At 55.7% G+C, this 121,896-nt stretch overlaps 5 protein-coding genes across 12 annotated transcripts; 4 read left to right on the top strand and 1 right to left on the bottom strand.

Moving 5' to 3' along the window:
- Positions 1 to 565: 565 nt before the first annotated feature.
- Positions 566 to 3,711, bottom strand: FAM43A (family with sequence similarity 43 member A). Its single transcript, XM_039341529.1, has one exon. The coding sequence runs from the start codon at positions 2,422 to 2,424 to the stop codon at positions 1,033 to 1,035; it is 1,392 nt and encodes a 463-aa protein (XP_039197463.1). The 5' UTR covers positions 2,425 to 3,711; the 3' UTR covers positions 566 to 1,032.
- A 1,690-nt stretch (positions 3,712 to 5,401) lies between these two features.
- LSG1 (large 60S subunit nuclear export GTPase 1) lies at positions 5,402 to 22,131 on the top strand. Of its 2 annotated transcripts, XM_039341527.1 has the most exons (14): positions 5,402 to 5,521; positions 5,639 to 5,759; positions 5,850 to 5,946; positions 7,486 to 7,572; positions 8,430 to 8,516; positions 8,920 to 8,980; positions 16,654 to 16,830; positions 17,214 to 17,585; positions 18,158 to 18,259; positions 18,618 to 18,761; positions 19,127 to 19,250; positions 19,814 to 19,893; positions 20,687 to 20,872; positions 21,627 to 22,131. In XM_039341527.1, the coding sequence occupies exons 1-14, from the start codon at positions 5,453 to 5,455 to the stop codon at positions 21,804 to 21,806; spliced, it is 1,887 nt and encodes a 628-aa protein (XP_039197461.1). In that variant the 5' UTR covers positions 5,402 to 5,452; the 3' UTR covers positions 21,807 to 22,131. The 2 variants fall into 2 exon arrangements, with proteins under 2 accessions (XP_039197461.1, XP_039197462.1); XM_039341528.1 differs by lacking the exon at positions 5,850 to 5,946.
- A 7,579-nt stretch (positions 22,132 to 29,710) lies between these two features.
- ATP13A3 (ATPase 13A3) lies at positions 29,711 to 75,060 on the top strand. Of its 6 annotated transcripts, none has more exons than XM_039341522.1 (34): positions 29,716 to 29,780; positions 39,333 to 39,403; positions 43,557 to 43,636; positions 44,737 to 44,910; positions 45,773 to 45,970; positions 46,277 to 46,347; positions 46,433 to 46,513; positions 46,819 to 46,888; positions 52,034 to 52,168; positions 53,900 to 53,972; positions 54,296 to 54,427; positions 54,519 to 54,698; positions 56,671 to 56,828; positions 57,113 to 57,301; positions 58,953 to 59,014; positions 59,407 to 59,557; positions 59,702 to 59,818; positions 60,112 to 60,129; positions 60,230 to 60,383; positions 60,498 to 60,618; positions 61,387 to 61,511; positions 62,119 to 62,297; positions 63,251 to 63,373; positions 63,887 to 63,966; positions 64,764 to 64,806; positions 64,891 to 65,000; positions 65,528 to 65,624; positions 67,091 to 67,163; positions 67,550 to 67,727; positions 70,129 to 70,310; positions 70,608 to 70,696; positions 70,975 to 71,055; positions 71,482 to 71,607; positions 72,102 to 75,060. In XM_039341522.1, exons 3-34 carry the CDS (start codon positions 43,589 to 43,591, stop codon positions 72,297 to 72,299), a joined length of 3,816 nt encoding a protein of 1,271 aa, XP_039197456.1. In that variant the 5' UTR covers positions 29,716 to 29,780; positions 39,333 to 39,403; positions 43,557 to 43,588; the 3' UTR covers positions 72,300 to 75,060. The 6 variants fall into 6 exon arrangements, with proteins under 6 accessions (XP_039197455.1, XP_039197460.1, XP_039197456.1 ...); XM_039341523.1 differs by lacking the exon at positions 39,333 to 39,403 and adding an exon at positions 30,980 to 31,072 and having other exon boundaries at positions 29,761 to 29,780; XM_039341521.1 differs by lacking the exon at positions 39,333 to 39,403 and having other exon boundaries at positions 29,711 to 29,780.
- Positions 75,061 to 83,177: 8,117 nt separating this feature from the next.
- Positions 83,178 to 97,064, top strand: LRRC15 (leucine rich repeat containing 15). Its single transcript, XM_039341418.1, has 5 exons — positions 83,178 to 83,616; positions 87,379 to 89,114; positions 89,987 to 90,142; positions 91,984 to 92,166; positions 95,357 to 97,064. The coding sequence occupies exons 2-5, from the start codon at positions 87,384 to 87,386 to the stop codon at positions 96,923 to 96,925; spliced, it is 3,639 nt and encodes a 1,212-aa protein (XP_039197352.1). The 5' UTR covers positions 83,178 to 83,616; positions 87,379 to 87,383; the 3' UTR covers positions 96,926 to 97,064.
- Positions 97,065 to 98,206: 1,142 nt separating this feature from the next.
- LOC120307159 (mucin-5AC-like) lies at positions 98,207 to 102,486 on the top strand. Of its 2 annotated transcripts, XM_039341520.1 has the most exons (3): positions 98,207 to 98,419; positions 98,784 to 100,803; positions 100,942 to 102,486. In XM_039341520.1, the coding sequence occupies exons 2-3, from the start codon at positions 98,785 to 98,787 to the stop codon at positions 101,737 to 101,739; spliced, it is 2,817 nt and encodes a 938-aa protein (XP_039197454.1). In that variant the 5' UTR covers positions 98,207 to 98,419; position 98,784; the 3' UTR covers positions 101,740 to 102,486. The 2 variants fall into 2 exon arrangements, with proteins under 2 accessions (XP_039197454.1, XP_039197453.1); XM_039341519.1 differs by having other exon boundaries at positions 98,220 to 98,419; positions 98,784 to 102,486.
- Positions 102,487 to 121,896: the final 19,410 nt, after the last annotated feature.

Below are 121,896 nucleotides of genomic sequence, written 5' to 3'. Positions count from 1 at the left end.
AAGGCCCCTTCGGCCCCCTGGGAAAGGCTCCTTCTGGACAGGGGCCCCCAGTGATTTGGGGCCTGGGTCAGAGTAGCCAACGTCACCCACATCAGGTCTTGGAATGAAACTGGCCCAAAAGCAATACAGGTGGGGCTCCCTGGCCCTGCAGGTGAGATGGAGCAGCCCAGGAACACGAGGGGGACCAAGGGGGAGCCTCCAGCAAGCCCACCTATGGCAAGGAGGGCTGAGGAACAAACTTTTCCCCCTCTCCCCCCCAGCAGGGAGATGCCAGGGCTGGGTGCAGACTGCCCCATCCAATGAAGGCACGGAGGGGGAGGGGGTAATGTGACCAGCTGGCTCTTTGCCTAGAAAAAGTTGCAGGATCCAGTCCTGCTATCCTCTTATTCTTTGACTCAAAAAACAAAACAAAACAAAAAAGCTGCAGGAATCAGGCTGGACTCCAACAGGCAGCCTCAGCCCCTTCCCAATCCAAGGCCCCACCAGAACCACCCGAAACCCAGCTGGAGTGTGGGAAGGGCGCAAGAGCAGGACTCTCCCTGCCCGGGAAGCACAGCAGCACTGCTTCTCTGTTGCCTTCTTTTATTGTGTGCAAGACAAACCAAGACAGCCAAAATCCAGGGAGCCCCTCCCAAAGGGAGCAGCGACTCCTCGGGTTCCAGTGAAGATCCACGTGGTCCAGTTTCTTTTTGCACAGCAAAAGATCCGGAGAGGGGAGGGGGGAGGCGGGGAAGATGGGCTCCCGGGGAAGGGCCTCCTTTCCTCAGCTTTCCGGGAGAAGCTTCCGGAGAGCGGGAGCCACGAGGGAGCCCCGACCTTTCAGACGCCAAATTCCACGGCTGTAAACAAATGTGCCCCTCCCCCACCCCGAGGACCGACAGACATTTGGCCGCAGCTCGGGTGGGGGGAGGGGCGGCAGGCAGATCGACCTCCGGCGCACGTCCCGGGCCGGTCTCCGCCGGGCCGCCGGGCCGCCCTCTTCCCTGGCACCGTCTGGGGGCCCCGCAGAGCTGCGGGAGGAAGCGAGGCTGGTCAGCCGCAGTCGGGCTCCGGGCTGTGGCAGCATCGCAAGGGCGGCGGGGGTGAGGAGCTCCCGGCGCCGCCGGCGGCCTCGTGTCCGTTGCTCTCGATGGAGGACTCGCTGCCGGTGCTCTCCCCGGAGAGCAGGCGGGTGACGCGCAGGTCGGCGCGGAGAAGCGTTACGTCGTTGCCGATAGCCAGCTCGCCCAGTCCGCAGATGAGCTGCCCCAGGCTGGACGCCGCCGCGGGCGCCGCCTCCTCCCCGTCCCCGTCCCCGTCCTCCTCCAGCGGGACCAGCAGCTCCTCGTCGTCGCCGCCGTCGCAGTCCTCGTCCCGGCCGCCGTTGGCGCAGCCCGGCCCCGCGGCGCGCTCTTCCAGTTCCTCGCCCAGCGAGTCCTCGGTGATGGAGCCCAGTTTGGGCGCGCTGCGGCTTCGCTCGACGGGCGGCTTGTAGCAGCCGCCCGGCCCGTGCAGGAGCAGCTTGCGGAGCGGCACCAGCGGGATGGCTCCGTCGGCCCCGGGGCCCACCTGCTGCAGCTGCTGGTGCCGCGCGTCGGCGCGCTTCTTGAGGCGGCGGAACTCGACCAGCGCCGCCGCCGACGTCTGGTACAGCAGCAGCGCCATGGCGCGGGCCTTCTCCGCCTTGGAGACCAGCACGGCGTGGCAGCGGAGCAGCACCGCCTTGTGCTTCACCTCGTGGCGGTAGATCCAGGCGAAGAGGCGCGGGAGGCGCGGGTCCGCCACGCAGTAGGTGACGCGGTGCAGCAGGTAGAGGTGGCCCGGGCGGGAGGCGGCCTCGGCCGGCACGGCGGGCGCCAGGCGGATGCCCTGCGGCCCGATGGTCAGTTTCATCTTGGTGCCGTGGCGGCCGGCCTCGCTCTTGGCCCAGATCTTCGCCACCGCCGCGTCGGTGCAGCCCTCGCCCTTGGCCTGCAGCGTGGTGGCGTTGCCCAGGTAGAGCGCCGTGTAGGTGGGCGCCTCGCTGCTCACGCGGAACTTCTTGCGCTTGGAGCGGAACAGGTTGCCCACTCTGGAGAGGGCGCTCTCGGCCGGGCAGGCGCGGGACAGCGAGCCCAGGGCGGCGGAGCAGGGCAGGCTCCCGGCGCCCGCCTGGCAGTAGTCCTTGGCCTTCCCCGACGGCGGAGGGGAGGCGCCGCGCGGGCCCGCGGGCTGCTGCTGCTGCTGTTGCTGCTGCTGCGGCCGCTCTCGCCGCCGGCCCGGTTGCGCCGCCCGCTGCGGCTGCGGCTGGCGCCCCTCGTCCGCGGCCAGCAGCTCGAATTTGTGCCTCTTCCAGGGCAGCATCGCGGCGCCCCCGCCCGCCGGCGCAGGCAGTCCGGGGCGCTGCGGCTGCTGCTCCCGGTCCTCAGCTGGAGGCGCCCGTCGTCGCCCCGGCCGCCCGCGCATCCCGAGGGACCGCCGGCCTGGGCCCCGCCGCCTGCCGCCGCCGCGCGCGCGCCCGGCGCCACTCCGTCGCCATCGCCGCCACCGCGCGCGCGTTACATGCCGGCCTAGGATCGCGCCGCCGCCGCCGCCGCCGCCGCTCCTCTGCTGGCGCTGGCTGGCCGCGCCGCTACATATAGGCCAGGCGAGGGAGGCCGCTGCGCCGGGAGGCGGCGCCCGCGATGCCGGCAGCGAGCCGAAAGGGAGGGCCAAAGCAGCCGGCGAGGGAGGGGCCGAAGCTGTGGCCGTTGGGTCGGGGGGCTCATCCGCGGCCCTCCGTCCTGCCTGCTCCCGCCGCCCCCGGGGCCGGTCGGAAGTCCCCGCGCCACCGGCCCGGGAATGGGAGCCGGAGGGAGCCTGGCCTCGCCCCCCCTTGGGACGAAGCGGAGCGCCTTCTCGCCTTGGGAGAGCCTCCGGAGGGGCTGCGAGCGAGCGCCCAGCCGCCCTCTCTCCGCCCCTCCGCGTCTGCTGGCTCTGGGTGCCAGCCCCCCCCCCCCCAAGACGTTCTCTGGCAAGCCTCGCCCGCTCAGGCCGTTTCCAGCCCGGCTCGGCCTGACAGGCCGGGTGTACCAGCAGGAGGGCGAGCCAGGACAGGCGGCTTCTGATGCTTTCGGGGTTTGGGGTGATCCAAGATTAAGCTGTTTCCGAAAAAGCCTTTTTGGTCCCTCCTTTTGAGAATGTTTTGCTTCTCTGGCTGGAGTTGAGGAGGATCTTACACTTCAGGTTTAAAGGGATGAGATTTTCAGAGGTGAACTGACTTTCCATCTCAAAAAGCCTATGACTGCACATTTAATGTGGTACCTGAATTAACTGATATATTGATTGGCTAATGGACAAAGCTGGATTTGCTACAGCACCAAACCAAATAAATGGAAGAACTGGCAAACCAGTTTTAATGTGAGCCTGTGACTTCCTCAGGTGCACCTGCTCACTCAGCTTTGGGGTCACAGTGAAGTGACAGACAGGCTGACCAATTTCATCCTAAAGTTGTGTGAACCTGTTCCAGCTGGCTCTTCTGAGCAGGAAGTGCTGTGGCATTTGGGGCTTTTCCCAAAGGTGCCTGCTAGCCACGGGCAATCCCACGGACCGTAGGTCAGGTGTTGCACTGGCCCTGGGCAGACCCAAGTTTCCCATAGCTGTGGAAGTCAAAATAACAGAGCTGGAAGGGACTTTGGTCATCTAGTCCAACCCCCTGCTCAAGCAGGAGACCCTGGCCTAGAGCATTTCAGACAGGTGGCTGTCCAGTCTCTTCTTGGAGCACCCACAATTTCTGAAGGCAACTTCCGTCAGGAAATTTCTCCTTAATTCTAGGTTGCTTCTCTCTTTAATGATCTTTTCTCCATTGCTTCTTGTCCTTTGCTTTGGAAAATAGGTTGATCCCCTCTTCTTTGTGGCAGCCCCTCAAATATTGGAACCCTGTTATCCTGTCCCCCCCCCATCTTTCTTTTCACTAGACTAGGCATACCCAATTTCATGCAACTGTCCTATGTTTTAGCCTCCAACCCTCTGCCATCCGTCTGGTAAACTCATTTTTCTTGCCATGCACATATATACATAACCCGAATTAGACTGTGTTGTTTCTCTGCATCATATAATATATGTGGGTATATCCATAATTCTGTATTTATTTTTGTCATGTTTATGTAATGTATATCGGAGGTGGTGACCCTTTGAGAGCTTTGTATGCAACGAAATTTAATTTTAATGTATGCCAATTAGTGTACATTCAAACTGACAATAAAGTTATTATTCTATTCTATTGTCTAATCAGCCCCTTAAGCAAGATTTGCTGTCTGCCCTATCTCACAGGGCTGTTGTGGGGAAAAGCAGGAAGAGGAAGCGCGAGCTGCCAAACAGAAGGTAGGAATCAAATCTAAGAAATAAACCAATAGAATAGATTATTTCTCCATTTCTGCTGGGTGGAGTCTGCTATTGGGGGAGGCTTGCTGATCTAGATAGGGGGCAAGGAGAAGAAGCAGTGCCACACAAACACACCTCTGCTACGGTCAGTGAAAGATTCTTCAGCTGGGAGGATCTGAGTGTTGGGGGGCAGGTCCCAGTAAGCAGAAAGAGGGTGCTGGCGCTCTTTCCTCAGCTGCTGTTGATGCTGCCCCAACCCAGCCCTAGCAACGGAGGAGGCCAAAACGTGCTGCTTGGGCAGCTCAGCTCAGAGGCTTTGCCCTGAGCCCAGAAGTACCTTAAGGTTACTTAAGGTAGGCTAAAGCTGCTTTCCACCGAAGTTGTCATTCGCAGCTTAAAAGCCTCTCCTCCCCCCAGAAACTGGCCTGGGACCGGCCCACAACCCTCCTCCCCTCTGCCGGACCCTCGTCCCCTCGCGCTCCCTGGCCTCATCCCCACGGCGGGGGCTCAGTCGGGCTGCGGGCCTTTCGGCGCTCACGCGGAGTGTGTTGGGAGCCCTGCCCGCGCGAGCGCTTATGCCGGCAACAACCCCCCTGCCCCCCCCCCAGTGGTGCACGGCCGGACGGAGCTGCGGGCCGACTCGGCGGCGCATCCCCTCCTCGCCGCTGCCTGAGCTGGGAAGGGGATTTCGCCCCCCTGCAGAGAGAAGCCCGGGTGCTGGAATAACAGAGTTGGAAGGGAAGGTCATCTAGTCCAACCCTCCCCCCCCCGGGTCGGCCCGCGGGGCGTTTTCGGCAAAGGGGCCAGAGTGGGGCCAACGTGGCCCTTGGCCGCTGCAAACGCCCTGAGGGATCGCGCGTGTCTCGTGGAAAGAGTTGGACTCCGTGGGTTCTCCGCTCCTGTCAGGGCTGAAGGACCGCTCCCCCGCGGCTTCAGGTTTCTAGTCCCCCTTGTCCTCCTCCGAAGCAGAGGGGCAGGAGCAGCGGCCCTCCAGCGCCCCCGTGAGGCCGCGGCCGCCGGAACTGCAGATTCGCGGAGCCCAGTTTCCGCCCGGAGCCTTCGCGGCGGTGCTCCCGGCCGCGCCGGCTCATTGGCTGCGTCTCGTCACGTGCCCGGAAGCCGCGGGCGAGCGATGGGCAAGAAGGCTGGGGCGCTTGGGCGCTCGCTCCGCCGCGGGGTCCGCGCGGGAGGGGCAGGATGGGTGAGCCTCCCCTTCCCTCACTCCCCCTCCTTCCCTCCCCTCCGTCCCTCCCCGGGCGGGACGGGGGGGGCGCTCCGGGGACCCCGGTTAACGGCGGGTCTCCCCTCCCCCACGCAGCGCCACACGAGCGAGCTGGGCGAGCAGGGCCGGGCCCCCCCGCCGCAGTCGGTGACGGAGCAGAGCCCGCTGGAGGCCTTCCTGGCGGCGGCGGAGCTGGCGGGCGCCGCCTTCGCGGCAGGTGAGGGCCGGGGAGGGGGCGAGGGGAGGGGTCGGCCGGCGGGGGGGGCGCCTCTGCCCGCCTGACGCCGCAGCCGCTTTCCGCCCGCAGAGAAGCTGGACGTGCGCCTGGTCTCCGGCGGGGCTGCGGAGGAAGCCGCCCGCCCGCGGGAGGAACAGGAGCGGCAGGTGCTGCGCGTCCCCCGAAGGTGCGTCTGGCCAGGGAAGGCCGGGGGGGGGGCTGAAGTTCCTGCCGGATCCTGGCCTCGGGCCCGGCTCCTTCCTCCGGTCCAGATGCGGGAGTCCCCGCTCCTCTCCTCCAGGCCTCGTCCTGCTCGCTTCAACCCCCCCTTCTTTCCTTCATCCTTCCCCCCTTCGCTCCCCCCTGAAGCCTCCGTCCCTCTTTCCAGCGTTGTGATTGTTTGCAAATTGGATCCAACTCCCTGCGGTGATGATAACATCATTATTGCTCAGCTCAATGTGAGCTGGCTAAAATTATAGGCGACTCTGTCAAAAAGTGCCTCATTTTGTTTGTTTTATCCTTATCAAGGTCTTTGTGAGCTTTGCTCCATCCTGAAGAATATTTTGAGTGTAGACCTAGATATTATATTTCTACTACAACAGTTGTGGGAATGAGGGCCTGTGAACCGTTCGTGTGGCGTCTCTGCCAGCCTTGAAATCTTGCCTGCCTGTGCAGTGTTTCCTCCTCTGGTTACAAATAATGACAGGCGAGACAGCTTTTTCCTGCCTCTTCTGAGTTTTTGAAAAATAATTTTCTCTGGAGAAATATTTTTAAGAACTAGGCAGTTTGCGATATTTTGTGTTCTTGAGGTGATCTAGGTAACGTGTGTTAATATGGATTGTTGCTTTGGTGAAAACTTATTAGCTGTAGCATTAGTGATAGGAAGGGAATACTTTCGGTGAGATCTTTGCCCTTGGACATGTTCTTATACTGGCCCTGCCTTTTTTCTAGGCCACCAAGGAAGGACTTTATGCAGGACAAGAGGTTGGGCTAGAAGACCTCCAGGGTCCCTTGTATGATTCTGCATCTCCTGTAGACAGGTCACAGCTAGCTTTCGTCAAGCTTAATTTCCATCACTTGTTTTGTTTTTCAGCTCTTTCACATCTTCCATGAAATCTATCCTCCTGTGAATTTTGGATAGATACAAAATGTTTTGAGTTTCTCTTTCCCTCCGTGTTCCTTTTAGCTATTCATTCTCAGGCATAGGAGCTGCCTGCGAAAAGTTAGTCCCCATCTTCCCTGAGGGGCAGCAAGGACTGCCTGAAAGGCTCACCAACCAGAAAGTCACTTCCCAGCCTTTCCAGCTCTCTTCTTTTCTGGTTGGGGCCGACTTCAGCCTTCCTCTAGCACAGGGGTCCCCACACAACCAGCGGGCTGTGGCCTACTCTCAACTGGGCTGCATGAGCAGCGGTCAGTGTGCACGTGCATGTGTGTGCACAGCTCAACAACTCACGTAAGCGGCTCACAGAAATGAAGCTGTGTACATGCGCACGCCTGCCCCTTGCACAAAACCGTCCCCTCTTCCCCTGCTTCCCCCCCCCCAGCACCAGGCTGCCAACCCGAAAAGGTTGGGGAACACTGCTCTACCAAGTACCTTTTGGTTTCCGTTACCAAAACAGTCTCTCTCCCAGGTTCATTTTGTGCACTGAAGCAAGCGTTTCTTTGTGGTGCGTTCAGCAGGCTAACAACCCTCTTTTTTCTTTCATTTTGTGTTTGGTTCTTCCAGGCCGCTATGGGACGAACAAACAAGCCCTGCGGCATTGGAGCAGGCTGAAAGAGACAGCTTCCTGAGGTGGAGGAGGCAGCTTGCGTGGTGAGTCTTCTCCCCTGGAGTCAGCAAAGAGCCTCTGACCAGCCTAAGTGGGGATGCTCTGTGTGCCCAGGAGAGAGAGAGAGGGAGAGGGTGTGGAGCTCAAGAGACTCATCTTGCACTTGGGGCTGTTCTCGCATCAACCTCTGCAGCCTGGATTGGCCCTCCGTGGCGATTCTCCCTCAAAGATGACGCAGTCCTGAAGGGTGGAGGGATGCCCAGCACACTCCTGGATCCCAGTCTCTCAATCTCTTGAAACTGTGGGAATAGTTTGAGTTTGGTGATGGAAATGTGAAAGAAGAACCCCACCCTTTATTGAAATTCTCCTGGGAAGTGGTCTGTTTAATGGAGGATAGATGAAATTTTCTGTTCGTTTATTTTGGTTGGGAAGGTTCTCTTATATCTGTTGGAGAGACAGAAATGGCGACAGTTGAAGTTCTTCATTTTCCAGTCCTTTGGGAAGGGACTGTCTTAAAATCAAGGCTGCCTTCTACCTGGGCAGAAGGGCCACGGCTCTTCAGCCCCCAAGAAGAATGTAACCAGCACCAGAAATGACACTCGGATAATGTTCTCAGTGGGCAAATGGCTTTGTTTAAACAAGTCTCCTCATGACTGCTGTAGGAGTCATAAAGGCTGAGCTCATCCTTAATCTCTAGCCAGGTTTAATGTGAGGTCAGAAAAAGTCTCAAAACCCTGTCCCGTCAATTTTTAAATATGTATTTGGCCACCCAAGGCAGTTAATGCTTCCTCCTCCTCCTGTTTTCCCCACCATAGCAACAACTCTATGAGGGGGGTTGAGTTGAGAGAAAGATTGCTTCCTTAGAATCCCCAGGACTCTTTCTTCCCCTGCATTCTTACAGGATGGAGGAAGAGGAGAACCTCCTGCTGACCCCATTTGAGCGAAATTTGGACTTCTGGCGTCAGCTCTGGAGGGTCCTTGAGAGAAGGTAACTCTGCTCTTTGATTGTGCTGGTCCAGTGAGCTCCCAGGGCCAGGCTGGCGCTCTCTGCTGGGTGGCTCAGGCGGCCTGTCGGAGCAGGTGGGATGGTGACCACTCTGAAAAGGGGCCTCCTTGTGGACAGGATGCCCTTGGCAGAGCCTGAGCACAGTGGCCCCGGCAAGGAGCCCCTGCCGTGAAGAAGCAGCCTTGGGAACGAGCGGGGGGGGGACGGCTTATCTGCCTGCAGGCTTTGTGTGTATGTGTGTGTGTGTGTGTGTGGCGGCCGGGTCCTGCCTGGGGCTCCACTGCTGGGATCCCATAGGCCAGGGCTGCCCTGGACCTCCGTCCTCGGCGAGAGTGAGATGTGCTTTCAGCCAGGGGAATAGCGTCCCTTGCCTTCTCTTTTGCAGCGATGTTGTGGTTCAGATTGTGGATGCCAGGAACCCCCTCCTGTTCAGATGCCGAGACCTGGTAGGTAAAACCAACTGAGGCAGCAGCCCCACTTTCTGCACTAGAAGCCACTAAAAGTTCCCCGTGTTCCAGGCCAAAATTAGGGTGGGAATAGAAAAGAAAGCAAGGGTGTGTACTGCATCCAACATACACAACAGGTCAGAATGATGATGATGGTGGTGGTGGTGGTGGTGGTGGTGGAAGGGACCTTGGAGGTCTTCTAGTCCAACCCTCTGCTCAGGCAGGAAACCCTATACCATTTCAGACAAATGGCTGTCCAGTCTCTTCTTAAAAACTTCCAGTGTTGGAGCATTCACCGCTTCTGGAGGCAGGCTGTTCCACTGGTTGATTGTCCTTACTGTTAGGAAGTGTCTCCTTAGTTCCAGGTTGCTTCTCTCCTTGATGAGTTTCCCTCCGTTGCTTCTTGTCCTGCCTTCAGGCGCTTTGGAGAATAGCTTGACTGCCTCTTCTTTGGGGCAGCTCCTGAGATACTGGAATACTGCTATCCTGTCCTCCCTCGTCCTTCTCTTCATTAAACTAGACAGACCCAATTCCTGCAACCGTTCCTTATATGTTTTAGCCTCCAGTCCCCCGATCATCTTTGTTGCTCTTCTCTGCACTCTTTCCAGAGTCTCAGCATCTTTTTTACTTCAGGGAACTTCAGCACTTTAGGGAATTGCTGGCTCTTTTGAGACAGGCAGGATATTGTAAAAGTCCACCAGGGAGTTTTACAGTGAGGGCAGTGTGGTTTTCCGGCAGGCCCATTGAATTTGGAACCTGCCATGGGACTTCAGACCAGCGTTTCTGAGACAGTTTGAAAGGCTTGGTGTGGGGGGGGAGAACCTGGGCAGGTGTGGCTATTTTAACAGAAGCAGGAAGCTTCCTTTGACCTCTGCCAGAGCACTTGTCACTCTGAAGGTGGGTCCTTCTGTTCGGGAAGGGCTGGGTCAGGCCTGTCGGAGTCCCTGTATCCCTGGGCCTGAAGAAGGCAGGAAGGCTGCCTCCCACGCGCTCCGGGCAGAGCACAACGTGGCCATTCAGGGTCACAAGCTGGCTGTGTTCCCGTGGCAACCTTTCTGAGTCAGCCGAGGGCCTCACGGAGACATTTAGGCCTGGCTTAATTTTTTCCCAGCTTTGTGCCTGGCTCAGCTGAGCTCATCCCGCTAGCTTGTGGCTCAGTGAATTCAGCAGATCCAGAAAAGGGATGAGTTCAGAAGCAGCCTAGGGGCCGCAGTCTGAGAGGGCTGAAGTGACTCCAGATGGACCGGGATGGGCGGGGGGGGGGGGGTTGGAGGTGATCGAGCGATGGATCTCCTTTACTGGCGGTCTTCAGATGGTCTGATGGATCCTGCGCTGACCACAGGGGGCGGGCAAAATGACCTCTTGGGATTCCCGATCCCTTCCAGCTCTTTCGTGGAGCCCTCGGAGACACTGAGCTCTCTCCGGGAGGGACAGGACGAGCCGTCCTTCAGCTGAGCAGGCAGGGCCGAGCTCCCCTTCTCTTCTCCCCAGAGCGTGCAGGGCTCCCTTTGTGGGGCTGGGCCTCCTGAAGGAGTCCCTGGCTGCAGTCGGTGCCCCACGCAGGGGAGAAAGGTGAGCAAAGGAAGGGGAGATGGCGGAGTTTGGAGAAGAACTTCGGATGGAGGCTGAGAGTCTGAGGGTTGCAGAGCTGCTTTGCTAGGTGGTCTTTTCTCCCCAAGGGGCTGGCTGGGACTAAGCGCTTCTTTGTTAGCTGCGCATCAGAGGTTTTTCACCTGCAGCAGCCTCTTTTTTCCCTTTAGCAGCCATTAGGCAAGCTCACTCCAGTTTTCGCCAAGGCAAGGGGCATCTGTGTAGTAGGCAGCACACCACAGAGCCTGGGTGCACGTTGAACCCAAGGTCCCCCCCCCCAGTTATTTCTTCTGGGTTTGACAGAGAAACGAAAAAATATTTTGTCACCAGAACAAGCGGACAAGATACGCAGGGAGCAAGAAATTCTGCCTTCCTGACAGGCCACGTCCATAAAACTGGCAGCCGTCCCAGAGGCTGCCTCTGTTCATGCCCTCCCTGGTGCTCCCATCTAGGAAAGTGTCCCTCTGACTGAAAATTGTGGGGTGTGACCCACTGCTCCCCTGGGGACTGGAACCAGGGACAGGTGAAGCTGGTCAGCCTTGCAGGGACGGAATGTTCCAGGCATCCAAGAACATCCTGTTTCCACTGCTGGGTCGTATCCAGACCGTGACAAATCCCTTCCTGATCCCAAAGGTCTAGTTTTGGAAAATCGCAAGCGAGCCCTGCAGATTGGCACGCTCGGGGAGGAAAACTGAACATTGTGGGGTGTTGCACACAACTATCTGAAAGCCACCAGCCTGGCAGCAGGATGGCCACGCCACTGCTCAGATACGCGTAGATGCCAGCCTCTGTTTTTGGGGACCGGCGGGAGGGATTGGTTCATGGTTCACCGTAAACAGGTGGCATTTAACAAGAGCCCAGATAAACCACCAAGGGGCTTTAAGGAGGGGTCTGACTCCTGAAATGGTCAGGAAAGTATTTCTTATCTGTCACAACGGAGCACGTGAATTGGTAGATGTGAAAACAGCATGGCTGAACCAGCAGCATCCGGTGCAAGAAGAGTAGGTACTACAGCCTCTTCTAGTCCAACCCCTCCCCCCCCCCGCTCAGGCAGGAAGCCCTGCGTCACTTGAGGTTTAGGGTTTCCTCTTGCAGTGGAAACGGTCATCTCTGGCATCTCCATAGCTCTCGTGCCTCCCGGGCACCTTCCTCTGATCTCTTGAGTTGCCCGCAGGATACAGCAGCCGAGAGAGCCCCAGGGGTGGACATTCACCGTGGGCTGCAGCTGCCAAAAAGACCAACACAGTGCTGGGCTGCATTAACAGAGGGAGAGAATCAAAATCACATGAAGTATCAATACCACTTTACAATGCCTTGGTAAGGCCACACTTGGAATCCTGCATCCAGTTTTGGTCCCCACAATGTAAAAAAGATGTTGAGACTCTAGAAAGAGTACAGAGAAGAGCAACAAAGATGATTAGGGACTGGAGGCTAAAACATATGAGGAACGGCTGCTGGAATTGGGTGTGTCTAATTTAATGAGGAGAAGGACGAGGGGGGACAGGATAGCAGCCTTCCAGTATCTCAGGGGCTGCCATAAAGAATAGGGAATCAAGCCATTTTCCAAAGCACCTGAAGGCAGGACAAGAAGCAATGGATGGAAACTAATCAAGGAGAGAAGCAACCTGGAACTAAGGAGGAAATTCCTGACAGCTAGAACAATTAACCAGTGGAACAACCTGCCTCCAGAAGTGGTGAATGCTCCAACACTGGAAGTTTTTGAGAAGAGACTGGACAGCCATTTGTCTAAAATGATATAGGGCTTCCTGCCTGAGCAGGGGGTTGGACTAGATGACCTCCAAGGTCCCTTCCAACTTTATTATTATTATCATTATCGTTATTAGCACCAGGCTGGCTCTGGATGGCGATGGATCTGGGAGCGGTGAGGAAGGAAGGCCGGTGGTGCTTCCTGGTGCACATGAGTATATCGTCATGGGATCCAGTGTTGACTTCTGCTTCTTCCAGTTCCAGCTCTGCACACCAAAATTTGCTGTGACTTGCAGTTCCTCAGTAATGCTAGATTTCTTAATCGACCCTGCGTGCAATGACGGGTAGTCCCAGTTTGGACCTGATGATGTACTGTTTAGTAATGGACCTGCTAGTAGCTAGTGAAGAGTATGAATCAGGGCCTTACGGAGCTTGGAGGGGCCGTTTAGAGCATTGGGTCAAAGTCCTGGCTTCCTGCAGAAATAAAAGCCTGTTTAGTCTTTGCCTTAAGAGGTCCGCTGAAAGAAAATCTAGCCTCATGATGGGTTATGTGGTCCCATTATCCAACTCCTCTTATTTTTAGCATTACTGTCCTAACGATGGTGTATTAAGTCATAGCCTTCTTAACCGTCTATTATGTACATTAGCAAACCAAAAAATGAAAGAGAATTAGTCCAGCAAAAAGAAAAAATCCTTGAGGACCCAGGCTGATCCCTGGCCATTACATTGTTTCAAAGTGCTTTCAGATCCTTCCCTGTGATGCTGCGCAGGAAGGGCCTGGAGTGAGGGGAGGAGGGCCCACAGCTCAGGTGACCCTCTGACAGGAAGCCACCTGGTCTGCAGGGGGGCCAAAAAAGCGTTTTGCAAGGGACCTCCCGAGTTTTCTAGGGACTGAAGAGAGAGGAGGGTCCCTGGGGGAAAGGCTTCCTGGGTGGAGCAGCCCCTCTTCCAACTGCAGGCCTTCCCCCCCCCCGCCCCCATTTGTCTCCCAAGGCCACTTCCACAGACACCCAGTTCCGTTGGTCGTCTGCTCTGTCGGGGACATCCGTGTCAGGCCGGCCAGTCTTTCCCTTCCTTGCAGCTTTGCTTTTCTCCAGTTCTTCCCCCCCCCCCCTTCCGTTCCTCAGGCCCCTGGAGGTTGGGGGGGACCCCGCTTCTCTCGGCTTCAGCCTTCGATCCAGCTCCCCGTGGCTGCTGCTGCTTTTTTTTTTTTTTTTTAGTGAAGGCTGAATCAAAATAGGCCTTGAACAGGTCTGCCTTTTCTTTGTTACCTGTTGGCATTTGGACTTCCCCATGGAGCAGGGTTGGTGTGCAGATCCTTTTCTCTTGGGCAGCTCTACGGAAACCCTTTTGTACCCTTAGAGTCAGCCCCGCCCAGACAGGTGGCGCACAGATTTGATAAGTAAATAAATCCTCCGCCATCCTCATTCTGGGCTTCGCTTTCCTCCCTTGGGTTTTGTAGCTCCGGCACCTGTTGTCTTTGTGGCCAGACTGGGCTTGTCTTCCTCTTGGGCTTCTTGCTTTCCTCTCTTGCCAAGAGAGACTAATAGTCACGGCTAGCACCGTGACGGGTGAGGGGGACCGCGCTCATCTCCAACTTCATTTCCATTTATTCCTTAAAGGGGAACTGTGCTTAAGTGGACGTAACCCCCCAAAAATGGACAAAATTTTTTGGGCTGCCCAGGGAACATAGGTCAGTGCTTTGAAAAGTGCCCAGAAGCAAAGGGTCCAACGTGGACTCCGTAAGAGGATGGACGAGGGTTAGGAGGGCCTTGAAAGCTACAGTCGTGAGCAGCAGGGGGGTCAGTTGGACTATCTAGCACTGGAATTAAGCCCAAGATACACGTTCGGCTGCATGCAGATTTGGTTTCCTTCAAGAAATTCAGTGCTAGAGAGTCCCATTCCTCTAATCTTTCCACTATTCCAGTTCTTTCACTAAATTTTTCCTGTTGGTTATTATGGGATAGCTGGCCTCCGCCTGTCACTTGAAGGAGAAAATTCTCAGCAAGAGGATCAGGAATTCCCCTCGGAGGACCGTGCTTGGTGGCATTCATCATGCATCTGATGTCACAGGGTGACAAGAGTTTATAAATATAAGCTGGCATCACTTTGTGTGACTGAACAGAGGCGCTCCTCCCTCGGAAACAGGAAGGATGTTTTTGTGGCTGTGACTTCCCCCCTGACGGCCACTCATCCTTTCATGACCTGACCGTGGCTGCAGAACCATCTGATTCTGGAGATAGGCTGGGCATCGTCTCCAATCTTGGCAGTTTTACAACTTGTGGTCTTCAACTCCCAGAATTCCTCAGCCAGCATTCTGGGAGTTGAGGTCTACAAGTCGTGAAGTTGCCAAGGTTGGAGAGCCCTGAATTCTGGCCCAACCCTGTGCCCAGTGCAGGACTCCCCCCCCTTTCCTCCCCCCCCCAGCATCCCCCACAGACGGCCTTTCAAAGCTCCTGAAGTTTCTCTTCCGTTGCTGAACAGCTGTTACTATTAGAAAACATTTCCTGAGCTCCAGCCAAAATCAACTTCCTTGTGGGTGAAACCCTCTGACGCTTGTTCTGTCTTCTGGAATACCTCTGAGCAGTTCTGCCCCGTCTTCCCCATAATGGCCCTTCCAATATTTAAGGGCAGCTTTCTCGTCTCTGCAGCCTTCTCTTCTCCAGACCAAACAAGCCCCCCCTACCTCTCCTATTGCCCCTCATAAATCTTCCCTTCAGCCAGTTTTGGCTGCTCTCCTTGGGACCTGCCCCAGATGGATAGCATAGAAACCCAGAAAAGTGACCGGCAGAAGAGATAGTAGGCCATTGAGTCTGCCTTTCTAAGTTTTGTTGTTGCTGTTATTTATTTATCATTTTTAAATTATTTTTATTTTTTTGTTGGATGATGGACGTGTGTTTCTCCCCGGCATGTTTAAACTCAGGTTTCTGGCGATCGACCCACTTCCTCCGCTGGAATTTGGTTCCCAGCTTCCACGGCTCTTTCTGTGAAGTCATCCTTTCTAACGTGACTTTTGAACTTTCCTCCTGTCAGTTTGGCCCCCTTGATTTTGTCCTTGATTTTTGATGTCTTTCCTAGCAGGTGCTCAGGACTGGCTTCTGGGTGCAATCCGAGCAATGCAGGTTTAGAGAGGAACACTAACTTGGCCACATTCCCTTGTGGCTGTGGCTGCATCACACTCTTGGTTCACAGTAGGGTGGTGACCCACCCCCAAAGCACCGAGATCCTTTCCACGGATCATCTGTAACCCAGAATGTTCCCATCCGGGGGATTCCCCCCCCCCCGATGATGCAGCACTCGGCGTTTGTCCCCGTTGAGGCTCAGCTTGTGGGTCTCTGCTTGTGAGTGTGGCTTGTGAGACCCTCCCAAGCCTCAGGAGTGTCCCGATGGCGTCTTTCCATGTTTGATCATCTTCCATCCTTTCAACGGAGTCCAGGTGGAGCCTCGTGCTCTGCTCTGGGCACTTCTTTTCAGCTGGACCCTAATCACTGACTTGTGTTCCCTGGGCAGCCACGTTGGGTTGCCATTCCTCTCTCTTGTCCTTTTTTTTTCTTTTCTTCTTGTTATGTCCACTTAAACACAGTTCCCCTTTAAGGAATAAATGGAAACGAAGCTGGAGACGAGTGCCGTCGCCCTCATCTGTTACCCTCCTAGCCACGGGTCCATCCCATCCTTTCCCTCCACGGATAGAGCAGGAGGGCCTCAGTGGGGCTCTTAGTTGCCCTTCCAAGCCCGTGTCCTTTTTGTGTGGTATTTGCCCTTGCACAGCCGTGTTCCTGAACGGCTCCCGGCTCTCCTGGGCTTCCTTTGACTTGGTGGTGTCTGGCCACGAGAACTCGGCCTTGATTCCCTGAGCCTCTGGTTTTGATGGTCTCTCCGAAACTCTGGACGTTTCTGAGGAGGTTTTGGGACGTTGCTGTCCTGGCCGGGTGGGGCTTTTACTTTGCCTCTCCTCCCTGAAGAATAAAGCAGGGCCAGGAGAGGATCCTCCAGATCCAAAGTATTTGCTTTGTTTTGTTTCCTGTCTCGGCCGGATTCCCACGTTCACGTTCTGGGTCCTCCATGCCCCGGGCACTTGCTCCTCCTCCAGAGGGGTTCTTCCTATTAAGTGCAACTCCAGTGAAGGAGAGTATTCGTTGCTCAGGGTTGAAATGAGGGGTCCTGGGCGCCCCTTGGGCTTGCTTGTTTTCTCGCAAACGTTTCATGTCCCTAACCAGGTAACCTCTAGCACTCATGATGTCACCTAGTCAGGGTCATGAAACGTTTGCAAGAAAATGAGCCCAGAGGCACCAAGGACCCCCCCTCCCGTGAAGGGCAACTGCCAGTTCTCTTCCCCAGCCCCTCCCTTCATTCTCCTGCCGCTTGGGATCTTGCAGGAATGCTACGCTAAAGAAATCAGCCTGGAGAAGGAGAACCTCATCCTGCTCAACAAAGCCGACCTGCTGGGGGAGGAGCAGCGCTCGGCCTGGGCCCGCTTCTTTGAGAAGGAAGGGGTCCGCGTGGTCTTCTGGTCGGCCTTGGCAGAGGGGAGCCGGCTGGGGGCCAACCCTGAGGTAAGGGGGGGGGCCTGGGAGGAGGCCGGGCGAAGAAGCCCCGCTCAGCTTCCCAAAGATCAGAGGGTTACGTGGTGCCCAAAGTTTCAGCTGCCCTGCGAGCCCCTTGCGTGACCCGAGTGGACCGGTGTGGTCCCCCTGCCCCTCCCCCAGGCTTCTCTTGGGTTCCTTGCTTGCTGGGGAAAGCAGCCTGTGTTGCAGCCCTGTCATTTGGCAGCTGTGCCACCTCGGGCGATTAAGCTCTTTCAAGCAACCCCCCCCCCTTGCAAGGGAATGTATTGAGTGGGAACAGCCTGTTTTTTTGGGGGGAAGCTGGGCCTAGGAGGGCCTCTGGCAACCTTCTGCAGCTTTTGATCCCAGGGCTCCTCTTTCCTTCTGCTCAGGAGCTGGAAACCAGGGCAGACCCGGCTAGCCAGGGTGCCGGCCCCAGGGAGCAGCGGACCACCAACGGAAGAGCAGAAAGCCCCCCCGGCACCCAGCGGGAGAGCGACAGGGAGGAAGACGGTGACGTGTACGAGGACTGCGAGGAGGAGGAGGAGGAAGCCTGGCTGACTTGCTCTGAAGATGGGGAGCAAGAGACCCCCATTGTGCCCTTGGGGAGAAGCAGGGCTGAGCTCTCACCACCAGCACCCCCCCAGGCCTCCCCCATCAGAAACAGCAGCTGCCTGGTACAAAGAGAGGAGCTCCTGGAGATATTTGCAACTGTTCACGCTGGGAGGAAGAAGGTCAGAGAGGGGCAGCTCACCGTTGGCTTGGTGAGTGGATGGTTGCGCTGGGGACAGGCTGCGGGGTGCCTGTCCGAGCCTGCCTCCCTCCCTCCCTCCCTCTGGGCAGGCTGGGGGGTGAGGTGGGCAAGGCCTCCAAGGGAGCCCCCCCCCCGTGCTGCTGCCAGGAGAGACCAGGAGGGGCCCCTTCCTGTGCATCCCCCCCACCCCATTGAAAGGGACCCTTGGCCCCTCTGGGTCACCGAGGGCTTCTGAGGCGCCGCCTCTTCTTAGGGAGGTTTTCCTTCGTGGGGGGCTGCTTTCCTAGAGCTTCCCTCCCCCACTCGGCACCCTCGCTCTGGAACCGGAGGAAGCCCACCTGGCCCTTTCTGATACCCTCAGCCTTTCCCAAGAATGGCCCTGATCGAGCTGGAATCAAAGCAGGCAGCCATCTGCTTTGTCACAGCTCACACAAAGACGACCCGGCTGAGCTCGTTGGAGTGACCAGTGTCTGCTCCACCCCCTCCCTCCCTCCCTCCCTCCCTCCCTCCCTCCCTCCCTCCCTCCCTCCCTCCCTTCCTTCCTTCCTTCCTTCCTTCCTTCCTTCCTTCCTTCCTTCCAAGGTGGGCTACCCCAATGTAGGGAAGAGCTCGACCATCAACACCATCCTCGGGAAGAAGAAGGTGTCTGTCTCTGCCACGCCAGGACGCACAAAGCACTTCCAGGTACTGCGAGGAGCTCTCTGGGCTGATGGCCGGAGACCCCTTCCTGCCTCCTCCTGCTTGGTCACCCCATGGCAGTGAGCCCCCCCTTCCCCCCATCTCCATCCGGCGTCTGCCCTGGTCCCTTTTTTCCCTTTTTGCTCCCCGTTGGCTGCCTCGTTCTCCTCTTTGGCGAGGCCAGGAGGTGGCCAGGGGGCCCTTGCCGGTTCCCCGGGGAGCGGGGGGGGGTCAGGAGCTTTGGGATGGGAAGGCCTGTGGAGCCCTCCTGGCTCTGCTGTGGGGGAAGCCCCTGCCCTGGGGTGGCCTCCCCCCCCCCGCAGGAGGGAGAGGCTTGCTCTAAGCTGGGGAGGGGCCTTGGCAGACGCTGTTTGTGGAGCCCTCCCTTTGCCTCTGCGACTGCCCTGGGCTGGTGATGCCCTCCTTCGTCTCCACCAAAGCCGAAATGGTTTGCAGCGGCATCTTGCCCATCGATCAGCTGCGGGACCACGTCCCCCCCGTCACCCTCATATCCTTTCTCGGGGAGCACCATGGCAGGGGAGGTGTGCTGGGGGGGGGGCAGGCAAGGGAGAAGCCTGTTGGGTGGGGAAGGGAGGAAAGAACTTGTGAATGGCGCTGCCAGTATTCTTCCTAGCCTTCATGTGGGGGGGGGCTGGTCCTGAATAAGGGAGGCAGAGGGCTCTGGACTGGTCTCTGGACCTCTGGCCGGAGGGTCCCCCATGTCTGGAAACAGCTGGGAGGCAGAGGGGAAGGTGCTGGCCTCATCCGGATGGAGCTCAGCTGTCCTAGCGTGAGGAGGGGAGGGGACTGGGGGGGGGTCTCTCAAGAGGGGAAGAGGCCCTTATCCCAAAGGTGGTTCCTTCACTCCCCCACGTCTGCCAACGGATCCCTCGGCCAGTCTTGGAGGCCACCTATGGGATCAGCATCCTCCGGCCACGCGAGGATGAGGACCCTGACCGGCCGCCAACCTCAGAGGAGCTCCTGTCGGCCCTGGGCTGTGAGTAAACACCCCGTTGGGTGGGCCTGAGAGCGTGCGGGTGGGTGGGCGGGTGGGCGAGGCGATCTGAATGTGTTGAGTCCACAAACTCCAGGGAGACCAGGCCAGGGGCTGCAGCTTAGACCGCTGGTCTGGAGGGTGACCTCGGGGGCTGGGGGGGCGGTGAAGTGGAACCTCATATCAGAGAAAACAGTGGAAACCCCCCCCCCCAACAGCTTTCTGGCTGAAGACACAGACAGGGGAGGGATTGTCACTCCCCAAGGGCAGATTCTGGGAAGCTCTTAACGGGAAATGATGCAGCCTCTTCCTCCTCCTCCTCCTCCTCCTCAGCAGTAAATCTGATCCTCCACCCAAGGTCTCCTTGGAAGGGGGAGTGGGGAGTGTCTAATTGCCATGCCAATACAAAGCCTCGATAGAGCCCAGATCCTGGGATAGACTGTGCTGTCCCCCCCCCCGTCTCCCCAGCAAAGGCTCTGGGGCCTGGGCTTCCCCCCTCCCCAAGATGCTTGTCCTGCAGGTATGGTGACCCCCGGCCTCTCGCTTTCTCCCTCCGCTCCACACAGGCATGAGGGGCTTCATGACGGATCACGGGCAGCCAGACCAGCCGCGCTCAGCCCGTCTCGTACTGAAGGACTACGTCACGGTGCGTTTTGGGGTGCCTGGGCCCCGATGCTGGCCTTGGAGCAGAGCCGGCCCCTAACTTTTCAAAAGTGCCGGGTGCCTCCTTTAGACACGGGGGCTGGCAGTTCTGCTTGAGTGGGAGGTCTCTGCACCACCTCTGTGGCCTGGCAGGAGGCAAAGCTAGCCCCCCCCCATTCAGTAAGGAATACTTGTAAGGAAGGAGAAGCCTCTTTTACGGTACTCCAGGATAAGAGCCGCGATCGCACAGTGGTTAGAATGCAGTATTGCAGGCCGATTCTGCTGACTGCCGACTGCCGGCATTTGGGCAGTTCGATCCTGACCGGCTCAAGGTTGACTCAGCCTTCCATCCTTCCGAGGTCGGTAAAATGAGGGCCCAAGTTGTTGGGGGCAAGAGGCTGACTCCGTAATCCACTTAGACTGAGACGGCTGTTCAGCACTATGAAGCGGTATACGTCTGCTATGGCTGGTGCTATTTCTGATCCAGATTGGAAGATATTTCCGAGAACAGACAAAGAAGCTGGATGTGTGCAGCAACTGCCCAGAAAACCTGTTGATGAAGCCCACAGGTCGGGCACAGGCGTTACCCTCGGCTCTGGCTTGGCTGCTTTTACTCAGGGCTGTTACGGAAACCACACTCCTGGGTTCCCACGTTACCCCAAGCCCAAGCCGAACTGCACTGGTCTAACCCAATGTGTGAACCCCAGCAGAAAGCAAGGAATACCTGGGAATGGGGAACCCGAGGACACGGCCTTGCTCCCCCTTGTGAACGCTTCTCCTCCTGGCCTTCCATGCAGGGCAAGCTGCTCTACTGCCACCCGCCTCCGGGCGTGGATGCCAAGCTCTTCCAGTTGGGGCTCGAGAGGCTTCGGCCCAGCAAAGGGGCAGCAGCAGCCGCGCAGCGCAATGGGCAGCAGCCGTCCGGCAGGGTCCCCAGGATGAAGCAGACAGAGAACCCAGTGGACTTGGCCTTCTTCCACCAGGTGAGGCAGGGGGAGGTGCTGGTCTTGCCACTCCATGCTGTGGGGGGTGGGGGTGCGTCCCCGAACAGAGCAGCTTTCAGTGAGCCCTGGATGCTGCTGCAAATGGCCGGGGCTGATGTGCCCGGTGTCCCCTCGTCTTCCTGCCCTTACGGGGTTCAGACAGAACCTGCTGCCCTGGCATTTGCCTTTCCTGCCTGCCTCCGTCCCCCATCCCCCAGTCCCACCTCTCCTTCCTCACTCTCAGGAGCCCCCCCACACAGCCTTGCCTGGCTTCCCCAAGACATTGACCCAGAAGCTCACTTCAGAGGAGCTAACTTTGCAGTTTGAAGGAAGCCTAAATTAAGCAAGATTAACGCTAACCAAGTTAACGTGTGCAAACACAACCTGGCTCTGACAGACTTAAGCATTTAAAATAAACCCAGCCACGGCAACACAATAAAATTCACAAGGTCTCCACACCAACAGGAGCACACAGACTAGTTCTAAAGGGGTTGTGTGTTTTTATTGGGGCTGAGCAGAGGCTGGGGGGGGGGCGAAGGTTGGTTGCCCAGAGGGCTTTTCCCTGGAGCTGCCCTTACAAGCCTCGCCTGGGGTCCCCTCCTGCCCTGCTGAAGCTGCTTCTCGCACAGCTGCTTCTTGGGAAGGGGAGGGTTGGCCCTCCGGTATCCACCGGCCAGCAGCCCATTCTGGTGCGGCACTGGGCTGGCCTTTGCCTGTCCCTGCACGGGGCCTCAAGGCTTCGCCTGCCTTCCAGGAGAATGTCCGGGCCTTGACCAGAGGCACCCGGGCCAGAGTGGGCTGCCCAGCAGAGACGGCTGCCCACCTCCCTTCCGGACCTGGCTCGGCCGATGGAGCTGGGAAGCCGTGGAAGAGACACGGGAACCGGAACAAGAAGGAGAAGCTGCGCCGCCTCAACAGGCACCTGGAGGCCTGATGGCTGGAAGGCCGGGAGGGAGGCAGAGGCCCCCGAGGGGAGGGGCTGCCCCAGCGCCCTCCGAAATAAAAGACCTTTCTTGATGGTGTCTCCTGGTCACCTGGGCTTCATCCTCTCCTGAATCATCACGAAGCCGATCAGTCTCCTGACGGGATGGGATGGCTCTGCCAGGGTGGGGTGGGAGTGGATTTTTTATAGGTTTTTTTTTATTATTATGCACTGGATCTATAAATGTTGTAAGCTGCCAGGAGTCACCTCTGAAATATAATATAAATTTGTTAAATAAATAAATAAAGAGTTGAGAAGTTCCTGCCAGCAGAAACTACCCCCCAAGTGGTGTCTTTTCCTTCCTCAGTCCTGGAGCTGCTGGTCTCCACGAGGCCTTTTTCAAGCCCTGACTCAGTTTCACTTCCCACTCTGGCCTGGTGAGGCTGTCCTGGTAACCGAGTTGGTAGGGGAAGCCATGATGACCTTGGCGGCACGTTAAGCCTGTCATTGCTTCGCCTGCTGCAGGGGTCTTGCTCTCAGCGCAAGGCCGAAGGCTCCACGTTCCCTCCAGATCCACTTGCAGGGCGGGGGGGAGGGGGGTCTCCATTTCCTGCTGGAGAGCACCCCAAAGGCAGCTGGTTGGTCTCGATAGAAGACAAAATGCTGGACTCCGTCTGATGGGCCTGGGCCTCATCCAACAAGGCTGCTTTTAGGTTCCCCAAGGGGGCCTGGCTCTCTGGGCACGACGGCTGCCCCTCTCCCCTGCTTTGGGGGAGGGGCGAGGACCGCCTGGTCCTTGCAGGGATTCTCAGCAGGTGGAAGGCTCTCCTGGGGCTTTCCCTCTCTCTCCACACGGGGGTGCTCTTCCCCCGGTTTAGCAGCAGCGAATTCCAGCCAGAAGCCAGCCTGTTCCCCCTTATGGGGATGGGGGAGGACAGCAGCCCATGCGGAACAGCCTGGGAAAGCCATTAAAAAAAAATCCCCATGTAACGTTTTATTTTCTTTTACATGCGTGGATATATTAATATTTTATCTTTATTCTAGCAATATATAGTATAAGGGTGATGCAATTGAACAAAAAAAAATCTAAAAAATGGTCTGCAATTGACATTTTTTTGTATTTAACAAGAAATTAACAGATGGGTGTTCCCTTCTGTGGAAACACACACACACACACACACACACACACACACACACACACACACACACACGTGTGTTTCCCCTTTGGGCAGAAGCAACCTCAGAGGGGCGTTTCTTGTAACTGCCTCCCAGTCTCTGACATCCAAGGGGGGGGGATTTTCCCCCTCGCCTCCCACGCAGTGTGTTTTTTGGCTGAGCAGCGCTTGAGGTGTTGCGCCCGTGGCCCAACTCAGCCCGCAGCACCTTGATGGGATTTAGAGGGGGCCTTGACTTGGCCGTCCCCAAGAGCGGGTCTCCTGCTGCCTTCAAGGATCCCCTGGCGCCAGGAAGGCTTCGTGCTGCCTTCTGGGATGGTGAGCTGCCCAGGACCCAATGCCTGGAAGAATTTCCAGACCGTAACTTTTAACTCTCGCTGTGCTTTAGAATTGGTGTCCGGTTCTTCAGGCGAAAGGGTGACTTTGGTTTGGGCCCAAGCTGCCCTCTCGACCTGTGGCCAGATAACATCGTCTCGTCTGCCAGGGCAGGGAGCCTTGAGTCTCGGTGCCCAGGTGTCTGTGAGCAAATGTTAAGTCTTGCCCTGATGTCTCCTGGCGCGCGCGCACACACACACACACCCTTGCAGTTCTATGCAGCTTCTTTCTAACGGTAGAGTGAAGTAGTGGTGAGAAGCACTCACGGGCCTCATGATGAAATTTTGGACTTTCGTTATCCCGTCTTCTGCTCTTGGGCTAAATTGGCTGGGATGGTCTGGGCAAAGATGCAGTGGCTTGACATCTCCACTTGTCAATTTCTTCTGGACAGGGGACAGATGTCCAGTTGCTTGGCCCTCTTTTAAAATCCCTTCCCAGTCTCATAGGCGTCTGTAATCTTCTTTCTGGAGGCCTCAGAGGGCTCTTTTGAAGAGCCTCTTGCTGGCTGTGATGGGCACAGCCGCTCTGCTGATGGTGCAAAAACATCTGCTCACCCTGCCAGCTGCCAATGGACCTGAGCAGGCGAGTTGCCCAGCCACATGTGAAGACCACGAGAAGCCAAGAGCTCCAGGAGAGGACCAACTCCCACTCACCTCTGAATCTGCTTCTCTGGTGAAGCTTTCCAGGGACTGCCTACACGCCCAGTGATGCCCTCTGGGTTTATTGGGCTGTGGTGGCAGCTCAGCACAGCTGGAAGTTATGGATGAGCCTCGCTCCTCTAGCAACCTAGAACTAAGGAGAAACTTCCTGACAGTTAGAACAATTAACCAATGGAACAACCTGCCTTCAGAAGCGGTGAATGCTCCAACACTGGAAGTTTTAAAGAAGAGATTGGACAGCCATTTGTCCGAAACGGTATAGGGTTACCTGTCTGAGCAGGGGGTTGGACTCGATGACTTCCAAGGTCCCTTCCAACTCTATTATTATTATTATGATGATGATGATGATGATGATGATGGATCATCGCACAGTCAGCCAGATTCAGTTCAGACTGGATTTGGCATTTTGTCTACCTATCGAGTCTTTACCCAGGACCTGGGACAGGCAGATGTGGATGTTTGATGGTATTACAGATATCGTCACAGGATGGAAGTAGTTCCTAGTAAGGCCGCCTTTTGCAATTAATAGCGAATTTGTCAATGCCAATGGTGTTCAAGTGGTGCTCCAGTTGTTTTGGGATTGCACCCAAGGAGCCTATAACTATTGGTACTACCCTTGCTTGCTTTTGCCACAGTCTTTCTATTTCTATTTGTAGGTCTTTGTATTTTGTTATCTTCTCCAGTTCTTTCTCGTCTATTCTGCTGTCTCCAGGCACTGCCACGTCCACTATCCAGACTTTTTTGTCTTTCTTATCGACAATTGTTAAGTCTGGGGTGTTATGTTGCAGGTGCTTGTCTGTTTGAATTCTGAAGTCCCAGAGCAGTTTAATTTTATCATTTTCTATGACTTTCTCTATTTTATGATCCCACCAGTTTTTGCTTACAGGCAAATGATATTTTTTGCAGATCTTCCAATGCACCATTGTTGCTACTTTGTCATGCCGCTGCTTGTAGTCAGTCTGTGCAATCTTCTTGCAACAGCTTACCAAGTGGTCCACTATTTCTTCAGCTTCTTTGCATAGGCGGCACTTACTGTCTGTTGCTGTCTTCTCAATTTTGACTTTATATGCATTTATCCTTAAGGCTTGGTCTTGTGCAGCCAGAATTAGTCCCTCGGTCTCTTTCTTCAATTTTCCTGCTCTTAGCCATTGCCAGGTCTTGTTATTATCTGCTTTCCCAGCTATTTTTTTTTAATGTATTGGCCATGTAGTGCTTTGTCTTCCCATGCCTCTATTCTGTTCTTCATTTGGTCTTTCTTGTAGGCCAGTTTGGTCTCTCCAGTAGTCAGTAAGCCTTCCTGATATACTAATTTCAGTGCATCTTCATCATTGTTCTTCAGATATTCTTCCAAAGCCATTTTTTCTTCTTCAACCATCTGATGTACTTGTAGCATTCCACGCCCACCTATTTGCCTTGGTAGATAAAGTCTATCAATGTCACTGCGTGGATGAAGGGCATGATTCATTGTCATTATTTTTCTGGTCTGCCTATCCATTGCTTTTAGTTCTGCTTGAGTCCAGTCCACTATTCCAGCTGTGTACCTAATGACTGGGATTGCCCAGGTGTTGATTGCCTTTATGGTATTTCCTCCATTGAGTTTGGACTTTAAGATCTTCTTCACTCTCTTGATGTATTCACCTCTAATCTTTTTCTTGACTTCAGTGTGCTTGATGTTGTCAGCTTGAAGGATACCCAAGTATAAAATAATAATAGTAGTAGTAAAGTTGGAAGGGACCTTGGAGGTCATCTAGTCCAACCCCCTGCTCGGGCAGGAAACCTTACACCATTTCGGACAAATGGCTGTCCAGTCTCTTCTTAAAAACTTCCAGTAGTAATCTTCCTCATCCAGACTCTTAATGTTATTTTCGTGGGGCATCTTGATTCCTTCAGTTTTCACTACTTTTCCTTGTTTGATAGTAAGTGTGGCACATTTGTCCAAGCCAAACTCCATAACAATATCTTGGCTATATATACGGACAGTGTTGAGCAGCGATTCTATTTCAGATGATGTTTTTCCATACAGCTTCAGATCATCCATGTAAAGGAGGTGGGATAGTCTGGTAGATGTTTTTGATGTTTGATAGCCATGTCCTGAGTTATTCAGTATTGTTGACAGAGGAAACAGTGCAATAACAAATAGTAATGGTGATAATGAATCTCCTTGAAATATTCCTCTCTTGATATTAACCTCTCCCAGTCTCTCACCATTGATCTGCAACTGTGTCTTCCATTGTGCCATCGATCTTTGCACAAATTTTCTGATGTTTCTACTGACTCATGTTATTTCTAGGCACTTGATTATCCAGTCATGTGGCAGAGAGTCAAATGCCTTTTTGTAGTCAATTCATGCCACGTTCAGGTTGGTCTTCCTTTTCTTGCAGTTTTCCAAGATCATTTTGTCTATTAGGAGTTGTGCTCGCTTCGGCAGCACATATACTAAAATTGGAACGATACAGGAGTTGATCTTTTGTTCCTCTGCTATTGGGGCGGTTTCCTTTCTGCTCAGGTGGAAAGAGATTGTTTTCAACTAGATGCTGTTGTACTGCATCAGCTACCACACCAGTTAGTATTTTGAAAGTTGTTGGTAAGCAGGTAATTGGCCTGTAGTTGCCTGGTGTTGCCCCTTTTGCTGGATTTTTCATTATTAGGTAGGTTTTCCCAGTTGTTAGCCACTTTTCAATTTCTCCTCCTTGTAGTATATTGTTGAACTGCTTGGCAATGAGTGGGTGTATAACAGTTAGATGTTTCAACCAAAACCCATGCAGTTCATCTTCACCTGGTGCTGACCAATTTTTGATTTTCTTTGCTCTTTTTTCTACCATTTTTGTTGTTATTACTAGTTCTTTCATTTCAACTTCTGTTTTATTTGCATCCACCTCTTTTAACCAAGCCGCATCCTTGTTGTATTTCTTTGGGTTATCCCATATCTGCTTCCAGAACTGCACTGTTTCTTCCTTGTCAGGTACTGACTGATTCCTTGCAGTTTCTCCATTGATGGATTGGTAGAAACGTTTCTGATTGGATTGAAATTGGAGGTTCTGCCTATAGTTTGCAATTCGAGCTTCATATCTACTGATTTTCCTGGCTATAGCTGTTATTTGTTGCTTTATTATTTCCAGTGCTTCCTTGATCTTCCTTGTTTCTAAGTGGTATTTCTTGATTTCTTTGGTCTTCTTGTTCTTCAGCTTCTTTTCTTTCATCTGTTCTAGCTTGCTTGCATGTGATCTTAACTTGCTGATCTTATTTTCTAGTCTAATCTTCTATTTTTGTGGTGCGCTGTTTGTTTGTATTATTATTACTACTACTACTACTACTTCTACTACTACTATTACTACGCTGGGCTTGAGCTAGCCCACTCAGGGCCAGGGCTGCTCCCACCCCAGGGGGCTGCGTGTGCTCCTGCCCATCCTGGGTGGCCCTGGGGCTCACTCGAAACTGGCAGCAATTTGTCAATTTGATTGCTGTTGATTTCAGCCCAGGAGAAACCGAAGTGACTAACGGCAAAATTAAACCTGGAGTCGAAGCTGCTTCCTAAGGTTTGGGCGGTTCCCCTGCGTGTCACTGAACCGAGACATCCACCATCTGCAGATGGCCTTGCCTGCCCGACTGGCAGCTTTCTCCCTTTGCTGCTTAAAACAGTTCCCACTTAGCCGTCTTGCCAAGCCTCACTTTCCCTCTTCTTATCTTTAATTTGCCAAACTCATTAAGCTAGTTAATTGGAATTTATTAAAGGGCTGGATAATTGATTGAATAATGATGGATTGGTATTCTAAGACTCTTTCTGTTTTGTGCCCTACAGTTTTTTTTTTTATTATGGACCTTAACTTACCCCACCTCGTCCCACCCAACATTTTAACCAGTTTCACAAAACATACTTAATTGGGTTAAAATCTAGGGGCTTGTTGGCCTTCCAAGATAAGCCAGACAGGAAACATAACTAGATGAATCAATTCTACTTCATTGTAAGCTGACTCCATAGAATCTTGCAAGTCTGAAAGTACAATTCCCCCCCCCCCTCCTTTAGAGCCTGGTAATGTAGGGAGGGTCCTTCCTAAGTTTCTTCCTCTGGCTTTAAGACAACTGGGGGCTCCTGTCCTCCTTCCCTTTCCTGACAGCATCTCTTCCCCCTCTTTCCCCAGGGCACCCACACATTCCATTCCAGTGCTGCAACCAGAAACGATAAACTTGGTTAGGTAAGCTTTGGTTCCATTCCTGGGTGGCTTAGCAGGTGCTGCAGTTCCAAAATCGACCCCATTGCACAAATCCAGCTTTGAAGTTGCTAGAAAACCGATGCAGACACTTAGCTGCATCCACAACCGATATATATAACTTGACTCTTGAACTGACCACCTTCTGGGTTCACAGCAATTCCCGAAGCAGCAAAACGACCCAGGATGGCAGAAGGACGAAACCACAAAGGCTTGAACGAACCAACTTAGCTGCCCTGCTCTCTTTCTAACCTGGGGAAGCTGCAGCCTCTGAGCCGGCTGCCCCAACGTGGAACCGTTGGCCCCAAAAGGCTGCCTGCCCTGCTCTGTTCACTACAGCTGAGGAGGGGGCTAAAGCAGACTTCTGCACTGGGGCCTTTGGATGTTTTTTTCCTTAGTTTTTAAAAATGCACCCTTCTTGCTTATGTTTTTCTGTGAGCTGCTCTGAGCCCGACGGCAGATCAGCAAGAGCTTTTTAATATTATTTTGAAAGCAGCAGACTGAGTGGAAGGAATGTACCAGTGACATCACCGGCTTTTGTGGGGTGGGGGATTGGAGGGCCCCCTGCTGTGCTCTCTGGCTTCGTTGCCCTTCACTGTTGGTGTAATTCAGACAGTTTTGTGTAAATGCTCTTGACTCTCTTCCAGTAAAAGATGGGTGTTTTCTGGCAGTTCCTCCGGATTCCTTTTGCAGCCACACATTCCGCATATTTCCTCCCAGCCCCCAGAACCTCTCGCAAGGGGGGCCCAGAGGGCTCAGCCGAAACCGCCGCCTTGCTGGGCCTGCTCCATTCCTGCCCTTGTGTCTTGTGTCACAACTTTTGCCTCGTCCAAGACAACAGGGGGGGGGGGAAGAGCCGGCCCTTCCCTCTACCCACTGCACCCTCAGAGCTGGTGGCCCAGCACCATGGGTCTCTGCCTTGGCTGCGCTTCCCTCCTGATAAGCGCCCCCCAGACAATACCCCTCCAGCTCTCTGCCCTCTGGGGCGGGAGGGGGGCTGCTCCAGGGCCCGGGCCACGTCCAGGAGGAAAGCCGGCGGCGGGGGGGGGGCGAGACTGCACCCCATCCTCCGCTTTCCCTGCAGTTTCAGACACCGCAGGTGGGCGGGGAGCGTCCTCGGCCCGTTCGACCGCTGGCCCGGTCCATCACAGGGCTGCCCTGACCGGCCCCCACGAGCTCTGCCGGCCGAGGGGCTGAAGGGGCCCCGAAGGGCTGGCCGGAGGGCAAATTCCCCCCCCCCACACGGGGGTGGTGCGTGTCTTGCATTGGGGCTGCGGGGGGGTCCCTTGGACTGGGCCTGGGGGAGTTCGGCAGGTCGGGGGCGGCGGGAGTGGGGGGGCAGAACCTCCCGTCGGGCGCTGCACCGGCTGCAACGGGCACGGGGGCCCCGCCCTTCGGGGGTCTCGCCCGGGGGCGGGGCCGGCGGCCGAGCGCCCCTCCCGCAGAGGCACGTGGGGCCGTCGGGTGGCCCGGCCGGCGCGGGGCATGACGTCACTTCCCGTCGCCGGCGCGGAGGGGGCCGCGGAGCCGGTTGGAGGCGCGTGCAGCCTGGCCGGGCCGCCTCGGCAGGTGAGTCGGGGACGCCCCTCCCCCCGGGAGAGCCGCGTGGCCGAGGCGAGGGGGGGGCTCGCGGGAGGGATCTCGGCGCCCGCTTCGGCCGGCCTCGCTCGGGACCCTCCGCGGGGCCTCCGTGCCCGGCCCTCCGAGGCGCCGCTCCGGGGGACGAGGCCGGGGCGGGCGGGGGCGGCGGCGGGTCTCCGGGGTCCCTTCCGGGGGGAGAGGGTCCCTCGGGCGCCTCTGCCCGGCTGGGCCTGTCGCCCCTCCAGGCAGGGGAGAGCCGGAGGGGGGAGGGGGCGTGGGGGGCGCCGTCCCTTTCACCCACTTGGTGGAAATCTCCCTCTTTATGCGCTGCTCCCCCCGGTCTCCCTCCTCCGCCTCCGTGGGGGGCTGGGGGGGCTGGCCCGTGTCTCTGGGGAGCCCCTCCGGTGGGGACGGGAGAGGGGAGCGGAGGCTCCTTTCCCTGAGGGCGCTCTGCCCGCTCCCCGCCTCCGCCCCCCCCCCGGGGCCAGGCCGAGCCTCGGGGCCGGGCGTGGGTGCTGCCCTCCCGGCGAGGCGAGGCGTGGCGAAGCAGGGCTGGCCCTTCCGAGCCGGAGGACAGGCGTCGGGACTTCCGAGACTTCGGGTGGAAGCAGCGGCCCTCCGCTCCCCTCGGAGGAGGAAAGCCCCCCCCCCCCGTCTTAGAGCCAGGCGAGGCTCCGGGCTTCTCTCCCCTGGGCTCTTCCCGGCCGGGACTTCGAGGTCAGATCACCCGTCCAGTTTATGAACCGGCGGTCACCTAAACTGTAACGTACCAGGTGTGATTTTCTGGAGTAAACCGACGTGTGTGCTTTTATCTTCATAAAACAAGAGCTTTGGGATTTGTCAAGTCGGGATTAAGCAAACTTTTCAAAGTTTCCCTCCCCAGGCGAGAGAGATGTGGGCACAGTGCAGTAATTAATGCCTGCCTGCCTGAGAAAATATTGCTGGAAGACACTCTAGGAAGTGTTGTTGGCTGGGCATTTTGGCAGATTGGGAGCCCCGGGGAAGGGAGCCCCAGGCCCTGCTGGGTCGTCCTTTCCAAGAGGTTCCCCCCCCAAGGCTCCCCAGAGTGTCTGTCGGCGCTTCTCTGCCTTTGCTGGGAAAGATGGGATGCCTCTCGTGTTGAACTGTACAGCATAATCAAGCATCAGCACAGGAAATGTTTAGTGACATTTTGTATTATGTCGTAGGTCACTTTATGATGAATATCTTGCCAAATCTCAGTTCCATGGGAATCCTGCATCCTGGCTTTTGGATGCATTCTATAAGTTAGCCCATTTGAGGTAATGCGGTTCAGAACGTTTTGTCCTACATGTACCATTTTGCGAGGTTACGGGAATCCAGTTTTTATCAGCCTATAGATTAAAAGCATCTTAACTCCAGGCACTGCATCTGGTGTTGTAGTTTGATGGATTCCCTATCAAGAGAAACCTTTTCCATGTCCTTGTTCACCCAAGGAGAATTGACGCATCTTTTTACATTACTCTCAATTTCTTTGCACAAAAAAATTGCCTGTGGTTATATCCTTCCAAAAATCCTTGTTTTAGATATTTTACTTGTTTTTAATACTTTATGTTTCCATTTAGGAGAGTCTCAGTAAAAAAAAAAAAGCAGAAAATAATAAAGATTTTTTTCCCCTACCTTTAAAAAAAAAAAAAAGAATTATCCAGCACCCAGTGGAAGCTACTTGTCCTTGTGACATAAGGCAGCATTTTCTTAGAAAGCCCAGGCTGCCCCTGCTGAGTTCAGTCCATTCAGAAAATAAAACTTCAGCTATTTTTTTGAGGGGGGGGGCATCTCTGAAAGGGCAATGGCACTTCTTGTTTTAATCAATTTGTATTCCTTCTTTGTTTAATGTGGCACTAAAAAAGTCAGAGCTTTTTAAAATAAAAAATAAAGAATTAAAATACAGCCAAAAAGGAACAGAAAGGTGTGTATGTGTGCTACCATACTTACATTACCTAGGCAGTCTTAAGGAGAGAGGCCCATAGTTGAAGTTACATATTCAATATTCATAGAATTTTGTTCAACCCAAATTTTGTTCAACCCAAACACCCCTGCCCTTTAATAGCAGGGTTCATTAAAGTTGTAATGTAATAGTAATAGTAGTAAAGTTGGAAGGGACCTTGGAGGTAATCTAGTCCAACCCCCTGCTCAGGCAGGAAACCCTACACCAGGGGTAGGCAACCCAAACACTCAAAGAGCCACTTGGACCCGTTTCCCACCAAAAACAAAACACCGGGAGCCGCAAAACCCTTCTGATATCTAAAATGAAGATAACACTGCATATATCCTTTTTTTACCTTTATTATAGGTGTGTGTGTGTGTGTGTGTGTGTTTGTGTGTATGTATGTGTGTGTGTGTTTGTGTGTATGTATGTGTGTGTGTATGTATGTATGTATATGTATATATACACACACACACACACATTAAAAATAAAAGTAAAAATATGACTCTTGGGAATATCCATACTATTAAAACAATGATCACCGAGAGAATGCTTTAATAGAATAAAATTACATACACACACAGGTAAAAAAAGGATATATGCAGTGTTATCTTCATTTTAGATGTCAAAAGGGTCTCTCTCTCTGTCTCTCTCCCTCCCTCCCTCTCTATCTGCCCTTGATCTACCACTCCTCTTCCCCCACTCTCTCTCTCTCTCTCCTACCCTCCCTCCCTCCCTCCCTCCCTCTCTCTTTCTCCCCGCTCTCCTATCTGCTGCTCACCTGGCAAGCTTCAAGCTGTTGTCCAACAAGCTCAGGGGTAGAAAACCTCGACTCTTTTATGACTCATGGACTTCAACTCCCAGAATTCCTGAGTCAGCCTCGCTGGGCTAGCTAGCTCTCTCCTGCCCTTCCTGCTTCCTGCAGAGACGCAGCAAAGGGAGGAGCTCCGCCCAGTAAGATTTTCAGCTCCTCGGAGAATACTGTGAGTGCACTCTCTTTTACACACACACACACACACAGAGAGAGAGAGAGAGAGAGAGAGAGAGAGAAGCAGAGAAGCGCAATTGCCTCTCTCTGTCTCTGTCTCTCTCTGCAAAGGCAGAGGAGGCTGGGAGCCACAGGGGAAGGCTCAAAGAGCCGCATGCGGTTCCGGAGCCGCAGGTTGCCGACCTGTGCCCTACACCATTTTGGACAAATGGCTGTCCAGTCTCTTAAAAACTTCCAGTGTTGAGCATTTACTGCTTCTGGAGGCAGGCTGTTCCACTGATTAATTGTTCTCACTGTCAGGAAGTTTCTCCTTAGTTCTAGGTTGCTTCTCTCCTTGATTAGTTTCCACCCGTTGCTTCTTGTCCTGCCTTCAGGTGCTTTGGAAAATAGCTTGATTCCCTCTTTTTATGGCAGCCCCTGAGATATTGGAATACTGCTATCATGTCCCCCCTTGTCCTTCTCTTTGTTAAACTAGACATACCCAATTCTAGCAACCGTTCCTTATATGTTTTAGCCTCCAGTCCCCTAATCATCTTTGTTGCTCTTCTCTGTACTCTTTCTAGAGTCTCAACATCTTTTTTACATCGTGGTGACCAAAACTGGATGCAGTATTCCAAGTGTGGCCTTACCAAGGCATTGTAGAGTGGTATTAATACTTCACGTGATCTTGATTCTATCCCTCTGTTAATGCAGCCTAGCACTGTGTTGGCCTTTTTGGCAGCTGCAGCACACTGCTGGCTCATATTTAGGTGATTGTCTACTAGGACTCCGAGGTCCCTCTCACAGTTACTACTATTGAGCATGGTGCCACCTATGCTGTACTTGTGCATTTGGTTTTTCTTGCCTAAATGTAGAACCTTGCTTTTTTCACCATTGAATTTCATTTTGTTAGTTAGTGCCCAGTGTTCAAGTCTGTCCAGATCCTTCTGTATCTTAAGCCTGTCTTCTGGAGTGTTGGCTATTCCTGCCAGCTTGGTGTCGTCTGCAAATTTGATGAGTTCCCCATCTATCCCTTCATCCAAATCGTTGATGAAGATGTTGAACAGTTCTTTGACTGTTGCTTTAGTCAGCACTCTGATAAGTGGGGATTTCATTTCTGACTCAGGCCTAGAGTTTAGTCTGGCAGCCAGTTAAAATTGAACCTCCAGGTTGGACCTGAATCATACCTTGTGCTGGTGATGCAAATCCCTATCTTAATTGGGATGCAGGTCAAAATGTCCTGACACAGCAGATTGGCTTGCCACACCTGCCCTGTTGCGAAAGAACGCAGCACTCCATCGGGGCATAGCTAGAGGGAGCGCAACAGCTTTCCTCTCAGCCGTACATTGTACCATAGCTGTGACGTAAGGCTTTGTTATCGTAAGATACCTTTGGCCTTAAGTCTCACTGTCCAAATGAAATGCATTTTTTTTACAAGCAGCAAAACCCATAATTCTGTAAAGAATGCGCTTTTTAGCAATGTAAATATTGTTTTAGTTCGATGGGTGCCAGATACAATGGTCTTCTTTAGGCCTAAACTCTGAAACAAAGGCTTACATTATGCTACAGATCCCAAGATGGGAAACGATAAAAAGCCACATTGAGAAGAGAGCTTTGTTAAAAAGCTGCTGGCATATTTGTAAAATTTCCAGGTATTCATCCAGCGATGATGTCATGCAGATTTCCAAGCGGCATCCAGGGGGCAGCTCGAGTTGCCGTCCAGCAGCGGTGGAGTCTTTCTGGTCACACAGAAGCTCCTCGGAGGCTCCTGCAAGGGCTGCCCAGGAGTGGGTGCAAAGAGGCAGGAGGAAAATCGGGGGGCAGAGACCCTTTTCATAAGAAAAAAAAGGGAGGGAAAGGCCATTGAGCAGCCTCTGCCTGAGGAGAACACCTCGGGAATGGCAGTTGTGAGGGAACCACTGTCCATTTTGTAGCAGGACAGACGGCCTTATAGTTATGTGCCCTCTCACACCAACCAAGGGTGTCTTGCCTGCCAGATGCTGTGGCTGCAGCCACACTCGTCTGGCGCTTGCCAAGACCGGTGTCCTGGTCCCTTAGGGCCGTAGTGGGGTGCGCTCTCTTGACTCGGAGGTTTCCGGCACGTTCTTACTGGGCGTGGAAACGGAAGCATCGCCGTCCTTCTTGTCTCCCATCGAAGGCTCTCCTTTCTCCCTGAACCGAGGGCAGAGTGGGGAGTGGGGGTCGTGGAGGAGCCTCTTGCGCAACCGAGTGGTGGTGGGGATCTCGCTGGGCGGGGGCGGCAGGGCCGGGCGGTTGGTTCTCCTTAGGACAGGGATGGCTTCATCCCAGCAGGGATGGCGGGGGCTTCTCCCCTCCCCGTGCAGCCTCCAGTAACGCGTCCCCTTGGAAATGTTATCGCTCAGAAGATAGGAACAAGGGCAGACAGGGCGGCTGCTGCTGCATGACATAGTTCAGGTATTGTTTAAGCAAAATATACCCTATTTTTAGGTGCCTCTAAGTAGCTTTTGCCAACTTCCTCTGTGATTTCATCTGACCCCCCCCCCCCTCTGGTGAGCTGCGGGTCATATGGGCCGCTCTGGGAGGCGCCTTTCTCGGAAGGCGCTCGGAGGCTCCGGAGCTGATGTTCTGAGGGCTGAAGGCGTGGAACAAAGCCCACGGCGGTGCCCTTCCTGAGCCCTTTGCTGTGGGGCGGGGGGGGGGGAGAGAATCCAGGGGAGCTGCTTCCCTGGCCCAGCTTCACTCGCTGTTCAGAAGACCGGGAGCTCGAAAGAAAATGTGCCGTGAATGGACCCTTCTCTGCTTCAGAAACAAGTTGAACCAGCATCAAGTCGTTCTGACATCCAGAGAGATCATCACTTCTCCTTGAGGGTTGGTGTGATGCCCAGTGAGGATCCCACAACATCTTGTGTGCAAATGTTATTGTCTCACTTTCACAGCTCTGCCTCTTCTAAAGAGGCCCATGTACAAAGTGACAGGCTTCCTTCAGAATTCCTTAGTGAGGGCTGCTGCTGTTCCTGCCTGGTGGATTCCTCCCCCCCCACAACTCCCCCCCCCCGTCAGAGATCTGGAGTGCCCTGAAGTCTTGGCTCTGCCCTCGGCCACTGAGCAGCCTGTTGGAGGAGCTGCCAGGATAGGCATGTGGTGAATTCTGATCCCGAAACTGTAGGTGCTTGTTTGCAGTTTTTGTCTCTTGTTTTGGTTGACAACGGTGATTGAATTGTTGCTTTTCGTGTTGTCAGTGGCCCAGAACTGCTTCCTCGGCAAGCAACCGTGCAAATAGAATGAATGAGTAAATAGGTAATTGCATCATAAGGGACGCAAGGCGGATGAATTCTGTGCACGCTTTCTGCGCTGGCAGCATTTCTGGATTTGGGCGCTTGTTACGGCTCTTCTCACAAGAAGCCGTGAAATGGAAGTTGGGGGCCGGACCTGATGCCTCTGAGGCCGGTTGCCCTCTTTGAGCTGCACTTCTGTTCCTTCCGGGTAGGGAGTTGTTCCCTGAACCAGGAAATATCTTCTTGGGGAAGCCTTTCTGGGCAGGGGCGTCTTCTATGCCAGCGTTTCTCAACCTTGGCAACTCTTAAGTCATGTGGACTTCAGTTCCCAGAATTCCCCAGCCAGGTTGAGAAACACACAGCCTGCTAAAAGAGCAGAGGAGAGACAACGCTTTGCATTAATGGCGAGAGGCCGGGCCCAAGCTGCATGCAGGCTTCTCTGCTGATGGGGAGCAGACAGATCCCTCGCGTCCAGCTAAAGCCCAGTTTCCCCCAAATTCTCTCTCTGGGCTACAGAAGCCAAAGGTGAACTTGCTAGCCACCCTAGCAACTCCCTGAGATGCATCTGCCTATTTTATTATGTGGAAATAAGAGTTGGGTAAACAAAAGCGAGTTCAAAGCATGCAGGTGGAGGTCTTAATACAGATGTTATTTTTACTAGTAACAAATACAGAAAGAAGAAGAGATTGACCCATTTCTGTGACTGCCCACTCACCATGTGATTCATTTTGGCTAACAAAAACAGGGGAAAAAAATCCACCAAAAATACACAATGTGCTGTGCCAAGGACAGTTCATGCACACCGGCAATTGAAGCTGCTCGCCCACCAGCTCTGAGCCGGGGCTTGAGGAAGGCCAGGTCTTCAGGGCCCTTTCAAAGGCAGCCAACCAGATCGGCGAAGAAGCTGGAGGGAGGTGGAGACAGGGTCCCACTGGCTTTTCTGAGACCCTCCCTAGAGTGAGAAGATTAAAGAAGAGGTATGGAAGTGCAGGAGGTTGGATAAAGGTATGGAGAGTTAATGCTCAGGCAGGAAGTCCTATCCCGTTCCAGAGAAAGGGTTGTCCAGTGCTCCAACATTGGAAGTTTTTAAGAAGAGATTGACAACTATGGTCTAGGCTAGGGTTTCCTGGCTGAGCAGGGGGTTGGACTAGAAGACCTCCAAGGTCTTTCCAACTCTGTTATTCTGTAATGCTGTTAATGAATGGTGCTGGCGTTGAGCCCCCCCTTCCTTATTCTCCCCTTTCTTACTCATCTGCTGTTTCCTCCGAAAGGGAAGAGTGGGGTGGAGGGATGGGTATGGGCAGGTATGTGTCCTCTTTCTTGGATGGGCCCGTCATGCGGGCAGTTTGTGAGCCTGGGCCCAACCTGCCTCCCTCCCGGGCAGCCCCCACGTCTTGTGAGTGCCGGGTGCCTCTTTGTGGGCTGGGGGGTCTTTGGGCGGCCGTCCCTGCTGGGTCCCCCTGCAAGGCTTATCCCCCAGGGCTAGCGGTAACCGCCGTACTTCCAGTGCCAGAGCGTCGGCGCCTGTTCCCCCGTTTTGGGGTCTTGTGCTCTCCCCAGCTCTGGAGCACAAAGCCGCCCATTGTGGAAGCAAGGAAGGGTTTGGTCATCATATCCTCCGTGCTTCAGCCCTGCAGATAACATCAGGATTCCTGCCCGCCCGGGAGGGCCCTCGGCCCCAAGCAGGCCGTTTGTGTGCTTTGAATAGAGTGCGCTGCACCCACCGTCTGGGGGCTGCCGGCACATCCTCCGGCCCGGCCCCCCCATTCAAGTGAGCCATTGTTGGGCTTTTCTGGTGGTTGGGCTCCGAGGCAAGCTGTGCCAAGAGCTTTCTTGATAAAAGAGTTTAAGCACTTTGGAGACTTTGTTTTTTAAAGGTTTTGACAAAACAGTTCATTGGCAGGACTTCCTCTGAGATAGCAAGATGGCCATTAAGAACCGGCCGCAGCGATAAAAGCCGGCCAGGCAGCGGAGAGGATGGAGGGGAGCTGCTGGCGCTGAGGGAGCTGGGCCCTCCATCCAGAGTCTCCCTTCTGACGCTCGCCTCGCCTCGCCAGCCGGTGCCTTTTCAGGCGTTCATCCCTGGGGGTGAGCGAGAGGCCTTGGGGGCCAGGAGACGATGGGCAGGGAAGCAGGAGCAGAAGAGAGCGGGACAGGAGGGGACCAGCAAACGGGGGCAGGGGGGGGCTGCTTTCTGCTGGAGTTGACGCTCTCCAGCTTTCTGAGGTTGACCCGGCTGCTTTTCTCCCGTCGGCTTCCAAACATGCCCGGCAGTGAAGCTGCATTGCTTGCAAGGGCAAAATAATTTTGAGAACCAAGCACAGCATTATTGTTTATAAAATAAGTCCAGTGCCCAGTTATCATTTCTTACGACTTCCGATTTGGCAAAGCGGTTGGTACCACTTGCCCTTTCTGAGGGGCAAGGCCGGCCCTTCCGTGGAACAACACATCGAGAGCCACAACATTATTATTGATTATGGTTGATCAGCCAGATGTTTAGAGAGAATTTGGCATTTTTATCCACTTAGAGGAACCTGGGCTAGGCAGGTGTTGTTGTTTGGTGGTATTAAAGGTATTGTCTCAAAATGTCAGCCCTTCCGAGACAAGCTGTTCTTCCGCAGTTGACTGATGGCGATTGTGTCAATGCTGCTGGTGTTCAAGGGCTGCTTCAGAGGTTTTTCGGTGGCACCAAAGCGTCTATTACTGTTGGTGTGAGCCTTGCTTTCTTTTGCCAGTCATTCAGCTTCTATTTGCAGCTATTTGTATGTTGGATTTTCTCTAGTTTTTCTGTTCTGTGTCTCCAGGTATTGCAACATCCATTATTCAGATTTTTTTTGCCTGTCTTATCAAAAATTGTAAAGTCTGGAATGTTACATGGCTGGTATCTGTTGGTTTGCATTTTAAAGTCCCAGAGCTCTTTAGAGCGTCTTCGTTTTCTGTGACTGTCTCTGTTTTGTGATGTCTGCAAGCAAATGGCGTTCCTTGCAGCTATTCCAAGGCACCGTGGTTGCTACCTTGTCACGCTGTGGCAAGATCGCCTAGCGATCTTCTTGGGGCAGCGAATAAAGCGGCCCGCTCTTTCTTCAGCTGCTGTTTGTTGTGGTCTTCTCAGTGCATTTGTCCTCAAGTCTGGGTCTTGTGTGGCCAGTATTAGCCTCTTGGTCTCTCTCTTCAACTTTCCTGCTCTTAGCCATTGCCAGGTCTTGTTGTCACCTGCTTTGCCTGCTGTTTTTTTTTAATGTGGTGGCCGTGTGCTACTTTTTTCTGTTCTTCATTTGGCCTTTCTTGTAGGCCAGTCTGGCCTCTCCAGTACTCCATAAGCCTTCCTGGCATACTAGCTTCAGTGTGTCTTCTTCTTCTCTGTCCTTCAGATATTCTTCCAGTGCCCCTTCTGCAAGTTTCTGATGTGCTTGCAACATCCCCCACCCGTTTGTTTTCCTTGGTAAGTAGAGCCTGTCAGCATGGCTGTGTGGATTCATTGTCGTCTCGTTTTGCTAGTCTTCCTGTCTGGGGCTTTTAGTTCTGCTTGAGTCCAGCTGACTCTTCCCTCTGCGTATGTAGTGACTGGAATTGCCCAGGTGTTGATTGCCTTGGCGGTATTTTCTCCTCTGAGTTTGGACCTTAAGATCTTTTTTCACTCTCCTGATACCTTCTTTTCTACCTTCTCCTTGACTTCAGTGTGCTTGAGGTTGTCAGTCTGAAGGATGCCCAGGTGCTTGTGGTGATCGTCTTCATCCAGACTCTTGGTGTTATTTCAAGAGGGCATCTGGATTCCTTCAGATTCCTTCAACTGGATCAAGGCGCCACTCTTAGCATCAACAGGGGAAAATAATAATTTCCCCCTGCTGATGCTAAGAGTGGTACCTTGATCCAGTCCACTGCAGAATCTCCATCTCTCTCTATATATCTATATCTATCTACCTACCTACCTACCTACCTACCTACCTACCTACCTACCTACCTACCTACCTATCTATCTATCTATCTATCTATCTATCTATCCTCTTCCTCCTCCTCCTTTCCACCCAGAACAGGTGATCACAGAGTGGAGCTTTTTTTGTTTTTACTTTTCCCAAGGAAACATTCTGAGATCTGCTCAGATAGTGGCATAGTTTCCCTCACCCAGTGAGGACGTCACAGGGCTGGAGCTGCGCTTGTGGGGAAAGAGCAGTTGCCCCATAGCCTCCTTGGGGACAGAGGCTGGCCTCTCTCTTCCAGGGGTCTCCCGTGGGTTTATTCAGTCTTAAATTCTTTCGGGGAGCATCCATTCCACCTTTACTGTGGAGCTGCCATAGGCCCCTAATTCTCTACTGGCTCTGGAAGAAATGGGGAGGCCGAGGCTTGCTTCTCAGAGGCGGCCTCCAAAATCAGCCTAGACCCAGGAGCAGAGGGAGGGTGGGAGCCCTCCGGCCCCTTTGGAGGTTGTGCTGAGCTCTGAGCAAGGGTCCTGATCGCTGTGTAGAGACGGTTGGCGAAATGGGTGTCCTCACAAGGACAGTGGTGCAGTTAGACCAGACCAGGATGGGAAAGCCCACTGGGGGTGAAATCACATTTAGGAGCCCCCCCGTTCGTTTCCTGCGCTGCCTCCCGTTTGTTTTGGACTGCAAAACATCTGTGGGTAGTGCGCGGTAGTTCTTTGCCTTCATCCCTGTTCACTGCAATTGGAGTGAAGTCCACACCTTCGGGACTCCACCAGCAACCCACCCCTTAACCTAGATGGATTTAGGTTTGTTAGAAGGTTTTAAACTAAAACTGGAGGGGAAACGAAGCCAGGTTGTAGGACCTGACCCCAAGCATGAACCTCAAGGCCAGAGGTCCCCAACCCTTTGGGTACCAATTCCACGGAGAGAGGTTTTTCTGTGGACCGGAGGGGGTGTGGTTTTGTGTGCTTCCTGCATCCCACAGATGGGGCTGTGCTTGTGTGTGTGGACCAGTTGCTGGCCTGCTGCGGCCCAGTACTGGTCCATGGACCGGGTTGGGGACCCCTGCTCAAGGCAGTCGCCTGAACATTAAGAAAGAAGGGGAACTCAGAAGCCAAGGCAGGGTCAGTCAAAAAAGGCTCAGATGTCTGCACAGGAACCCTCAAAGTATGAGGAACAGCGGGAGGGGGGGGAATTTGAAGTCCTGGCACAGGAGGGTGGGGCATTGTTGCCATTAGTGAAACTTGGTGGGATGAAGCGCGTGACTGGAATGTACAGCTAGAAGTATTTAAATTGTTCAAAAAAACCACACCTAACAAAAAAGGCAGTAGAGTTGCACTATATGTAAGAAATAACTACACCTCTACAGAAATGCAAAAAAAATATTGAAGGATGAAACCTTCTTGAATACTTTTGGATTAACATCGAAAGGGGGGGGGGAAATGGCACAGTCATAGGTGTATACTAGAGGCCGCCCAACCGGAAGACATAGAGGAACTTTTTACTAACCAATTAGCTAAAGTGTGCAGGAAACACACTACAATAATAATGTTTAACTACTATCAACTGGGAGACAAACTTTACACTAGTGGGAGATCAAACAGATTCCTGAGCAAACTTAGCTGACAGCTTTTGTCTCCCAAAGGTCAGTTATACTGGACTTAATTCTTATTAACAGAAATGAAATGATAGATGGGGTTGAAGTTGTGAGAACTTTGGGGCTGAGCGACCATATTGGAATTCAGTATAACGTAGACACAAGCAATATAACAAAATTAAAGCCTTAGACTTTAAGAGGGCTGATTCCAACAAACATAGAGCTTGGGAAATATTTCATGGATGAAAAAGGGAAAACAACTCAAGAAGTTTGGGAAACTCTGAAAAATGAGATTATAGAAGTCCAATCCAATCCAATACCACTGAAAAAGTAAAATAAGAGATCGTAGAAGAAATTAGCATGGTTGCTTAAGAACTCTCAGATAAACTGAAAGACAAAAAAGACAAGTACAAAAAATGAAAAGAAGGACACGTAAGTAAAACAAAATAGCCTGAATCTGCAAAGACAAAGTCAGGAAAGCTAAGGCTCAGAATGAACTAAGACATGCAACAAATGTCAAAAATAATAACTAAAAAAATTTCACCATATTAAAAAAAAACAGGAAAAAAAGTCAAGGAAATGATTGACCCACTAATGGGAGAAGATGGCAAGGAAGTGACAGTTTTCAGGGAGAAAGCAGAACTGCTTAATTCATTCTTTGCATTTGTCTTTAGTAGAGAGAAAAAAGGGGGGGAGGCCAATCTATCAAAAGCAGTACTGTAAAAGACAGACTAGGAATGTAGGCCAAAATAGCTAAAGAAAACCAAAGGCACGGGTGTAGAACAGGCTCAGCAGCAGTACCGATAAATGTGAGAGGGATTATGGAGTCCCCAGCCTGTGGGCCACAGCCCACTACTGGGCCGTGGCCTACTGGTCAGTGGGCCACGGAACAGGCTGGCCAGTGTGCGCATGAGTGTGCGTGCGCTCACCCCCACTTGTGCTAACAAATGTGGCGCTGCATGGTGAAAACGGGGCATTGCGCAGTGAGAACGGGCACCACGTGGGAAAAACGGGGCGATGCTAGCGAGTGTCACGTGGGTGGAGCACCGCCCCGTTTGCATTGCGTGAGTCCTCAGTCCCAAGGGACAATCGCTTCAGTGTGAGCCAGCAGTGTGCAGGGGCAGCCAAAAAGGCCAACACAGTTCTAGAGAAATCCTACCAAGATGAGGGAAAGGGCTAGGTGATCAGGGGAAGGGCGAACCTGGAATGCTGCATCCACTGCCGGTCAGCATAACACACAGAAAGGATGCTGAGGCTCCAGAAAGAGTGCAGAGAAGAACAGCAAAGGGGGCTGGCCATGCTTTGCCTGTTGAAGAGAAGGGTCAGGGGTAGCAGAGAAAATGCCAAGGAGGCCGGGTGGGACTCTTCAGGCTGAGCTGCCTCCCGTGGCTGAGTGGTTTGGTTTCTGTTGACTTCAAGAGGCCTTTGTTTGTTGGCCAGGATTTATGGGCAGCTCATCCTGGAGTGAACCTGAACTTCCCTTGCTAAGCAGGACAGCTGCTAAGCGATCTTTTTTGGGCCGTGGTTCAAGTGAATTGCTGCTGTTGTTAAGTGGAACATACGGTCGTTAAGTGAATCTGGCTCCCCCGTTGACTGCAAAAAAGTGACACCTTCCCCCCTTTTTTCGTTGCAGTTATAACTTTGGACAGTCACTAAACGAAGGGTTTACCACCTTTTGTAGCAGAAGGGTGATGAGGAGCAAAACGTTTGCGTGCTTTTAAGAGCTCCGTAGTTGAGTTTACATCAGGAATTTCTTCCAGGCTGTTGCCACAAGCTATTGCCCCCCCAATGGGTGACGCTGGGGGGAGGGGCAATGAGAGGGGGAGGGAGTTGGGGCGGTGTTTCCCCCGTACTCCCCACCCGGAGCCTGTTTGGGGTGCTACGCTTGAGGGAAGCCAAGGCAGGGCCGCTCTTTGTAAATGTGCTTCAAGAACAGCATTTCCCAACCTTGGCCCTTTAAGAGGTCTGGGCTGCAGCTGGCTGGGGAATTCTGGGAGCTGAAGTCCACAAGCCTCAGAGCGGCCAAGGATGAGAAAGGCTGTTTTCAAGGCTTCTTTCCTGCTCTCTCCCCATTCTAGGTTCCCTGGGACTGAGCTGAGAATCCGGCATCATGGAGAATGAAGAAAGCCTGCTCCAGGAAGGCGAAGAGGAGGAGCTGGTAGTTCCTTAATCCTCATCTCTTTCCCTCGCCTCCTCTCCCCCCCCCACTGCATGGCATGGACACCACACACACAAACAACACACACAACACAACACACACACACACACACACACAGTGCAGGAAATCGTTGAGCAGAGATTAAAGGTTTGCTGCAGCCATTCTGATCCTACCCCAGAAGAGCAAAGTCTTACCCGGATTCAACAGACCCTCCTCAGCCCTGGAAATTTCCTGGGCAACTTGGAACTCTCTCTCTCTTAGCCCAGTCTACCTCACAGGGCTGTTTGGGGGAGATAAATACCCATAGAGACTACCTAGACCTGGAAAATCATGAGACAGGATCTAATACCCTCAAGCAGTCCCTCCCTTTCACTTCCTTCCCCCTTCCTTCCCCCTTCCTTCCTTCCTTCCTTCCTTCCTTCCTTCCTTCCTTCCTTCCTTCCTTCCTTCCTTCCTTCCTTCCTTCCTTCCTTCCTTCCTTCCTCTTTCCTGGGGAGGTGTGGAGGGCCTGGTTCCCACAGGTGACTTTATTCCCTCCAGCAAGCTGTGAGGCAAATTGCCCCTCAGGCAAGCTCCAGAAGGGCTTCTCCCCCCCCCAGCTCTCCCCCCCCCCCCCCGATAAAGGCAGTGTCTGCTTGCAGGCTTCAAGGGCAGCTCTCAAAGGGCAGCCTGGGAGGCCCTTGCGGGGAGCAGAGCGGCCCTTCGGCTGAGGCAGGAGCAGCCCCATGGATCAAACGGGGCATCATTGGGTGACTCACTGTAGACTTCTTTGTCCCGTTGTCACTTTGGCCCACTTCAATTTAGCCCCTTTGAGCTGGTCGCTCTTTGCAGTATTGTGGAGGCGATTCCTGGGGGTGGGTGGGTGGGGGGGGGGCATGGAGTCCGCTTAGGTCTCCTGCATGCTTTTCCCCAAAATGGCGTTGAGGGGGAGGCCAGTAAGACCACTCCTCCTGCGCCAGGGCCACGAAAGCCCTTTGGTCCCACATCAGCTGTGAGCCACCCACAGCCGGACTGCGGGGGGGGGAGTGCATAGCCCCCCTCCCCCTTCCACAGACACCGTGCTGGAACTGCCACGCTCCGCCTGCTCTCTTTCTGTGCAGAAAATCTACGGGTACAACTTTTGCCGGTGGAAGCTGGTCTTTGTGGCCGGAGGGGTGCTGTGCTCGGGCGGCCTCCTCCTCCTCCTCCTCTACTGGATGCCGGAGTGGCGAGTGAAGGCCACCTGCCAAAGGGCTTCGCTGAGACGCTGCCAAGTGGTCCTGCTGAGAACCACCGTAAGTCCGTGGCCTGGGGGGCCGTGGGGGTTGCCTCGGGGGCATCTCGAAAGGCTTTGTGGGTTGGGGCTGCCCCCGTCTGCTCCTCTGGATCCCAGAATTGTTCCTAACGCCAGGCAGTTGGACTTGCTTGTCTTTCATCCTTCTCAGTAACAATAATAAAAAGCAGAAAACCTGAAAGAAAATCGAGGTTAGGTTCAGACAACATGCTAGCACCTAAAACTGGGTTGACAAAATGCAGTTTGTGGGGCCACGTAAGTTAATAACAGCTTAATGCTCAACGTGCCAAGACAATCGCTAGCGGTTCCCGCCCAGTCAAAGAGCTGAGGACTCTTTGAGCCACAAGAGAGCTGAGAGATTCAAGGTAAGAGGAAGGAGAAGTTGCCTTTTTATGGCTTTGGAAACTGGCAGCCATCTTGTGCACCGAGTGATAGGAGGGTGGTGGAGAGAAAACGCGGCCAGGAGGATCATTTGAAGCTCGGGAAAGGCTTAGCAAATACCCAGACGGAGAATTAAGAGAAATCGGCTGCCGAGGAGAAGAGCAGGACAAGAGGGTCAGGGTTAGGGCAGAAGCTCTTCAGAATTAGCCTTTTGGCCTGATCCAGCCAGCAGTGGACCTTCTCAGGCCAGATGTGTCCGCTGGCAGCTGACCCCAGGAGAGGCTCTCCGGCCTGGCCTCTTGAGCCCCTCCCACCTGTCCTGGCCCGAGAGAGTCTGCTGTGCGGCATGGCCAGGCGGCTCTGAGGGAAGGAAGAGGGATCTGCCAAGCCGGCCCAAGCAGGTCTCAAAGGGCTGGCAGCCGGACCTGTTGGGTCTCCTGTGATTCCAGGAACTCCTCCTCAAAAGCTTCCTTTCTCCAAAGGACGAATTCCAGACCTGGTTCTGCGCAAAGGTCCGCACCGTCTTGTCCCTGGGGCACCACCCCCTGCAGGCCCCGGCAGAGCTGGCCTCGGACAAGGTGGCCAACGGCTCCAGCACCCCTCTCTGCCTCCCTCCCTCGGAAGAGAACGGCAGCAGCAGCGCCTTGAATGGCCTCTCCCGGGCCCCACAGCTCCTCCAGGTACCCAGCACGGCCAGAAGGCTGCCCTCCCCAAGAGCAGCCTCGGTTAGGCCTCCTTTCAGGAGAGAAGCCTCCGGAAGGCTTCCCTGATGGGGCCACAGCACTGGGGGGGAAACGAAGGCCTCTCCTGCAGGTAAACTGACCCAGAGAAGGCGGGGGTGGGTGGGTGGGTGGAGGGAGGGAGGGCAGCAGGTGGAAGTGTGGGGCGTACAGCCACCCAAACTCAGTCTGCCTTTATGAGCAGCACCTGCTGAGTCTCCTCCGCCTGAAGCAGCAGCAAGGCCGTCTGTATTTCTTGCCTTCCAGCTGCGCTATTTCACCCACCACAGCGTGAAGTACTTCTGGGATGACGCGGTGCAGAACTTCATTTCCATAAAGTAAGAGATGGATGCCCAGAGAGAGGCCCCGGCAGCGGAACGGGTCCTCCTGACTAACCCACCTGTGCCTCTCCCTTTCCGGCAGGGGTTTGGACGAGTCCACCTCCTGCGCTTCCATCCACCGGGAACACAGCACAGGGCTGACGAAGGAGATGCAGGACTACAGGTGGGCCACTGCGAGGAGCACGGGGGTTCGGCGGAGGGCTCCCCTCTCAGCCTCCCTCCTGGCCTGCCTCCTGCCCCTCGGCCACCCCTCTCCCCACGGCTCCCACACGCTCATGGCCCTCCGGAGAGGGCCCAGGGGAGCCCAGGAACCCCTGCAGGGCCCTCGGCCTCCCTGCCTTCCTCTCCTTCCCATCCGCCGGCTCTTCCTCCTCCTGCCTGGCCCTCTTGGTGCTGGGTGGCTCTTGGCGGCAGCGGCCAGCAGCTGCGAGCTAAATTTATGTGCCTTTTTATCTCTTTTGGATGCAGGAAGATTTTCTATGGACTGAATGAAATTGCGGTCAAAGTGCCTTCCATTTTTAAACTGTTGATTAAAGAGGTGAGCCTTTTGCTGTGAAAGGGGCGTGGGGAACGGCTATTATTGGCCCTCTGAGCCTTGAGAAAGAGTTGGGGGGGGGAGAGAGAAACTAGCAAGCGTTCAGTTCCTCTGTCTCAGACTGCTGCCGCCTGTGTGAGTTTCTGTGAGGATCAGTTGACTTTATCTCAAAACGCAGGTTGAGGGTTGGGTTGTCCACAAGAACGGCCCAAAATCTGTGCTGCCTTCTTTGGCCTGCCTAGTTTTTAACCTGCCACATGGTCTAAAAAGATTCCCGCTTGTTAAACAGAGTCCGGTTGCTCAGCTTCAGCCTCCCGGGATCCTAGGATGGGAAGGGGCCAGGCGAGGAGGGAATGGGACGGAGGGGAGCAGGCTGGGCCATCGCCCGGGGGGGGGGGAGGTCTTCGCAGTGGCATGTAGTGCAGGGGGGTGTCCAACCAGTGCAAGTTTAAGACCTGTGGACTTACTTCCACTCCCAGGATTCCCCAGACAGTTTGAATTACTGCTGCAGTGCCTGATTGCTTTCTGCTCCTATTGGATGAGTTAAAACAAAAACAAAAGAGAAGGAAAATAATGATAAAGGAAAAAGGAAAACTGAATTAAAAATCAAAAATAGAATATGTACAGTACATGCACGAAGGCATTTCGGTGAAGGTTGTCTGTCTTCCTTGACAATCATCTAGAGCTAATCTAGTTCAATAACTGATTCAGTCCTAAATCGCTAACGACCTCAGCTCTGCCAGCTATTGAATAGCTGAGGCCCCCGTATTTATCTTCCCCGTGCTGGAGAATATTTAAGTAGGACACGCAGGATCCAATTTCCTTGTCCAGATGCCAATTTTCACACAATAAGAATATAGCTCAAAAGACTCTGATATTAAATCTTGTCTCAAATTGAGTTTTAAAGCTTTTGGGACCCGCAGCATTTAAGTGAAAGATTAATCTTATTGCATTGTCAGCATGCTGTAAGCCACCAAAGGCTGCCCTTACGACATTCAGGCAGCACATGGGTTGATTAAATTCAAACTTTTTCTACATAACCACAGTGGATTCCAATAAGTCCGAAATACATAATTTTTTGTTGAATGAAGTGCTGTGTAGTTTCTGTTGAGACTTTTGGTACTGATGATAGCATCTTCCCAGGGAAATGGCTGAAGACAATTGGAATTCTTGTAACGTTAAAGCTTGCCTGTCCAACCGATTCATCGCCACAGAAATGTATAAAGTGCAGCTGTGTGTGTGTGTGTGTGTGTGTGTGTGTGTGTGTGTGTATGAGAGAGAGGGACTTAGGCTTTAATAGTTGCTCAGCTTCTGAGGGTGGAAAGGCCGCAGAGCTCCAGGCTGAGAGCTTTGGCGGATGCTGGGGCTGCAAAACCTTCCAGCCAGATCAGGCTTGTCCTTTGGGGAGGGGAAAAAAAAAACAAAAATGGCCCTTTTCCTTCTCCATCCACCCAAGCGGTAGCCCCCCCCCCTTCTCCTCCTCCTCCTCCTCCCCAGAATTCCAGTGTCTTAGAAATAAGGCCTGAAGTTGCTGCGGCCCCTCCCCGCAGTGGCAGCTCTCCCAGCGTCCCCAGGGTCATGGGATCCTGATCTGGGCATGCAGCCTCTGCCTCGCAGCATCCCACAGATCACCGTTGGTGACCTACACCATCCGCTTCTGACAAGCAAAGGTAGTGGGGAAGCCGTGGGAGATCCCCAGTGGGGACCACGCAGCTGCCGGATGCTGCAACTGGGCCAGGATTTGCCCAACGGCGGCACGTGGAACTGCCACAACTGCCTTCGTAAATCGGCATGATTCTGCGACCTTGCTTCTTACGACGGGCTGCTCAGGGACGGAGTTCCCAGGCCCGGTTATTATCCCTGGTCGGAAAGGAGTAGCTGTCTTTCGTTTTGATCTCAAGAGGTCCTACCGACTGGGATGCATCATATGAAGCTTTTAGAGGGGCCCAACGAAGACTTTCCACTAGAATAGAATAGATACTGGAATAGGAGTAGAATATAGAAGTAGAATAGAATAGAATAGAATAGAATAGAATAGAATAGAATAGAATAGAATAGAATAGAATAGAATAGAATAGATACTGGAATAGAATAGATACTGGAATAGAATAGATACTGGAATAGAATAGATACTGGAATAGAATAGAATAGAAAATATGGAATGGAATAGAATGGTATGGAATAGAATAGAATAGAACAGAATAGAATAGAACAGAATAGAATAGAATAGAATAGATACTGGAATAGAATAGAATAGAAAATATGGAATGGAATGGAATAGATATTGGAATAGAAAATAAAATAGATTAGACTAGACTAGACGCGAAAGAAGAGAAGAGAAGAAGAAGAGAAATGGAAGGGACCTTGGAGGTCTTCTGGTCCAGCCCCCTGCTCAAGCAGGAGAACCTAGACCATCTCACAAAAGTGACTGACCAGTCCCTTCTTAAAAACCTCCATTGCTGGAGCACCTGCAACTTTTGGTGGCAAGCTGTTCCACTGGTTAATTGTCTTCACTGTTAGGAACTTTCTCCTTAATTCCAGGTTGCTTCTCTCTTTGGTCAGTTTCCAACCATTGTTTCTTGTCCTGCCCTCTGGTGCTTTGGAGAATAACTTGTGGCAGCCCCTCAGATACTGCAATGCTGCTATCATGTCTCCCCTATTTCTTCTTTTCTTTAGACTCGCCAAACCCAAGTCCTGCAGCCGTTCTTCTTCATATGTTTTAGTCTCCAGGCCTTTGATCATCTTAGTTGCTCTTCTCTGATTTTTTTCCAAACTCTCAATATCTTTTTTGTGATATGGTGACCAAAATTGGCTGCAGTATTCCAGGTGTTGCCTCACTAGGCTTTTATAAAGTGGTACTAATACTTAGCGTGATCTTTATTCTATGCCTTTGTTTATACAACCCAGGATTGTATTAGCTTTTTTGGCTGCTGCTGCACACTGTTGGCTCATGTTCAAGTGATCATCCACTAGGACTCCAAGGTCCCTCTCACAGTTTCTGTTTTTGAGCCAGGTCTTGCCCAATCTGTACTTGTATCTTTGCTTTTTGCTGCCTAAATGTAAAACTTTGCTTTTCTCCACATTGAAACTCATTTTGTTGGATAGGGCCCATTGTTCAAGTCTGTCAAGATCATTTTGGATCCTGAGTTTGTCTTCTGAGATGTTGGATACTCCTGTCAGTTTAGTGTCAGCTGCAGATTTGATGAGTTCCCTTTCAATTCACTGATCTAATTCTAAGTCATTGATGAAGATGAAGTAGTGGGCCTAAGACGGAGCCTTGTGGTACCCCACTGCTTACTTCTCTCCATGCGAATGTAGTGTCATTGAGGATTACTCATTGGGTACAGTTTACCAGCCAGCTACAGATCCATCTGGTGGTGATGCTGCCTATCCCACCTTTTTCTAGCTTACCAAGGAAAAGGTTGTGGTCTACTTTATCAAATACCTTATTGAAGTCTAAGTATACTACGTCCACAGCATTTGGCTGGTGTTCTAGTTTAGTCACTTTATCAAAGAATGAGATAAGATTGGTTTGGCATGATCTGTTTTTAGCAAACCTGTGCTGGCTACTAGTTATGACTTTGTTTGCTTCTAATTGTTCGCAGATCTGTTTTTTGATTTTCTTTTCTAGGATCTTCCCAGGTATTGATGTTAAACTGATTGGTCTGTAGTTTCCTGGGTCCGTTTTTTTTCCTTTCTTGAAGATGGGAACCACATCAGCCCTTTTCCAATCCTCAGGTATTTCCCGGGTGCGCCAGGATTTTTGAAAGATATGGTGCAATGGTTCTGAGATAACATCTGTCAGTTCCTTCAGAACTCTGGAATGTAATCTGTCGGGTCCCAGTGATTTATATCTGTCAAGGTCGGATAGGTGTTCTCTTACCATCTTCCTACTTATTTTAATTTTTGTTTCAAGTTTGTCTTTTGCAGTGATTTTTTTTTTGTATGTTGGGCTGTAGTTTCTTTTGCGTGAAGACTGATGCAAAGAATGAATTAAACAGCTCTGCTTTCTCCCTGTTGTCTGTTATTTCCTTGTCATCCTCTCTCTTTAATGGACCTACAGTTTCCTTAACTTTTTTCTTGTTAATACGTTGGAAGAAACTTTTTATTAGCCTTCATTTCTATTGCAAATCTTCGTTCGTTCATCCACAATTTGGTACTATAAGATATGCCAAAGGCCTAATTCAGGATATGGAAAACCAGATTCTCCCCTCTGACAGACAGCTGCATACATTTAAAAGGTAATTCCCCCACAGCCATTTAGGAAATGTACTATATGCTGGAAAATACTTTGTAGCTATGTTTGTGTGTGAGTTTGTATGAATTCCACACTGGGTCTACAATAATACATGTTTATTTTAAGAATATTAACCTTACCCCAAAGGTTAATTTTTAAAACTGCCCTCTATCGTAATCCATTGAGCTCTCCTGAGACGTGTGACGTTTGAGGCAACGGTTTCAATAACAGTTCCGTATTGTCTGATCCCTGTGACTTTTAATAAAATCAGCCTGACCAGTCAAGGGAACCTCTTCTGCGCCTCTTTGGGAAAAGGACAGCCTCCCGCATCCATCCGAAGGGAGGTCGGTGGCACCTTTTCCCTAAGTGTTCTGGAAGACCAAACGCTCCCGGTCCAACACAGGTGATCTCTGGCTTAGCCCCATCAGAAGCTTGGCCCCAATGTGAAGCTTCAGCCTCATGTGGAGGGGAGTTCCCCTCCTTGTCCACTTGCAGCGGGGTTGCTCAGCTTTCAGCCTTCAAAAACCTCAAGAACCTTCCAGTGCCCTTGTGTTATGCCTGCGAGGTGTGTGTGTGTGTGTGTGTGTGTGTGTGTGTGTGTGTGTGTGTGTAGCTTTTCCCAAAGGAGCTTTGGGCTGGTGGCCGGTTCTCCACAGCAGTGCTGGGAGCTGAGGAAGGGTGAGCAGAGCCTCTTGTGGCGTTTGAGGGGCTCCTTGGAGAAGGCCTCCTGCTTCTCGGGTGCCCTTGTGCTGGGCCTTTCTCTTTCCGCTCTAGCAGATGGGGGGGGGGGACTTTGAATGTTAACCCTGAGTAGAGAATTCAGAATTGAGGGAACCAGGCGAAGGGGAAGTCGTAATCTAATGCTGGTTCCTGGTTTTCTCCGCCCCCCCCCCCCCGCTCGTTCCTTGCAGGTCCTCAATCCTTTCTACATTTTCCAGCTATTCAGTGTGATCCTATGGTGCACGGACGAATATTACTACTATGCAATCGCCATTGTGATCATGTCTCTGATCTCCATCGCCAGCTCTCTGTACAACATCCGAAAGGTGGGTGTGAGAAGCCCTGCGGGGGGGGGGAGGCAGACTTGAGCCCTTTCGCTGCTGCTTTGCGCAATAAGCTGGCTGGCCTGGGTGCAGCGGGCCGGACTTCCTGAAGTTTGTTTAGCTGATCCCGTTCCGATGGGCTGAGAAAGTCGCAGGAATCCAGCCAGTTTGGTGAGTTTAGGATCCAGTGCCTGGAGCAAACAGAGTCAGTCACTAGCCAAGTTAAGTGTGCTTTTGTGTAACGTGGCCTTTGTGTTCCCATCGCGCTGTGCTGAGCTGCCCTAAACCACGGAGGTGTCTGGGCTCGGATGTCCATTCTCGGCATCGGTTTGCCTGAAAGAGTCCCGGATTCTGCCCTCATCTGCCCACTCACTCCGGGCGGTGGTGCTTAAAGGTCTATGAACCATTTTGAATTTTCAACATTTCTGCATAAATGAGTCAGAAACAAATATGTATAGTTTGGGATCACTTTCTTCAATAAATAGATTAACAAGTGTAATGTTTTTGACTAATTTTGGATTCACTTTATCCAGTTTTAGGACTTGTGTGAAAAGAGCCCATTTTAGGTCATATGTATGCAGAAATATTGAAAATTCAAAAGAGTTCCCAGACATTTAAGCGTCCCTGTAGCTCTGAAGACAAAATGTACAGGTCAAAGTGGACTGTGGTGACCTGTTTCTGCCTGTCCCTGGTCTGTTTGGGTCCCCATCACCAGCGGTGTCCATAGAGAACTGGACAGAAGGACCGTGCTGGACCCCCCTGGGTGGTCTTCAGGAATCCCCGGAAGTAGCTGACGAGGGAATCTGAAGGGCTTGTTCCACTGATGTTCCTCAAGGATTATCGTTCGCTCACAATAATCAAGCAAACAAATTGCAATAAAATCAATAAGCGATTAAGATAAAAGATGGCGAGCGTGTTGAAGCAGATAGTCTTGCCAAAGGCCTGGGCGATGAGCCAAATCTTCACACCTCTTCTAAACAAAGCAGGGTGGGGGCCATTGGAGGAGCCCCATTCCATGGGAGGTGCACTGCAGTAGAGAATTAAATATTTATTGCAGAATGTGTCTTTTCATTCCCCCCCCCCCATTTGTCTGGTGCCTCAAGATTTTGCCTGGAGTCTTGGAATTGGTGCCACGTCCTGCTGGGGGCGCCAGGTGTGGGCGAAGCCTGAGGGAGCTTTTTAATCTCTGAACAGGGCTGGGCTGGGCATCCTTTGAAAGGCAGATCAGGGTTCTGGCTTCCTCTGAAGACTCTTGAGTCTTCCAGGGGCTCCTCAGCACATCCCTGAATGTTGGCTTCAGGGGCAAATTCTGCAGAGCAGAGATTAGGCAGGTCAGCTCCAGGGGCTGTTCCCGGAGGCCTCGGCTGGCTTGGGCCAGAGAGCGTGGGGCGGGGCGCTCTGCTTGGGCCAAATAGGGAAGCCCCTCCTGGGAGGTCTCCCTGCTGTGCTTGGGATTTCACCAGAGGCACAAGAGTCTTGTGGGCTGGACTCTGAGAAAGCCGGGGGCCAGTTCAGAAAGAGTGCAGGGTACCTCAGAAAGGGTCTTCCAGCTACACTGGCCTTGTCCACATCCCTGGGACCCTGTGGCTCCAAGAGGGGGGGATGCCACCCAAGGCAGGCCAGCCAGCAGGAGCTGCTCCCCCTTCCGCCTCCCCCTTTGGCTCGTGGGTGGCCAGGACGGCTCGCTCAGGCTTGGGGCGTCTGGCTAGCAACGCTCCCCTCTCCTCCCTTCAGCAATACACGATGCTGCACGACATGGTGGCAGCTCACAGCATCATCAGGGTGTCCGTCAACAGAGCCAACCACGGTAGGACGGGCCGGGCTGGCAGAAGGGGCGAGGGCGAGAGGGGCGTCTTTGGGGTTTCTCCTGAGGTGGAAGCAGCTGTGGGGCTGGGGTGGGCGAGCGTTTCACAGCTGCCCCCCTGGACTTGGTCCTTGGCTTGCTGCGGACATGCCAAGAGGCCACTGCCCGTTGCTGCCAAGTGTGTGCAGGACTGGTGGATCCCTCTGCCAGCCTCATGCCGCACCCAGAGTCCTTGCCAGCTGTTCTCTGCACCCTCGGCCTCGGTGGGGAGGAGGCGTGGTGGGTTGGGGCTTTGCCCACTCTCAGCCCTCTCGTCTGCCCCGCAGGGATGGAAGAGGTCCTGTCCACGGACCTGGTGCCCGGGGACGTCATCGTGATCCCGCTCCGGGGAATGATCATGCCCTGCGATGCGGTGCTTCTCAGCGGGACCTGCATCGTCAACGAAAGCATGTTGACGGGTGAGTGGGGGGGCGCTTGCAGCCAGGGCCAGCAGCCGGGCCGCAACACCGCAGGTGGCACGGGCAGCGAGCAAGCCTATTCTTCCCCCAGGGGAGAGTGTCCCAGTCACCAAGACCAACCTGCCCAACCCGTCCAAGGACTCGCAGGCCCTGGAGGGCGAAGTGTACGACCCAGACGGGCACCGGAGGCACACCCTCTTCTGTGGCACGACGGTCATTCAGACCCGCTTCTACACTGGGGAGCTGGTCAAGGCTGTGGTCGTCAGAACAGGTACGCCAGTGCTGGGCGGAAAGGAGGGCCCAAAGGATCCAGGTGTTGGATTCGGGGGCGTGTTTGGGAAAGGCTGCTTCGGATCCTTCCCCATCTCTTTCCCCCATCACAGCCCCAGTGTCAATCAGAATACAGCTGGAAGGGACCCTGGAGGTCTTCTAGTCTAACCCCATGCTCAAGCAGGAGACCCTGTACCATTCCAGACAGGTGGCTGTCAAGGCTCTTCTTAAAAGCCTCCAGTGATGGAGCACCCACAACTTCTAGTGGCAAGCTGTTCCACTGGTTAATTGTTCTCACTGTCAGGAAATTTCTCCTTAGTTCCAGGTTGCTTCTCTCCTCGATTGGTTTCCATCCATTCATTCTTGTCCTACCTTCAGTGCTTTGGAGAATAGCTTGACTCCCCCTTCTTTGTGGCAGCCCCTCAAATACTGGAACACTGCTCTTCTTTTCATTAATCTAGACATACCAAATTCCTGCAACTGTTCTTCATATATTTTTGTCTCCAGGCCTTCAATCATCTTAGTTGCTCTTCTTTGTACTTTTTCCAAAGTCTGAACATCTTTTTTGTAGTATGGTGATCAAAACTGGATGCAGGATTCCAGGTGTGGCTTACTAAAGCTTTATAAAGTGGTACTAATACTTCACGTGATCTTGATTCTATGCCTCTGTTTATACTACCCAGGATTGTGTTAGCTTTTTTGTCTGCTGCCGCACACGGCTGCCTCATGGTTAAGGGATCATCCACTAGCACTCCAAGGTCCTTCTCACAGTTACTGTTTTTGAGTCAGGTTTCACTTAATCTTGTACCTTGGTTTTTCCTGCCTAGGTATAAAACCTTGCTGCTCTCCACATTAAATTTCATTTTGTTGGACAGTCAAGATCTGTTTGCATCTTGCGCTTGTCCTCTGGAGTGTTGGCTATTCCTGCCAGCCTTTGCCAGGATGTCCAGCTCCCTCGGTGCCAATCCACTGCTTGCCCCACAGCAAGGCCCCTTTGAGTGGCTTGTTGGGTGCCCTCTTTGGGGTCAGGACCTTCTCTGCCACAGACTTGTATGCGGCCTCTGGGCTCTCTAGATGGGGGGGGGGCAGAATCCCTCTGGGGAGATGGCTGAATGTTTACACTGCAGCCTCTCCAGATCTGAGTCACCTGTGCCACATCCCTGGCACTCTGTGCCTCTCCGGAGGGTCCTGGCATAGGAGCAGCAGCCATGCCTTCTGGCCCACCCCCCTTTTGGTGAGGCTCCCTTCCCTTCACAACATCCCCCTCCCACCGCCCCGAAAAAGGAATGGCTCCAGATAAGATAAGATAACCTTTATTGTCATTTTTTTACCGTGGGCACAATGGCACACATCAAAAATGAAATTTAGTTGCCCACTCTCAAAGTGAAACACATACATGACACACACCTAAACATACTATATTCAACATATGAATAGACCAGGGGTAGGCCACCTTGGACTCGTGGACTTCAACTCCCAGAATTCCTGAGCCAGCCAAGCTGAGGGGGAAAGGGAGAGATTTCCAGGCTGAGCCAGGCTGGCTCAGGAATTCTGGGAGTTGAAGTCCACGAGTCATAAAAGAGCCAAGGTTGCCTACCCCTGGTATAGACCCACACTCCTACATATACATAACAAATAAATACTAAATACTGAATAAATATTAAATACTCTCCCTGCCTCCTTGGAGATTGTCTTGGTCCCGTGCTTTGAGACCTTTCTTCTCTGCCCTCCGTCCCCATGGAAAGCCGAGGCTCAGATCCTCTCTTTTGGGAGAGCTTTCCGCAGACTTTGTTTCCCCCGCTGGAGGGAGCTGCCCTGGGTCACCAGCTTCCCCTGCCTGCCTGGGCCCCGCCCCGGCTCCTCTGGGTGGGCGGCAGCCTCCAGGCCCCCTGGGCAGCTTTGTGGCCAGGCCGTGGCCGAGGTGCGGGACAGGCCTCCCTTCTGACCCGCTCTCTGGGGGGGGGGTGTTGCAGGTTTCAGCACTTCAAAGGGGCAGCTGGTGCGCTCCATCCTGTACCCGAAGCCCACCGACTTCCAGCTCTACCGCGAGGCCTACCTGTTCCTGCTCTGCCTGGTGGGCGTGGCGGGCATCGGCTTCCTCTACACCATCGTCATCAGCATCCTCCACCAGGTAGGGAGCGCTCTGGTCTGGCTGGCGAGGGTCCCCTCCCCTTGCAGACCCGATAGCGCCAGTGCTGGCCCGGTTGTCAGGCTCTGCCCTTACGCTAGGTGCTGGCACGGGCGATGCCTCTGCTGCCCACAGAGCCGCCTCCTGGGCCAAGCTTGGCCGCTGGCGCACCTGGCAGGCTGCTCCGGCGGGCACCGGAAGTGCCTGCAGCCCCTGGGGCTGCCTTTTCCCAGCAGCTCTGGCAAGGGGAAGCATGGCCGGAGGTTGACGCCCGCCCCTCCTTGCAGGTTTCCGCTCACACTATCATCATTAAGTCTCTGGACATCATCACCATCACGGTCCCTCCAGCCCTCCCCGCTGCCATGACGGCCGGGATCGTCTACGCGCAGCGGCGGCTGAAGAAGGTCGGGATCTTCTGCATCAGCCCCCAGAGGATCAACATCTGTGGGCAGCTGAATCTCGTCTGCTTTGACAAGGTCCGGCCTCTGGCCACTCTCCCGGGCTGGGGGGGGGCTGGATGGACTGGGGGGGGGAGGAAGGAAGCCCCTGGTCCTCTTTTGCTGCCCATGGGCCCCTGCTGAAGCGAAGGAGGGAAGGGGGGGGGAGAGTGGGATCTGAAAGAGCTGCCCCCCCCCGCTCAGGTGCTCCCACTCTCTCTGGCCTCAGCTGCCAAGTGGGTCGCTCGGCCCCTGAATCCCGTTGGAGGGCCTGCTGGGCAGAGGCCTCGCCTTCAATCTTGTCCCCAAGGGGCAGCCTGCCCCTCCCCCAGGGGATAGGCAACCCTCGACAGGCCATAATTGAGCCCAGAAATACAGTCATAAGTCCGGGTGGCCATTGAGCGGGTCACCACCTGCATGTGCCTGATCATGACCTTTTTTGTGGTACTCCCTAAGCGAACACTCCTGCTTAGACGAATCTATCACATCATTTTTTGCCAGAAACCAGAAGTAAAGGCGAGTTTCCAGCCCCCCCCCCCCAAAAAAAAAAACCACTGAAAATTGTGGTGAAGCCACTGCAGGCTTCTGCAAATGGTTGTAAATGCAGGCTGGTTGCTAAGCACCCAAAATGCAGTCATGTGACCGAAGGGGGGCAGTTGTTGGAACTTTGGATCCAGTTTATAACTGGGGAGGCCCATCCTAACTGGGAACCGACTGGTTCAAAGACTACCTATATGCAGCCCCTCCCCACCCAGTTAAGAAGCTAGCCTTGCTTTGGAAATGCTCAGTGACACAGACACACACACACACCATACCACACCACACCCAAAGCCGTCCTTGGAGGGCTCTGGGCTCAGTTCCGGCCCGAACATCCCTCCCTTGTTTTGCTTGGAGAAGCCAGGGGAAGAAGCAACTGTGGGAGGAGATTGGGGTGGGGTGGGGTGTCTGAGGAGCCAGCAAGGAATTCAGCCCCAGCAGCCCTGCTGGGGGAATCTGGGCAGGTGGGGGAGGTGGGAGGGAGGGAGGGAAGGAGGGAAGCAGAGCCCAGCAGGCCTCTCTGCACCCAGGCAGTTGTGGGGGGAAACTGGGATCCCCTGTCTGGCTGGGCCTCCCTCCCTTCCTTGAGGGGGCAGGGCCCAAGAAGGGGAGAAGCTTGAACTGGGGCCCACCAGCCAGGGCCCCCCTGGGCTCCTCTTGTTCTGCACAGCCTTCATGGCAGACATCCTTGGATGCCCCCCAGAGGAAAGAAGGCTGAGCAAAGGGGGGGGAGAGGCAGGGGCTCCTGCTTGGGTCGGGGAGGGAGGGGGCTTCCTCTGCTCGGCTTGGCAGGGAAAGGAGGCCCAGGCACGGCCTTCCCTTCTCTCGTCCTCCAGGGTTGTAATCCCATTCCTGCCTCTTGGGGCTATCCTGGAGGGAGGGGGAAGGGGCCTCTGGCAGCCCCTCCCTCAGCTTTGCACCCCCACCCCACCCAGCATCCGATGCAGTCTCAGTCGCTGGAAGGCAGGGGCTTCTCTCTGTCCCCCAATGGAGGCAACCACTGACAGTCTCCTTTGGTTTGGGGCCCGGCTCGTCTCCAATTTGTGGTCGGGTCTTTCTGGCTGTTGCCTCCAAAGGTTGCCAAGCGTTTAGTGAAGCCAGGGGGCAGCCCTCTCAGCCCCACAGCCAGCACTGCCCTTTTCTCTCCCCCTAGACAGGGACCCTGACGGAGGATGGCCTGGACCTCTGGGGCATCCAAAGGGTTGAAAGCGCCTGGTAAGTAAGAGAGGCCAGTCAGATCCTCGTTGGGCCTCCTGCTCCTCAACCCCCGGGAGGCGAGTCCCCAGGGCCCCCCTCGCCACCCTACCTGGCCAGGGTTTGGGGCGGGCAGTGCAGATCAGCCCCCTCTCGGTGGTGTTTGGGTTGCCATCTGCCCCGAAGGGAAGGCAGACCTCACGGCTGCTCCAGCCTCCAGAGCAGGGGTCTTCAAACGTGGCCCTTTTGTGACTTGTGGACTTCAACTCCCAGAATTCCTCAGCTAGCGTGCACGCTGGCTGAGGAATTCTGGGGGCTGAGGTCCGCAAGTCATAAAAGGGCCAAGTTTGAAGACCCCTGCCCCAGAGGGTCCTGGAGAGGGGCGCCTTCCTCAGACTCTGCCCTCCGTTCAGCTTCCAGCTGCCCGAGGAGAGCGCCTGCAAGGAGAGCCTGGTGCGCTCGCCCTTCATCGCCTGCATGGCCGCCTGCCATTCCCTCACTAGGATCGAAGGGGAGCTCTCCGGAGATCCGCTTGATCTGAAGATGTTTGAAGCCACCGGATGGGTGAGGAGACACCCCCTCTGGGAGGGGAATGGGCTGCCTGGTGGGGGGAGGGGGGCAGAGGTTCTCCACAGCTCTGGACGCGCCGGGTCGTCTTGGGCTCCGGGTTTGGGCTGATGGGCGTCTTGGGGGCTCCGTCTCCTTCAGGTGCTGGAGGAGGCAACGGAGGAGGAAACGGCCCTTCACAACCGGATCATGCCCACGGTTGTCCGGCCGGCTAAGCAGCTTCTTCCAGACTTCCATGCTGGAAACAACAAGGAAATGGTGCGTCCCCTGGGCCTCTCTTTCTTTCCCGCTCTCTGGTGCGGCTGCCCCTGCGCCCTCCGGAAGCCGCCCCAGGGCCCGCCTTGCGGGAGCCGAGGATCTGTCTGGCTGCGGGACAGCTGAGGGCATCTGTGTGTGTGTGTGTGCGCGCGCACATGGCAAGTGTTCCTACCGTGACGTCTTGGGGTGGGGGGGATACCGCGTGGCTCGACCCCGTGCGCTGCCTCTGCTGCTGGGGAGAATTCTGGCCCAGGCGGTCCTGCCCAAAACGCGCTTCTCTTCTTCCCTTGCAGGAACTGTTTCAGCTCCCGGTGAGTGCTTGCCCCCCTCCCCTCCCTGGGCGGCTGGGCCCACCCTCGCCCGCCAGCTGGTCATCGGGCGCCTCCCTTCACCTGCCCCTTTCTTGACCAGGCCAGTTACGAGATCGGGATCGTGCGGCAGTTCCCCTTCTCTTCCGCTCTGCAGCGGATGTGCGTGGTGGCCCGGATCCTGGGCGAGAAGAAGATGGACGCCTTCGTGAAAGGGGCCCCGGAAGTGGTGGCGGGGCTGTGCAAGCCAGCCACTGGTAAGGGCCCCCCCTCCCGCCTCCGGCTCCCCTGCCGCCCCCCCCCGGGGGGGGAAGGATGGTGAGGGTCCTGCTGGCGTGACCCTCAGCCGCTGGCCTCTCTCCCTTTCATAGTGCCGGCCGACTTTGAGCGGGTGCTGGAGGAGTTCACCCGGCAGGGCTTCCGGGTCATCGCTCTGGCTCACAGGAAGCTGGAGTCCAAGCTCACCTGGCACAAGGTGCAGAACGCTGCCCGGTGAGTGGAAGAGGCTGGCCTCTGTGGGGGGGGGGGGGCTAGTCCAGGCAATCCGACGTGGCCACTCAAGCCCAGAGGGAGAGGGGGGGAGCTGATGGACCCCCGGAAGACTTTCTTGGGGTCGCGCCCCACATCCTGTCCAACAACGGGGATCAGTCGGAATGCTCTTCTTGGACCCCAACCTGAAGCAGCCTTCTCTGCTCAGAGGGTCCAGGCTGACACACAGACACACACACACACACACACCCTCTGACCCCGAGCAGCATCTCCTAGAAGTCCCTGGTCTCAGAAACCTTGTGGCCAGCTCTCCTGGCTCTGATAGGCGGCCTTCATCCTTGCCCGGCCCTCCTCGCAGGGGGCCCGTTGAGCAGGGCTGAGGCGAGGAGGGTTCCCAGCAGGCTCTTCCTTCTGTCTGCCTGAGGCTGCCCCGTCCCTTGGCAGGGAGGAGCCTTTGCCGCCCCCCTCCCTGCCGCTCCGGCAGCTCCTCCTGACCCCCCTGCCTGCCACGTCTGGGTGGGGTATTTCCTCATTGCCCCCAGACTCTGGCCCAGGTGGCTACCGGCACCAGAGGCAGCCCAGTGAAGAGCTAAAGCGGGCAAGGTTCTGAATGGGTGCCCGTGCTGGATCCGAATCCTGAGTCCCTCTAGCACCAAGGGATGGCTTTGAATCCCCATGTGAATTGGCGCTTGGGAGTGGCGGCAGCTTCCCAGCCTTGATCCCTTCCCGAATCCCGCCCTGGTTTTCATGGAACTGCCTCTTCCGCCCTAGAGACACCATCGAGGCCAACATGGACTTTATGGGGCTCATTATCATGCAGAATAAACTCAAGCCAGAAACTCCAGCTGTACTTGACGACTTGCACAAGGCCAACATCCGCACGGTCATGGTCACAGGTATGTGCGAGGGGCCGTCCGCCTTTCCTTTCACGCTTTCCCTAAAGTGGCCGTCGTTAAGCGAGGGGAGGCCTCCTCCGGAAGAGATGGCGACCCCGGGCTGCCCGTGAGGGTGCTTGTTCAGCCATGGTTAAGGCGTGCCCCTTCTCTCTCACCCGGAGCCCGGGGTGGCCTTTCCCGTCCCCCGGCTTTGCCCGTAAAGGAGGGCGTAGGCGGCAGGGAGGCTGGCCCACTTGGGTTTGGGTCCCTGGCCCAGCCCGTCCCCCACTCGGGGGGCTCAGACGATCCGGCCTCTCAGGCCGGAATACAAAAAGAATCAGCTGCTGAGCACCGTCGGGTAGCTTTGCTGTGGACCGGGGGCTCCTCACTGCCGGGAGGACTTCCTTTCCCGCTGGCGTCCAGCTTTTCTGCAGTCTCCTCTCGTGGGGACAGCCTGCAGGCTCAAGAAGGGCAGATTCTTAAATCAGATCCAACCCTGATTTGGCTTCCGGTTCTAAATCCCCATCTTGGCTCCCGTGTGCTGGTGTGTACGTGTGAACTGCCGCTGGCACGAGGCTGCTGGGGAGCGGCTGAGCCCTGGACACACGTGCTTGTGTTCGCTTCGCAGGCGACAACATGCTGACGGCCATCTCTGTAGCCCGGGACTGTGGCATGATTCTACCTCCGGACAAGGTCATTGTGGCCGAAGCACTACCTCCCAAGGATGGGCACCCCGCCAGGATCAAGTGGCACCACGCAGATGCCCTCGAGAGGGATCCTGAGGCCGTGCCCACCATAAACTCAGAGGTGAGGGGGCCTCCAGAGGGCAGGGAGAGGAGCCCCTCTTAAGCCCACTTCAAGCGGGTGGGAGAGGGCCCCTCCCCCACACTTCCCCCCAATCTGCGCTTCTGACTGGGGAGGAAGGGGTGCCGTGGGAGGAAAAGTGGCCTTGGGGGAAGGAAGGCCCAGGAGAAAAGCTCTCTTCCCCCCCCCCCTGGTTTTAAGTGCTTCCTCCAGGGTGGATTTCTCACCACACATTTGACACCGATTAGCCTTTGGCCCTCCAAGGGCTCCATAGGTAAAGCAGCCGTTTGGCAGCAGTTTCATGTAATTAATACTATTGAGGGGAGGGGTCTTTCATGTAATTAATGCTATTGAGGGGAGGGGTCTTTCATGTAATTAATGCTATTGAGGGGAGGGGGCTGCCCTGATGTGAGGTGGGTGGGCGTCTGTGCCTGGAAGGCCTGGCCCTTCACACTCTTTCTTCCTTTTGCAAGAGCTGGCTCCTCCTTGGACTCGCCCTGCGAACCGTGATTGGCCGAGCCCTCTCCCTTCTGTGTCTAAATAGTGTTTTCATCTGTGTGGTTTTAATGTTTTAATATTTTAATTACTTGTTGCTTGCTTTATAACTTGTAAGCCACCCGGAATCACCTAGTAGGGGAGATTGGCGGCATAAAAATGTAATAAATAAAATAAATAACTGCTCTCCTTTGGATAGGAAGTCTAATTGAGTGCTAAATTGGGAGGTGGTTTATTTCAGATCAGATATTTAATCTGCAGCAATTTTGAGCCAGCGCTTCCCCCCCCCCCGCCTTTGCCAGGTCTAGGCGGCAGTGACCGATTTTGTTGACTTTCTGCTTCAAGTATCTGATCAGAAAGGCCTGTTTTTAGCAGCTGTGCTTAACTGTTTACTGGAAGTTCTGCCCAGAGGTGGTTAAACTGAAAGGGGGGGGGGTGTTGTTTTTTCTCTCTTCTTACAGGATATTCCCATTAAACTTGCCCAGCAGAACTTTGAAGACTTCCACAAAACCAAATTCCATTTTGCTATGAATGGGAAGTCCTTCGCTGTCATCCAGGAGCATTTCCAGGACCTGGTGCCCAAGGTCGGTCCCAGCCCAGCGGAGTTGGCGTCTCGCTCTGCCCGTGCTGCTGCGTGCGCCTCCCGGGAGGGTCTGTGCAGCCCTGTGGGGAGGGGAGGGCCTTCTTCCCAAGAGCCCCCTGGCCCAGCCCTGCCTCCTCCTCTGGGCCCCTCCGCTTGCCTGCATTCACAAACCCCCCAAACAGAGGGGGGGGGGCTTCCCCAGCCTTGAAAGAGCCAGAACTGAGCCTGCACCTCCTGTGGCCTTTCTGAGGCTTTCCCATGGGGGGGGCGGAAGAGGGGGGGCTGGCAGCAGTTCTAGAAAGGCCCCCTCCTTCTGAGAATCACTGCAGAATGCTTAAACACAATTAAAGGTACATTTCCTGGATGGAAAGAACGATGTGTTGAACTTTTGCCCATATTGCCAAACACACACATACACACGCACACAAAACCCAGCAACTGTTTCCTTTCCACCTTTCCTTCCCTCCCTCCCCCCCCCCATGCTGAGAGAACCGACTCCCCCCTTGCCTTCCAGCTTGTGCTGCACGGCACGGTTTTTGCCCGCATGGCCCCGGACCAAAAGACGCAACTGGTGGAGGCCCTGCAAAACGTGGAGTAAGTACAAAATTTCAGGGGGGGGCTTGCCCGCCCCTCCCCCAAAGAGTAGGCAAGCCTCGCTGCTCAGCAGCCGGCCAAGCAGGATCCCTGCCCTGAGCAGGACCAGGGCTGCCAGGGTCACCAGGCCCGAGACTGGAGCTGGGAGGGAGCCGGCTGCCCCCTGGGGCTCTCGGGGCAGGGGGAGAGCGTAAGAGGCAGGAAAGGGTTTCGGCTGCCAGCCTTCTCCTCCATGCTTTGCTGCCCGATCCGCCCTGCCAGTCCTTGGACTCTTGTCTTTCGCTCGGGGGGGGCTTGTGGGTCCCCCCCCCTGCTGACCTGAGCTCCTGGGGTTCAGTCAGCTGCAAATGATTTGGGGGCAAAGGATCTGGTGGCAGTGGGCCCTCCTAGGGAGAAGGTGCCTCCACTGGGCTTGCCCCGGCCCTGTCGGCTGCTTCAGCAGAGAGGCGTAAACCATGGCCTCCTGCCCTCTCTGCTGAACCCGGTTCCCTGGGCAAATAGTTCCTCTTTCCCAGCACCAAGAATGCCCCCTTCTGCCCAGGCCCCCTTGGGATCTGGGATCACCTTTTCCAGGCCTGGCAGATGGGGGGGGGGCTTTTGCTTTCGTTGACTCCCTGAAGGCCAATGCAAGGGGGCTGGTCAAGTATATCCAGGGAAGCAGTTTGTGGGAGCCTTTGCTGGACAACTCTCCTGGGGGATCTCTGGAGGGCCCCCCCCTCACATGCCTCAGTGGTCACTGTGCAGAAGGAGCTTCTGGAGCGCAGGGGGACCCTCACCCTCTCCACTCTCCCTTGCAGCTACCACGTGGGGATGTGCGGAGATGGAGCAAATGACTGTGGTGTGAGTATGCCCCCCTCCCCCTCCCTCCAGCTGCTCCTGGGGGCCAAAGGGCGCCCTTCTCAGGCCTCTTCCCCCCCCCCACAGGCTCTGAAGAGGGCCCATGGCGGGATTTCACTCTCCGAGCTGGAAGCCTCCGTCGCTTCTCCCTTCACCTCCAGGTCAGCCAGCATCTCCTGCGTGCCGAACCTGATCAGGTAAAGGGTTCGGGCATTGCCTAGATGGAGGGCCTCCTCCCTCGGCTGGCTCTGCAGTGGACGGGGTGGGTGGGGCGTGGGAGGGGAGAACGGAGAAGGCCATCGGCTAAGCCCCTCTGCACGTGGTGTCCAGGCCCAGGCTCCACCGCCCAAGCGAGCATTATGGACAGGCACAGCCACAGCTTCCTTTCCCGGGAGGGTTGGAGGGGTCTCCCGTTCCGGGGGGGCGGGGGTGCAGGGAAGCACCCATCCTGCCTCCCGTTTCTGCCTCCACGTTGCAAGGGCTGGAGCCGGTTCCCAGATGGGCCTCGCATTTTGGAGTTCTGGGCTGTCTTGAGTCGTGGTGCTTCTCTTGTGCACGAGACGTGCGCAGGCGGGCAGCGGATGGCTCTCCCCAGCCACACAAGGCCTCTCCCTCCCTGGATGGGGCTGAGCAGGAATTCTGGACCCCCTTCCCCCCGCCCGAGGAACCCTGGAGACGGGGCGGGTTGGTGGCCGTCTCCATGCCTGCTGCTTTGCCTCCGCAGGGAAGGCCGAGCGGCCCTCATGACTTCCTTCTGCGTGTTCAAATTCATGGCTTTGTACAGCCTCATCCAGTACCTCAGTGTGACTCTGCTCTACTCTGTGAGTCTCTGCCTACCTCGGGGGAGGCTCTCCTCGGCGGGTGGCGGGCGCCTTCCCCGGGCCGTGGGGCAGCCCTGATGATGCTGGGGGTGGCGGGGGCTTTAGGAACCGCGAGCCCCTTCTGCACGATGCGCTCCCTGCTTAAGGTGGGCTCCGGACCCACCCAGGGAAGCAGGATCAGCTGTGGGGCCGAAGCAGGTTTAACAGGGCAGGAGAGGAAATTGGATATGAACCCGGCAAGTGGAGCCAGGGGGAGCAAGCAGAGAGCGGAGCCCGTCCTCTTTCTGGAAGGGGGGAACCTGGGGGCTTCAGGGCCGAAGGAGGAAGCACTCAGAATGTCACACACACACACACACACACACCCCTTCTCTCTCTGGGAGAACGGCTGGGGCGGGAGGCAGGGGCTGCCCAGGGCTCCAGAGGGGAGACTGGGAAGGTCAGGACGTAGGTCGGGGGGGGGGGGCGTTTCAGAGGGAGGCTGAGGAGTTTGGGAGTAAAGCCTCCCTCTCTGTCTTCTGGCTGGAAGAGTCGGGATACAGGCTGTCCTCCACTTACGACCCTTCGTTTAGTGACCGTTCCAAGTTACAACGGCAGCAAAAAAAGGGACTGATGACTGTTTTTCACACTTAATGACCGTTGCAGCATCCCCATGCTCACGTGATCAGAATTCAGACGCTTGGGAACTGGCTCATAGTTATGACCAGGGCTTTTTTTCTCATACAACGCCCAGAACGGAGTTCCGGCTCCTTTTTTGGATGGAACCTTGTAGGGTAGGCAAGGCAGGTTGTATGACGTGTGTGAGTTCCGACACCTTTTCTTTTTAGAAAAAAAGCACTGGTTATGATGGTCGCAGTGACCCCGGGTCACATGATCCACTTTTGCGACCTTCTAACAAGCAAAGTCAACAGGGAAGCCAGATTCGCTTAACGACCGTTGTAACTAACTTAGTGACTGCTATGATTCCCTTAACAAATGTTGCAAGAAAAGTGGTTAAATAAGGCAAAACTCACTTAACAAATTTCTCAACTAAACAACATGAATGTTGGGCTCAATCGTCGTCGTAAGTCGAGGACTGCCTGTACTCATGCTGAGTGGGCGGGGCGGACGGGACCTTCCCAGGTGGACAGAACTGTCCCTACCGGAGTCCGGCTGGTAGCAAAGGCCTCGCCCGCCGGGCGGCTTCAGTCCCCTCCAGATTTCAGAAATGAAGCCCCTCTCGGTCTGGGGAGAAGCAGCCGCCCTTTAGCTGGGAAGGGGCTGCCTTTGCTGGCATCCAGGGGGAGGGGGCTCCTCTCCATCCCTGCCCCTGTGCAGATGCCTTCCCTGGCAGCTGCCTGGCTGGTGGGAAGGGCTGTGAAGGGAGATCATGAAGCTCAGCGTCGGGGGGGGGGGGGGCCGCGGCGGCCGGGGGGAGCAGCTGCCCCCCCCCGCCACCCCCTGATGGAGGCTCAAACTCTCTTCTGCAGGTCCAGAGCAACCTGGGAGACTTCCAGTTCCTCTTCATCGACCTGGCCATCATTTTGGTGCTGGTCTTCACCAGTGAGTAAGACAGGCTGGGGCCTCTGGGTTGGCACTTGTGCTCCCCTCCCCCACGGGAGGATCCCTACCTGCCTGCAGGCAGATGGGGGGGTGTCTTTTGGTTCCCCCCCCCCCTTCCTGGCCTGGTGGCTTCCTTGAGAGGCCCAGGCCCAGCCATAGGACTCCCTCCAGTTTTGCCGGGCAGGGGGACAGGAGAGGAAGCCCCCCCGACAGGCTAAACCTCATTCTTTGCGATCCCCACTAATACATCGTTGCACACGAACTAAGCCCGTCTTGTTTAAAGAGCCTAATAATTTGTGTTGGTTCCGAGGCTTTTGCTGCCCGTTGTGCGGTTTGGGCCGTGTGGTGTGGGCAGATTGGCCTGATGGCCTCTCCTCTCCCTGCAGTGAGCCTGAACCCGGCGTGGAAAGAGCTCGTGGCTCAGCGGCCGCCCTCCGGCCTCATCTCGGAGGCCCTCCTCTTCTCCGTCCTGTCCCAGATCCTCATCTGCCTGGCCTTCCAAGTCCTGGGCTTCCTGTGGGTCAAGCAGCAGCCCTGGTACAAGACCTGGACCCCCTCCTCAGAGTAAGTGGCCAGAATGCTCACCCGGCACAATTGAAGTCAACGGGGAGAATCGTGGCCGTGGCGAGCAAGGCTCACCCGGCTTTTACTGGGAAGCCCCTTCCCAGCTGCTTCCGTAGCTATTCAGCAGCCATTTCAGTTGCCGTGACTTCGGGAGCTGATAATTGTTCCCGGGCCCTGGCACAGAGAGAGCATGCAAGCCAAGAGGCCACGGAGCACTAACATGCCTGTACTTATCACCGCTTGGGTCCTGAGTTGCTGAGCTGGGATTCAGGAAATCTGCATTCTGAGCCTTCCCCCACTAGGTGGCAGCAGGGAGTTATAGAAAGTTGAGCGTTTTGCCCTCACCTGGTGGCCAGGGACGGGACTTCTGCAGTCCTGGCTAAGCTGCGAAACCTTCTAGGGCAGGGGTAGGCAACCTTGGCTCTTTTATGACTCGTGGACTTCAACATAGCTGACTCAGGAATTCTGGGAGTTGAAGTCCACGAGTCGTAAAAGAGCCAAGGTGGCCTACCCCTGTTCTAGGGTGGCAAGCAGTCGCCTGGTCTTCCCCTTTTCTCAACATTTTTCTGCTTTGAGTATTGACAAAACCCCGGAGAGGCTCATTCCCTCCAGGTTGGTGGCACCTGACTCCCAGCCCAGGTGCAGAGGAGAGGAAGTGCCTGGTTGGACCCCCGGGAAAAACAATGTTTTTCGGCTAAGGCCGGCCTTGACCCGATCCAGCAGAACGGCTTTCACCTTGTCTCCAGCGGAGTCTCCAGAGCGAAAAGCCCCGGTGCCTGAGGTGCTGCTGTTCGGCCCAGCAGACACCTGGCCCGCACCCCCTCCGTGCCAGGGGAAATGTTCGTTTTCTCCCTTCCCCGACTCCAGAGAAGGCCGGCCTTCTGGCCCTCTGCCCAGAGATGTAGGGAGGGATGCTGCTCTGCAAGAGGGCTGAAAAGCCTGGGAGCCCACGCTCCTTCCTCGCCCCTAAAAGGCTGTCGCTAGGTAGGATGGGGGCTTTGCCACCAAGCGCTCTCCCGCGTGTCTGCAGGTCCAGCTACAGACCGATGCAGGGCGGGGGGGGGAGGAGAGGCATTCCAGGTGGGACAACAACAGCAGCAGCAGGAGGCAGGTGGGCGGGCGGGCGGCTGCTGGTTCAAGAGCAACCAGTCCTCCTCCTCCCCCCCAGTGGGCTTCTCCCCCCTCCCCTTCCCCAGAGAAGAGAGAAGGGTCCCTGCCAGTCTCACCCTCTCCCTCCAGAGGAAGGCTGGGCCTGTGGCCGGAAGAGGCTGTGCTGGTTCTGAGGTGGCAAAAAAATCAGGAGCAGCTTTTCCGCCTAATTTGTTTTCTCCAAAGGCAGAGACCATTTTCACAATCTGCAGCTCAACACACCAGTTGCCGTGGTGTGGCTAAATGATATTTATTATATTAAATGATATTTTCTTCTTTTGTTCATCCATCGTATTGTCCTTTCGTCCCAAGTGTTCCTAATTATTTGCAAAATTCGCAAAAAAAATATTATTTGCAAAAATAAGGAGTCTAACATCCCTTTTCTAACCAATTTCATTACGAGGCAGAAGCTTTCGCGAGCTGCACCTTGTTCCCTGGAAGCCGGCCGGGTGCAGCCCGTGAATTGGGGTGAGACGGGAAGGGAAGGTCGGTCGGTCGGCTGGGCAGGTCACATGTGAGAGGATTGCCCGGTCAGTTGGCAGTCGTAATGAATTCTTTGCTGAGACCCGCTGAGGTGGCCTGAGGCGCTTCATTCGAGTTCAGCGACTTCTCATTCAGGGCTGCCTCCGCCCAGCCGCTCTCTGCCTCCGATGGGAGCCCAGATCCTCTCTGGAGTTTCTGCTCCCAGCCCAGCCAGTCCTGGAAGGTCAGGCTCCCTTTCCCCTTGGCGGACCTTGCCCAGCCCAGGCTCTGGAGCCAAGAGTGGGGACTCGGGGCGCCTGCGCTGCCTGCCGTGCGAGAGGGGAGGCTGCTCAGGGCGGGGGCCTTGGGGACCCTGCAGGTGGGCTGGGACCGAGCAGAAGGCCCAGCGTGGAAGCAGACCAGATTCTGGGGAGCTGCGGGGTTCCCTTTGGTCTCGGGGGGGGGGTGAGGGGGACATAGAAGGTGGGGGGGGGGCAAGAGAAAAAGTGGCCAGATTGGCTGCGGCTGAAGGGCCTTTGGGTGGCTGGCAGGAGAGGGGGGAGGGTTGGGTCTGTTTTCCTCCCCCCCCAATGAAGATGATGCTTCCCTGGTTTGCCTGCAGAAAGCCCAGCAAGGGGGCGTGTGTGTGTGGGGGGGGGGGGCATTTTAGTTTTTCCCAAAGGCTTGTTTAGGCCGGAGAGGCTGGTGAGCCCAGAGACCCTGCCGTCCGGGGCGTGGCAGAGCCCGGCCTCTCCTGCGTGGCCAATCCTCCCTTCCGCTTGCCTTCCAGCGCCTGCAACTTCTCGGCCGCGGCCAACAGTTCCCAGCCGGCCAACGTCTCCAATGACGACGAGCACAACATCCGGAACTACGAGAACACCACCCTCTTCTTCGTCTCCTGCTTCCAGTACCTCATCGTGGCCGTGGTCTTCTCCAAGGGCCGGCCCTTCCGCCAGCCTTGCTACAGGAACTGTACGTGGCCCAGCCGGGATGGGGGGGGCGCTTGGCTTGGGGGAGGCCGGAAGCCTTGCAAAGGCTCACACAGACACACACACACACACGCATGCACACACACAGACACACACACACACACACACACACAGCTGAGCAAAGACTGGTGAGGGGGAGGTCTTGGGGTCATGCCAAAGGGAACCACTGATGTCCAAAAGGCACCAAGTCCGGCCCTGGGGGGAGGGGGGGGTCAGGCAGGGGTCCCGGGAGCAGTTTTCTTTCTGCAGTGGAGGCAGCTGACCCCTCTTTCCTCCCCAGATCTGTTCGTGATCTCTGTGGTCGCCCTTTACGCCTTTGCTCTGACCATCCTGCTGCACCCAGTGGCAGCCATTGAATCCTTCTTGGAGGTAGGAGGGGGGCCTGGCCCCCAGCCGCTGCATCAACCCCCTCCCCAGCAGCTGAGCCCTCCTTGGGGTGGCCCTGCAGCAGTGGCCACTTGGGCTCTAGGGCCGGCACCCATCTGGGGAAGAGGCCAGGCAAGGAGGGCTGGTTGGAGACCCCCCAAGGCTGGTGGAGACACCTGGGTGAACTTCTGCCCGGTCCCAGGGTGGCCCCTGGGGGCTCCTGGAGGAGGGGCTTCCACCCAGCCCCTCCCCCATCAGCTGAGCGTGTTGTTGCTCCACAGCTGGTCTGCGTGCCTTACACCTGGCGGGTCACGGTTCTCCTCATCGTCATCGCCAACGCCGTGGTGTCCATACGGGTGGAGGTGAGCAGTGGGGAGCCGCTCTTTCTGCCGGCCACAGAAGGTGCCTTCTGGGCTTCGAGGTGGGGGCCGAGTGGGCAGTGCCCGAGTCTCCGGAAGCCCTGCCAGACCCTCCGGAAGGGGGTGGGGTTCTCCTCTCATAAGCAGGCGAGCCTCTTCGGGCCTTGCGGTAGTTGACACTAGCTGGTAGCTGAGCTCAGGTGGTCCCGAGGCCCCCCTGGCATCAGGGGAGGAAGGGACCCTCAATCCAGGTGCTGGGCAGGAAGGGTTGCCCTCTGCATGCGCCTCTCTGCCAGCCCCCTCCCCCCTCCTCCTGCTCCGCCTCCTCCCTGGGAGGCCCCTCCCCAGCTGTCCTTCTCTGGCTGACTTCGCTCCGGCCCTCCTGATTGTGCCTTCTCGATTCTCCCTGCTTCTTGAATCAAACCACAGAACTTTCTCCTTGACACGGTCCTTTGGAAGGTTCTCTTCAGTCGAGACAAGCCGGGGGAGGACCGCCTGGCTTCCTCCTCTTCCTCCTCCTCCTCCTCCTCCTCTTCCTCCCCCCACCCGTCTCAGGTTGGAACTGTGCACGTTTCCCCCCTCGTCAAGCATGCAGCGGCTCCCCTTCGAAGGCGGTTGGTGGGGGCGGGGAAGAGCTGGGGCTCGCCTGTGGGGCGCTTGGCGGAGAGCAGGTGGTCTGATAGGGAGGGCAGGGCAGGGCAGGAGGGTCTTGGCTTTGCTGCAGACCCCCACCTCCCCACCCAGAAGCTCCGGGGGGGGGGATAGAGAACGTGGGCAGTGGGCGAGGGGAGGCGGGCTCTGGGTCTTCAGCTTAGAGGACTGGCACTTAGGCTTCAGGACAGCACACACACACACACACACACCTTGGCCCCCCTGTAGGCAGGGGACGGGGCTCCCTTGGTCTGCAGCTGAATTAGGGCACCCTGGGGAAGGGGTGGGGGGAGTTAGGCGGGGCGGATCCGAGGTTCGGGCCTTGGGAAGCCTCCCCTGTGCACCCTGAGGGAGGAGCCGGAGGTCGGCCCAGCTTCCCACCCTCTCTCTCCTTCCAGGAGGGGCTGGACCGCTGCTGTGGATGCTCCCTGCCGGGGCTGCTGGGCCTGAAGAAGAGGCCGCCCAAGGCCCGCTACATGCACCTGGCCCAGGAGCTGCTGGTGGACCCGGAGTGGCCGCCCAAGGGCCGCACCACCACCGAGGCCCCCGGCTCCTCCTGCCGGAACGGCTCCTGCCAAGTGGTCACCATGACGTAGCAGAGGGCCCCCCCTGGCGCAAGCTGGGACTGCCCACGGCCTGGCCTCTCTGCTGCTGACCGGATGGACGGCTGGCCGGGCTCCCCCCCTCCCTCCCTCCCTGCCGATGCCCGTCTTCCTCCCCCCAGCCGCCTGGGCTGAGTGCCTGGCAGGACATCTCTCTCTCTCTCTCTCTCTCTCTCTCTCTCTCTCTCTCTCTCTCTCTCTCTCTCTCTCTCTCTCTCTCTCTCTCTCTCTCGCTGCCTGGGACGGTCTCGGCCTCCCGCAAAGGACCAGCTGCCTTGGCCAACGGGCCAAAGTGCTTCTCCCTCTGAAACTATGCACGGAAACAGGCATTCGGCCCCTTCGGAAACGGGGGGGGGAACTCTGGCAGGTCTCGGGGGGGGGGGGAGGATTGCTCCCTCTGTCCTCCCCCCCCCCCGATCCTGGGTGGGCTAGATCTGCCCCTCCCTGCCTAGCTATACAGGGCTCTCTCTGCCACTCGCCCTGGCCTCCAGGAAAGGGGCTGGAGCTGTGGGGGGGTTTGCAGGCTGCTAGTTGCCAGCCGGTGCATGCACCTCCCTCCTGGTCCCCCAATGTCTCGCCACGGGCAGACCCCTCCCCTATCTGGACCTCCAGGTGCTTGGGAAGCCCAGGGCCGGTGCCGGGAAGCGGGAGGAGCTGGCGGCTTCCCACCCTCGTCTTCCTTCCGCAAGAGCTCTATGCAGGCGCAGGCAGGTGGCCTTCTGCCCCCCGGAAACCTCTCTGGGCTCCCCCCCCAGGCCCCATCCGGGAGTCCCTTGCCAGCGGAGCAGGGCTGCTTTAACCGGTGGGAGCGCTTGGCAGAATCCTGGCTCAGAGCAGCCGTGGCTCCGTGGCTGGAGGTGAAGCCTTCCGCTGGGACAGCATCGCTTGGAGCGTGACCAGGCAGCCCAAAAGAGAGAGGGGAAGGCCTGAGCAGGTGGACAGGGGGGGGCAGCAACCCCAACTGGACAGGAACTTTTTTACCCTGAGGCCCGAGCACTGGGCTGTGCAACACACGGCCTAACGCTGCTCTCCCATCTGCACTGCAAACGGTTGAGAGGGCGGCTGTGCCAAGATAGAAACTGCTCCACTGTGGTGCTAAGAGCTGGACGGCTGCAACAACCAGGAAAAGCTGCTGCAGAAACTGGCTGCGGTCAGGCCGAAGGAAGATGGCCTGCTGCTGCATTTTTCCCTTCTGCATTTGAAATTCACAAGTATTTGACTTCGGCGGTTGGTGGTGGTCGTTGTAAGGGAAGAACCTGTGAGGCTGCGCATCCTTCCTCTGACCCTGGAACTGTGGCTGGTGAGCGCCTCTCTCTCGCGGGGAAGCGGCAGTTGGAGGGGGGGGAGACCCTCCTTGGGGTTTTGAAAAGCGGGCGCTGTGCCTTCCAGTTCTTCCCCATCCCCCCCCCGTCAGGCAAAGAAAAGGGGGCCGGTCAGCAGAGTTTGGGGGACTCGTAGAGATTGCCTGCACAGCGTTTGCACAGGGTCGTCGGGCTAAAAGCAATATTGTGTTGAACCTGGCCTTTGGGGAGCAGACGCAGGGACCCCTCAAAGGAAGCGGGTCTCCCCTCTGGAAGGGATGTGATGCATCTTCAGTCTGTTCCAATGACACTTAAAATTCCGAAGTTGGTGTTTTTAAATAATTATTTTCTTACACTTCCTTGTGAATTCGGGTGAACAAAGATCACTTTGCTAACTTGGATTCAGAGTGGTTGGTAAATTATTTGAGACAGACTTATCCCTACATCTGTAAGTTAGGATTGTATATATATATGGCCAATTAAATATTTTATTATTTATGCATATCTCTAAAGGATTTGCTTGCTCAAGAAAAGAGAAACTCTTAAATTATACTTTTTAAAGTGTCCAGATTTTAAAATAATATATATACACACACACCTCCATCCCTCAGGGTTATTTTTTTTATTAATGCTTTTATTTCTTCCCAAATAACTAATTATAGGATTGCTGGGTTTCATGGCACACAGGCACCCTTCCGCCCTGCACACGTGGGCAGACCCCCCTCCCTGGAGGTGGCCTGTGCCCCCCCCCCCAGCGCTTCTCGCAGCCGACACAGGGCAGCCCACCCATGGGGCAGCTCCCCCTCCCCGACTCCAGAGTGACTGGGGAAGGGGCAGGAATCCTCTGCAATATTGGGGTCCTCGTGTTCTGCTGGAAAGACGGCCGCCTCAGGTGGGTAAGGACCACCCATTCCCTCAACTGGCAATTTTACGAACTTGCACTCTTCTTCATTTTTATTTATTTTTCCAGCGGGGAATCAATTCTCCTTCGCTGGGTGATTTTATCTACTGTAGTATATATAATGGCTGCATATCAGTAGTTACAACGAGGTGAGGAATAATTCTTAATGCTGCAAATGATCTTATTCTCAAACGCTTTCCTTAATCATCACAGACTTAAAAGGGCTTCGTGTTTTTAGCTTGCAACGATTAAATTCTAAAATCAAATGTTTGTATATATGATGGAAAAGTTGATTTAAAGGTTCAGATGTGATTGTTTTAGGACACAGAAATGTCCAGTTTTTTTAAAAAAAAGTTTGTATGCAAATATGCAAACATTTGGATAAATTATGTATTTCCCTGCCACCAGCAGCTCAGGCCGTGATTGCAAAGACCCTCTCATGTTAAAATGTTTGAAAAATACTTTTATTTAACAAATGGCTCTGCATAAAAAATTATTTTGCTGTTTTTTATAATGGTACCCAGTTGTAATAAAAACATTTTATGTAATTGTAGTAAGCAGCCTTGTAAAATCTGATGCGCCTGCCCTTCCCACCTTCCTGGGCTGCCCGTGTCCGACCCCACCGTGTTCCTTCGATGGCTGCCTCTTGGCTGGCTGGGTCCCCCCAGCCCTGAAAAGCAACAGACGGAAGGAATGGCAGGGAAATTCGGTGGAAGGGGACAGCCTCACGACATAAAGCCCCCCCCCATGAGCCCTGACGAGGGGGGTCGCCTGGCAGGTGGATCATTCAGCCAGGCAAGGAGGAGACACAAAAGAGGCAGAGGCCCAGGGTCGGCTGCCTCCTCCACCTCTGCCCTGGGGAACCTTCACTCACATTCCCAGGCGCCCTCCTGGGAGCTCATTTCCGAGGCCATGGAAATACATAGCAGTAAGGGTCAAAAGTTGCCCTGAAGGTGCCCTCCGTTCCTTGAACGGCCGGTCAGTCCAGGCCTCGCTCACTCAGATGGAGCAGGCCAGGCCCGACTGGGGGAAGGTTTTCTGGCTTCCAAGCACCCGGCAGCTGGCACCTTGCAAGGGCTGCACACACCGTGGGGCTGGGCAAGCAGGGGGAAGGAGGGGCAGAATCCGGGCAGGAGGGGAACCTGCCAGGCTCTGACAAGCTGCCCCCCTGGAGGGGGAGCTTCGGGGCTGCCCGTGCAGAGGAGGCGACGGCAGTCAGGAGCCCTGGCAGTCCCGGCTCTGGCCCCTTCGGAGAGAGGCCCGCCAGAGGTGCAGGCTAAAGTCAGGACCCCGGCTGTCCCGGGGCCCTGCGGCCAAGAGAGGCCGGCCCTGGAGGCCCACTCGCCTGGACTGCGGTGACCTCTCCCGCTCCGGCCAGAGGTAGGCCCGGGGCCGCCTGTCACAGGGCCCCACAGCAATCAAGCAGGTCCCGCGTGGGCGCGAGGGAAGGAGGCCAGCTGCGCTGAAGCCTCAGCAGGGAAGCCGAGGGAGGCCCACCTCGCCCGGCCTGTCGAGGGTGGCGGCTCTTGAGGCAGATTCCCCCAGGCAGGAAGGGCAACGTTTCCTGTGGATCAAAATGATATAAAGTCTCCTGCTTGTGCTGGGGGTTGGACTGGAGGACCTCCAAGGTCCCTTTCAACATTGTTATTCTGTTCTGTTCTGAAATTTTTCCTTGAGCCCTATGTTTTCTCATTACAGGAGCCAGAGAGTCAAAAAGGCTGAAGAAACATTTGTTGTTAGCCAGCCAGTTTTGCTGAATTTGTCAGTTTCAGTATCCCCCCAGCCCCTGGCCCTCCCCCAGGGGCTGCCCAGCATCTGGTCAACTTCAATTGTCCCCCCTATTCTATAGGCATCAATGGGTTGAGCCAAACTGGCAGGCTCTGTTCCCTCATCTGGAGGGCTGTTCCTGCTCTGGTAACTTCCCATGGGCTGCACACTCTCTCTCTCACCTCTCTCTCTCTCTCACACGCTCACAGACAGAAGGGGGGGGGAACGCATATAGTCCAAAAACATGATTTATAGCATTGTTTAGGATAAAGGACTGGGAGAAGTAGACTAGTCTAACTCTGCAGAATCCAGCCAAATCTGGACCGTCATTTAAAAAGTTGTGAGGAAACTCGTGGAGGAGAGAACTAGAGGAAAAGGTATACTGGATCTAATTCTTACTAATAGAGAAGACGTGATAGAGGGAGTTGAAGTAGTTGCCAGAGCTTTGGGCAAGAGTGACCACAACATACTGGAATTCAATATAATGCAAACACAAGCAACAGAATATAATCCAACCAGTGTCTTAAACTTCAAAAGAGCTGATTTTAACAAACGGAAAGAGCCTAAGAAAAATTCCATGGATAAAAATCCTAAAGGGGAAAACAACTCAAGAAGCATGAGAAACACTGAAAAATATGATCACAAAAGCTCAGTCCAGCACAATACCACTGAAAAAGAAAGAAAAAAAACAAGAAATCTAAGAAGAAACCAGCATGGTTGCACAAAGATCTCTGATAAACTGAAAGACAAAAAGGACAAGTACAAAAAGTGGAAAGAAGGACACATACCTAAGGCAGTATATCAGCGGATAGTCCGAATCTGCAAAGATGAAGTCAGGAAAGCAACTAAGACTTGCAACAAAAGTCAAAGATAATTTTTTAAAAGTTTCTTTTAACATAAAAATAACAAGAAAAAAATCAAGGAAACAGTCCACTAAAGGGAGAAGATGGAAAGGAAGTAACAGGCAGTAGAGAGAAAGCAGAGCTGCTTAACTCATTCTTTGCATCAGTCTTCATGCAAAAAAGAAACTATAGCCCAACCTACTAAAAACATAACTTTAAAAGACAGACTAGAAATAAAAATTAAAATAAGCAAGAGAATGAAGCACTGGGGAAGTACCCGAGGATTGGGAAAGGGCTGATACGGTTCCCATCTTCAAAAAAGGAAAAAAAAACAGACAGGAAACTACAGACCAATCAGTCTAACATAAATACCTGGGAAGATACTAGAAAAAATAATCTAAAACACAGATCTGTGAACATCTAGAAATAAATAAAGTTATAACTAGCAGCCAGCACAGGTTTGCTAAAAATAGATCATGCCAAATCAATCTTATTTCATTCTTTGACCAAGTAACTAAATTAGTAGACCAGCGAAATGCTGTGGACATAGTATATTTAGACTTCAGCAAGGCATTTGACAAAGTAGACCACGAATTACTTTTTTGTAAACTAGAAAAATATTAGACAGACAGAATCACCACCAGATGGATTAGTAACTGGTTGACAAACTGTACTCAACGAGTAACTACGTCTACATGGAGGGAAATAAGCAGTGGGGTACCACAGGGTTCTGTCTTAGGCCTAGTACTTTTCAATATCTTCATTAATGACTTAGATGATGGAATAGAAGGGGAACTCATCAAATTTGCAGATGACACTAAGCTGGCAGGAATAGCCAACAGCCCAGAAGACAAGCTCAGCATCCAAAAAGATCTTGACAGATGAACAATTGGCACTATCCAACAAAATGAAATTTAATGTGCAGAAAAGCAAGGTTTTACACCTAGGCAGGAAAAACCAAACATACGAGTGCAGATTAGGCGAAACCTGGCTCAAAAAACAGTAACTGGGAGAGGGACCTTGAAGTCCTAGTGGACGATCTCTTGACCGTGAGCCAGCCGTGTGCAGCAGCAACCAAAAAAGCTAATACAATCCTGTGTTGTATAAACAGAGGCATAATCAAAATCACATGTGTGGTCCTCAATGGAACTGCATCTACATGGAGGGAAGTGTGTAGTGGGGTGCCCCAGGGCTCTGTTCTGGGCCCAGTACTCTTCAACATCTTCATCAACGATTTGGATGAAGGGATAGATGGGGAACTCATCAAATTTGCAGACGACACCAAGCTGGCAGGAATAGCCAACGCTCCAGAAGACAGGCTTAGGATACAGGAGGATCTGGACAGACTTGAACACTGGGCGCTACCTAACAAAATGAAATTCAATGGTGAAAAAAGCAAAGTTCTACATTTAGGCAAGAAAAACCAAATGCACAAGTACAGCATAGGTGGCACCATGCTCAATAGTAGTAACTGTGAGAGGGATCTCAGAGTCCTAGTAGACAATCACCTAAATATGAGCCAGCCGTGTGCTGTAGCAGCCAAAAAAGCCAACACAGTGCTGGGCTGCATTAACAGAGGGATAGAATCAAGATCACGTGAAGTATTAATACCATTTTACAAGACCTTAGTAAGGCCACACTTGGAATACTGCATCCAGTTTTGGTCACCACGATGTGAAAAAGATGCTGAGACTCTAGAAAGAGTACAGAGAAGAGCAACAAAGATGATTAAGGGACTGGAGGCTAAAACATATAAGGAACGGTTGCTGGAATTGGATATATTTAGTTTAACAAAAAGAAGGACAAGGGGGGACATGATAGCAGTGTTCCAATATCTCAGGGGCTGCCATAAAGAAGAGGGAGTCAAGCTATTCTCCGAGGTGCCTGAAGGCAGGATAAGAAGCAACAGATGGAAACTGATCAAGGAGAGAAGCAACTTGTGAACTAAGGAGAAACTTCCTGACAGAACAATAACCAGTGGAACAACCTGCCTCCAGAAGTGGTGAATGCTCCAACACTGGAAGTTTTTAAGAAGAGACTGGACAAACATTTGTCCGAAATGGTATAGGGTTACCTGCCTGAGCAGGGGATTGGACTTGATGACCTCCAAGATCTCTTCCAACTTTATTATTATTATTATTATTATTATTATTAGTAGTAGTAGTAGTAGTAGTAGTAGTAGTAGTAGTAGTAGTAGTAGTAGTAGTACCACTTTATAAGCCTTTAGTAAGACCATCCCTGAAATACTGCATTCAGTTTTGGCCACCACATTAGAAAAAAGATGCTGAGAGTTGGAAAAAGTGCAAAGAAGAGTAACTACTGGTAAGATGATTAAGGGGCTGGAGATAAAAATATACCACGAACGGTTGCAGGAATTGGGTACGGCCAGTCTAGAGAAAAGAAGGACGGGTGTGACATGATAGCAATCTTCCAGTATTTGAGGGGCTGCTGTAAAGAAGAGGGAATCAACAAGCACCAGAAGACAGGACAAGAAACAATGGTTGGAAACTCATCAAGGAGAGATGCAACCTGGAATTAAGGAGAAACTTCCTCACAGTGAGGACACTCAACCAAAGGAACAGAACTTGCTTCAGATGTTGTGGGGGCTTCATCACTCAATGTTTTTAAGAGACTGGACAGCCATTCATCCGGAATAGGGTCTCCTGCTTGAGCAGGAGGTTGGTCTAGGAGACCTCCAAGGTCCCTTCCAGCTCTATTCTGATTGATTGATTGATGGGGATATTGGTTGGTAAGTGAATGTACTTTCATATGCAGATCTTTCCGTTTGGCTGAGAAGTCAGAAAATCTGCAGCAAATATTGGAGAGATTATATGAGGCAACAAGGAGAATGGATGGGAATTCAAAGTTATAGAGGATTATATAATTATGTATGTTATATACAGTTATATACTAGGATGGGCTTCATATTTAACAGGAAAGATGAAGAACTACAAGTCTGTGGCTGGATGGCAGGACTCAGATGTTTGGGGTGGAGTCTGTTTAATACAGCTGTCTGGCTGGGGCCTCAGTGTGATTTCCTTATTTCCTGTCTCCAGTTTCGGAGGTTACTATTTTGGGGAGGCTGTGCATGCATGGCTGTGTTTATTTCCACTCGGAGATGCCCAGTGGGATGAGGTGGGGGGCTCTAACCGGCCTAGAGTGACAGAGTCCAATAGAGACCCTCCCTGATGCCCCCAGCTGGCAATGGCAGAAAGGGTAGCCAAGCCAGAGGCAAAAACCAGCCTCCCACCCCAGCCCCTGCCAAGTCAGGAGAGCCCTTCTGCAGCCGGTTTGGTTTGAAGAGGAGTCCAGCTTGGTGATGTGGACAGGCGCCTTCCCGGTGGTGTCGACGGCAGAGGGGCCTGGAAATCGGAGGGAGGCAGTGGTGACGTGGAGCTTCCAGAAGGATCCCTGCCTGGAAGGGCTCCCTGTGGGGGCTAGCTGAGGGGCAGGAAGGGGGAGGAGGGAGATGCTCCAGGCCACAGCAGCAGCAGCAGAAGCAGCAGCAGCAGCGCCCGCTCCGGGAGGAAGCCAGTGGAGGAGGATCGAACAGCAGCGGCCCAACCGCAACAGTTTCCCTGCCAGGGAACACATGGCCCAGGATGCTGCTTCTCCCTGAGGGGGGGAGGGTGCCGAGCAGCATCTGTCCCAGCCAGGGGGAGCCTGCAGGACCCCCAAAGGGGGGGGAGCTGCTCCTGTTCTTCTCCCCTGGCAGGAAAGCCCCCTTTCCGCCTGGGGCTTTGCCACTCCAGAGATGAATGTGCTAGAGACCCCTTGGGGGCTCCTCAGGGAGATCAGACAGCGAGAGCCATGCGTGCGAGTGTGTGTGTGCGCGTGCGCGCGCGGTGTGGCAGAAGATCCAGCCCTCAACACTTTCCAGAGGAGAGGCAGAGGGTTCCTCCTCATCCACAGGGCGGCCCTCTCCCTGCCCTCGGACAGAGCCCACCTCAGTGGCCCCGTCTGGCTCCTGCCGCTGGCCCTGCCCATGGGGAGTCTGCTGAAAACCTGGCTCCAGCTCCGGACTGGGAGCGTCGGGCACCGGCCAGGCTGGCACTGTCAGACGCAGATCAACCGGCTGCCCAGCACAGCCTTCAAATAACACGGTTGGTTTTGCTGGGGAGGCCGTGGCGCCGGCCCAGCTGACCTGGCCACTTTACGGAAACCGGGAAGAGGTCGCTTCTAGACGGCGTCCAAAATGCCCTTTGGGGGCTGTGCCCGTGGGAGGGGTTCTTTTGCCTTCGGTCCCCCCAGAAAACCGTCCCAAAGAAGAGTAATTGGGGGACTCTGCCACACCTGGGAGTCACACAAGATCCCTTCCCTTCTCTCGGATTTTTTAAATCCTGTTGCTTTGTTCTCATTTAAAGGAATTTTGGACTCTTTGGGACATCCTGTTGTTGCTGTTCGCTCTGTGTCAAGTCAATGCTGCTTTCATCTCTGGCTTTATGGTGTTGATTTTGACTGGCTGCGTGTGGATTTGGCTGAAGACGGCCGATGACCGCAGGGCCATTTGAGCGCTATTGGCTGCAAGTGACGAGTCGGGCTTGGACGCCGTTTCCAGGAGCCGTCGGGGGCTGCCAGATTTTGAGCAAGTCCTGGGACGCTGTTAGCCTCCCCCGACTCCCCCACGGCAGGCTCCGACACGGGAACTGCTGATCCCAGGAGTTTGGTCAGGAAGCTGCCGTGGACTCATTTTCGGAGGGCTGGAGGAGCCTCCGAGGAAACGCTGACGCTGCAAGCCGCCTGCAGCCTCTCCTCTGGAAGGCGGCCGGAGAAGCCGGGAAGGGCCCGACGGCGCCCATGAAGACGCCTCCTCCTGCTGCCTCTTTGCGGGCTCCCCTTCAGGACTGGCCGCCCCCACCCCCACCCCAGGTGGCTCTAGCATGCCTGGGCACCCCAAGGGATGCTGCCTTCCGTGGGGCAGAGAGAAGCTCTGCTTGGGGGACACTTCCACACTGGAGTGTCTGGAGGCGCCCCTCCTCTTCCTGGGGGGGGGGAGACTATCTGCAGAGCAGAGCACCGGGACAGAGGGGGCCAGCTGGGCCTTCAGCCAGGTGGAACCAGAGCATGGATTCCAGGGAAATTCTCCGGGAGGGGAGGGGGCCAAGATGGGCAGAAGAGAATTGGCTTTCTTAGGGAGGGGCTCTGGCAGGCCAGTCAGCAGAGCCCCCAGGAAAAGGGGTCTCCAAAGGAAGTCTCCTTCCCACAGGACGCAGCTCCCCCAGACATTCAGCAGGATCCTCACTTGCAAAGGGTCCAGAAACAGGCCTTACTAAGGCTAATATTTCTTGTGATTTTGGTTCTATGCCTCTGTTTATGCAACCACGGATTGTATTAGCTTTTTGGGCTGCTGCTGCACATGGCTGGCTCATAGTCCACTAGGACTCCAAGGTCCCTCTCACTGTTGCTGTTTTTGAGCCAGGTTTTGCCTAATCTGTACTCATACACACCCTTGGTTTTTCATGCCTAGTTAAAAACCTTGCTTTTCACCACATTCAATTTCATGTTGTTGGATAGGGGCCGTTGTTCAAGTCTGTTAAGATCTTTTTGGATCCTGAGCTTGTCTTCTGGGGTGTTGGCTATTCCTTAGTATCATCTGCAAATTTGATCAGCTCCCCCTCTGTTCCCTCACCTACAATAAGTCATTGATGAAGATATTGAAGAGTATCGGACACTGTGACACCCCACTACTTACTTCCCTCCATGTACATGTAGTACCATTAAGAATGACTGGTTGCATACAGTTTGTCAGCCAGTTACAAATCCATCTGGTGGCATGTTGTCTATCCTACATTCCCGTATTGCCTTTCTATAATGCTATCCTTGGTTAGTATTAACTTTGGATAACAGCATGTGTGAACCAAGCCCTCTGGCTCAGCCACTGCAGGATGCAAACCTAGAAAATCGGTCCTTTCATTGTCCAGGTGATGCCTGTTGCTTCCAGCTTCCTTGTCCTCTCCTGTGAATGCTGGAAAGGCCCACAGGGTTAAAACTGCAAGGAAGGAGGGCCAGGAGAATAACCTCCACTGCTGGAGCTGCAGCCAGGGAAAGAGGAAGCAGCTGCAGCTGCATGAAAGGTTGACATCTTCACAGAGCAGAGCATCAGACTAGAGCTAGATGATCTCTAAGGAGACCTATTACTTTAGGAGGAACTAAATTGGCAGGCAGGCAGGCACTCTCCCTACTTGGGCTGCCTACATTCCCTCCGACCCTGGTGCACAGCGTGAGTCATCGCTGCAGCTTCCCTTCCTTCCTTACCTCCGGTCGTGTGAATCCAAGTCCCAGGTCAGCACTTTAAGAGACCCCAGAGGGAGGGAGGGAGGCTGGCTCTCGGGCGGGTCTCTTTCTCCGCTCCTCCCGCTCCTTGCTCGGTTGCAGCAACCTGTGACGCTTCGCCTCACTGGTGCTTTAAATAGAGGGCGGAGGAAGGCGGAGGGTGGCAACGGAGCCAAAGCGCGGCAGTCCTAGGCACGGCGCCGCCGCCTTTCCTCGCTCTTTCCTCGGTAAGTGCCTCCCGGTGCCTCTGCGGCGAAGGCGGCCTGTTCCCAGGGCTGGCGGCGGGACGGGACGGGACGTGGGGGGTTCTTCCTTTCGCCTTTCCCTTCCCTTCGCCGCTCGCGGGGAACCGAACCGTGAGACTGCAAGCCAGACGCCAAACGGAGGACGCGGCTCAAACAAAGACAACACAAGTGATCGGAGCCCCCTCCCGCCCCGAGTCGGGGAGTGGGCGTGGGAGGGAGATACTAAATTCCTTCTGTAAACGAGACCCCCCCCCAAAGCGCTCCTCGGAGCGACGCCTTTCCGAAGCGCTTCTGAAGTGCGGGGGGGGGGGCGTGGACGCCGCGCAGGAGCTGCGCCGGAGAAGAGCTCGTCCCGCGCCGCGAACTGCTTCCATATGGCCGGGGCGAGGCTGCGGCGTGGCCAGATTCCTTCCTCGGGGAGCCGGCGGGGGGCTGATCTGGTCCAGCTGCCGCCGCAGGCAAAAAGTTCTGCTTTGGAGGATGCGCGCATGTCCGGAGCGGGCGGGGCGGAGCGGGAGGGGCAGCGCGGGATCCCTCCCAGAGGGATGCTCTCGAGAGCGCGGCCGCGGGTGGGTGGGCGGCCTGGAAACCCTCGGAGCCGACCTCCGCTTCCCAGAGAGCAGTTCCCAGATGGGGAAGCTTCTCCCCGCCACTCGATTCCGCACGCACAAACACACGCGCGCGCGCGCGCACACACACACACACACAGCGGGAGTGGGCTTGCGGGGTTGATTGGGGTCCAACGCTCCCTCTCAGGGAACGGACTATGCATGTTTAGAAACACGCGAGGCCTGTGTTCGCACAACACACTCCCTGATCTCATACAGACTTCGCAACTGGGATTCGCACAACGGCAGCCTTGGTGGCTCTTCCCTCGGATTAGGGGTCTGCTGTGTGAAACTTAGTTGGGATCGATTCGCGCTCAAGACGTTTGCGTACCCGGAGAGCGAGCGAATTCGGGAACCTGATAAAGCCAAAGGACTGCGACCCTGGAGCGTTGCAGGCGAACGCGACGGAGCGGCTGGGCGGGTCCAGGCGGGGTGACGCCTCTCCCTCCTGCCGGGCCGACCGGACATCGCGAGCCGAGCGTCTGCACCACACGCCGCCCCGGGGGCTCTGCTGCTCTTGCGGGCTGGCTCTGCGCTCAGCAGTTCCCATGACTCACCGGTGGCGAATGCGCTCCCGGTGGCGAATGCGCTCCCGCGGGGTGTGTGTGTGTGTGTGTGTGTGTGTGTGTGTGTGCGTGCGCGCGGGGGGGCGGGGCTGCTCCGATGCCTCCCCCGTCCGCTTGCCCCCCTCCCCGGTCTAGACGCTAGTCCAAGTTCGGCCTGATGGGATGTAATTATGGTGGCCGCAAAGGCCTCGCTCAGAGTTTCCAGGCGGAGGCGACTGTTGGCGGGCGGGGAAGGAAGGCGCGGCCCCCGGCGAGGGAAAGACCTCTGAGAGGTGGTCTTCTGTCTCCGTCGCCCCCTCCCCTGCTCTGCGGTCCGGGACGAGGCAGCCGGCGACTCCCGGCAGCAACGGCCAGGGTCCCGCAGCGGGCCCTCCATCCCGGTTCTCCCGCCAGAGCCGCGCAACGCAGGGCGAGGAGAGCTGCTGTCCGATAAGTTTCGGCCAAGCAGCCTGGAGTGACTTAAGGGGGCCGCAGAGATGGACCGTCTCCCAGAGAGAAAAGCCCCCCCCTCCTTTGCCCAAAATTCAGGAGCCCCTCCCTTCAGCAGGGCTGGTCTAGATCTGGTCCAACCCCCTGCTCAAGTAGGAGACCCCATCCCATTTCAGATAGACAGCTGTGCAGACTTTTCTTAAACACCTTCAGTGATGAAGCACCTACAACTTCTGGAGGCAAGTTGTTCCACTGGTTAATTGTCCTCACTGTTAAGAACTTTCTCCTTAATTCCAAGTTGCTTCTCTCTTTGATCAGTTTCCATCCTGCCCTCTGGTGCTTTGGAGAATAGATTGACTCCCTTCTCTTTGTGGCAGCCTCTCAAATACTGAAAGACTGCTATCATGTCCCCCCCTAGTGCTTCTTTTCTCTAGACTGGCCAAAGCCAATTCCTGCAGCCGTTCTTCATATGGTTTAGTCTCCAGGCCTTTAAACAGTTGCTCTTCTTTGCACTTTTTCCAAAGTCTCAACATCTTTTTTTGTATTTTTCTATGACCTCCCTGATGGATACCTGGATACCCATCCAGCCTCTGTCGCCAAATATGCCCCCCTTCTCCCCCAGACACATGGCTTTTTTCCCATGTCTCTAGAGCAGCGGTTCTCAACCTGTGGGTCAGGACCCCATTTGGGGTCGAACGACCATTTCACGGGGGTCGCCAAACAACGCAGTCCACCATTTCCCCCCCCTTTTCCTTGGTTGTGCTGCTCCCTTTTATTCTATTGGCTGTTGAAAGCCAATAGAATAGACTCTCTTGAATAGAGTCTAATTCTATTGGCTTTCCAAAGCCAATAGGAATTGTCCAGGCTGTTTCTGCCCTGCTGAGCCCACCAAAAGTCCCATTCTGCAAAAGGTGCTGCACCAGTTGAGTAGTCCTCGACTTACGACCGGTTGGGTAGTCCTCGATTTACGACCGGTTGGGGGTCGTGGCATTAAAAAGGTTGAGAACCACTGCTCTAGAGTATCATATCAGCAGATTCTGGTTAGGAGGGGTTTTCAGCGTAGCAGAGATCTTCCTAGATACAATTCTCAAGCTTCAGTTAGCTCATGAGATTAAAAAACAAACAAGGTATTTCTTCACAGGCTAGCACGTCTTCTTACAGTTCGGTAAAAAACAATAGATCCTTTTTCCCACACTTCCCATAGAAGCGGTACCTATTTATGCGAGGTGGGCTGGAACTGGGCAAGAACGGGAGCTCACCTCGTCATGCTGCACACGGGTCTCGAACCCAAACTGTGAACTTTGCAGCTCGGTTCTGCTGATGGGCAGTAAATAACCAGAAACTTTGGGTTCGTGCAATCGCCGCCCACGGGAGCGTCTTTGGCCCTGCTCTGCCACCGACCGTGGTTCTTCCAGGCCACGGAGCGTCTCCTGCCATCTCGTTCTGGGCCCCAAAGGTGGACGCATCAGCGCTGCAGGAGCTGCTGGCGGTCCTCCATCCGTACCCTCGGTTGGCTCTCCTCTGCGATGGCCTCCAGCTTTGATGGACAGAGATCTCCTGCCCACCAAGGAGGGTCGTGGATCTTGTCCAGTTGCTGCCCTTAATGGATTCCACCCCCCACCCCACTCCAAGCCAGGGGTAGCAAAAGGCTTCGCCAATCATGCCGCGTTCAACAAACCAGCCTGACATCCGCTCGTCTTCCCCAGCTCAGCCAGCCGGACTAGCCCGGAGTCTTCCGCAGTGAGGAGCAGACAGGTGGGGGAATATACATTGGGGGTGGGGGGGGGCTGGAGGCCGAGTGCTCGGAAACTGAGCTAGGGTGGGGGAGGGGCGCAGCAGGACCACACAGGCAACCCTCTCCCTGCACTTCGCTACCATTTCGTAGCCGTCCGGCGGGAGGGGGGGCAGCCCGAAACTGGGCTTGCAAGCGCGATGCCCCGACCTGCTTGGACAATTCGCTCAAATTCCCGCGGTTCGCTGGCCAAGCCGCCCCCATCGGACGCCCGACCCTCTCCGGAAGGCTCCGGGTGCCGCTTTGCCAGGAGGGCGGGAGATGAGAGGGGAGAGGCGAGGAGAGGGCACCCGCTCGGTGCGGGGCCGCCCCAGAGTCGGGTCTCACGCCGGTGTCTCTTTCTCCGCAGGTAAGATGGCCCTCCGCGCCGCCCTGCTCCTCAGCTTCCTGCCGTCGGTCCTGGCGGGCGGCGGCTGCCCCCTCGAGTGCTCCTGCTCCCGGACGGCCCAGGTGGAGTGCTCGGGCGCCGAGATCTCGGAGATGCCCGCGCCGCTGCCCGGCCACGCCATGAGCCTGCAGGTGGTCAACACGCGCCTGGCCGCTCTGGGCCCCGCGGCCTTCGGCAACGCCTCGCAGCTGCTCGCCCTGAGGATGGAGAAGAACCTGCTGGAGCGGCTCAGTCCGCGCGCCTTCCGGCCCCTGGCGGCGCTCCGCTACCTGAGCCTGGCCAGCAACCGGCTGCAGGAGCTGCCGCCCGACGTCTTCCGGCCGCTGGCCCGGCTGGAAGCGCTGCTGCTGTCGGGGAACCAGCTGCGCCGCATCCAGCCGGCCCACTTCGCCGGGCTGAGCGCCCTCAAGGAGCTGCAGCTGCACGGCAACCGCCTGCAAGCCGTGCCCCCGGGCGCCTTCGACCAGCTGCCCAACCTGGCCCGCCTCAACCTGGCCCGCAACCAGCTGGTGCGCCTGCCACCCCGCCTCTTCACGCCGCTGGCGCGCCTGCAGGTGCTGCGCCTCTACGAGACCCAGCTGGCCGAGCTGGCGCCGCGCGCCTTCGACGGGCTGGGCGAGCTGCAGGAACTGGCCCTCTACCAGAACCGGCTCCGCCAGCTCCCCGCCGGCCTCTTCACCGGCCCGCACAGGCTGCAGAAACTGCTGCTGTCCGGCAACCTCCTGGGGGCGCTGCCCGAGGGGCTCCTGTTGGGCCTGCCCGAACTCTCGCGGCTCTCGCTCTTCGGAAACGCCCTGCGCCAGCTGCGCCCGGGCACCTTCGGCCCGATGCCCCAACTGCGGGAGCTCCGGCTGGGCGACAACCAGCTGGCCTCGCTGCCCGGCGGCGCCCTGGCCAACCTCACCGCGCTACAGGTGCTGGTCCTGAGCAGGAACCGTCTCGGCTCGCTGGCGCCCACCGCCTTCGCCGGCCTGGAGGGCCTCGAGGAGCTCGCCCTGCACTCCAACCGGCTGGCCACGCTGGACGGGGAGCTCTTGCGCGGCCTGAGCTCGCTGCGCAACCTCTCCGTGCACAGCAACCGGCTGGCCGCCTTGCCCGCGCACCTCTTCCAGGGGACCCCCGGCCTGCGTGCCCTTCAGCTGCAGAACAACTCGCTGGAGGAGCTTCCCGCTGGCATCTTCGACGGGCTGCCGGAGCTGCGCGACCTCCAACTGCACGACAACCCCTGGCGCTGCGACTCCGCCCTGCGATCGCTCCGGCGCTGGCTGCGGGAGAGCAGGGCCACCCTCGGCGGAGAAAGCCGCCACCCTCGCTGCGCCGCGCCGCCTGGGCAGTTGGGCCGGTCCCTGCTGGAGCCGGAGACCACCACCTTCGGTCCCGGGACCTCCGCGCTGCCGGAGGGCTGGGGAACCGTCTGGAGCCGCAAGGAGGCCCCTTCGGAGCATCACCCGACGTCGCAAACGCTGTCGCCCGGACGCTGGCAGCCGCCGCTGGATAGCGAGCCGGGCAGCGCAGAGATCGCGCGGGAGTTCCCGGAGGAGCTCCCCGAAGCGGGCCGAGGGGGAGGCGGGATTTGGGGCCTGACTCGCACCCAGACGGGGGTCGTGGTCACCTGCCTCGTGGTGGCCTCCGCCTTGCTCCTGGGGATGGTGCTGGCGGTGGGCCTCTACAGCTCCAGGCGGAAGCGCTCCGTCCGGGCTAAACCCTAAGTCCGCCACGGGGCTCTCCCTCCAGCACTCACCGGCTCCCGCTCCACCCCGCCGGCCCCGGCACGGGCTCAGCAGCGACCGGCCGACTTTTGAACCCGCGCAACTGAGCCCAGACGGACGCTCGGCGCTTCTTTGGGGCAGTTCCGCACCTTCGGCCGAGAGACGCCCAGGAGCGCCTTCGCAGCAGGACGGCTAACAAGGCCGGGCGCCGCCTGGGCCCCACACTGGGAAGTCGGGGCAGCTCCAGGCACTTGGGAAGAGGCGCCAATTCGGGCCCGCACTTTCTTCACGCAGGCCGAAGGAGCAGGACCCCCATGCAACCCTTCCCGTCTCCAAAAAGGCGCTGGACTCCGGGACCGTCGATCCCAGGCGGCGGGGTCTTACGCGGCTCACCTCCGACCAAAGGCCGGGGCTTCTGGGGCGGGTTGGGGGGCCCGGGGGTGGCGCGGTTCTCATGGTTCCCTAAGAGGTGCCCAGAAGATGGCAGATTCAATCTAGGGAGGAAGACCCTCCCCTGCCCCGACCCCGGAAGCCCCGTGGCCGGGAAAGTCGCGCGCTGGCCTGGGAATTAGGGTCCCGCCCTGCTGGGGAAAGGCCCGAGGGGCTCCCGCTGCCTTCTCGGGCGAGGCTGGCGCTCCAGGCGCACCCGGCATCCACCGGACGAGCCGACAACGCCCAAGCGATTGGATGTTGCGGAAGGCGAGGCGCCCGTTGTGCGACTAGAGCAGCCTGGTTCTGCGGGAGCCGAGGAAGGGAAGGACCGCGGGCGCTGCTGGGGCGATGAGGGCTGGGACTGGGGCGCGGAGAGTTTCCCGAGCGGGGGTTGGTGACGCCGGAATGGGGTTTGCATCTCCCGGGAGCGCGGAATCGAGCAGAGACGGGACAGCTTCCGCCGGAGAGCGAGCCCGGAGACGCAGGGACAGGCCGAGCGCGCCTTCTCCGCCGCCCCAGGCTGGCAGCTCCGCCGGCGAAGAGCGGCCCGCAATGACGGCAGCGCCTTCGCGGCAGAGGAGACGGTTGGGGGGGGGGCAGCTCTGGGAGGGAGCAGACGAGCCTCGTGAAGGCGGCTGTGGAGGAGAGCCCGGGCCTATTAAAGCTGCTGTTCTCGCTTCATCTCGCCCCCCGCCCTTTTCTGCATTGCCCTCCCTGGCCTGGCCCCGAGTGGGGGTGGGGGGAGGGCGACGGGGGTGGTGGTGCAGAACTCGCCCAAGGCAACGAGAGGAAGCAGGGAGGTCTGGCTCAGCACAGTATCCGCCTGGGCTGCGGGGGGGGGGAGTGTGTGAGATAGCAAGCACCCCCGCTCTCCCCCTCCCCCGGGACAGCTTGTATATCGTTCTCTAGCGCATGTTTAGTGTCAGGAGAAGCATTTATGTCCCCCCCCCCCAAGGCTGATACATTGAGTTGCCAAGCCAGGCTGGGAGTTCAGCCTCAAAGCTCTTGGTGTGTACACCCCCGCCCCCCCGCCCAATCTGAATCTCAGCTGCTGCTTCACCAGGTTCACACGTCATACAAGCTCGCTCAAGCAAGTACCCAGCAGCTGCGGTTTCCCCAGGAAAATAGAGCAGCGCCGCCCCCTCCTGAAGGCTCACCGCTTGGCTAGCGCTGCCCATCCAGAGCGGCCACTGGGCAAAGCGGAGGAGGGGGGGGCGGGGCCTCTGCAGCGGGAGAATCCCTGGGAGAGTCCACTCGCCCGCCCGCCCCGATAGCTCTGCGGCTGTCCTCCATCCGTGAGACTGGGGGGCGACAGCAGTCCCAGAGAGGGGCGAACCCCCCCCCTGCAGGGCAGGCCGGCTGGCCAGCCAGAGTTCCAAACCCGGAAAGAATTGTGTGTGTGTGTGTGTGTGTGTGTGTGTGTGTGTTTTGTTGCCAGTGGAAGAAGGGCCTCACAAGTGTTGCCCCCGCAGGACTGGGATGAGCATTGGAACAACACACAGACCCCAAGAGATAAAGACGGGAGTTGAAGGGGGAGGGGAGGGCCAAAGGATGGTTCAGGAGAATTTCCTGAATCATTCCCCCCCCCCATTCTGCCACTCTTTCAGCAAAAAGCAAAACATGGAAGCAACTACACCCACCAAAAGACACCCCCACCCCAATTCCCATTTCCGGCCCTGGGTTGTGTTTAGCAAAGTAAGAGAAGGGGAAACCCCACCCCACCCCAAGGCTAGTGAGAGGATTCCGGTGTGCCTGGGGATGGTGGGATGCGTAGCCACCCTGAGGCCCCTCGTGGATCAGGGGAAGGCAGCCAGGGGGTTGCAGCCCAGGCATGGGGGTCACAGGTGAGGGGAAGGTGGCAGAAGACCAGTCCTCCTCCCTTCCATAGAAGCAAGGGCAATCCTTGGTGGATGTTAACAGAGTTGGGCAGGCATAATAGCATTCACACAACATATTTAACCTGACTCCATTTCACTGAAAAAAAATCAAGAAAACAAATGCAGGAGGGGCTCCCAGGATGTGCAAAGCTGCAGGAAAAATCTTTTGTGCCAGATTCAGCTACCAGGGCAGGTGCCTGCTCGTTGTGACATGACCTGTTGTATGAACACAGCCAGCGAGAGCCCCCCCTCAAGAACCAGGCCAGGCAGTGATCTGGAAGTGGTTGGATCTCAGCAGAGGAAGCTGTCCTGTTCCCTGCCTGGGCTCAGGGGGCCAGCCCCCTGCCCCTCTGGGGCGCCCAAGCACTCTGGGACTGGAGGATCCGGGAAGGCCACTGGGGCTCTGTGGGGCTTCTTTCCAGGGACGGCTGCCCAAAGGCCATGCAGCTGCCCCCAAAGTGCTTAGCGCCTCTCCCCTTCCACCCCCCAGGGCCTCCCTCCCTCCCCCAAGGGGAGGCACCCTTGCTGCTGTAGCTGTTGACTGAGAGGCCAATGCCTGCCCTGCTCCCCTCCCGAGGTTGCCAGCCTTTGCCCCCATCTCTGGAAAGCAAAGTCCTGCAGCTGCCTCTGCCCACTGGGTCACTGACTCAGCCACCCAGCGGACCGAGCGCTGCTCTTGGAGGTCAGGGCCGGGGGGAGGGGGCTTCCTTAAGCACCTGGTTGCACAGAAGGTAAGTGAGCAGCGGGGGAGCAAGGCCTGGGCAGGGCAAGGGGCTGTGCATAGGGGGGGGTCTCATCCTCCCACCTGCCATGCTAGTACTTCTATCCTCCACTACTGAGATTGTATAGAATTTCCAGAATTCTGAGATAAAAAAAAATGCAGGAAAGCCCCGCAAAGTGCAACATTAGGAAAGCAGAAAGAAAATGAACCCCCCCCCCATACACACCCAACCTTGGAAAACATCCCACGTGGCCTCCTGTGTGCCCTTCAGCCACTCCTTGTGCATCGCTGCCTCACTGGGGGGTGGGGGATGGGGCTGCTGCTCCTTGTCCGGCATTCAGTGTGACTTCCAGTCACCCCTGTCATTCCCCCCCCCCTTCCCAAAGACTCTGTAGGGGATCCGGACCCAAACCACATCTGTTTCCAGGGAAAATCCACCCTGGGCCAGGAATGCCTGTCTGGATATCGGGAAGGGTGCGGGTGGGGGGCCTCCGTGGCTTCCTCTCTGCTCTCCAGAGAGGAGCTTGGGTCTGAGGAACAACCAAAGGAGAAAGGACCCCATTACTTTGGAAGCATCCTGGAAGTCTGCAACAAGGCAAGATTAGAGTCAAGGGCTTAATGAATGAATCGGTTTCATTATGTGCCTAAATAAACACAAGGGAACTGGAGGGAACTTTAAAGGCCATGTAGACCAGCTGCCAGCTTTGTGCAGGATCCCCTGGTGCAGCTATAACAGGGGTTCTCCAGCCCCTGAGTCCTCCAGCAGAGAGCCCAGTCCTGAGGCAGCCTGTTCCACTGGCTCCTGGCCGGAAGAATCAGGCCAGGCCTCTGAGCACCCTTCGGGCACTTTGATCCGCTAGTTCTGGCTCTGCCCTCTGCAGCCATGGGAGTCCATCCATCCCCTTCAGGCGGGGGGGGGGATGTCGCATCTCCCCCCCCCGCCTTGCGTGGGCTGAGCATTCCCGGATCCATGCAGAGCTTGGCCTGTGGTTCTTTCCTCATCTCGGTAGACCTCTAAACTGGCACCGGTTGGCTGCTGCCCTTTGCCCAGGCTGTGGTGCCCAGAACTGAACCCGCAGGCCAAGCAGGGCCTGGCCAGGGCAGAGGGGAACGGCGCTTCCTCACGCATTGGCTTCCCAACAGGCCCACTTTGCTCCAGCTGCTCTTTCAGTTTGGGAGGTCTGGGCAGAGGGGCGGCAGCGGGGGGGGGGGGGGCAGCACTAGGGTGAGCTGGCAGCAGCTAATTGGCCGCAGGCAGATGCCCGTGGCCAGTTGTCCCATTCCGGCCTTGGGGACCCTCAGTTAAGTTCCATTGTTTGCCCCCTGTCTTTGGGAGAGAAGGAACCTCTTTGCCCTCCTCCCTCTGGGGGGGGGGCTGCATCCCCTGCCAGCATTCTCAGTGGGCCCAGCCCCATTGCTCTCTCCTGCTCAGCCTCAGGGCACTTTTGGCCGATTGGCTGGATTCCCTCTGCAGTGAACCTTGTCTAGAGGTCCCTTCAGCTGTGTGTGTGTGTGTGTGTGTGGAATGGACAGGCAGCCCCTGGCCAGTGTCCTCTTTGATAAGCAGTTGAACGCTCACCCCTCCCTAGGAAGAAGCAGCAGCAGCCGGAGGGGGGGTGTCAGAGTGAGAGTGGGGTTCCTGCTTGGACCCCAGTGACAGCAATTCTAGGATGATTTGACCCTTGACCAGTGCAGCTGCCCACCACAGCATAGGACCAACCCCCCCCCCACACGGTGCCCCTGGGCTCTCCTGCTTAATGTCCCCATGAAACTGCTGGGAGAGGTTGGGGGTCAGTTGTGGGTTCAGCAGCTGATGCTCCCCGCCTTGGTCTGGGCCAGTGAGGTGGTTGAGATCCTGTTGGGGGTCCAGAGACTGGGGGGGGGGGTCTGGATAGGACATACTTGGCCGGTTCCACTGTGTCTCTTAACAACTTTGGGAGGGGGAGATATTTTCCCCTGGTGGAATCACACCTGGCTGCTGGGGCTGGTGCAGCAAAGGGGGGGGGGTCCTACCTACCTGGACCTGCCCCCATCACCTCATGCCTTTCTCAATGCTCACAGTATTATTTTTTAATCCTGTCATTTTTGTATATAATTGAAAGAGGAGAACAAGCCTAATCCTGCCGCCTTCCATTTTTTTCTAAAACAACCCTGTGAGGTGGGTTGGGCAGAGAGAGGGACAAGCCCCATGTGAGCCAGTTGGCTTCCATGCCAAAGAGAGACCTAGAACTCAGTCTCCCGGTTTCTAGGCACCTCCCCACCACACCCAACATGCTCGGGGTGCCTGCCTCTAGAGCAGGGGTCTTCAAACGTGGCCCTTTTATGACTTGCGGACTTCAACACCCAAAATTCCTCAGCCAGCATGGGAGAACTATGGCTGCTTCATGACTTGCGGACTTCAACTCCCAGAATTCCTCAGCCACCATGCCTGGCTGAGGAATTCTGGGCGTTGAAGTCCACAAGTCATAAAAGGGCCACATTTGAAGACCCCTGCTCTAGAGACCCCTTGGGAAAGCAATGGGCAAGGCCTTAGCCAGCAGCTGTGTCTGCAGGTGCCTGACCCCCCCCCCGGGGGGGCCAGAGCCTTCCCGGCGCAGTGCTGAGACTCAACAGCTTCCTGGTCTGCCCACGTTGGCCCAACCTCTCCCGGTAGGAAGCACAGCTGGGGGCTCCCCATTTGGGGGTGGGAGGGTGGACTGCGGCACTTTCCCCTTTCCTGGAACGGATCCAGTCCCTGCAAGGCCCCCCTCCCCGGTTTTATCCGAGACGCCACTTTGGCTTTCCTCTCTGGGAGCTGCAGTGGATGCAGCATCTCCAGGGGGCGCCTTTTTTTCAGGGTGATTTTTGGGTCTTTATCTGATTTTTGTACGCTTCCGGTTTCCACCCAGGCTGTGGATGTCTGGATGGCTTTGGCTGACCGGAGTCTTCTGGGCGAGTTATAGACGGGACCCATCTGAGGGTGGCACCTCTGGCCTGAGTCCCGGATCTCCCCACCGCCCTCCCCTGCCCGCCTGTCTCCTGGCAGCCCCTCCGCCCCTCTGCATCTAAGGAAGTGTTTCTCAGGCGGGCCGCTCGGACTTCTGGCCGGCCACACCTTGAGGCCGCCAAGGCTGGGGAAGAGCGACGGCAGAGTCTTCCTCAAGACCCCTCGCCCACTCGCCCCCCGGTCTCACGGCGGCGCTTCTGCGTTTCCTCCGCAGGCGGAGAAGATGCCCGTCCGGCCTGGCCTCCTGCTGCTGCTGCTGGCCTTCTCGGTGCCGGCCCCGCCGGGGAGCGCCGCCTGCGCCCGCCTGGCCCCGTGCCAGTGCTTCGGTGGCGCCACCGTCTTCTGCTCGGGGCGGAACGTTTCGGGCGTCCCGGAAAAGCTGCCCCCCGAGGCCAGCCAGCTGCTCTTCGTGGGCGCCTCGCTGAGCGTCCTGCCTTGCGGCGCCTTCGCCCCGCGCAGCAACGGCAGCAGCGCCCTGCGCAAGCTGGCCTTCCTGGGCTGCCCCCTCCGGACGCTCCCGGGCTGCGCCTGGGCGGGGCTGCCCCGGCTGCGGGAGCTGGACGTCGCCCTGGCCCGGCTGGCCGGCCTCCCCCGCGGGGCCCTGCGCGGCTTGGGCGGCCTGAGCAAGCTGGCCGTGCGCTTCAGCCAGCTGGAAGCCCTGGAGGAGGGGCTCTTCGACGGCACCCCGGCGCTGGAGGCGCTGCACCTGCAGGGGAACCGGCTGGCCGCGCTGCCCCCGCTCCTCTTCCGCCCGCTGCCCGCCCTGGAGTCCCTCTCGCTGGCTCAGAACCGGCTGGCCCAGCTGCCCGCCGACACCTTCCGGGCGCTCGTGCGCCTGCGCGAGCTGCGCCTGAGCGACAACCTGCTGGAGCGCCTCCCGCCGTGTCTCTTCCGGCCGCTGCAGGCGCTGCGCGAGCTCTTCCTGGACGGGAACCGGCTGGCCGAGCTGCCGCGGGGGCTCTTCGCGGGGCTGGCGCGGCTGCGGCGGCTGCACCTGCAGCACAACGCCCTGGCCCGCCTGGAGCCGCCGGGCCTCTTCGCGGGGCTGCCCGGCCTGGCCTTCCTGCTCCTGCAGGGCAACCGGCTGGCGGCGCTGCCCGCGGGGCTCTTCCGGGGGACGCCCCGCCTGGTGGAGCTCTCGCTGGCCCGCAACCGGCTCCTGGAGCTGCCCGAGGGGCTCTTCGGCGACCTCCCCGAGCTCTCCGTCCTCAGCCTCGCCCACAACCGGCTCGGCCGCGTGACTGCCGGCACCTTCCGGGGCTTGGCCGGGCTGGGCCGGCTGCAGCTCCGCTACAACTGCCTCTCCGCCCTCCCCGGGGCGGCCTTCGCCAACCTCAGCAGCCTGGAGGCCCTGGACCTGGCCCACAACCGGCTGGAGAGCCTGCCCGAGGGCCTCTTCGACGCCAACGAGATGCTGGCCAGCCTGGCGCTGGAGGGCAACCCCTGGCGCTGCGACTGCCGCCTGGCCCCCCTGGCCGACTGGCTGAGCACCATGGAGCAGCCGCTCGGCGCCCGGGTCCTCTGCCGGACTCCCGCCCCCTTGGAGGGCAGGACTCTGCTGGCTGCGAGGGAGGAGGAGCGCCTTTGCCCCTGCCAGCCTGGCAGCGCCCGTTGCCGAGGGGAAGCCCCGGGCCCCCCGGAGGAGACAGGCGCCCTGGGCCGGGAGGCTGAGGGGCTGCCGGCAGGCCCCGGGCGCCCCTGGGAGAGGAAGGCCAGGAGGGGGACGGGATGGAGGATGAAGCCCGTCTGCTGGCCTTTGACTGGACAGCCGGACACGTTCTGACAACGCCCCTCCCCCTGAGTTGGCAAGAGGAGGGGCGAGGGGCTGCGGAGCGGCAGGCAGGGTCCTCCCACCAGGCAGCGCCCTTCCCAAGTGCGGCCATATGCAAGTCCGGGAGCCCCGACATTGCTCGTCCGGGTGGCTCCCCATCCTGGACCAGCTCCTGCTACAGAGGCAGCCTCGCCCCTCCCCCCATCAGGCCCCGGTCTTGGCGGCTCCTGCCAAAGAGCAGATCGCTGGATCCGGCGGCTTCTGTGACACCCCCCCCCCCCCCGCTAGGATTCTCCTTCCTCATCATGGGTGGAGGCTGTTAGAGAAGATCCTTGGGGCTCCTGTGCCCCTTTCTGCAAGAACACGATTCCCCACCCCCAAATGTTTGCCCCATTTCTTTTGGGACAGCTCTGAAGACCTTTGGACTCTCGCTAGGCTTGATGGTTGTGTTGCTGTAAATATGTTTCCCCCCACCCTCTTCCATTTACATTTCTTTTTGAGTTTTGCAGATTTCACACATATTTATAAGTTGCTATTATTATTACTGGCATTATGATGTTTCAGGACTTTCAAATTTGTATGATTGTTGTGTACGTTTTACAGAGGCTGGGTGAAACTCAACTGAGTGTTAATCAAACCAAAGTTCATGTAATGTGTTTTGCCTAAACCAATAAATCCCTATAGTCAGTTATTACTTGAGCAGTTTTATTTCTCCTTCCTTCTCTCTTAATCGCCTCCCTCTCCCTCTCCACCCTCCTATCCCTCTTAGACTGCCTGCGGGGGGCTTGCAGGAGACGGTGGGTGTAGGCGGACCTGCCTCAGTCTCCCTTGCCTTATGTCCAAGGGGGGGAGGGGAATGCAGGAGGCAGCCTTTCCCATAGTGCTAGTCCTGGTCATTCGTTCCCCCCAAAGAGCGGCTCCCTCCAATTTGGCCCCACTTGGATGCTGAGGTCACCCAATGAGGAACCCCCTAACGTTGCCGGAAGAAGGAGCCCCTGTTCCTGCAGGCACCACCTGGAGTTGGGGGGTGGGGGTGGAGGGAATGGGCAGGGATCCTGGCCCTGCTTCTGGGGAGATGGGGGCTCCCACAGCCAGGGGGTTTCTTTCTCTCCCTTCCGCTCAGCCTCGGCAGCACCAGGCTCCTGCCAGCTCGGGGGCTTTGACTACTCTCCGCACTGCGGAGAGTGGGTGCCAACGGAAGGGCACTTCCTCTGCCGAGGGAGGGGCAGCTGAGCCCCGATGTGCCCCTCCGGCAGAAGAGAGCAGAGCCGCCAGCAGTGACTCCTTATCAGACCAAGGCAGGGAGCGAAAGGTGCCTTGGGTTGCACCCAGATCTCCTCCACCCTTCCCAGACGTCTCCGGGGAGATAAGGGCCACCTATCCCTCGGCAGCCCATCTGGGTCAGGGGCAGATTCTCCAGCGAGGTGAGTGGTGCGATTCTCAGACCTCCGGCTTCTCTGGGCCTGGAAAGTCAGCAAGGAGATCCAGGGGCTGCTGAGCCAACAGGTGGGTCCCCTTAGCCTGTGGGGAGGCCCTGGAGGGAAGGGTGGACAGCCTGTGTCGCCTTTGCAGGGCCAGACGCTCCCTTCTGGCCTGGGGGTGGCTGCAGCAGCACAGAGCAAGAGGGAGGACGGGGGGGGGCTGGGCACACGAGAGTGGCCGATTTGCTGGCCTTCACACAGGAAGGAGGCGCATACAGGGCCCTCTGGGCAAACCCATTGAGCAATGGCTTGCAAGGATTAAAGCAGCAAGTGGAGAGTCTGTCAGGAGGGTCAAACCGTTGAGTCAGCCAAGTCTGAGACATTGCAGAGGGTGCTGGCAGATGCAGAGGTTACCTGTAAAAAGGCTCAGGGCTTTTGGTCTCTTCCAGCATGTGGCTCAGGACCCCCATCCTGGTCCTCCTCCTCCTCCTCCTCAGGGCCGGCCGAGGGGACCAGGATTGCAGTGGCGCTCCGAACAAGAGCTGCCCCCATCAAGACATCCAGAGGGGCAGAGGCATCACAGAGATCCCCAAGTCCGTTTCTCCCGTTGTCACTGAAATGTTCTTTATTGAGACCAGCATTGCGGAAATCAGGCGGGGGGCCTTCGAGAACATGTCTAACCTGGTGAACATTGAATTCATAAACAGCAAGGTTGAAAGAGTGGAAGCAGGAGCTTTTGATAACTTGGAGAAATTGATGAACTTGGAAATCACGGGGGCCGAGTTAGAGGCTCTCCCTGTGGGCACCTTCCGGTCCCTGGCTCACCTGCGGAAAGTGAACCTGAGGGACTCCCACGTGAGAAGGATCGAAAAAGGGCTGTTTGATGGTCTTGGGGGTTTGGAGGAGGCTTATCTGCATCGGAACGAAATCGCCTCTCTCCCTGACGGAGTTTTTGATGGGCTCCCTAAACTCTCCTTGTTACATCTGGGGTGGAACCAGATCTCCAACATCTCTCCGGACCTCTTCAAGCAACTGACCCAGCTGAAGACTCTCCGGCTGCAGAACAACCAGATCGGGAGTCTAGGGGAGGGGACCCTGGACAGCCTGCAGGATCTAGTGGAGCTCAATCTGGAGAGCAACAGGATCCAGTCTCTCCCGCCCAACTTGCTGAGACAGCTGGTCAATCTGGAGAAGATTTTCCTGGACAAGAACTTGATTGAAGTTCTCCCAGATGAGATCTTCCTTGGACTGAGAAACGTGAAGCAGCTGAAGATGGCCTCCAACCACCTGAAGGCCCTCCCGCCCTTGGGGCCCATGCGGCTGCTCAAGGAGCTGGACCTCAGCAGGAACAAGATCTCCTCTCTGGAGAATTTGGCAGCCGCTTCCCTTCCGTCCCTGACCACGCTCAAGCTTCAAGAGAACCTTCTGGAGACCATCCCCACGGGCCACTTTGACCCCCTGGGGAAGCTCACGGCCCTGCATCTTGGAGACAACCCGTGGAGGTGTGACTGCCACCTCCTCTATCTTCATCAGTGGATACACAATAATGCCAAAAGAATAAAGGACACCAGGAAGATCATCTGTAGGAGCCCCGGAGACCTGGCTGGGAAAGCAGTGAGCTCACTGTCAGAAGACCAGCTGCTCTGTTTAACAACAACTGCACCCATTGTAACCACCTTCAAAGCCGCCCCCTCGCCCACATCTGCTTCTCCATCTGCCACCCCTGCCAGGGGAAGCACAGCAGGTGCCTCAGCTTGGTCCATCATGCTGCCGGAGACCAGCCCCTCGTCTCAGACCTCGGCTGCAGCTCCTCAAACCCATCCTGCTAAGAGCACACACATCACGAGTATCAGCAGGACGTGGTCCACAACCGCCCCTACGAGCCCCCAGCCCCCACCCCCCAGCTCCTCCCTGGCCCCCACCCAGAGTTCCACCTCTGCCAGGACAAGTCCTGACATCACAACCCTTCAAGCCACAACTTCCACGAGTTCTCTAACCACAACCAAAGATGCCACAACTGTCTCTGAGATTTCATCCACAGCCCATGAAACGACGTCTACAAATACTCCAGCCACAAGCACGGAAGCCACAACTGTCCTTGAATTGCCTTCCACAACCCTTCAAGACACAACTTCCATGAGTTCAACCACAACCGAAGATGCCACAACTGTCTCTGAGGTTTCTTCCACAGCCCATGAAATGACATCCACAAATACTCCAGCCACAACCACAGAAGCCACAACTGTCCTTGAATTGCCAGTCACAACTTCCATGAGTTCTCTAACCACAACCGAAGATGCCACAACTGTCTCTGAGATTTCTTCCACAACCCATGAAACGACGTCCACAAATACTCCAGCCACAACCACGGAAACCACAAGTGTCCCTGAACTGCCTTCCACAACCCTTCAAGACACAACTTCCATGAGTTCTCTAACCACAACCGAAGATACCACAATTGTCTCTGAGATTTCTTCCACAACCCATGAAATGACATCCACAAATACTCCAGCCACAACCACAGAAGCCACAACTGTCCTTGAATTGCCAGTCACAACTTCCATGAGTTCTCTAACCACAACCGAAGATGCCACAACTGTCTCTGAGATTTCTTCCACAACCCATGAAATGACATCCACAAATACTCCAGCCACAACCACAGAAGCCACAACTGTCCTTGAATTGCCAGTCACAACCCTTCAAGACACAACTTCCTTGAGTTCTCTAACCACAACCGAAGATGCCACAAGTGAGATTTCTTCCACAGCCCATGAAATGACATCCACAGATACTCCAGCCACAACCACAGAAGTCACTGCACCCCGGGACATGCCCACCAAGACTCCCCCCACGGCTCTGACCAACATCAGCTCAGCAAGACTCTATGAACAGTTTACAGTCCCCAAGAGATCCACAGAAAGCCAGGATCCACCCACCCACCCTCCTGTGATCACCACGTCATCCGTCTGTAGGTCCAGACCCCCGGCTCCAGAGCCGCTGACCAGGCAAACCTTGACAGTGCCCAGCATCACAGCCCCCGGGGCGACGCTGGCACACACGCCCGTTGCAGGGTCAGCCCCGGTACTGCCATCTGCAGCAGATCAGCCCTTTTGCCCTCCCTCCTCCCTCTCTCCTTTGCCCCGGAGTGTTGGCAGCCCCCTTTCCCCCAGCCGGCCTGCCCTTGTGCCCCAGCAGCACTGGGCCTGGGGTCTCCTGCTGAGCTCCGACTACCAGTATTGCCCAGTGTTCCTCCTGCTGTATCTCTCCATGCTCTCCGTGAGCATCTTCTGCGCAGCCGTCTTGGGGCGCCTGGCATACGCCCTCCACAAAGCCACAGAGCCGGTCCAGCTGCCTTGCAGGCCAGTAAGGCTGGTGCACGTCAAGGCCAGGCAAGGGAGGAAGTGAAGTCTGGGGGCAGAGAGGCAGCCTGCAGTCTCTCCCACAGGAGCCCCTGCCCTGTGGCACGCCCGCTGAGACCCAGGCTGCTTCTTGCTAACACTGCCACCTCCTGGAACCCAAGGGAGAGGGCAGAGGGGGAGACCGCAGCTGTATCCCTACCTGGCACCAGACAGGCTTTGTTATCCATCATGTGGTGGGGCTATGATAATGCTGTCAGAACCCATACCTATACCTATAGGGTCCCTTATCCTTTCCCCCTCCTCCATTTCTTTCTCTCTACATTTCTTCCTGACCCAAATCCCACTCTCTTCTCTTCCTGAGTTCTGCCATACTGGGGGGGGGAGGGGGAAGTGCTGGAGGGTTATTGCCTTGATTTCCTCTATCGCTACACTGTAACACTTTGCTCTCCTGTATTATTTTCTGTGAACTTTCCCATCCCTTAATGTCAGCTAGCAAAGGGAGGGAAAGAATGGAATGCAACCTCCCTGGACTGGTTTATCTCTGCGCTCTCAAGGGAAGGTGTGAAGAGCCCCCAAAACATCACAACTACAACCAGAGATGGCCTGATGTTATCTCCCCTTTCCCAGGAGGAGCTTAACACCTGGGAATTGGGCCATTTGAACCGGATGAACAATGGGGTGGGGTTTTGCTTGGGACACTTTTACCTATTGATCTGAGTGGGAAATCCTCAGATCCTGTCTAGTGTGCCTGCTATCAGCTTCTCCTAATAAAAGATCCCTTTGGAGGAAACTGCTTCCATGAGATCTTGGGATGAGGTTTTGACTTGGGCCCTGACTTATGCACTTGGGATGCTAAAAGATCTCCCATACCACAGAGAGGTAACCTCTGAGATGCCCCCCCCCCCCCAAACAACCTATGAACTGTTGAAAATCATCAGGAAACCTTTACAGCCAGCGGGATTAACCCTGAGTGGCAACAGGAGAAAGAATCAGCCAGAAATGGTGGCCCAGGGAAGCAGACTGCTTCTGTCCACTGGCTTGCCCTATTTCAGAGACTTCCTAGGGAGGGGTAAATAGTAATGAGGTCACATGGGGGGGGCGTTATCTTAAAGGGCCCAGCCCCAGGCTGCAGTCCCACTGGGTCTGCCTGTTCCTTTGCAATACAGACCAGTAGGCCAAAGATAAACAGGGTCTGGTTCTCTTTGGATCAAGGCTCTCAGCCAGCGCCAAAACCTGGTTGGGTGCCCAGGATGTGCTGCAGGCAGGCTAATAAAGATTGAATTGTATCTTTAAAGTGATTTAGCTGTTTAGATCAACCAAGGTTCTGCCACAACCCACCGACTGTGGGGATGTGATTGAAGAACACTCAAAAGACTACTTTGCTTGGTCCAAACTGCACCGGCCTAATTATTGGCCAACCCAAACCTGTGACGCTTGTGCCCTGAGCCCCCACTGGGGTCCAAGGAAGGGCAGTTCCAGGTGCTGGTGGTCACCTGTGATGCAGCACCTTCAAGGGTATCCTCTCCTTTGGGCTGCATGATTTTATGCTTTCTCTGTGTTGCTACGTTTTTATTTGCCTTTCGTGTTTTGTTTCCTGCATTTGATTGCTGGAAACCACTGAGAGTGCAGAAACCTGATAAATAAACAAGCAACTGTATGGGATTAATCCTACCTGGGTGTTTTCCGCTGCTTTTTGGTGGCCGGCAACCAAGGGGAGAACCCTTAATTGGCTTACTGAATGAATCCATACATTCAGATTGGCCCAACACAGAGAATGCCTGGAGCTGTGTGTGGTTCCCACCCTGAAGCTGTTCTGAAAGGCTGAAATTAGAACAGAGCAGAGCAGAACAGAATAGGAGAAAGGCTAGACTAGACTAGAGCAGACTAGAAGAGAATAGAATAGAGCTGGAAGGGACTTTGGAGGTCTTCTAGTCCAGCCCCCTGCTCAAGCAGGAGACTCTATGTCATTTCAGACAAGTGGCTGTCCAGTCTCTTCTTAAAAACCTCCAGTGATGGAGTGTCCACAATTTCTGGTGGCAAACTGTTCCACTGGTTAATCGTCCTCACTGTCAGGAAGTGTCTCCTTAATTCCGGGTTGCTTCTCTCTTTGATTAGTTTCCAACCATTGTTTCTTGTCCTCCCTCTGGTGCTCTGGTGAATAATGTGACCCCCCCTTCTTTGTGGCAGCCCCTCAAATACTGGAACGCTGCTATCAAGTCTCCCGTTTCTTCTTTTCTCTAGACCAGCCAAACCCAAGTCCCGCAGCCGTTCGTCATATGTTTTAGCCTCCAGGCCTTGGATCATCTTAGTTGCTCTTCTCTGAACTTTTTCCAAAGTCTCAACATCTTTTTTGTAGTAAGGTTGCAGTATTCCAGGTGTGGTCTTACTAGGGTTTTAAAGCGGTACTAGTACTTTTCGTGATCTTGATTCTATGCTTAATTCCCACGTCCTCCCCCACTCCCGTCTTCAGCCCAGGACCCGCGAACTGAGCCACGGAAAAGCTTCGCTCCAGCCTTTCCTTCCCTGCGAGCGGAACTCGCGGCTATCCTCCTCGCTGTCAGCCTTGGGCCGCGCGGCAACAGCGCCTCCCTCTGGCTGCTCATTGGAACGCCCGCTCCGGGCTCGCTTGCTACTCCTCCAGCTGCGGCGGCCTCGCTCAAGGCGGCGTCGGGCGGACACCCTCCCGGTCTTCAGACGGAGCGCTCGCCTGCCCCGAAGGTGATATGGGGGGGGGAGGCGCAGCCGCTCTTTCTCCGACTGGCCTGACTTGGGGAGGCCGAGGGGCCGCCGCCATCCATGGACCGTCTGAGCCGAAACCCGAACCCTTCTCCGCGGAGGCGCGGAGGGCCGGCAGGAGGACACCGGCGCCGCACGGCGACTCTTTCTCTGTCTTTCTCGCCCGTGACCCCCTTGACATATGCAGGCTTCAGCTCCCGCAATGCTGAGAGCTGGAGTCCGCCTAGCTAGCCTAGGGGCCGAGGATGGATACGTCGCTTCTCCGCCGAAGGCTCCTCGGGCCAGCTCCTCTTGCAAGCAGCCGGCAGAGGGCGCCAGAGTCCAACTCTGATACCCACCCCCAGCCCGAGGGTGTCGGGAGGCTTTCTCGCCAAGCCGGATGGTGCCTGCTCCGACCCCCGGGCTGGATGCGGCCCTGCCCAAGCGCGGAGGTGCTGTTTTCTGCAGAAGGGGATCCGTGCTAAATCATGACAGCTTCGGGTAATGCGCACCAGAAGAGGGCAGCGGCGGGGGTGCGCTTTCGGGAGAGGAGGCGGGAGGGGGGCGCGAGAAAAGGAGTAGACCCCCTCCCGCCTCCTCTCCCGAAAGCGCTGGTCCCACCTGGGGTTTGGTCTGCCTAGGGTTAATGGGGGGGGGGGTCCTTGGTGCTCTCTGAGCTTGCTTGTGTTCTTGCAGGGCAAATATTCTCCTTTAGAGTTAATGGGGTCCCTGGCTGTATTGTGGGGAAGCTTACGAAGCCCGCCTGAACAGGGAGACGATCGGTCAGCCCGAGGCCGTCTGCACGGTGCCCCTCCTTTCAGGGAAGACCAGCTCTGGGCCCCTCCCCTGCAGACCTGCTGGTGGGATCTGGTCTGGGGTCTATTTGATCCCCATACTGGGTCCCCCTGCCAGCAAGCTGGCCCCAGCCCCAAGCACCGGAGGGCCCCACGGCTTCATCTCCCGCCTGACTGAGCCCCCAGCTGGTTGGGCTGCCTTCCCTGGGCTAAGCAGGCCCTCTGGTGGGGCTGGGAGAAGGGAGACCCGTCCCAGGAGGCGCCCCCTGAAGGCCAAGCCTGGCATTCTCCAGCCACTACTGTACCCAGGATGCTCTCCAAAGCTGTGGCCACAGAGGAGCCTGGCCACGGGGAGCCACATTTTAAAGGGGGGAGGGGCTCCTTCTGATCTGGAGATCTGCTTCTTTGGAGGTTTCTGAGGAACACGGTTTGGTTTGCTCACCTCAGGCCTGGACTTTGAGTCTTGTTCTTCCTTGTACGTTGGCATGTTGTGGAAACCCAGATACTGGAATGCTAGAAAAAGGTCCCAACCTTTTCCAAGACACCTTCAGGTCTTTGAAAACAACCTGAGGGAGGCCTTAGCCTTACCTGGGCTTTTTTCCCTGCCGGTGCCCCTCCCCACCCCCACGGGCAGCTCTGCGCCATCCCTTCTCCTGCATCCTTAGGCTTCTCACCAGCTAAGCAGGGAGAGAGCTTCCCTGGGGTGCTGCTTCTGCTCCGGGAGGGAGAGCGCAATGAGGCAGGCTGGATGCTCCTGGCTGGAGAGATGGCATCATGGGTGGGAGGGTGGATGGCTCCAGGAGGGCCCCCTGCAGAGGAGCACAGAGAAAGTCTTGAAGGAAATGCCCATTAAGAAAGCCTCGGCTTACCCCAGAGAGACGGGAAAGGGTGAGGAAGGAACTCAAGAGGGCCCCCACTTTGATCGTCTTGGGTATGAGAGGGAGGGAGAAGCTTGTTAGACCAGGGGTTCTCAACCTTGGCAACTTTAAGACTTGTGGACTTCAACTCCCAGAATTCCTCAGCCAGCAAAGCTGGCTGAGGAATTCTGGGAGTTGAAGTCCACAAGTCTTAAAGTTGCCAAGGTTGAGAACCCCTGTGCTAGACTCTCAGGATTCTGTGGTTCTACCTACTTTATAACAATGCAGCCCGAAGAGTCTCAGAAGTTCTTTCCTACTCCCGGAAATGGCCTACCTCACAGGGCAGAGCTGCAGCTGGCGTCTCGTCCTTTGCCCAGAACCTTCCCAGGCAGGTTCAACTCCTCAGCAATTCTGGCATGGGTGGAGGAGGAGGGATTAGTTCACTACCATACACACACACACACACACACACACACACACACACACACACACGCGTGTGTGTGTGTGTGTGTGTGTGTGTGTCTCTCTCTCTCTTGCAGTCTCCTGGGGGGGGGGAGTTTGCCATGGAGACAGACCAGGAAATCCTCCTTGATCTTTCAGCTCTGCTTTTCCCAGAATGCTGCCTGTTAAGAAGTTTTCCTTTTAAGTGGGAGCTTTTCTTTTCTTTTTGGCAAGCAGAATTTAAGAGCTATTTTTTCACGGGTAAAAGTCATGGGTGGTCTTCCAGACCTTAGGCGAGGGTGCCAGAGAAGCTGGAGAAGCAGCCCCCCCCCCTTGTGAATGGCTTGTCCAAAACCTTTTTCTGCAAGAAAGAAAGTTGCTTCACATGAATCTCTTCCCCAGGCAACGGCTGTGGCTTGGCACTGTTCATACGTGGCTTAAGCAGGCCAGGTAAAGACCCAGCCATCGAGGCAGCAGTTCTGCCATTCCTGGCTAACTCTTGGCTAGTGCATTCTAGCTTAGCATGCTTTGTGCAAAGTCAGCCCTGCTTAGAGGTAGGCACTCTATGGCTCTGAAAACAAGAGATTCCCATATCTGGGTTAAGCATCTTGTGTGAATGTAGCCACTCTGTGGCCTGAATTTTGCATTGCTCTGCAGCCTCTGGGAACTCTCTCTAGGGAAGGTGGGGAGGCAGTTGGCCAGGGTGGAGCTGCAGGGTGCTCAGCATCACAGGAGCCTTCTGGCCTTGGCGATGGGGGGTTCAGAGTGGGTCTTCTGCAGACCGTGGAGGACTGCAAGTGAGAAGCAGGGCGGGATACTCTGGGAGATCCCCAGGCTGTGAATGGGGGAACCCCTGGAACTGGGTCCCCATGCACCCTATGGGACTGTAATGGCCACCTGAGGCTTTAGACGGTCAGTGCAGGGCGGGTGTGTGTGCCACATGGCAGAGCTGGGCGTTGCTTGCAAGACGGCCGCTGAGTGGCTGCTTGACTTCTTGGCAGTGTGGGGCCTCCCACAGTCCTAGGATGTGGGGCCCATTCAGACTTTCTTCTCTGGTTCCCCCTGGTAGACGAGCCGTTGATTCCTCCGACAGTAACTCACCTGGCAGTTCAAGATGATGCCCTGAATGATAATGGAGCAGCAATCAGTTGTGTACATTGCCACGGATCAGGGTGTCGGAGGGCCGGCTGCCCAGCTGCAGAGAGCAGGATCAGGGTGTCGGAGGGCCGGCTGCCCAGCTGCAGAGTTTGCTCTCGGGGCTCCTCTGCCTTCCAGCTGAGAGCTGCAGAGGATTTGCGGGGCTTCGTTTTCACCTGGTCTGTCAGGACCCTCCAGAAGACGTGCTTCAAACAAGGGCAAAGCAGTTGCCCCCTCTAAACCAGGATGACTGTTTCCATCTTTAAGCAGCTTCCAGGGACCTTCTGTGGTCCGGCGGCAGATAGAAACTATTGCTCTAAATCAGTGTTTCCCAACCTTGATAATTTTAAGGCATGTGGACTTCAATTCCCAGAATTCCACAGCCAGCAACGCTGGCTGTGGAATTCTGGGAGTTGAAGTCCACATGCCTTAAAATTGTCAAGGTTGAGAAACACTGCTCTAAATGATTAAAAATATCATTTCAGAGCAAAATGTTTTCCAGATGACAAATATGGGAAAACCTGGCTGAAACCTGGAGACAAGCTCTCCGTGGAGTCTGCATTTACAATTACCGTGTCGATGTTTTTACTACTTGGAATTTGCCGGAATGCCGAATCCCTGCAGAGACATCCAGAGTCTCCTGTCTCCGAGCAGGGCTGGGTAGGGGACCATCCGGGAGGGGAGGAGGTCAAAGGGCAAGCAGGGACATCAATTTGCAAGCTCTGTAGGAAAGGTTAAGGGCTGGGGGGGGGAGCACAGAGTTGTAATTGAGTCATCCCGACAGAGGCATCTGGATCAGCAGGGAAGGCCGCTTGTCTCCAGAGGAAAATGCCCAGACAAATTCCAAGCAGCAGGATGGGGGGCGGGGGGGCTCCCCTGCGTGGGGGCTGAAAGGTACCTGCCGCCGCTCTGCAGCCCTGGCGTCCCTCCGGCTGGGAAAGAGCTCAGTCCCGGCTCCAGCAGATCCCCTCCAGCAGATCTCTGCGCTGGCTGCAGAGGCAGAGAGCCTGCCGTGTCCCCCTGAATGGCGAGTTGCAGCCTCCAGCCACGGACTCCGTGGCCTGTGGGGGAGCTCCAGGGCCCCCCTGTTTGGGACAGGGCAAGAGACCCTCCCCCACTGCAGCAGCCCTTCCTGCTTCCTGGCTGGCTCTTTTGTGATGCTTCTCCAGCAGAGCTCACCAAGGGCGTGCAGTCCCGTGCATCCCAAACCTCTGGCTGAGCCTGATGTGTAGACCCAGTTCAAGAACCCCCGACTGACTTGGTTCTGGTTTTGTGTTCTGTGTGGACGCAGCCCATCCTCTTTTGGTCATCTCACAGGGAAGAAGCTCCCTCCAGGAGGCCTCCCTGGAGCTGTCCATGGTTCTGCTCCCCCCCCCCTCCGCTCTTCTCCTGGGGCTCTGCCTTTGCTTGACCTCTCTGTCCTCCCGCAGGGCAAGGAGACATTCAGTACTGGCCCAGAGACTTGGAGAAGAGGCTGCAGAGGCAAGGCCCCCCCAAGAGAGGGCAAGGATCTCAGGAGGTGGGTTTTGGTTGCCCCCTTGGCTGCTTGTCTTGGAACTTAATCAGTGGAACAGCTTGCCACTAGAAGCTGTGGATGCTCCATCACTGGAGGTTTTAAAGAAGAGACTGGACAGTCATTTGTCTGAAATGGTGTAGTCCAGGGGTAGGCAACCTTGGCTCTTTTATGACTGTTGGACTTCAACTCCCAGAATTCCTGAGCCAGCATGGCTCAGCTTGGAAACCTCTCCCTTTCCCCTCAGCTTGGCTGGCTCAGGAATTCTGGGAGTTGAAGTCCACCAGTCATAAAAGAGCCAAGGTTGCCTACCCCTGGTATAGGCTCTCCTGCTTGAGCAGGGGGCTGGACTAGAAGACCTCCAAGGTCCCTTCCAGCTCCCTAAACAGGGAGGCCCCTGGATGATGTGGCCCTGATTAATAGCCCTGACATGGGGAGGCCCTTCCTCCAGGCAACACCTCCGGGACTCAAGCCAGGTTGTCAGGAGAAGAACTGTCCTCCCCTTCTTTCCCGCTGGAATATAATCTGTGAGTGAGTTTTGGACAAGAATGCTTGGATGTTTACGGAGAAGGTTGCCCTGAAAAGAGTCTCGGAAATAATTACTTAAAAGGGGAATCTTTTTTCAGCTCATTCTCAAATAGTCTCCTTTGCCCTGAGAAGGGGGGGTGCTGCCTCCCCAGGGAGGGGAGAAAAAACAGCCCCTAAAGCAGAAACTCCAGAGAGGTCTTTTTCTCTCTTTTCTGCCAGGGAGGAAACTCTGCTAAGATCAAGGGGACTGTGGTCCCCTCCTCCCTCCCCACTTGTGGGCCGGATGAAGGGTGCCAGAGGGGAGCAAAATGAATTTTTTTTAAAAAAATGGGAAGGCTTGTTGAGGAAGAGGGCAGTTATGGAGAATTACATGATTTGTTGACGGTGGGGAAACCATTCTTTAGCTGCCTCCCGTTGAACTCTGAAGCCCTTTGATGACTCTGCTCCAGCTCTTCTCCCATGCTGAGACCTCTTCTGAGCCCCACCCCCACCCCCATTTGCAAAAATAGCAGTAGAAGGATCCAGAGGATTTCCTTGGAGGAAAGCTGAGATGGACGTGCAATTAATCCATCAATGAAGGATCTGGCTGGGGACCTGCCAGAACTTTTCTTCTGTCATGGGTGCCTTAAACGGATTCCCACCCCATGCAGAGCAAAAAACTGAAGGCCTTCCCCCCCCCCACCTCTTATTGCTATTAAAGACTTGAGACTTTGGAAAAAGTTCAGAAAAGAGCAACTAAAATGATCCGAGGCCTGGAGTCTAAAACATATGAAGAACGCCTGAAGGACTTGGGTTTGGCTAGTCTAAAGAAAAGAAGAAACAGGGGTGACATAAGAGCAGAATTCCAGTATTTGAGGGGCTGCCCCAAAGAAGAGGGGGTCAAGCTAGTCTCCAAAGCACCTGAAGGCAGAATAGGAAGCAATAGATGGAAACTAATCAAGGAGAGGAGCAACCTAGAATTAAGGAGAAACTTCCTAACAGTGAGCACAATTAACCAGTGGAACAGCTTGCCACCAGAAATCGTGGGCGCTCCATCACTGGAGATTTTTAAGAAGTGACTAGACAGTCACTTATCTGAAATGGTCAATCTTCTCCTGCTTGAGCAGGGGGCTGGGCTAGAAGACCTCCAAGGTCCCGTCCAGCTCTCTTCTATTCTAAAATTCTAAATCTCCCAGCTTCACCTGGCCAAGCTTAATCCATAAAGCCGGAGGCTATGATCCTGGATTTCCGCCAGGGAGTTTGGCTCCCAATCAAAACCAAGAAAATGGGTCTGGGGCTTCACCCAAAGTCCTGCTCCAGAAGATGCAGGCCAGAATCCAGAGATGGAAAGGCCTGGCCGCATCCTGACCTGCCCAGTGAAACGCGGTGCTGGGCAACACCAGCGTGTCTACGGAGGTTCTCAGCCACCAGGTCCCGCTTGTCCCAAAGGTGCTTTTCAAAGGGCAACTGGACTTTCTTACCTTTTTCTCCTTGGACAGGTTTCACTTTTCTTCCAAAACGCTTCTGAAGGATGGAGTTTGAAAGAGGGGACAAAGAGGCCATTATATGAAAATTGGACAGCCCTCCTGCACTCTGACTCGGGGGACCCCGAGAACACAGATAAACCCCCAAATGGCATCAACGACTCTCAGGGGGAGTGCTAACCACCAGGTGACTGCTAAGGAATATAACCCTTCCATTCTCCACCATTCAGCCAGGACTGAAGAAGCTTCTTGGATGAGAAATGAAAAAGTCTTCAAGGGGGGGGGAGAAAGCCACATGAAAGTCCGGTTGCCTTTGGAAAAGCATCTTTCAAACTCCATCGGAAGAAACGATGCCCTCCCAGATGGACTCTCCAGAGAAAATGGGCGGGGGGATGGTCTGTCTCCAAGAAGACCCTTGTGCAGGCCTGCTTCTGCCTGGAGAAGGGCCTGGTCTGCCCTGGTCCACGATCCCAGCCAGCTGGGCATTCTGGGAACTGAGCAGACCACTGGTTTGAAAGAGGGGTCAAAGAGGCCACCTAGGCCAAAACTGAACAGCCTTCTCTCAACAGAGGGGGGGGGGGATACGAAATCATCTATCTCCGGTCTACGTCCTTTCAACAGTTCCAAGAAGGCTCCACACACATTTGCACCACTTAGGTGACCCTGAAGGCATGGATAAGCCTCCAGGTAGCATTAACGACTCGCTAAAAGAAGGCAAATGACCAGCTGTCTACAAGGAGTACAAATCTTTCCATTCCCCCACCACCCAGCCAGAGCTGAAGAAGCTTCTTGGATGAGAAGCGAAACATCTTCAAAGAGAAAAAAGAAAGTCCAGTTGCCTCGTGAAAAAGCATCTTTGGGATGAGCAGAGGACCCCCCCCCCCTTTCCCACAGGAAAGCGCCAGCCGGATCTCCCTCCCCTCTGTTTCCATGCAGAAGTTGCCACCCCTCCCTTCCCAGCAGCCCCTTTGCAGCCAATTATGGCCCTAGGAAGGTCCAGTTCCAGGCACAAAGGCCCAGGTATGGGGCCTGGGCTGCCTCTGACCTTTCACATTGTTGGGCAAACAGGCTGCCTGAGTGAGAGTCAGCACAAAGGGAGGGAGGAAACAGTCACCTCGCTGGCCGTCGCTACCCGCTGCTCCGCCACAAAGCAGAACAGGTCGAGCAGGAGAAAGAGCTGGTGGCTGGCCCTGTGCCTGGCAACGCTGCCTCCCCAGGGGAGGAGACAAGCCCTCCAGCCTGATAAAGGCAGGAGAAGAGCCTTTGGAGGGAGGGGGGAAAGGCCCAACAGCTGGATGTCAGAGCAACAGCTGGCTGGATTCATTCCAAAAGGCAGCAAGGACTATCTGCTCAGCACTGAGCTGAAAGAGCTAGACTGGCCCCCTGCCTTCTCCTGCGCCACGGGGCACGTGCGGCTGATGCTCCCCCCCCTCACCCGTTGAAGGCCTCAGAGGCGGAGGGGATTTGGGTGGGCACAAAGGAGCCGCCAAAGGGCAGGCGAACCCCTTTGCCTGTGGGGAGGAAGGGCAGCAAGAGGCTTCAGAGAAAACACAGCTGAACAAGACTTTCTTTTGATCCTCCATTTGCAGAGACAAGCACAGCCAAGGAGCCTAATCCGCTTAGGGACCCCCTGGGGGCCTCTAATGGAAACCTAATGGAGGCCTGGTCCAAAGAAGAAGAACTTGGGAGGGTAAAAGCGTGGGAGGCCTCCCGAGGTGGGTCAGTTTGGGGCGACGGTTTCTTCCGAGGCGACCATGGGGCTGCTCAGCCACCCGGTTTCCATACCTGGGTGAGGGGGGGGGCACAGATGGTGATCACCTGGCCGGGGGACCCAATCCGGTCGGCAGTGCCCGAGTCACAGCCAGGGGACTGTGGGGTGCTGGGATGGCTTTGAGAACGGGCTGTAAGAAGCCCTCCCTCAGCCCCGTCATGGATGGTCACTGGGCCGCCATCACCGGAGGGCCACCTGCACGACATCTGAGCCAGCTTAATTATCTTGCAACGTCGGCTAGTCTAAAGCAAAGAAGAAATAGGGGAGACATGATAGTAGTTATTCCAGTATCTGAGGGGCTGCCAAAAAGAAGAAGAGGGGGTCAGTTTATTCTCCAAAGCACCAGAGGGCAGGAGGAGAAGCAACAGATGGAAACTGATCAAGGAGAGAAGCAACCTGGAATTAAGGAGAAACTTCCTGACAGTGAGGACAATTAACCAGTGGAACAGTCTGCCTCCAGAAATCGTGGGCCTCCATCACTGGAGGTTTTTAAGAAGAGACTAGACAATCACCTGCCTGAGACAGTATAGGTTCTCCTGCTCGAGCAGGGGGCTGGACTAGAAGACCTCCAGGGTCCCTTCTATTCTATTCTGTTCTGTTCTGATCTATTATTAACTGGTAATCAGCCTGCCCGGAGATGCCCCATGTTGCTTACAAAAACATGAAGAGAGTTTGTATCACTCATCCTCGTTTTTATTCCACTTTTTCTCAGCCCCCTAGACAAAACGGAAGCAGCAGCGTCCTCCTCCTCACAGGCACAGCAATTGTTTGCTGACTCCTGGAATCCAAATTGAGCTGGGCCGTCCCATCCCGGCAGCTGTGTGTCCACGAATAAAACGGATAAAATGCCTGGCTATTTGTCCAGGGATCGGGGCAAAACGTTCTGTGCATTTTCCTCTGCTCTGCTAATCCTGGCTTTGATTAGCAACAGTTTCTCACAGTGCTAAAATGGAACATAAAGGTGTAAATCAGTGTTTCCCAAACTTGACAATTTTAAGGCATGAGGACTTCAACTCCCAGAATTCCACAGCCAGCAACGCTGGCTGTGGAATTCTGGGAGTTGAAGTCCACATGCCTTAAAATTGTCAAGTTTGGGAAACACTGGTGTAAATGAAGGAGACCCCAAAGAATATTCTAGAACCACAGCAGCCATTGCACAAAACCAGATTTCCTCTCGTCAAGGAGATGGCTGAGTGTTGTTCTCCAGCTCTGGCGTCCCAAAACACCGGCCGCCCTGCCCGTCCAGCCAATGACCCGGGCACAGCTGGGACACCTGGGACCTCTGACTGTCGGCGGAGGAGAGACGTCCCTTTGGGGCAGCCAGTTAATCCACTGACCCTATTTTGACATCCAGACTCTGGACAAGATCCTATCAGGGCATCCCAGCTTCTGCTTTGCAAGTCTCACAGTTGCCAGCTTTGAACCAAGAAAGGAGACCAGCATCACAGACGGCCAAACTCACATAGATTGCAGACCAAAAGTCTCAGACTGCCTTGGAGGATTCTGACCAATACAGTGGCTGTTTTAAGGCTTTACATTTCTTAATTGAGGAAGTGCAATGATTTATAGTATTTTTTTGTCGTCATTAACGTTGTGCTGCTTGACAGCAGCTGTCCGGCACTCCAGAATAAGAGTTGGAAGGGACCTTGGAGGTCTTCTAGTCCAACCCCCTGCTCAAACAGCAGACCTTAGACCAGGGCTAGGTAACCTTGGCTCCTTTATGACTCGTGGACTTCAACTCCCAGAATTCCTGAGCCAGTATAGCCCTGCCCTAGACTGTTTCAGACAAGGGGCTGTCCAGCCTCCTCTTATTGTCCTTGGTTCAATCACTCCTGATTGCCATTGTTAAACAGATCTAACACTGTTGTTAAGCATGACACCATGTGGCTGCCATCTGCAAGCTCCCGCTGGCTTGGGGGGGGGGCTCTGAAAATGCTCCAGCTGCACCTCTTCTCCCTCTCACCCACCGAAGCCCCAGGAGGGGCTTCTGGGAAGGAGAAGCAGCCATTGGCCCCTTTTGCTGGCTGGAGGTGGGGAAATCTGGGCTGGGGTCTGGACATCCCTGTGATCTCTCCTTGGCTGCTGCTGCTCAGCTGGTTTGCTTTCTCTGGGGGCGGGTGGAGGGTTGGGTGACCCTCCCCCTATGCAGTTCCATCCGGGCAGAGACCCGTGTGGGGAGAGTCCTGCCCCAGAGTGAGAAGTCTTTGGCTTCAGCATGAAAGCAAAAGGAAAGCTTCCTCGGGGTATAAGGACCAAGTGAGCATCGGTCCTCAGACACAGGAGGTGATGGATTCTGTCATCTGCGCAGGCAGCGACACCGTCTCAGCCACGAGACCATCCCAGATGCCTCTTCGGCCTTGCAGGGGCTCTGCTGAACCCGATTTGCAGGGCCTTTGCTAGGACCCTCCTCTTCTAGCTGGGCAGCACCAATGCCCAAGCAGCTCCCCTCCCCACACACCTGGCAGTGACCACAGTGACCACCAGGTTTTCCACAGAGGGTGGGTTGGTTGACCCAGGAGAAATGACCTTTCTTTCTCTCCAGCAGGACTGTGGAAGGGGCAGAGCCCAGTTGCTGCCCATGGGAGCAACTTGCCTACTGAAGCCCGGGGGGGGGGGTTCCTGCCCCCAGCTGAGCCCCCAGGCCTTTTCAGGATGCCTACAGTTGCCCAGGCAGGCAGGCAGGCAGGCAGGGAGCATGGCTGCCACCTACAGTACAGCCAGGCTGGGTGAAGAAGCTGGAGATGTTAATCTCCTCCCAGCTCTTGACCTCCCCATGCAGAGGGGGGGCAGGCACTGTCTCTTGAGAGAAGGGCTGGATTTGTGGGGGAGGAAGCCTCCCCTCTCCTTGCCCCCACCCCACATGTCCTCAAGGTGAATTGGGGTTCCTGCACTCCAGACACGGATGTCTAGATGTCCTGGGGGGGCATGGGGAATTCCACCCCACCAATCCAGGCAGGGATACCAGTGACCGGCTCCATGTCTGAAGAGCATTCCTCTGGTCTGGGCTGTGGAATCCCTGGGAATTCTTCCCTAAGAGCCTTTCCTGGAATGAGCCAGGCCCCCATGAAGGCCCAGGGCTTCCCGGGAAGAATTAAAAGCTCTCTGCCCCCCATTAGCTGCAGCCATTGGAGGGGAACAGTGGTGGAGAGGGAAGAAGCTGCAGTGGCTCCTTTTGTCTGCTGCCCATTTGAACCTTCAAAAATGTCTCCCCCCCAGGGAGGGGAGGGGGGCTGACCTGGCATCCTTGCAGGGGCGGGCTTGGCTCTGCCTCTTTGCAAGGGGGCCCTCAGAAGGGGGGCTTTTGGTCAACATAGAAAGGTGACCTTAATTGGCTCCATTCCCTGCCAAGCTCACCCCTGGCCTTGGGGGCTGGGCGGAGGTCGTGGGACTGGGCAGGGCAGGGTGGCCAGAGACAGCAGTGGGGAGCAATGCGCATGTGCAAAGGGGCCTAGCTGGGGGGGGGAGGGTGCTGCTTTCCCAAGCTTCCCTGCCCAGCAAGCAGGCACCTGGGAGCCCCTTCTCCACCTGGCCTAGGCAAGGCTTTGGGCACTGCAGAAGCCTCCCTGGGAATGGTGGTCGCAGGCGAGGCAGAGCCCCCCTACTCAGGAGCTCAATCCCAAGGGCCCCTCCTTGGCCAAGGATGGCCCTGGCTGGCTTCAGCTAAGCTGCCAGAGGGAGGGCACCCTTGTGTGCTGTGCAGATGCTGCGGGCAGCCAGGCCTGCGTCCCTCAAAGGAGGGGAAGCTGCACCCCCCTTTCCTCAAGGTCTTTTATCATGGGGATCACTCTGGGAAGAAAACACAACGCCGAAACTGGGGGGGGGGGCTCGTGGTACACCCAGGATGACCCTCCAGGCAAGCCTAGAGCCTTTCCCTCCTCCTGCCCCCCCCCCATTCTTCGGGACCTAGAGCAGCTGGTCGGGCCGGGTCGCCCTGCAAGGCGCAGCCCAGGTGAGGATCCACGTGGCCGGGGAAGCCGGACGACCCCTCCCCCCAGCCCGAGGCCCACGTGCGCAGGCGCCTTCGCCGGAGGGAGGGGCGGGGGGGTCTTCCCCGTTGCCCGATGATTGGCGCTCTCCCAAGGCCGGGAAGGCCGCGGCCCTAATCAGGTTATGCGGCGGCGTCTGGGCCGTCTGGCCGGGCGGTGCTTGTCAAGGCCAGAATAGGCTGACAAATTCGGAGTCGCGGGGTGCGGGCGGTCTCCTGCCGGGCGCCCTGACAGGGGCCTGCCGCCTCCGCGCGGCCTCGGGGCTTGCCCCACGCGGGGCGGCGCGCCTTTCGGAGCCAGGCGGCTAGGGACGGTCCGGCGTGGCTCGGGGCAGGGCGGCCGGCCGGCCAGGCGCGGGGTAGAAGGCAGAGGGGGCGCCGAGCGCGCCATAGGAAGCGCCCCCCATTGTCCGATGCTTCCTCCTGGACGGCCCCTTAGCAAAGAGAGAGCAGCCCCCCCTCCTTGTCAGCCAAGTTGGGTCGTTGTGTGAACGGCCCAGCAAATGGGTGTCTCTTGAAGCTCTGGGCTCCACCCTCCTCCAGGAGCCGGACCAGAAAGCCACCACCTGAAGGGCAGGTTCAGCAAGCCGGGAAACCTGAAATGGTCTGCAGGACCAAGGCCAGTTCCTGGGCCTTTGCTTCCTCCTCCAGCAGCTCCTCCTAAGCACCTGAGTGACCAGGCCGTGGGAGGGAGGGAGGGAGGAAGGAGAGGGAAGAAAAAGGAAGGAAGAAAAGGGAGGGAGGGAGGGAAAGGAAGGAAGGAGAAAAGGAGGGGGGGAGGGGAGGAAAGGTCTGGCCTGTGCAGAGAATACCGGGATGACCTTCTTTGGTCCTTCAGAGGCCGAATAGCCCAAGAGCGTCGCTGATCCCCTGGAAATTAATCTGTGCTCCTCACAGCCAGATCCGCAAAGGAGGCCCCTGCATTATTTGCTCTGAATGCAGAAGCCCCCCCCCCTTCGCCCCAGTTCCCACAGAGCCGGCCCTCCGTCCGCTTCCCCCTCCCCCGGCTAATGAAGGCGTGGCCCGCCCCATCTTCTGAGCCTCCCCCTTGAAAGGGCTCCTGCTACTAAAAGCACACACTGCTAATCTGGAAGTAAAGGTCACTCCGGCCGGCCCTCGGCCACAAAGGGCCAGGTATGGTGTGCTGGCAGGGAGTGACCTTTGCGAGCAGCCGGAGAGAAAGCCTACCGCCAGCAGCTGCACAAAGGGAGCTGGCCGCTGGACGGGAAAGGATTTTGCCTGCCCGGACTGCCCGCTGCTCCGCCACAATGGAGGCCGAGGCTTGTGCGGCTAAGATGTGAAGAGGGAGAGGCCAGAGACAATGAGAAGACTGGCCGTGCTAAGAAGGGGCTCCGGGGGCCATTTGATCCACCATGAATAAGTGATGTGCCCCCTCCCACAACAGCCTCTGTGTGCCCCCTTCTCTCCTGCCAAAGAAAAGCCTCCGGTCCCAGGAACAGCACCGTGCCACCCGGATGCCACTCAATTAGGTGCCACCTGCTGCCACCGGGGAAGGAGGTGGGAGGCTCAAGGTGACCCAGACTTTGGGATCTTGGAGACCGTCAGCCCTGCTCATGCGGCGCTCAGCCTGGCCTTGCAGAGAGGCAGAGGCATCCCTACCCCCTGCTAAACTTGGTTAATTCTTAGAAGAGGTTTTCTTACGGCTTAGCCTTCTGTTCAACCCAGCCGGTTGAGTCCGTTTATCTGCATTACTTGCAACCCCAGAATGTGAATTAAATCAGCTGCAGGTCAAGAGGGTTATGTGAATGCAGCCATGAAGAGGATTAAGAGCAGCAGGCTCTTCGGTCAGGGATCAGCCCTGGGGTGCCCCCTCCTCTTCTCCCACCATCAGGGGCCCTGGAACAAAACCCAGTACCTTCCCCCCTCAGGTGTCTTAAGGCGAGTCGCTACTATTATAAGCAACATGAATTCAGAATACGGGTCTGTCTTGTCTGCAGCTTCACGGGCTGAATCCCCACAATGTGCTGAATTGGGTCAGCTGGATAATAATAATAATAATAATAATAATAATAATAATAATAATAATAATAATAATAATGTTGGAAGGGACCTTGGAGGTCATCTAGTCCAACCCCCTGCTCAGGCAGGAAACCCTAGACCATTTCAGACAAAGGGCTGTCCAGTCTATTCTTAAATAAACTTCCAGTGTTGGAGCATTCACCGCTTCTGGAGGCAGGTAGTTCCACTGGTTAATTGTCCTCACTGTCCAGAAGTTTCTCCTTAGTTCTAGGTTGCTTCTCTTCTTGATTAGTTTCCATCCGTTCCTTCTTGTCCTGCCCTCAGGTGCCTTGGATCTCACGGCTGTATTCCTGCAGTTGAGAAGCCTGGTTAGTATTAAACCTGGTTGGCTCATTGCTGGCTTGAGTGTTCTTGAAAACCTCTAGAAGAGATCAGTCGCCATCTGGATCCCGTCTGTCCGCCTGTCCTGGTATCAATAACTCCATTTGTCCCGGGCAAAGTTTCACACGCCTTTAAAACCTTGCAGGCACTTCTGTAGAAAGTCACCCGCCCGCTTGTGCCTTGGCATCTGAAGGTGCCCTGGGGAGGCTGGGAGTGCACATCTTGGCTTGTTCACACAATGGGCTAAACCCCTAGACAATGTTCCTTAGGTAGCATGTGATGTTACTCTCCTGCCCTTGGCTGCCTTCTCTGAGCTTGGGGGTGGCAGGGACTCTCCTTGGGTGCCTGGGAGAAGAAGAAGAAAAGAAGATGGGGAGGGAAAGGGGGAGGAGGAGGAGAGAAAAAAAGAAGGAAGAGGAAGAAGGGGAGAAGAAGAAAAGAGGAGGAGGAGGAGGAGAAGGGGAAGAAGAAGAAGAAGAAGAAGAAGAAGAAGAAGAAGAAGAAGAAGAAGAAGAAGAAGAAGAAGAAGAAGAAGAAGAAGAAGAGAGAGAGAGAGGAGGAGGAGGAGGAGGAGGAGATTTCAGGCGGCCTGAAAAATGATCTGGCAGGCTGCAGTTCAGAAGGGCAGGAGGCGTCTTCCTGGCTATTATCAGCCTAAAATACAGCCTGACAACTGGCAGATAAAACTGTGGGGAGCGGAGGATGAGGAGATATTTACTGCTTATGGAAAGGGGGGGAGGGGAAGGGGACTCTGTGCCCAGCAGGGGCCCAATCCTTGCACAAGGGTCTCACCTATGAGAGCCCAGTTTTGCTACCCAACGGAACCAGCCCCTCCACAAACATCCCAGAAGGAGCCTTGGGGGCCTTTGAGCCCTCCCCCTCCACAGCCTCATCTCAGGCCACTTGGGCTGGGAAGGGAGGCGTTCTGGGCTTGTATTTGAGGAGGGGGCCTGACTGTTTGCAAGTGGCACCATTGCTTGGCCCCCAGGCTTCACCCTCAGGCCTCAAGGGATGATTGACTCCTGGCTGGCCTGATCCTGGCTGCTGTTTTGGGGCCTGGCCTGCTCAGTCTCTAATCGGGCTGGAGTGTCTCAAAGGGAGCCTGGCCTGGGCCAGAGACGGCTGTCCCTCTGCCCAGCTGGGCCCACCCAGCTTTGGGGTCATTGCTTTCTACATTCCAGTCTCCAATGGCTTGATAAACTATGAATGTCACTTAAAAACGAATCCATTTCAAATGCAGGAAAACCTATGCTAGTTATCAAGTCCGATAATACTAAGAAGTCCCTTTTTAGTACTACAAAGTCCATGTTGTGTGTCCTTAATTATGCACCATCTGAGACCTTGGGGGGAGCAGAGTGGCTGCTAGTGTCCATCCTTTGCAGATGACCAGAGCCAAGTTCCTAAATGATGGTACTAAACAAACCCACAGCAGCCACCCTCAGCGAATTGGACAGCTTCCAGGGGGGGGGGTTTCCTCTTGCCCCCCCCTTTCCCCATGGGCTGCTTTAATCCGTTGTCATTCATGGGTCTGTAATAAACTCCACTTAACACAACCGTGTGCAAATACACTAAACAAACTGCAGTCTCCTGAGTCCCCCCTCCCCCGCATCTCCATGTGCTGGTGGGCTTGGGCAGCTCTTGGGAGGCAGCCCCCCCTTCCCCCCTCCCTCCTTCTGAGCCCCACCCCCAGAGCTGCTGCTTTCTGCTTTTGGGATTCCAGAGCTGGGCTGAGCCCCTCCTGGGATCAAAGGCTGCAACAGCAGCAGCAGCAGCTCCCTGGTGGGGGGGGGGGCTGAGAAAACACACCTTGAAAGCAGTGCAGCCCCCTCCTGTCATCTGCCCCCCCTCCAGCTTAGAAAGCTGCAGATGCCCTTTGTCTTGGAGCCCCTGGGGACCCCGTTGAGCACCACATTGTCAGTGTGTGTTTGTGTGTGTCTGTGTGTGATGGAGTCTCTTGCCCCTTTTGGCTCCTTGGCAGATCTGCCCCATTCCTCATTATCTGAGTTAACACAACAGGCGTTCAGCACCCAGGCTGGGTCACCCAATGTACTGAGATGCAAAAAAGGAAAGGAAAGACAAAAGGAAGGGAGGAAAAGGGAAGGGAAGGGGGAAGGAAAGGAAGAGAGAAGGGAAGGAAAGGAGAGGAAAGGAGAGGAGAGGATAGGAAAGGAAAGAGGGAAGGGAAGGGAAAGAGAGGAAAGGAAAGGAAGAAAGAGGGAAGGAGAGGAGAGGAGAGGAGAGGAGAGGAAAGAGGGAAGGGAAGGGAAGGAAAGGAGAGGAAAGGAAAGAGGGAAGGAGAAAGGAAAGAGGAAAGGAAAGGAGAGGAAAGGAAAGAGGGAAGGAGAAAGGAAAGAGGGAAGGGAAGGGACAGGGTTGCAAGAATGAGCCTAGTCCTTGTGCTGATCCCAAGCAGCTGCCTGACTTGATCCACCCCATTAAGGTGCTGCTCTTGTCCTTTCTGATAGCAGAAGGACAGAGCTGGAAGGGACCTTGAAGGTCATCTAGTCCAACTCTCTGCTCAAGCAGGAGACCCTGGACCATTTCAGACAAGTGGCTGTCCAGTCTCTTCTTAAAAGCCTCCAATGTTGGAGCACCCACAACTTCTGGAGGCAACTTCTGTTGTCCTCCCTGTCAGGAG

Source organism: Crotalus tigris, unplaced genomic scaffold (genome assembly GCF_016545835.1).
Source record: "Crotalus tigris isolate CLP2741 ecotype Arizona unplaced genomic scaffold, ASM1654583v1 scf7180000017765.3138416, whole genome shotgun sequence".
Classification (NCBI taxonomy): Eukaryota; Metazoa; Chordata; class Lepidosauria; order Squamata; family Viperidae; genus Crotalus; species Crotalus tigris.
This window is presented reverse-complemented; position numbering and strand designations above follow the sequence as displayed.

Excerpts from the sequence above, each read along its gene's own strand:
- ATP13A3 (XM_039341521.1), top strand. The coding sequence starts at position 43,589 with ATGGAGAATGAAGAAAGCCTGCTCCAGGAAGGCGAAGAGGAGGAGCTG. Across the intron at positions 62,298-63,250 it reads TGCCCACCATAAACTCAGAG|GATATTCCCATTAAACTTGC; the intron begins GTGAGGGGGCCT and ends CTCTTCTTACAG. Across the intron at positions 71,056-71,481 it reads TGGTGTCCATACGGGTGGAG|AACTTTCTCCTTGACACGGT; the intron begins GTGAGCAGTGGG and ends ATCAAACCACAG.
- LOC120307159 (XM_039341519.1), top strand. The coding sequence starts at position 98,785 with ATGTGGCTCAGGACCCCCATCCTGGTCCTCCTCCTCCTCCTCCTCAGG.
- FAM43A (XM_039341529.1), bottom strand. The coding sequence starts at position 2,424 with ATGCGCGGGCGGCCGGGGCGACGACGGGCGCCTCCAGCTGAGGACCGG.
- LSG1 (XM_039341527.1), top strand. The coding sequence starts at position 5,453 with ATGGGCAAGAAGGCTGGGGCGCTTGGGCGCTCGCTCCGCCGCGGGGTC. Across the intron at positions 8,981-16,653 it reads TGTTCAGATGCCGAGACCTG|GAATGCTACGCTAAAGAAAT; the intron begins GTAGGTAAAACC and ends GGGATCTTGCAG. Across the intron at positions 17,586-18,157 it reads GGCAGCTCACCGTTGGCTTG|GTGGGCTACCCCAATGTAGG; the intron begins GTGAGTGGATGG and ends CTTCCTTCCAAG.
- LRRC15 (XM_039341418.1), top strand. The coding sequence starts at position 87,384 with ATGGCCCTCCGCGCCGCCCTGCTCCTCAGCTTCCTGCCGTCGGTCCTG. Across the intron at positions 90,143-91,983 it reads CCTTCGCGGCAGAGGAGACG|GCCAATGCCTGCCCTGCTCC; the intron begins GTTGGGGGGGGG and ends GTTGACTGAGAG. Across the intron at positions 92,167-95,356 it reads AGCACCTGGTTGCACAGAAG|GCGGAGAAGATGCCCGTCCG; the intron begins GTAAGTGAGCAG and ends TTTCCTCCGCAG.